General features: G+C 47.5%; 2 protein-coding genes across 2 annotated transcripts; one reads left to right on the forward strand and one right to left on the reverse strand.

The window, feature by feature from the left end:
- The first annotated feature begins 13,053 nt into the window (after window positions 1-13,053).
- Window positions 13,054-63,450, forward strand: CMTR1 (cap methyltransferase 1). Its single transcript, XM_003923226.4, has 24 exons — window positions 13,054-13,274; window positions 16,089-16,227; window positions 24,484-24,635; window positions 26,707-26,865; window positions 31,860-31,952; window positions 33,818-33,889; window positions 34,990-35,084; window positions 35,190-35,262; window positions 40,261-40,459; window positions 41,209-41,327; window positions 43,474-43,570; window positions 43,892-44,024; window positions 44,727-44,906; window positions 52,884-52,940; window positions 53,705-53,762; window positions 54,276-54,344; window positions 55,324-55,455; window positions 56,370-56,492; window positions 57,369-57,460; window positions 58,161-58,229; window positions 59,601-59,648; window positions 60,406-60,518; window positions 61,142-61,250; window positions 61,979-63,450. Exons 2-24 carry the CDS (start codon window positions 16,095-16,097, stop codon window positions 62,109-62,111), a joined length of 2,508 nt encoding a protein of 835 aa, XP_003923275.1. The 5' UTR covers window positions 13,054-13,274; window positions 16,089-16,094; the 3' UTR covers window positions 62,112-63,450.
- A 1,397-nt stretch (window positions 63,451-64,847) lies between these two features.
- Window positions 64,848-90,430, reverse strand: CCDC167 (coiled-coil domain containing 167). Its single transcript, XM_003923227.3, has 4 exons — window positions 90,263-90,430; window positions 66,927-67,021; window positions 66,644-66,696; window positions 64,848-65,159 (listed from the first exon to the last, which is right to left on the reverse strand). The coding sequence occupies exons 1-4, from the start codon at window positions 90,428-90,430 to the stop codon at window positions 65,056-65,058; spliced, it is 420 nt and encodes a 139-aa protein (XP_003923276.2). The 3' UTR covers window positions 64,848-65,055.
- Between the last annotated feature and the right edge of the window lie 52,160 nt (window positions 90,431-142,590).

Here is a 142,590-nt window from a genome sequence, read left to right on the forward strand (position 1 = left end):
GTAAGATAATATAATCTGTGAATGGAGATAGTTTTACTTCTCCTTTTCTAGTTTAAATGCCTTTTATTTCTTTTTCTTTTCTAATTACTTTGGCTAGACATTCCAGTACTATGTTGAATAGAAGTGATAAAAGTGAGCTGGGCACAGTGGCTCACACCTGTAATCCCAACACTTTGGGAGGCCGAGGTGGATCACCTGAGGTTAGGAGTTCAAGACCAGCCTGACCAATATGGCAAAACCCTGTCTCTACTAAAACAACACAAAATTAGCTGGGCGTGGTGGTGGTTGCCTGTAATCCCAGCTACTCAGGAGGCTGAGGCATGAGAATTGCTTGAACTCAGGAGGCAGAGGTTGCAGTGAGCCTAGATTGCACCATTGTACTCCAGCCTGGGCAACAAGAGTGAAACTCCATCTCAAAAAAAAAAAAGTTTCTAGAAGTGATAAAAGTGAGCATCCTTGTCTTGTTCCCAATTTAAAGAAATGCTGGGCTGGGCGCGGTGGCTCAAGCCTGTAATCCCAGCACTTTGGGAGGCCAAGGCGGGTGGATCACGAGGTCGAGAGATCGAGACCATCCTGGTCAACATGGTAAAACCCCGTCTCTACTAAAAATACAAAAAATTAGCTGGGCATGGTGGCACGTGCCTGTAATCCCAGCTACTCAGGAGGCTGAGGCGTGAGAATTGCTTGAACTCAGGAGGCAGAGGTTGCAGTGAGCCTAGATTGCACCATTGTACTCCAGCCTGGGTAACAAGAGCGAAACTCCGTCTCAAAAAAAAAAAAAAAAAAAAAATGAAATGCTTTCAGCTTTCCATCACTAAGTCTGATGTGTGCTATGGGTTTTTCATATATGCCTGTTACTATGTTGAGGTAGTTTCATTCTATTTCTAGTTTGTTAAGTGTTTTAATCATGAACCAGTGTTGAATTTTGTCAAGTGCTTTTTGATGATGTGTTTCATGATTATCTCAATCATTTTTTTATTCATTCCATTAATGTCATAATATACTTCTTTTTATTTTTCTTTTTTTTTTTTTTTAAATAAAGATGGGGTTTCACCATATTGGTCAGGCTGATCTTGAACTCCTGACCTCACGTGATCCACCTACCTCAGCCTCCCAAAGTGCTAGGATTACAGGCGTGAGCCAGCATGCCCGGTGTAATATATGTTCTTAATTTTCATATGTTGAACAATTCTTGTATTCCAAACCATACTTACCTTCCTCCTGGTCATAGTGTATAATCCTTTTAATATGCTGCTGAATTTGATTTGCTAGTATTTTGTTGAGTTTTTTTTGCACTGATTTTCATAAGGAATATCGGTTTGTAATTTTCTTGTAGTGTCTTTGTCTAGTTTTGGTATCAGAGTAATTCTGGCCTCATAAAATGAGTTAGGAAGTATGCCTTCCTGTTCAATTTTTTTTTTTTTAAGTTTGAAATTAATTCTTCTTTAACTGTTTGATAGAATTCGCCTGTGAAGCCATCAGGTCCAGGGATTTTCTTTGTCAAGAGAAATTTTTGATTACTGATTCAATCTTCTTACTAGTTATAAGTCTATTCACATTTTCCATTTTTTGTGATTTAGTGTTAGTAGGTTTTGTGTTTCTGTAAGTTTATTCATTTCATCTGGGTTATCCAGTTTGTTGGCATGCAGTTGTTCATAATATTCTCTTATAATCCTTATTTTTCTAGAATTGGTAGTAATGGCTGCATTTTCATTTCTGATTTTAGTAATTTTAGTTTTTTTCTTCATTCATCTAGCTAAAGGTTAATCAATTTTGTTAATCTTTTACAAGAACTAATTTTTAACTTCATTGATTTTCTCTATAGTTTTTCTTTTTTCCTTTCTTTTCTTTTCTTTTCTTTCTTTCTTTCTTTTTTTTTTTTTTTTTTTTTTGAGACAGAGTCTTGCTCTGTTGCCCAGGCAGGAGTGCAGTGGCGCAATTATGACTCACTGCAACCTCCACCTCCAAGGTTCAAGCAATTCTCCTACCTCAGCTCCCAAGTCGCTGGGATTACAGGAGGCCTGTTTTCTCTGTTTGTGTGTTCCTTATCTCTGCTCTAATCTTATCATTTCCTCCCTTGGGCCAGCTTTGGGTTTAGTTTGTTCTTTTTCCCCTAATCCCTCTCTCCCTTCCTCCCCTGCCCACCTCTCCCCTCTCCTCCCTTCCCCTCCCCTCTCCTTTCTCCCTTCCTTCCTTTCTTCTGAGACAGTTTGGCTCTTGTCCCCCAGGCTGCAATGCAATGGCACAACTTCAGCTCACTGCAACCTCTGCCTCCCAGGTTCAAGTGATTCCCCTGCCTCAGTCTCTTGAGTGGCTGGAATTACAGGCACATGTCACCATGCCTAGCTAATTTTTGTATTTTTAGTAGAGATGGGGTTTCACCATGTTGGCCAGGCTGCTCTCAAACTTCTGACCTCAAGTGATCTGCCTGCCTCAGCCTCCCAAAGTGCTAGAATTACAGGTGTGAACCACCGCGCCCGGCCCCTAGTTTCTTGAGCTGTAGAGTTAGATTGCTGATTTTAGATCTTTCTTGTTGTTTTAATGTAAGCATTTATTTATAGCTGTAAATTTCTCCCTTAGCACTGCTTTCACTGCATCTCAGAAGTTTTGGTGTGTTTTTTATTTTCCTTCACTAAGTATTTTTCTAATTTCCTTATGATTTCTTCTTTGTCCATTAGTTGTTTAAGAGTATGTTGTCTAGCCGGGCTTGGTGGCTCAAGCCTGTAATCCCAGCACTTTGGGAGGCCGAGGCGGGTGGATCACGAGGTCAAGAGATCGAGACCATCCTGGTCAACATGGTGAAAACCCGTCTCTACTAAAAATACAAAAAATTAGCTGGGCATGGTGGCGCGTGCCTGTAATCCCAGCTACTCAGGAGGCTGAGGCAGGAGAATTGCCTGAACCCAGGAGGTGGAGGTTGCGGTGAGCCGAGATCGCGCCATTGCACTCCAGCCTGGGTAACAAGAGTGAAACTCCGTCTCAAAAAAAAAAAAAAAAAGAGTATGTTGTCTAATATCTACAAATGTGTGAGATTTCCAGTTTTACTTCTGTTATTTATTTCTGACTCCATCCCACTGTGATTGGAAAAGATACTTTGTGTGATCCCTATCTTTTAAAATCTGTTGGTACTTAGGTACTTAATTTGTGGTCTAACATATGGTCTATCCTGGAGAATGTTTCATGTGCATTTGTGAAGAATGTGCATTAGGTCATTGTTGAGTGCAGTGTGCTATACATGTCTGTTTGAACTGATTGCTTTATTATGCTGTTTAGCTCCTGCATTTTCTTATCTTTTATCTGGTTGTTCTATTCATCATTGCAAAGAGGATATTGAAACTTCTAACTATAGTTGTAGAACTGCCTATTTCTCCCTTTAATTCTGGCCATTTTTTGCATCATATATATATGTGTTTGTTTGTTTGTTTTGAGATGGAGTCTTGCTCTGTCAACCAGGCTGGAGTGCAATGGTGCAATCAAGGCTCACTGCAATCTCTGCCTCCTGGGTTTAAGTGATTCTTCTGCTCCAGCCTCCTGAGTAGCTGGGACTACAGGTGCATGCCACCACACCCAGTTAATTTTTTTTTTTTTTTTTTTTTTTTTTTGAGATGGAGTCTTGCTCTGTCACCCAGGCTGGAGTGTAGCGATTCAGTCTTGGCTCACTGCAATCTCTACCTCCAAGGTTGAAGTGATTCTCCTGCCTCAGCCTCCCGAGTAGCTGGGATTACAAGTGCATGCTACCATGCCTGGCTAATTTTTGTATTTTTAGTAGAGACAGGGTTTTGCCATGTTTGTCAGGCTGGTCTCGAACTCCTGACCTCAGGCAATCCACCTGCCTTGGCCTCCCAGAGTGCTGGGATTACAAGCATGAGCCACCTCGCCCAGCCAATTTTTGTATTTTTAGTAGAGATGGGTTTCGCCATGTTCGCCAGTCTGGTCTCCAACTTCTGACCTCAGGTGATCTGCCTGCCTTGGTCTCCTAAAGTGCTGAGATTATAGGCATGAGCCACCATGCCCGGCCTGCATCATATATTTTGATGACCTCTCATTAGGTGTGTATATGTTTATCATTACTATAACTTCTTGCTGTTTTGAACCTTTAATATGTAATATCATTGTCTCTTATAACCTTTTTTGATTTAAAATCTATTTTGTCTGCTATTAGTCTAGCCACCTTACTCTCTTTTGGTTACTATTTGCATGGAATATCTTTTTCCGTATTTTCACTTTCGATCTGTTTGTGTTTTGGGATCTAAAATGGGTCTCTTATAGACATCATAAAACAGATCATGTGGATTACTTTTTTCATTCTGCCAATCTTCATCTTTTTGATTGACAAATTTAATTTGTTTACATTTAAAGTAATTATTGATAAGGAGGGACTTATTTCTCTCATTTTGTTTTATGTTTTCTTTTTTACTCAATTCAATTAATTGATTTTTTGAGACAGTCTCTGTCACAGAGGCTGGAGTGCAGTGGCATAATCTTGGCTCACTGTAACTTCCATCTCCCAGGTTCAAGAAATCCTCCCACCTTAGCCTCCTCAGTAGCTGGGACCACAGGCACATGTTAGCAATTTTTGCATTTTTAGTATAGACAAGGTTTCACCATGTTGGCCAGGCTGGTCTCAAACTCCTGGTCTCAAGTGATCCACTTGCTTCAGCTTCTCAGAATGTCAGGATCACAGGCATGAGCCACCATGCCCAGCACATTACATGTTTTTTATATGCCTTATAGCTTTTTTGTCCCTCACTTCTTGCATTATTGTTCTTTTTCATATTTTATGTATTTGGGGGTAGTAAAATGTTTAAATTCTTTCTCATTTCTTTCTATGTATATTCTCTAGCTATTTTCTTTGTGGTTACCATTAGGATTACATTTAACATGATAATCCTGTGATAGTACTCTAATTTGAATTTACGCCAGCTTAACTTCAATAACATACAAAAACTCTGCTTCATTACATACAACACTGTATTCACCTCTTTCGGTTGTTGATGTCACAAAATTACACGTCTATACATTGTGTATCCCTAAACATAAACTAAAGAAGCAGCCTCTTTGTCTGGGGTAAATACCTGGGTGGGGTTCACTGTCTCACACTGAGAAGATTAACAACAGTGACACACACACACACACACACACACACACACACACGGAGTGGGTTAGGGAGTGGAAAGTTAATAGGCAGAAGAAAGGAGAGAGGAGAGCAAGTTTCTCTCTTGTGAGAGAGAGGTGGCCAAAAGGGAAGAGGTGGCCTGCGGCAGACCGCAGCAGATTTTATAGGCAGGCCTGAAGAGGCGGTGTCTGATTTACATAGGGCTCACAGATTGGTTCAGCCAGGTGTGACATTTACATAGCATTCAGGGAAGGCTGATTGCCCCACCCTAATCTTATTACTAAACAGACTTTCCCCACTTGGCAAGTGCCATCTTGTCTGCTCTTTACTGTACACGTGGCTGGCAAAGAGAAGAGGAGATGGAGCCACCATTTTGATCGTGCCAAGTCACAGGTAGCCTTTTTTTATTGGTTCAACTGCCGGCAATCACTGGGTCAAGCTTCTAGCTTGGTTGTCTATGTCTAAAGCTCGATTTTACAGGCTGCTCTTTGTTAGAAAAGAAAGTAATTTGGGGGCTGCTTTTCATTAAAAGGAAAACCTTACCGAGGATTCCTGTACGCTATCTGCCTAAGTTCCCTTTTCTTAATTCCTGTATCACTAATATTTTGTAAATGCATTAGTCTCCTAAATTATACAGAAAACAAAATATAGAATTGCAAACCAAAGTTGAAATAATACTGGTTTTTAGGCTAATTGTTTTTAAATGTATTCATCTCTCACATCATATAAAAAATAAAAAGTGGAATTACAAGCCTTTGTGGTAATAATGCTAACTTTTATAACTGTCCATGTATTTACCTTTATTTTTATCTTTATTTTTTTCATATGGCTTCATATTATGGCCTGGTGTCCTTTCATTTCACCCTATAGGACTTCCTTGAGCATTTCTTGAAAGGCAGATTTAGTGGTAACAAAAGCTCTCAGCTTTTGTTTATCTGGGAATGTCTTCATTTTTTCCTCACATTTTTTTTTTTTTTTGAGACGGAGTTTCACTCTTGTCACCCAGCCTGGTGACAAGATTGCAGTGGCGCAATCTTGGCTCACTGCAACTGCTGCCTCCTAGGTTCAAGCAATTCTCCTGCCTCAGCCTCCCAAGTAGCTAGGATTACAGGTGCTCGTACTTTGGGAGGCCGAGGCAGGCAGATTACTCAGGAGTTTGAGACCAGCCTGGCCAAAATGGTGGAACCCTGTCTCTATTAAATACAAAAATTAGCTGGGCATAGTGGCAAAAGGCATAAATTTACAGATTCAAAAAGCTTATAAATTCTCAAACAGCAAATGCCCAAAGAAATCCACTCCTAAATGCATCATAACCAAACTGCTAGAAACTAAAGGCAAATAAAATATTTTAAAAACAGCCAGAGAAAGTTGTCAGAATCAAAATGGAGTCACTTATTTTAAACATAAGTTTAAATAAACTTATGTTTAAACTCTTGACAGGCCAGGTGCAGTGGCTGCAATCCAGCACTTTGGGAGCCCGAGGTGAGTGGATTACCTGAGGTCAGGAGTTCAAGACCAGCCTGCCCAACCTGGTGAAAACCTGTCTCTAATAAAAATACAAACATTAGCTGGGCATAATGGCACAGGTCTGTAATCCCAGCTACTCAGGAGGCTGAGGCAGGAGAATCGCTTGACCCCGGAGACGGAGGTTGCAGTGAGCTGAGATCACACCACTGCATTCCAGCCCAGGTGACAGAGTAAGACTCCATCTCAAAAAAAAAAACCTCTGACAAACATAAATGCCTGATAACAAGAACTAACACAAAAGACTACAAAAATCACAATCTTCCGCAAAAGCCATCACAACCTAACAACAACAACAATAACAAATACTTCTATAAGGACATCTGCCTAGCAACTGTCTGTCCAGACTTGGACTGACACCACCTTTGTTATTAAGGATCCTTGTAGTTAAGGATAATTGTCTCTAAACATTAAGTAATCCTCATTTTTCCTCAAAAATTTTTGGTCTTCCTTTACCTGTCTGAATACACATATTATTTAATGTGGTACTTGTTTTCTCATTGCAATGCATATTCTTGAATAAACATCAGTTTCTTTAAGAGTCTCTCTCTCTCTGTCTCTCTCTCTCTCTGTCTCTCTCTCTGTCTCTCTGTTATTTAGGTTGACAAAACTATGTATCACATTTAGGGGAAAAACAATTAGAATGACTATGAATTTTACATCAGAAACCATGGAGGCCAAAAAAGTAGTGAGACAAAAATTTTTTTTTTCTGGACAAAAGTCCAGAAATAGAACAGCCAATCTAGAATTCTATATCCAGTAAAAATATCCTTGAGGAATGAAAGCACGCTAAAGAGATTCTCAGAGGAAGAAAAACTAAGAGAATTTGTCACCAGCCACACTTTGTAAAATAAGGCCTAAAGATAGTTATTCAGGTATGCTAGCAGTGAAGTCATTGTGTAATAATAATTTTTAAAAAGATAGTTATTCAGGCTGAAAAGAATTGATAACAGTAAAACTAGCAATGTCAGGAATGAAGGGAAAGCAAAAGTGGTAAATAGCTAGGTAGATATATAACAGGCTATTTTTCTCCTTTTACGTTCTTTTTTTTTTTTTTTTTTGGAGACTGAGTTTCGCTCGTTACCCAGGCTGGAGTGCAATGGCGCGATCTCGGCTCACCGCAACCTCTGCCTCCCGGGTTCAGGCAATTCTCCTGCCTCAGCCTCCTGAGTAGCTGGGACTACAGGCACGCACCACCATGCCCAGCTAATTTTTTGCATTTTTAGTAGAGACGACGTTTCACCATGTTGACCAGGATGGTCTCGATCTCTTGACCTCGTGATCCACCCGCCTTGGCCTCCCAAAGTGCTGGGATTACAGGCGTGAGCCACCGCACCCGGCTCTCCTTTTAAGTTCTTACAAATACACCTGATGATTAAAAGTAAAATGCGTAACATTGTCTGGGGAAGTTGCCAGTGTGCGTAAATGTAACACATCCAACACCTACAACGTGAATGGGGGAGGGCGAAGGGGCCTATAAGGCAGTAAGGTTTCTACATTTCACTGAATGTCGCAAAATATTAATTCTCAATACACTGTGAAAGTTATTCTGGAATTGCCCTTTTTGGAAAGGCGAAGGAAGGACCTCTGGAATATAATCTTCCATAAAAACAATGAGAATACTAGCCAAACTGTCAAAATTGGGAGGAGAGGATTCTAGGAAGATGGTAAAGTAGAAAGCACCAGGAATTTGGTTTTCTACCTAGACAAAGGAAGTGACCTAGACAAAAATGGCACTGGTGGAATCTGTCTGATGTAACTATTACGGGACTCCAAAGTCTAAAGGGGGCTTGCAACATCCAGAGGAAGGCAAGGATGGTAAATTGTGGTTAATTTCAGTCTATGTCAACTCTTACCACAGCAGCAGCTACTCATCCACCACCACTCAGCTATATGGCAGACAGCTGTGCACATGTTCCTGGAGCAGCTTGCAAACATCCTGTGGGAGCCAGGGTTGGCAAAGAGGACTTTGTCCTCTGATTATGGGGGATCCATGCCCTGATCTCTCATTGCTGCTGCTTATGAGAGAGGTATAAACAAAGCAGGAAAAGCCATTGTTGTCGCAACTTCCCCTATCTGTTGCAAGCCTCTTGCCCTCTGGCTGATGTGAATTCCAGAGATTTAAAGCGCTGGTAACCTTTTTATTCCCCCCTTTTGTTTTTTGCCTTTTCTCCTTTTGGAAGCCAGACATTAAAGACTGGGACATTAAAACACACACACACACGCGCGCACACACACACACACACACACACACACACACACGACTACATATATGGAGCAAATTAGAAAGTGACTGGGCCTGCCCAGGGAAAATTTCAAAAAAGACTTGCAGAAAATTAGCCAGGTTTGGTGGTGCACACTTGTAATCCCAGCTACTTGGGAGGCTGTGGTGGGAGGATCACTTGAATCTGGGAGACAGAGGTTGCAGTGAGCAAGATTGCGCTGCTGCATGAATTGGGAAGCATCCCAAACCAGTAAAGGTTAAAGGTTCAGAGAGCTTTACCTAGCAATGGAGACAGGCTGTATTTATAGACAGAAAAATGAAGTGACATACAAAAAAACCCTGATTGGTTACAGTTTGGCATTTGCCTTATTTGGACATATTTTGGCAGTTTACATCCTGTGACTGGCTAAAAGTTTACCTGCTAGGATTAGCCCAAACTCAGCTACTTGTTACAAGAATATACTCTCGGGAGGTGGAGGCTGGCAGATCATGAGGTCAGGAGTTCGAGACCAGCCTGGCCAATATGGGGAAACACAGTCTTTACTAAAAATACATAAATTAGCCAGGCGTTGTGGCGTGTGCCTATAGTCCCAGCTACTCAGGAAGCTGAGGCAAGAGAATAGCTTGAACCTGGGAGGCAGAGGTTGCAGCGAGCTGAGATCACGCCACTGCACTCCTGGGTGACAGAGCAAGACTCCATCTCAAAAAGTAAATAAATAGGCCGGGCGCGGTGGCTCAAGCCTGTAATCCCAGCACTTTGGGAGGCCGAGGCGGGTGGATCACGAGGTCGAGAGTTCGAGACCATCCTGGTCGACATGGTGAAACCCCGTCTCTACTAAAAATACAAAAAATTAGCTGGGCATGGTGGCTCGTGCCTGTAATCCCAGCTACTCAGGAGGCTGAGGCAGGAGAATTGCCTGAACCCAGGAGGCGGAGGTTGCGGTGAGCCGAGATCGCGCCATTGCACTCCAGTCTGGGTAACAAGAGCGAAACTCCGTCTCAAAAATAAATAAATATAAATAAATAAGTAAATAAATAAATAAAATATACTCTCAAATTAGGTTACAGTTTGTTTACATATTGTTAGATTACAGCACATTATGTACGGAGACAGATTTCAGTCCGATGTAATTTAACAGTGTACAGTTCAGCAGCGTTACCTATATTCACATTGTTGTGCAAAATATGTGCATTTTAGGCTTCCTTTTAGTACAACTTGGGAGAAAACGAAGAGAAAAAAATTGGAAAACTGACTCTGGATTTGACAGTTCTTTGATTTCTGGTTTCCTTTGTCCATATTCCTGCCATCTACTTTTTACTTTACCATTTACTTTTCAGAATCCTCGGATCGCTGTCTTATGCATTCTGTCCAAGGTTTTAAATTACATTCACTGGGAGAAACAGAATGAAATGTGCTGTTTCCTTTGACAGGAATTGGAAATTCGTGTTTTTCTTTTTATTCTTGGGTATTTTATATATATGTATACACATACATATTAGAAATAAGTCATTTGTCAGATACATGTATTGTGAATGTTTTCTTCTCATTCTGTGGTTTGATTATTCAGTGTCTTAATGGTGTCTTTTTTGACTAGAAAGCTTTTCTTTTGATGAACTCCATTTTATCATTCTTTTTCTTTCTGATTAATGCTCCCTGGGTCCCATGTAAAAAAAAAAAATCTTTGTCTACACTAAGGCTATAAAAATATTTTCCTGTGTTTTCTGTTACAAGCTTTATCATTTTAGATTTTATGTTTAGGTATATGATCTATCTTAACTTAATTCGCATTTGGCATAAAGTAAGAATCAAGTTTCATGTTTACCTATATATTTATCTGTTTTTCCCAGCACTCTTCATTGGATATAGTCATATGCTTTAAAAAATAAAATTTAACTTTAACTTGACTATATTTTGAATGCATTCTCTCATTATTTAATGCTCAACATAAAAATTAAATCACTGAATTTGCTAAATATGTTAACTTTTCCAATCTAACTCATTTCCTATACCTTGTTTTATGCCTTTCAAATTAGTATTTTGAAAACGGGTCCATAAGCTCCACAAGATTACCAAAGGTGTTCATTTCACAACGCATGTTAAGAAGGCTTGGTGAGGTGAAAAGAAAGAAACTAAGCTTTAGAACATAGAGAACTAGGTAAATACCTGTTTGCTGCTTCCTAGCTCTGTAACCTTGAGCACATCACTCAGCTTTCATTCATATTCCACACTTCCACAGATTCAGTAAATATCTATTGAGCACCCACCACCAGCCTCTGTTAAATCTACACCTCCCGTGCTCACACAATTCTCTTGCCTCAGCCGCCCAAGTAGCTGGGACTATAGGCGCACGCTGCCATACTTGGCCAATTTTTTGCATTAAAAAAAAAATAGAGACATGGTATCACCATGTTACCCAGGCTGGTCGCCAACTCCTGAGCTCAGGCAATTAGCCTGCCTCCATCTCCCGGAGTGCTGGGATTACAGGCGTGAGCCACTGCACCCTGCTCAGCCTCTGTTAAATCTTATGAATTTAATACAGACAGACAGACAAACATAATCTTTCCTGTACAGAGTTTACAACTGAGTCGGGGAGGCAGATGAGTCCACAGGCCATTACACAACACTATAGTAAGTGCTTTGATAGTGGAAGGACTGAGTGCTTTAGGAGCTCAGAGGTGGGGCTCCCAACCTAGACTTGTGACATCAGAAAAGATTTCCAGAGATAAGGACATTAAAGTGAGACCTGAGGGATAAATGGACATTAGCCTAGCAAAGAGGAGAAGCATAATCTGGGCAGGGGGCTGAACACTTGAGTCATGGCATGGTTTGTTTTGTTTTGTTCTGTTCTGTTTTTGAGATGGAGTCTTGCTCTGTCGCCCAGACTGGAGTGCAGTGGCATGATCTCTGCTCACTGCAACCTCTGCCTCCCAGGTTCAAGTGATTCTCCTCCCTCAGCCTACCGAGTAGCTGGGACTATAGATGCACCATGACCGGCTACTTTTTTTGTGTGTTCAGTAGAGACGGGGTTTCACCACGTTGGCCAGGCTGGTCTCGAACTCTTGACCTCAGGTGATCCGCCTGCCTTGGGCTCCCAAAGTGCTGGGATTCCAGGCATGAGCCACCGCTCCAGCCGAGACATGGCATGTTTAACAAACTGAGAGGAGTCAGCATGGGGAGAACTAAGGGCTAGTAGTACAAGGCACATCTGCAGAAGAGGTCATGCTGGAGGGTCTTGGAGACCATTTAAAGGACATCACCTTTAACAGCAATGGGGCATCATGGATTGATTTTAATCACTGATGGGTTGTGACAGGATCAGGTTTAACTAATTAATTAATTTTAAATTCCCTTCTTTTCACAGGTATTGAAAATTTTATTTTAAAAAATCACATTGGTTTTGTGAAGAACGCATTAGAGGGATCACAACGGGAGACAGGCACGGGGGATTGGAGATTCCTGGAGAAATTCTGCCGAGGGGAGGTGAGTGCATGAATTGTGGCAATGGGGATGGAGGTGAATGGAGAGATTTGGGATACAACTAGGAGGTAAACACTATTAAGTGTATGAGAAGCTCTGGAGCATGAAGAAGAGGGCGACTCCTCAGATTTCTAGCTGGACCAACAGGATGGATGGCAGCGCCCTTCACCAGGAAAAAAGTGAGCTGATGGGAAACTATAAGGTGAAATTCGAATTCAGGGATTTGAGGTGACTGAGTGAGGATGTCCAACAGACGTTTGGCCATACTGGCCTGAAAATCAGAAGAGAGGTTTGGGATGAAGAGCCATCTGTGTCCATATGGTTAAGATGCTATAGGCGGCATTCCTTCTTTCCTCCAGTCCTTGGTTCAAAATCTGTTGAGATGTCCCATAGGCTGGTGCTGGGGACACAGAAGGGAACAAGAACACTGGGCTCCTGCCTTCAGCCTGTGTACCATCTACCTCTCTGAACTTGTTCTCAGTCTGTCAAATGAAGGTAATGATAAGATTAAGTAAGATGAGGTCGTGCGAGGACACGTAGCACTTAAAATTTTTGTATTGGTTTCTCTTTCCCAGAGCCGGAAGAGAAGATACTCAGTTACCCTCCTTCCGCAGCCTTTTCCGGGCGGTTTTTCCGCGCAGGCGCCCCTGAACCTCCCAGGTCGAGGGGTGGGGCGGGCCGGAATCTCAGCAGCTTTTCCCGCGGCCAGGACCGGACTTCGGGAGGATCGGGGCGCCGCGCGGCCCGTGACGTCATCAGGCTGCGCGGCCCGCAGGGCGGGACCCGAGCGCGACGGCGCGGCTGGCGGACCCAGGCTGGTTTGTGGGGAAACGAAACTGAGGGAGGAGGCGGCGGCTCTGGCAGCGGCGGCGACAGTGTCGGCCTGACCCCCCCTCCCTCCGCTCCCCGGCAGCTCGCTCTCTCCCCTTAGCGTGAGTGCCGACGCGCGGCCCGGGGGGAGCGAGCGGGCGGGCGCGCGGGCTCAGCATCCTTCTCCCCTCCACCGCCGCCTGGGTCCCCCACCTTCGGTCGTGACTCTTCTCGCCTTCTGGCCCCTTATGTCTTCCCTCCTCCTCCCACCCCCGGCGTCGGCTCCCTAAAGCCTGAGCTGCCGCTGACACACGTCTCTGCGCACACATTCACACGCTCACGTTATCTTCAAATGAAGGGACATGGGAGCGCATCTCTTCTCTCTTAAAAGGGGTGGCAGTGCTAAACCAAGGCCCAGGGAGAGAAGACTGCAGAGGGGATTTGAACCCCTTTTGTGCGGAGGCAGCAGGCAGCGCCAGGCCGCCTGCCTTCCTCTTAGAAGTTCCCTGCCAGAGCATTCTTCTGGCATGTGTGGGTCACTTGAACTGGGCACTGGTTAGCTGTGTGGCCTCCTCTGCGGCTGCAGTCTTTTCCAGCGGAAGATGGTAGGGTTGGATGAGATGATTTGCAAGGCCCAAATCTAAGGTGATGTGGTTTGGGGAGGAGCATCCGCATCTCCTGCCTTTCACACAACTGTTTCCCCTCTTCTTGCACCTACTGCCACACAGTCCTCTTTGAGTTTCTTCTACTTCCAGTCTCCCTCAGAGTCACTTCAGAATAATAAGCTTTTAGCGCTTGCAATGGCTAGAGGCAGGCTCAGTGATGAGCCTTTAGCTCACCCTGGGGGCCTTTTGGGGGTGTTTAAGACTATGGCTTAAAGTGAAATGTGGCTTAGCTTGGTCTTGCTTTCTGTTGGCTCAGTGCCTCTGTCTTCCTACTTTCCTGGGACAGCCCCTGCCTGTGTCTTATTAAGAGGCTGCTTTCTCAGGAAGGAGGCGATTGTGTATTGGGTTGATTGTCTCTTCCTTGAGTTGGAAAGAGCTGAAACATGTGATCCAGGGTTTTGTGAGGTTGAGGGGATCAGTGACACTTTTGGATTTCGATACTTTATTGCTGTCTCTGCTGTGACCCATGCTGTAGGTCCGTTCTTGTCCCCCTGCACCTCACCTTCCCTAAGGATTACGGCCCAGCTGGTCGCCCACTCTGTATTGAGTCCTCAGGTCTGAGTTTTCTACAGCCAATCAGTTGTGTTTAAGCCACACTGTATTCACTACTTCCCTTGCTTGCTTTTTAACTTGACCATTCCTTAAGATTTCAGGGTTTCATAATCACTTCATTCTATCTCATTTTTTTCTTGTGCTTATCTCATGTACCTAACCATGGGGATGGATGATTAATGGTGGCATGGTGCCTGTTTCCTTTCTTTTCTTTTCTTTTTTTTTTGAGATGGCGTCTTGTTCTGCCACCCAGGCCGGAGTGCAGTGGTACAATCTCGGCTCACTGCAACCTCCACCTCAGTAATTCAAGCAGTTCTCCCGAGTAGCTGGGACTACAGGCATGTGCCACCACCCAGCTAACTTTTGTGTTTTTTTGGTAGAGATTGGGTTTCACCATGTTGTCCAGGCTGGTCTTGAACTCTTGACCTCAGGTTATCCTCCTGCCTCAGCCTCCCAAAGTGCTGGGATTACAGGCGTGAGCCACTGTGCCCGGCCTGTTTCCATTCTTTTTTGTGGAGGTGGATTTCTGTCCTTAAAATTATTGTTTTTGTAACTCAGTTCTACAGCATGGCTGCCTCCAGTCCCAATAACTTTCCCACTTTTCTGCTTCCTCAGTCTTAAGCCATTCACTACTTCCATTCCTTACTCTGCTTAAAAACTTTCCCAATTCTTTCATATTTTCAGACATGAAGTAAACCAAAACTAGTATTTTTTTTCATATTATGTAATTTCTTAATTGTTCTGGTAAAAAAATAATGCTGATGAGCTGATGAAACAGTCATTCTGGGATGGTCCCTTCACCTTGGGAATACTGGTTAATATTTATTAGATTTCATAGTTCATTTTCAGTATACATTACCATGCATGGCCAGTATTGCATCAAAAGTATACAGGCGTCCTCAAACTTTTTACACAGGGGGCCAGTTCACTGTCCCTCAGACCGTTGGAGGGCCGCCACATACTGTGCTCCTCTCACTGACCACCAATGAAAGAGGTGCCCCTTCCTGAAGTGCGGCAGGGGGCCAGATAAATGGCCTCAGGGGGCCGCATGCGGCCCGAGGGCCATAGTTTGGGGACACCTGGTATAGAATAACTACAAGTACCCAAGATCTTTTCCCCCCGTAGCTTGTGAAGTTGATCCGTGACTTTGGTATCTGACACCAGTGGCCCAGGGCTCTCTCAGTCTGTGAGCACTGCATTTTCCAGTAAAACAGCTATTACTGAAAACCAGCACTTGGCTAGCATCCTTCCTAGATCTCATTCTTTTTTTTTTTTTTTTTGAGACGGAGTTTCACTCTTGTTACCCAGGCTGGAGTGCAATAGTACAATCTCTGCTCACCGCAACCTCTGCCTCCTGGGTTCAGTCAATTCTCCTGCCTCAGCCTCCTGAGTAGCTGGGACTACAGGCACGCGCCACAATGCCCAGCTAATTTTTTGTATTTTTAGTAGAGACGGGGTTTCACCATGTTGACCAGGATGGTCTCGATCTCTTGACCTCATGATCCACCCGCCTTGGCCTCCTAAAGTGCTGGGATTACAGGCTTGAGCCACCGCGCCCAGCTGATCTCATTCTTAGGAAGAGGCTATTCAAGTGCTGGCACTGGAAGATGTGTAGAGTTGCCAAATCTCGTGCCATTGATGATTTACACTTTGGAATCCCTGCTCTGATTCCAGTGGCTCTGACCCAGGGCAGCTGACTGTCTGGATTTATGGTTACAGTTAACGATGAAGAGGAGAACTGACCCAGAATGCACTGCCCCCATCAAGAAACAGAAAAAAAGAGTTGCAGAGCTTGCCCTGAGCCTCAGCTCCACATCCGATGACGAACCTCCCTCCTCTGTCAATCATGGAGCAAAAGGTATGCGTGCTTGTGTGGTCTGAGGCCACTGGCCATTTAGTTATTTGAACTCCCAGTGTCTGGGTGGAGCACACTGTAGTCCACTGTCCGTTGCTCTCTTGAGGAAAATTAGGAATACTTTACAGAGAGATGTTGGCTACAGACTCTTTTCCCTTCTGCCATTCTCCTGCTAAGAGTGGGGAAACTTGTTTTAAATAAAAAATGGTAATTTTTCCAGAAGTTTCTTTCTGTTGTTGGTCCTTCAGTAGTTGGCACTCTTGTTGCCTTAAACCGGAGTGCTCTGTGGTCTTAATAGCTGTAAATGATCCTGGGGCCCTTTTGTAAGGGAGGGCCTCTTTGCTGCTGCAATTGAGCCTAATTCACAGTTTTCACATGCATATTGTTTTCTCAGTTCCTTCAGCAGTTGTGGTCAGGAACATCCAACTGTATTGGAGCACTGCTGTGTTCACTGCATTAAGCGTCAAAGGATTTAACTGATGTGGTTGAATCTAGCATTTTGCTTTGCCTATCTTTTAGGGTTATTCACAGTTGACAGGTGCTTTCTGAGAAGTGGTAAAATGTCTGGGAGCTTGCCTCAAATACTTTAAGGTAAATTCGCATTTACCTTGACTTACCAGCTGTATTAGTTTCCTAGGGCTGCTGTAACAAATTACTACAAACTGGGTGACACGAAACAACAGACCTTTATTCTCTCATAGTTTTGGAAGCCAGGAATCCAAAAATCAAAGTGTCGGTGGGGCCATGTTCCCTCAAAGGCTCTCGGGAAGACCTTCCTTACCACCTCTAGCTTCTGCTGGCTACTGGCATTCCTTGGTGTTCCTTGGCTTGTGGCAGTGTAACTCCAATCTCTGCCTCCACATTTCCTCTGTGTGTCTGAATCCAAATTTCCCTTTTTTTTATAAGGACATCAGTCATCGTATAGGGCCTGCTGTCATCTAGTATTACATCTTTTGATGATATCTGGAAAGACCCTATTTCCAAATAAGGTCACATTCACAGGCTTTGTAGGGGGGATACTGTATTCAACCCGCCGTACCAGCAGGCTTGCATATTGGATCCTCTGTTGGATCACTGGTAAACTAGAATGAAATTTCATGAAAGATTGGTGACTGAACGAGTGTGAAGCACCCTTTGAGGGTAGTAGGAAATACAGTTTATTCACAAGTGTTGTAAGCTTATTGAAGGGCACTCACTCATCAGCTGCTACTGAGAAGCTGGTCCAGAGAGAAGCTTGACAGGTGGTACAGTGAATGGAGCATGGGTGCGGCTGTAGTCCAGGCTGATAAGACACTCACTTGCAACTTTGTGTGTGGAGGTGCTCATGCCTTTAAAGCAAGCTTGTCCAGCCTGTGGCCCATGGGCTACCTGTGGCCCAGGATGGCTTTGAATGGGACCCAACACAAATTTGTAAACTTTCTTGAAACATAATGAGATTTTGGGGGGATTTTTTTTTTTTTTTTAGCTCAACAGCTGTCATTAGTATTAGTGTATTTTATGTGTGGCCCAAGACAATTCTTCCAGTGTGGCCCAGGGAAGCCAAAAGATTGGACACCCCTGCTTTAAAGTCACAGTAGATTCCAGGTAGGTGGGAAAGGCTGTATGTAATTGGAGTTTCTGAGTGGGAATGCAAAAACTTACTGGATGGTTCTGGAGATTCTTGAGGAAAGGGAATTTTACCTCTCACCTGGAATTTGAGCAGCGTGGTGAAGATAGAATCTCCTTGGATAGGGGTATTGGGAGAGATGGCCTGTAAGGGAAAAAGAGAGAGTATGTCTGGGGAACAAGTGATATCTAGTTCTAAGTGGAGCTTGGGGGACTTTTGCCCTCGAGTAACATCTCTTTGAAGTAAGTCAAGGACAATTCCCAGGTAAAAGAAGGAAGCCATTCTGATTTTAATTTCGAGGTTTGTGACTGAATTGAGATTACCCTTCCCCCTTCTCTAGAAGTAGTACTATATGACTCAGTAAGGATTGACTATTGCTGTTACGTGTATAGAATGGAAATCCAGGCTGGGCATGGTAGCTTACATCTATAATTCTAATACTTTCAGAGGTCAAGGTAAGCAGATTGCTTGAGCCCAGGAGTTTGATACCAGCCTGGGGAACATGGTGAAAACCCATCTCTACAAAAAAATACAGATATTAGCTGGGCATGGTGGTGGGCACCTGTAGATCCAGCTACTCAGGAGGCTGAGATGGGTGGATCACTTGAGCCCAGGAGGTAGAGGTTGCAGTGAGCTAAGATTGTGCCACGGTACTCCAGCCTGGGCATCAGAGCAAGACCCTGTCTCAAAAAGAAAAAAAAGAGTGGAAATCCAGAGATGTCCATTTCCTTGTATGTCCCTGGCAACAGGCCACTTGGTCCTTTCATTTGCAGAAAATGAGATGGGAGGCAGAGGCAAACCAACCTTGCTATATTTCCATAGGTTAGTTTATTTTAGGAAGGGGCAGCTCTGCATTGACGCAGTAACTGAGGGCAGTATCTTTATCAGCAAGACTGCTGTGCCTTCTTTCCCACCATGCCGGGGCCTGGAGTAAAAGCTCAGTAAATAGTTACTGAGTAGAACTGATAAAAGGCAACAATAGCATGTTTTCCAAGAAGCTTAAAATGTTTCACATTTTCCATTTTGCTTATCTTCTCCAGTCTGCAGAAGATCATTTCATTAAGTACTTAGCATTTATATCATCCGTGTTCTGTATCAGATTCTCTTAGGAGTCTCCTGGACAGTATACCCTGGTGGTTTGTTGTCTGCATATCCCCTGAAATGTATGCGCAGCTTTCCTATTCAAATCATTGTATTAAAGCAAGGATGTTTCCATTTACTCCAACCACTTCTACCTGAACGTAATGTTCAAATAGATGATTGAAAAATGCTCTTTAGGGAGGACAATTAGAAAAACAAAACAGTAGTTACTATTTCTATGCGGACCTTATTTCTTCTTCCTCTGCTAAATCAATGTGGTGACTCATTATTAGACCTATTTAATCAGTGTGTTTATTTTACATTATTCACATGGGAGCTGCATTGCCAGGTCAAAGACTGACGTCTGGCCAGAGTAAAGAAGAAAAGGGATGTTGTTGTCATGGCCGCCGTTGCATCATGTGATCTTTTGAGTATTTTCAAAGGAATTTGAAGGCATTTTCAAGTGTATATACACTCTTGCAGATTTGCTGACAAATAACTTTTTGAAATAAGGAGAGGCAGATGAGGTCATTTTGTTCTTCTTGGTTTTCACAGGGAAACTGTAGTGTATACCCCAAGAAAATTTCTTTTCTCCTTAGCTGTGCATCTAGTGTGGGCTCCTGGCCCTCCTGCAGCAAGTTGCTTTGGAAGTCGTCAGGCTCCTTCACCAGTATCACATTAAAGGCGCCTTCCTCTCCACCAGGTTTAATTCTTTCCTAAATAGGCTATTTGCCCTGAAACCCCATCGCTTTCCTGTCAGCCCAGATTCATGACCTTAATCAAAAGCTTCCTTTATCAGTATCTGTTTAAATTGCTCTAACAAGTTACCATTTGTCTGGCATGAAGGATAAATGGAGTCTTTAAGCAGGAATGAGTTTACTTCACAACAGTTTTTAAGCAGAATGTGATGTTTATTAAAATTCATAATTTGTTTTTCTGTATCTGTGTGCTGCTCACCTTGGCTGTTAGTGGTTGGAGCTGCCCCCCTCTTTGTGTTATCACTGTCATTTTTCAAACATAGTATCTATATTCTTTATCTTTTTTTAGAGGCAGGGTCTCACTATGTTGCCCACACTAGCCATGAACTCTTGAGCTCAGGTGATCGTCCCACCTCAGCTTTCCAAGTAGCTGGGTCTACAGGCACATGCCACTGTGACCAGCTTGTCACTGTCATTTTTTTTGCCAACAGCCAGGAGACGTTTGATTCCTCTGTAAAGTTGAACCTTTCTTCCTTGTAATGACTTAATAGTGATTTCTGTCAGGTAGAGAAGAAATCTTAAAACCCCAAATACTGTTTGGCTCTCTGGTAGGTTTTAGGAGGGGAGCTCCCTGGGAGGTAAATGGGAATGCCATCCAGCTTTGGCAAATTCTTAACGAAATTAATGAGTTTAATAGACTGACCTTATTACTCCTATTAACTTATAACCTCATTACAAAATTATCTGCTTAATGTTTGCTAAATTCTTTATCAGTCTTGAGAAGCTAAGCCTTCTCTTTATTTCCTGCTGCAGCCATGACAGTTGTCTCCCTTTCATATGAAAAGAATTACCTCAAAGGCCCCTGAGTAAGAATAAGTAGTGGCTGTAGCAGTCTGTGGACATCAGGAGTCATCTAGGGAACTTTGTCTTAAAGCATGTCAAGCTAAGAAGTGGCCTCCTATACCACATGAATAAAAGAAAAAAATAAGACTTTTTTGCTTATCTGGCACACTTCTTGATCTTACAAGGAATTGTGTGGTAGGGTGATATTTTACTCCCATTAACCTCACTTTTAGCACCTGGAAAGGATAAGGTACATTAGGTAACACCTGGAGAGAAAAAGTAGGAGGGAAAAGTCTTTGTGCCAAAATCTGATACTGGAATTTTACACCAGAGTCACCACTGATTTGCTTAGTGAGCCTTCCACTCAAATTTGGTTCTCCCTGTCATTTTTGCCCAGAGACATTCTGATGACAGAAGGAAACAAAAGATCTCTCTGAGGTTCTAGGGTGGCAGGAACCCTTTGTGATTAGTCAGGGCCCTGGATCCCTGGGCTTCCAAAAAGGAACGTTAGGGCTGTGCTTAGGGAGCTGCCCACATTTCTGGTACCACCTGTTTCTGTATTAAGCAGTACAGATTGAAGGCATGAAAGCAACCCAGTGAAGAGAATCTACACCTTTGGAGGTGCAGTTCTTTAGCATGTGGGGACTCTGTTGCAGAGTGCATCTCTGTCTGCATGAGAGAATAGATGAGAGGCCATGGAACAGTCTTGAGCCACTTAGAAGGCCTTTCCCCTCAGATCTGCTCCTGGAAGATTTCTCTGGAAAGGAACCAACCTCTTCCCAAGGTTTGGAATGGTAATCTATTTATTTATAGCTTCTTTTACCCTAATTTTCAAACTAATACATTCTGATGCCTCACAAACGCAGAAAATGCAGGAAAGCATGAAACAAAACAAATAGCACTTCACCTTTCAGTTTCCATAGTTACTCATTCTTACTAGTCTGGGTTTTCTGAGTGGCACACTCTGGCACTGTGTGATGTTTGCCAGATTGGGTCATGTAAGCAAGTCAACTCTTTGTTAAGAGAATTGGACAGCCACCTTAAAGGGAAGGGCAGATTTTGTACCTCTCATACAGGGACATTCTCAACCAAAATTTCTGCTTGCTAACTTATCAGGAGCCAGAATTTTGGTTTTCAGTTTATTCTTTCACACATGTTCACTTGTCTTTTCTTTCTTTTGTAAAATATTATATCCTTGAAAATGCATATTTATCTATTAGATTTTTAAGGTCTCTGAGGTGGTTACTTTTGCATAGTACCCCATTACATATGGCATGATCTTTTATAGAATAGGTGCTGAACCAGTGTAGTAGTCTGATCTTTTTTTTTTTTTTTTTTTTTTTTTTTTTTTTGAGACGGAGTTTCGCTCTTGTTACCCAGGCTGGAGTGCAATGGCGCGATCTCGGCTCACCGCAACCTCCGCCTCCTGGGTTCAGGCAATTCTCCTGCCTCAGCCTCCTGAGTAGCTGGGATTACAGGCATGCGCCACCATGCCCAGCTAATTTTTTTTGTATTTTTAGTAGAGACGGGGTTTCACCATGTTGACCAGGATGGTCTCGATCTTTTGACCTTGTGATCCACCCGCCTCGGCCTCCCAAAGTGCTGGGATTACAGGCTTGAGCCACCGCGCCCGGCCTAGTCTGATCTTTTAAACAGTATCAGTGTTCTGAACTATGGCAGATGTCCTAACTCAACCTGCTGGTGGTGGGGTGGGGTCACTAAATCATAGCCCCAGGAGGGTTCCCCTCTCTGTTAAGATAGAGAGATCCCATTCTCATCCTTAAACTTTTTTTTTTTTTGAGATGGAGTCTTGCTCTGTTGCCAGGCTGGAGTGCAGTGGCACAATCTCTGCTCACTGCAACCTCCGCCTCCCAGCTTCAAGCTATTCTTCCGCCTCAACCTCCTGAGTAGCTGGGACTAGAGGCTCGTGCTACCACACCGGCTAATTTTTGTGTTTTTAGTAGAGACAGGGTTTCACCATGTTGGCCAGGATGGTCTTGATCTCTTGACTTCGTGATCTGCCCACCTCGGCCTCCGAAAGTGCGGGATTACAGGCGTGAGCCACCATGCCCGGCTGTCCTTAAACTTTTGAGGCCTGAACAGCTTGCACTACTTATCAGAGGAAATATCTTAAGGAGTCATATACTCCGTGGGTCCGTAGGAAAGTGACACTTGGCTGACACAGCTCTACATTTACTACAGTAATCATTTAATTAATTTCTATTAAATGGAAAGCCTCAGTCCAGGTGTTGGGTACAGAATTGACTGTGACAGAGTTCCTGTTCTCCAGGAGTGACCCTGTCCAGTGGGGACAGCAGGTGGCAAACAATAACTGGCTCTGAGGCAGTGTGATGAGTGCTGTGCTGATGACACTGGTGCCACTGGAGCACAGTGGAGGGACAATCAGGCAGGCCTGGGGTGCTGAGGAAAGCTTCATTCTTCTTGAATGTAAGCCTATAGCAGGTTTTTGTTCTGGTAGGGAAATGAATGAATCAGTGAAGATTGGCTTCAGAATTATGATGTAATCTTCAAATTAGAAATACCTGAATAGTGAATACCTCGGGTCTATTAAAAAAAGTTTTTTAATGCCGGGCGCGGTGGCTCAAGCCTGTAATCCCAGCACTTTGGGAGGCCGAGGCGGGTGGATCACGAGGTCAAGAGATCGAGACCATCCTGGTCAACATGGTGAAACCCCGTCTCTACTAAAAATACAAAAAACGTTAGCTGGGCATGGTGGCGTGTGCCTGTAATGCCAGTTGCTCAGGAGGCTGAGGCAGGAGAATTGCCTGAACCCAGGAGGCGGAGGTTGCGGTGAGCCGAGATCGTGCCATTGCACTTCAGCCTGGGTAACGAGCGAAACTCCCATCTCAAAAAAAAAAAAAAAAAAGTTTTTTACACACCGCCTTCCATGCCTTTCCCTCAGCACTTCTCACAAGTAGCCAAATTTTGAATCAACACCCTTTCTCAGTGATGTCCCTTCTTCTTCAAAGGAATTATGCCACATTGCTGTCAGTTTTTGCATATTTATTTTAAATTGTAATAGATAATATATTCACGTGGTTCCTAAGTCAAAAAAATACAAAAAGCCACTGTAAACTCTGATGATATAAAAATGTAATTCAGGTTTCACTTTCGCTTTCAGTAGTTCCAAGTAATCGTTTTGGTATTCTGTCTCCAAGTGCCAACCCCTGAATGTGTGAATAATCGCTTTTATTGGTCTTCTTGTATATCTTCCCTTGAAAAGCTCTTTTTGCAGTTATAAAAAAATAAAAATATGTTAGCCTTATGATGGAATTGTTGAAAATGGAATCAGGCATCAATGTTTGGATATTGATATTCAAATAATAACTACCGACAGCAGAAATAACAACCGTATCTTCAGTAAATACACTTTATATTTGACAATGTACTTTTTTTTTTTTTTTTTTGAGATGGAATCTCACGCTTTTTGCCCAGGCTGGAGTGCAGTGGTGCAATCTTGGCTCACTGCAACCTCTGCTTCCTGGGTTCAAGCAATTCTGCCTCAACCTCCCAAGTAGCTGGGACTACAGGCATGTACTACCACACCTAGCTAATTTTTCTATTTTTGGTAGAGACGGGATTTCACCATGTTGGCCAGGCTCATCTAGAACTCCTGACCTCAAGTGGTCTGCCCTCCTTGGCATCCCAGAGTTCTGGGATTACAGGCATGAGCCACCACGCCTGGCCCACTATTTCACTGAATCTTTAAACAATCCTGTGAAGCAGGTATTACTGTCCCAGTTTTGTAGTGGAAGAAATTGAAAGGATAGGGAAGGAAAACTGTTATTTTTGAGTTCCCATTGTGTTAAGTCTATTAGGAACTTTCAGTGGTGACTTGCCCAAGATTACATAGCTAGTAAGACCTGGAGAATAGATTTTACCTTGGGTCATTTAATGAACTTTATGTGCGCTGTGTGTACACTGGACAGTAGTTGAATAAATGAAACTTGAACTTCTGGAGGCTATTTTGTGCCATAAACCTACCTAAACATTTTCCTTTTTCTTTTTCAGCATCTGCTACAAGCCTTAGTGGGTCTGATAGTGAGACCGAGGGGAAACAACGCAGCTCTGACTCTTTCGATGATGCATTCAAAGCAGACTCCCTTGTGGAGGGAACTTCTTCTCGCTACTCCATGTATAATAGTGTCTCCCAGAAGCTTATGGTATGTTTGTGCTTGGGTTGGGTTTCCCAAGCCTCACCAGCAGAGTGAAAGAAGGGCAATTTGTCTTGGTATGAAGAGAAGAAAGTTTAGCCATAGGTTTTCCTTTGCTTATCAGCTACTGAAATTTAGCAGCGTGTGGCCCACTCCTTGATAGAAGTATCTATCACTTTTGTATCATCTATGGGAAGCGACTGCTTAGGCCTGGTTCTGCTGGTCTGTCCAGGACTTGATCACCTTTTCGTATCCTCAGTAATGAATTCTTATTATTAACATGTGTGAATATACTTCCCTAAACATGGATGTTTGTCAGTGGGTAAAGAAGCTTCTTGCTGTGAATTTTTGCTATAGTGCAGGCGTCCCCAAACTTTTTACACAGGGGGCCAGTTCACTGTCCCTCAGACCGTTGGAGGGCCGCCACATACTGTGCTCCTCTCACTGACCACCAATGAAAGAGGTGCCCCTTCCTGAAGTGCGGCAGGGGGCCGGATAAATGGCCTCAGGGGGCCGCATGTGGCCCGTGGGCTGTAGTTTGGGGACGCCTGCTCTAGTGAGTGGTCTCAAAAGAAATGACTAAAATCCTGTTCAGTCCCAGATGCCTAAAATAAATGGAAATATTCAATTTATTCTTTTTCTGAAACAAGGCCCAATTCTCTTTCCCAACTTTCATGCCTCATTGATATATCACAAGAAGAATGGTGAGTAGGAAGACCTGTTCATATTCCTTAGTGTATTTGCAGACATTAGAGAAATCCAAGTTTACCTTCTGTCTAGCTTTAGAGATATTATAGTTGGGCCGGGTGCGGTGGCTCACACCTGTAATTCCAGCACTTTGGAAGGCTGAGGTGGGTGGATCACTTGAGGTCAGGAGTTTGAGACCATCTTGGCCAACATGGTGAAACCCCATCTCTACTAAAAATACAGAAAATTAGTTGGGTGTGGTGGCAGGTGCCTCTAATCCCAGCTACTCAGGAAGCTGAGCCAGGAGAATTGCTTGAACCTGAGAGGCGGAGGTTGCAGCGAACTGAGATCAACTGCGTTCTAGCCTGGTTAATAGAGTGAGACTTTGTCTCAAAAAAAAAAAAAAAAAAAAAAAGAAAAGAAAGAAATATTACAGTTAACCCCTCCGTTTTCTCTTGGATTCATTTAAGAATGAGAATTGTCACTGCTAAAGTCATAGGTCAGGGCTCTAGTTTGGAGGCCACAAGCTTTGGGGAAGTTAAAGATGGGTAGGCTTGTGGCTCAGTCAGTCTGTTTGACCTGGGATTAGTATTTGTGGCTACGATAGGAATTCCATACAGCTCTTTAGCTGGTAATACCTCTTTCAGAGGGGATATAGACCCTCTAGGGAAATTTAGATCTTCTTAGGATTGGAGTTCTTTTTAAATTAGGCAGGAGTCTGTGGGGTTTGGGATTCAAGTCTCTAATCTTTGGGATGTATACCTGGACTCAGTAACCCTAAAGTTTAGTGTGAGCTTATAGATAGTTGTGACATTTAAAAAACGGCGTTTGTCCCAGGGTGTTATAGTACCTCCCATACCTCACTTTTACATGAGCCAAGTTTTTAGTTCATCTTTTTTTTTTCCCTAAAATCTGCTGAGACTTCATAGTTCATCTCTTAAGTGGGCTCCTGCAAAGCCACTTATCCTTGCCTAGTAAGGCTGTTTGACTGGTTAAGGGTAAGGCAGAAGTTACTGCTTGAAGCGGTTCCCTTTTAAATTATGTTCTCTTTATCAACTGTACTCTAGATCTGCTTCTCACTTAATCAGACAAATTAGCTGGAAGAGTAAGTTGTGCGAATGTCCAATGAGATTCATCAAGTACTCTGGGTGCTTTTAATTATGGCTATGAAGTCCCTTCTCGTTTATCCAGTTTCTGGTTGCCCTAGACTTCAACCTCCAGAACAGCCAGCCACTGGGCCCACAGTTATACTACAGTTATTTATTTATGCGTTTTTTTTTCATTAGGCTAAGACAAACTTTAGACCTTACTCATCTGTATTTCTTAGGTTTTAGCACACTGTCTGGCATGTGATGGACCTAATTAATTGTGCTCCCTTACTTCTCTTTTTCAGGCCAAGATGGGCTTCAGGGAAGGTGAAGGATTGGGTAAATACAGCCAGGGTCGGAAGGACATCGTTGAGGCTTCCAATCAGAAAGGTCGAAGAGGCTTGGGTCTGACACTCCGGGGCTTTGACCAGGAGCTGAACGTGGACTGGCGAGATGAGCCAGAGGTAACTGTTATAGGGGAAGAGGAGATGGAAAAGCCACTTGTGTTTTTGGATGCATGGTTTTAAGAAGCCATATAAATAAACTAGAAATTTCCAGAGGCAGTAAGAGCAAAGTGTAACTGGTTTTTTACATGGAAAGTACTGGGGATATCCAGAATGGAAGACAGAAGGCTGGGGAAGATAGTGGGATGTGGATTTCCTCTTGCATTAGGACTGTCTGAGATCAGTGAGTAGAAGAGGCTTGGAAGGTAGTGGATGGCTCCTTAAAACCTTTAATAAGGCCAGGCGTGGTGGCTCATGCCTGTAATCCCAGCACTTTGGGAGGCCAAGGTGGGTGGATCATGAGGTCAGGAGATTCCCAAGACCATCCTGCCTAACACGGTGAAACCCCATCTGTACTGAAAATACAAAAAATTAGCCAGGCATGGTACTGCACACACCTGTAGTCCCGGCTACTCAGGAGGCTGAGGCAGGAGAATCACTTGAACCCAGGAGGCAGAGGTTGCAGTGAGCCAAGATCGTGCCACTGCACTCCAGCCTGGGCGACAGGCTGTCTCAAAATAAAACAAAACAAAAAAACTTTAATAAATAGGTAGAGCTCTCCACTAATGGACTAGGATACCTCATGAGACAGTGTGCTCTCTCTGCTGAAAGTGTTTACGCAGGCCAAGTGCACCCACTCTCTCATTGTATGAGTGACTGGAGTAGGTGCCTTCTAAGAAGGTCCTTGTACCTCCACAGGTTTATACCATCCAGGTTCTAAATAGGTGCTTTTTTATGCCACATTGCTTTTCTACTATGGATTTAATTGCTTATCCACTTGGGTACCAGTTTGTTTTCATCATGAAGACCAAAAGAAACTCCCAATATCCCTTTTCATGGCACAGATAATGTGAGATTTTATTTTATTCATTTATTTATGTCCTATCTTATTCCACAAAGGATTTGTAGTGGGTACAATAAAAACACCTAAAAATAGGCCAGGCGCGGGGCTCACGCCTGTAATCCCAACACTTTAGGAGGTCAAGGCAGGTAGATAATGAGGTCAAGAGATGGAGACCATCCTGGCCAACATGGTGAAACCCTGTCTCAACTAAAAAATACAAAATTAGCTGGGCATGGTGTCATGCACCAGTAATCCCAGCTACTTGGGAGGCTGAGGCAGGAGAATCGCTTGAACCCAGGAGGCGGAGGTTGCAGTGAGCCGAGATTACACCATTGCACTCCAGCCTGTCACCTGGTGCCTGGTGACAGCGAGACTCTGTCTCAAAAAAAAAAACACCTAAAAATAACAATGAGATATTACCATTACAGAGTTGAAACTAGAGAAATTGGAACTCAAATGTCTAGCTTTCCACATAGTTGCTGTAGTTCAGCTTCAGATGTGGCTCTGAACTCTGGAAAATTCATATTTTATTTGTCTTCCTGGTGTTTCTGTTCAGGAAAGAAGTCCTATGAATCTGCACGTGATAGAAGCCTAATAAGCCTTCCGAGTAAGATTCTGACAAATGAGGAGCTCATGGGTTCTGGGGCTGGTCTCGCTGTTGCCTTGTAGTTGTGGGTGATGAGACCAGCAGACTGGCAATGTGGATAGATACCTGCAGCTGGTTTCTGGGTGTGGCCTTTCATCTCAGAAGTACCTGGTGCTTTTCACGTCTTCATTCGTGTTAAGACAAGAGTCCAGGCTGGGCACAGTGGCTCATCCCTGTAATCCTTGCACTTTGAGAGGCCGAGGCGGGCGAATCACAAGGTCAGGAGATGGAGACCATCCTGGCTAACATAGTGAAACCCCATCTCTACTAAAAATACAAAAAATTGGCCCAGTGCGGTGACACACACCTGTAGTCCCAGCTATTTGGGAGCTGAGGTAGGAGAATCACTTGAATCTGGGAGGCGGAGGTTGCAGTGAGCCAAGATCGCACCACTGCACTCCAGCCTGCACGACAGAGTGAGACTCTGTCTCAAAACAAAACAAGACAAAATCCAAGAGTCTATATCCTTTCATTGGGCAGAAGTTGAACTAACTTTGCTAAACTCAGAATCTGTTATTTGCCCTTTAATTTTCTGTTTTTAATGGAGACAGACTATTGAAGTTCCTTTTTGTAATATGAGGCTGATCCAGTTACCATTTACTGTAATTCAGTTTTTCTTTTACAAAGAATACTCTATAGACCGGGCGTGGTGGCTCACACCTGTAATTCCAGCACTTTGGGAGGCTGAAGTGGGTGGATCACCTGAGGTCAGGAGTTTGAGACCAGCCTGGCCAACATGACAAAACCCCATCTTTGCTAAAAATACAAAAATTAGCTGGGCGTGGTGAGGTACGCCTGTAATCCCAGCTACTTGCGAGGCTAAGGCAGGAGAATCACTTGAACCCGGGACGGAGAGGTTGCAGTGAGCTGAGATCATGCCACTGCCCTCCAGCTGTCCCACCTGGGCAACAGAGTGAGATTCTGTCTCAAAAACAAAAACAAACCAAAAGCCCTATAAGTAAGTAAAAGTTTGTAAGTAAGAGTTAGGTCACGAGTCATTTGGCAGCCATTTCCTCACAGCAGGTGAGTCTGGGTGTCCATGAGTGAATATCCAATCCTGGGATTACCATAGGATAAGTGCTCAGTGGCTACTGTAGGCTAGGAATGCAGAGGACAAGGTATGACCCTCTGGACAAAGTCCACTCTGTAGGTAATCATAATAATCAGACTCCCATAGGGAGATTGAATCTTCTTTTTCTTTTTTCTTTTTTTTTTTGAGGCAATCTTGTTCCATCGCCAGGCGCCAGGCTGGAGTGCAGTGGCGTGATATCAGCTCACTGCAACCTCCGCCTCTTGGGTTCAAGCAATCCTCCTGTCTCAGCCTCCCGAGTAGCTAGGACTACAGACGCACGCCACCACGCCCAGCTAATTTTTGTATTTTTAGTAGAGACAACGTTTCACCATGTTGACCAGGATGGTCTCAATCTCTTGACCTCATGATCCGCCCACCTCGGCCTCCCAAGGTGTTGGGATTACAGGCATGAGCCACCATGCCTGGCCTAAATCTGCTTTTTCTTTCCAAGTTTATATGAACTTCTTGTTCTTTAGAATTTATAATTTATAACCAAATCGATCACCTTTATGCTTAAAGGTGATAGATTTCAACAGGAGAAGAAGCTATGATTCACTGCCAGATTCATAGACAAAAGGCTTCAGTAATTTTTCTTTTCAACTTTTTCTCTGTTGATGCTGGTTGGCTTGCCCTCAAGACCTGGCATTGTGATACCATTTTATGGCTTTCAGAGCATGGAATATTACTTTTAATCACATTGCTTCAATTTGTAATGGTGACTCTCTTCTCCACACTTGCTTGGGAGCCAATATGTGAAGCTGCCATGCAGGTTAGCCACCTGTTTAGGTTTTATAAACCTTGTTTCTCTATCCTGGCGGCACTTAGTGCTGCCTGCATAGTAGAATCATCTGGGAACTTGTAAAAACTTATCCCCAGGCCTCACCTCAGACCAGTAGAATCTTATACTCTGGAGGTGGATCTCAGGCATCAACACTTCTGAAAATTTTGTCTGAGACAAGGTCTTGCACTGTTGCCCAGGCTGGAATGCAGTGACACCAACACAGTTAACTGCAACTTTGAAATCCTGGGCCCAAGATATCCTCCCACCTCAGCCTCCTGAGTATCTGCAACTACAGGAGTGTGCCACCATGCCCAGCTAATTTTTTAGACTTTTTTTGGGTAGAGACGGTCTTGCTGTGTTGCCCAGGCTGGTCTTAAAGTCCTGGCGTCAAGCAGTCCTTCTATCTTGGCCTCTTGAAGCATTGGAATTAGAGGCGTGAGCTACTGTGTCCAGCCCCAGGCATTGGTATTTTTTATTAATTTAATTTAATTTTGTTTTATTTTAGAGATGGAGTCTCATTCTGTTGCCCAGGGTGGAGTGCAGTGGTGCGGTCTTGGCTCACTGCAACCTCACCTTCTGGGTTCAAGCGATTCTCCCACCTTAGCCTCCCAAATAGCTGGGATGTGCACCACCAGGCTCAGCTAATTTTTGTATTTTTAGTAGAGATGGTGTTTCGCCATGTTGGCCAAGGCTGGTCTTGTAACTCCTGACCTCAAGTGATCCGCCCGCCTCAGCCTCCCAAAGTGCTGGGATTACAGGCGTGAGCCACTACACCCAGCTGCATCAATACTTTTTAGAAGCACTGCAGATGATCCTAATGCACAGCCAGAGTGAGAACCACTGCTTTGGCCTGATAGGAAGGTAATTGAAAAATTAAGAGGAAGCAGCCATTAGAGATGTCAGTTTTTGTTGTGTTTTAGAATTTAGGAATCCTTTTTACCAGTTACTGGGTTGTTTTGTGAATAACGCTTTGAAAGGCATTGGGAGATGAGACTCATTGCTATTTTTTTTTTTTTAATTTTATTTATTTATTTAACCTTTTTTTTTTTTAGAGATAGTATTTCACCAGGTTGGCCAGGTTGGTCTCGAACTCCTGACCTCAGGTGATGCACCTGCCTTGGCCTCCCAAAGTGCTGGGATTACAGGCGTGAGCCACTGCGCCCAGTTGACTCACTGCCATTAAGTCTTTCTGATAACACTTATTTTGTGATAGACCTACATCAACGTGATTACTGACTATTTACTTCTCTGTGTCTCCACTGCTCTGATTGCAAACCCCTTTTGCCAAGGACCATGTCTTATTTAGCTCTTCATTCTGAGCACTTAACACATAGTAGGTATTCATTTAATAATAATGGAACAAATGAAAGAAACCTTAGTTTTGGGAAGTTTCTAAGGATTCTAACCAGAATTGGAGCTGGCCTTTAGAAGTTTAATTTTAGAATTCTGGCTCTCACTTCATATGTCTGACCATTGCATTTGGCTTCAGCAACCTGGACCCTTCTCCGTCTGTCTCGGTCCCTTCTGCTTGTTTTGGGGAAGTCCTGATGAGTGGGGGTTTAGCTCTGAGGGTCTGTCATACCTGTCTTACATGCCTCTCTTTTGTTTGCAGCCCAGTGCCTGTGAGCAGGTGTCATGGTTCCCGGAATGTACCACTGAAATTCCTGACACTAAGGAAATGAGTGACTGGATGGTTGTGGGAAAGGTAGGCTTTCAGGAAAATGTACCCTGACACCTTGGCACTCTCCCAACTTTTCACTTGCTCAAGTCTGGTATGTACATGTACTTGCAGTTTAAGAAAAATGTGAATCTGACCATCCAGGTTGGTAGGAGTAAAGCTGTGTCATGAGCTTTACAAATAAGCTCCCCTGGAGATGTGGCAGGTATTTTGAAGTGGCTTATCATGTATATATCTGTGTATATTCTTTTTTTTTTTTTCCACTGTTTAAGGAATTTTTATTAAAGCAAGAATTTTATAATCCAAATTACGTTTCCTTGCTCAGTTTTCAATTCTATTACTTAAAACAGAACTGACATTTTGAGCTATTCCACAGTAAAGAATTACAAAATTAAAGAAAGGAATGCTTTTATATCTGTGTATATTCTTATCGCTGCTAGATGAAAAGACATTGTCCCTGTCCTTAGAAAGTAATGAGGGAATTGTTACAGAGGGAATTTGCTTAATTTTATTCTGGAAAATTGTGAGAATAAAGTAGATGGCTACCAAATCAATATGGTCTAGAGGACACGTCTCCAAGTGTATATGCTCCTGGGGATCTCCAGGATCCTTTCAGGGGGTCCACAAGGGCAAAGCTATTTTCATAATGATATTGAAAACTTATTTGCACTTTTCACCCTCATTCTCTCACAAGTGTCCAGTGGAGTTTTCCAGAGACTATGATTGATATTACAGTAGCCTGAACGAAAAAGCAGAGAGGAAAATCTGGCCTTCTATTAAGCCGGTTGCTGAAGAAATTTATAAAAGTGGAAAACACTACCACTCTTCTCAATTTTTTTTTTTTTGGAAATACGGTTATATTTCATGAAAAATATTTATGTTAACATTAGTCTTTTAAACTGACCTTTAAAATATTTTTAAAATCTCAGTTTTAATTTCTAATAATAGAATTATTTGAATTCTAGATAATGGATTACCTATCTATTATCTATCCCACATAAACAAAAATTCTTTAGGATCCTCAATAATTTTTAAGAGTGTAAAATCTGAGACCAAAGAGATTGAATTTCACTGGTTTAGAGGTGGCTTCACTCATATGGGGGTTGCACGTGCTATCCCTGTGAGACCCCTTAGAGTCCTTGTTTTCTTTTTTTTGTTTGTTTTTGAGGCAGAGGTTCCGTCTTTTTGCCCAGTCTGCAGTGCAATGGCGTGATCTCGGCTCACTGCAACCTCCACCTCCCGGGTTCAAGCAATTCTGCCTCAGCCTCCTGAGTAGCTGGGCTTACAGGCATGCACCAGCATACCCAGCTAATTTTGTATTTTTAGTAGAGATGGGGTTTCTCCATGTTGGTCAGGCTGGTCTTGAACCCCTGACCTCAGGTGATCTGCCCACCTCAGCCTCCCAAAGTGCTGGGATTACAGGTGTGAGACACTGTGCCCGGTGAGTCCCTGTTTCTGAAATGCTACCAGGTCAGTGTCTGGTATCATGCATTTGTACTCATCACAGAGTGAGAGGTTTCCTGGTAGAAGGACAAGCTTTTGTCATTTGAGGCATTCCCCATCCTTCTGTCTTTGTGCTCCAGGGGTAGACAGCTTGAATGTCTCCTTCCTGTTTGGTTTTCCTAGCCTCAGTATTCATGAGTTTTGTGTCCATATGGTGCTGTACTCAGAGCTTCTGGTGGAGGGGTGAGGGGGTGCTTCGTCTTACAGCCATCTGGTGAAGAGCCAGAGGGATTTAGGATTTTCTCTTTCCCACCCTTCAGGAATTGATATTTCTTGGCAGAGAACCAAGTCCCTTCTTGCTCTATTCAGTTGAAACCCTAATTTCTTCATTTGTCCCCCACAAATGCAGTCACATGTGGTCATTACTTACTGCTTTCTTCTCCCTGTAGAGAAAGATGATTATTGAAGATGAAACAGAGTTTTGTGGGGAAGAGCTACTTCATAGTGTGTTGCAGTGTAAGGTAAGGCCTTGTGGCTAGAACCAGATATGAAAACCTTGTGGGAGGTGATTTGTTGGACTTTCCATTTCTTCTTTGGGTTTGTTGTGGGAAAGCTAAAGTTAAGATTTTTCCAGGAGATTAGATGTGTAGCTTGGTTTGTATGCCCTGCTCTGTGGTGTTGTGCCATCCCTGTGGTCAGCAGCCAAGAACAGATCCACCTAACTGCAGTGTGTCTGTTCATTGTAATCCTGAGAGGGCCTGGTATAGCAAAAGGTGCATTCAAATCCAAAATCTACAATTCTTTTGCTGTGTGACCTTGGCCCAGTTCCTTTAGTCTGTGAGTTTGAATTTCCTCATCTATAAAATGAGGAGAAAATACTCATTTCTCATGGTTGCTGTGAGAGCTAAGTGAAATAGTGGTGTGAAGTACATAGGTGAATGTTAGCCCCCCTTGACACTTTTTGGCCTTATTGGGAAGCACATTGTCTGGGTCAGAATGAGCCAGGGAAACTCTGAGGAGGAAATGGGTTGGAGAAGGCAGGCCTCAGACCAGCCTCAGAGATTTTATTTTTTGGCAGGCATAGGGTTGGGAATATCCGTAAGGTGACTAGAACTCAGATAATATGAGGATTTCTTTATCTAGAGAGGAAATTGATCAGGGGAGTTTGAGAGGAGAAAGGATCGCTACTGTGTAGTAGGTGCCATCAGAAAACCCTGGTCTGGTTTGCTTGTTTCTCCTCTTTGTAAATGAGCTCTAGTCAGGTAAACCTTCATATCAGAGCTTTGATCCCTTGGAAAGTAGCTGCTGGTATGGGATGGAGAAACAGATTTGCTATGAGGATTAGCAATGCGCAGAGGTAACTCTGTATGTAGCAATGGGTGCTGTTTTTTAACCACTTGCCATGTGCCAGGCACCTGCTTACATTTTTTTTAACCAGTTTACTGGCAAGGTAGTTGAGAGAGTGATTGAGCAACCTGTCTAGGGTCACACAATAAGACATTTCAGAGCTGACATGCCACAGGAACCTTGTTCCATGGAGGGCTGTGAGATGGGCATTGCAGGCTCTTACGACCCCTTTCCTATCCTGGAGCTCACCTTGAGGTTCTGATTCTCTGGACAGAGCGTGTTTGATGTCCTGGATGGGGAAGAGATGCGACGAGCTCGGACTCGGGCCAATCCCTACGAGATGATCCGAGGAGTCTTCTTTCTAAACAGGTTTGCCGACATTTTCCTTCCCTCCCTTGATGCTCCCTGCTCCACCTTTTCAACTGAGCCTAGTTTTCCATACATCTGGTACTTTACTGTCTTGCTTTTTTGCAGGGCAGCAATGAAGATGGCTAACATGGATTTTGTGTTTGATCGCATGTTCACAAATCCGAGGGACTCTTATGGGGTGAGAACAAGATTCTGCTTCTGAATTCATGGTGCCAAGTGGGCTTAAGCTTCAGTGGTTCAGCCATTGCCATTTCTTCAATGCTAGGAGAGTATTCTGGCTATGTGAGGGAGATATTTTGCTTTGAGCTCCTCAGGTAGAGTCCCACAGTGCTTCTGTGGTCCCAGGAGTGAAGCAGTTGTCTCCAGGGCTTCAGTCCTGGAATCCAAGCCTTTAACCCTACGGAAGGTAGAACAGAAGGGTGAATACTGTTTTTATACTGCAAGCTTATTTTCCAAACTGAAACTTGGTGACATCACTTGATTTGGGTGCTATTTCTGATATGAGAAGGAAGTACTGGGAATATGGTTTGAGTGTTGGATGACATGTGGGCATTTCAGTGGGCATTTTCACTGATCTGTTTAAAATCAGTATTGTATCTGAAAATCTAGCCTGTGTTGTTAGAATGTGGTGGGGAAGGAGGTAGCACTTACGAAGCAGGAGGGATCACTTAAGTTTAGGCCTTCTTTGGACCTCAGCTGCCTCATTCTGAAGTGAGCCCTACCAACCTGCCAGAGGGCTGGGGTAGAACCAAAAGACTCCTAAGATTTGTCCCAGCACTAAGACTATAATTTCAGACTGGGCGGCTTTCCTTCCCTGCTTCTCTGAACAAGCTTTGTGTGGGATCGTAATTATAAGGCTTTGGCCCTTCTCAAGAAGTGGTAAAGTAAAATGATTTTCTACTCTGCTGCATCTCATTTCTCTGAACATAGACTCTCCATAGTGATAGAGAAAGAAAAAAAAAAGGAAATTTCATTCTAGAATTCCCTTAAGGGTTTCAAAGCATTTTTACTGGTACTAGAAAGTTACTTTTCTTTGTCAGTGACAGGGCCAAGAGCCAGCTACTATCCCCAAACTTGTTTCTGCTTCACTCACTCTCATTCCGCTAGACCCTCTGATTATCCACTGGCTAAAGAAGCTTATTTTTCAAGTTCTTTAATGTTTCAGCTCCACCTACCTAACTGCTTCCTCCTTGCTGGAAAAACTGGCATGTAGCCCCTCTAGCCATTACTCATTTTTCGCTCCCAGGCCTCCCTCTCCATTCTCCAATACCAGCAGGCAGCACAAAAGGGCTCTTGGAATTAGCATCTTGAGAAAATTAAGTTGATATAATGTTGATGTAATTTTCTGAGCTCCAAATGATTTCCTTTAAACCCCTGCCTGGCAGAGGAGCTCTGTCAAGCTGATGGGAAGTCACAGTGTCTTTTTTGGCTAATATAAATGCCTCCAGCAGCTGGTATCTGGTTATTGCCTTTTGCTGTCATGAAAATGAAGTAGGCACCAGGGTTGTACCATTCAGGTCTAGGGTAGAGATGTCACTTACATAGCAGAAGGCAGCCGTGTTTGTAATGCTTCGGGCAGCTTCTTGACCTGAATTGATTGTTAGTGGCCATGGAGAATTGCCCTTTCAGAGATGTTTCTCTATGCTCCACTATAAAAAAAGCGATTTCTCTCGAGTCCCTAGGAAAAGTGTTTTCCTCTCTCTTTTCATTTGCATTTTCCCCTGAGGACCAGAGTTACAGCCAAGCCCAACAGGCTCCGTGTGGTTTTCAGGCAAGCAGAGACACTAGAGTGGTCTCCAGCAGTACAAGAGTGGCTGAAGGCCCAGGCACATACCCACGTTTGCTAGGGTCATAGTGGCTCTCGGGTCAGGCAAATTACAGACGAAGAGCAGGAGAATTTGAAGCTTGGAATGTGGAGAGGTTAGGTGGTGGTCACGGGTGATGGGGAGAGCGGACTCTGAAGTTTTTAAGTAGGTCTGTGGTGCTGCAGGTTATGGTAAAAGGAGAAAAGGGGCAAGGAGAAGAAAAGAAGCTATAAGCAATAACTGAAAGAGACAAAGGAAGGAGGGAAATTTAGATCCTTGGCATATATGGAAGCATATTATAAACTGTTACATTATGTCAGGGGTTCGCATGCCTGGGGATGTTGTTGAGACAAAGTTGTCTGTGAAGCATTGCAGAAGGCAACTGAATGTAGACCTTTAAGTTTCAGTCCTAGCTAAGAGGAAAGTAGACATCATCTTTCTAATTTCTATTGAGTGTGGGGTACTGCTGTACTTGGCACTGGAAAGAGAAAAACATGGAAAAGGATAAGAGCTTTGACTCTGAGGAAATTGATCTGATTGACTATAATAGCATCTTGCATTTATTTAATACTTTACAGTTTATAAAGCTCTTCAATATAGGATACTTTATTTAGTCCTACAACAGCCTGGAGAAATACCTGCATTAGTCCCAATTTATAATTGAGCAAGCTCAAGCTTAATGACTTAAATTGTGTGCTTGCCCTTGACTGCACTCATTAAGTGGCAGGGCTAAGAACCCCAGCTGTACTTTCTGTGAAGAGACTTCCTGGCCATGACCTGTAAGGGCCACACATCTTGAAATGCCACACAGAACGAGGTCATACTCATGCCCCCTTTTCAGGGCTGAAACGCTCTCATTGATCATTCTGCATCCTTCTCCCAGTCTTCCTTTGGACTAGTGGTTCAGTCAGAGGGCACGGCCGGTGGCACGGAACCTTATTTTCCCTCTTTGCAGTATGTACAGGGCTTAAACTCATGACCCCTGATTCATCACCAGGCCTGACCTGAAGATGCTACATAAAGTTCTTGGTAAATACCATTAGGTCTTTTTTGTGTGCAAATGAATATAATCCAAAAAGGTGAATAATTGATGGCTCAGGAACAAAGAATCCTTGGGCAGTGTACTAGAGAAGTGGGGAAAGAATGATTAAGACCCAGCATGCCTGGAGTGGGCTTGTTACAGAATGATGACATTTATTTTTAGCTAAAGACACTTTCTTCAGAGAGTTTTTCAGTATTTTGATAAAGCTAGAATAGCTATCATCAGAAGAAAGGCCCATCTCACCTAGAAGTGATTGGGCTGTAAACATTTGTATGTCTGTTTCTTTCTCGTGAGTGTTTCCCCTAAAGCTTTCTGATCGTTGTCTAGCAGCTGCCGAACTCTGGACCAGCACTCAGCCATGCTGAACCTGTAGAGAGGGAAGACTAGGGTTCCTAAGCCCCTTCTGGCTGAGTGTTCATCATGGTCTGAGGCCAGCTGTAGTCTTCTGCAGTTCAGAACTCAGCCTTTTGTTGTTACCAGTGCAAATGGTTCATCCTCTCTGCTGTGGAGGGTGGGTAGAATTTCACTGTCTAGGACTCAGGTATGGGTAAGAGCTTACCTAGTATTTGCATATAAGGGAAGTATAAACATACAATATGGGCCAGTACCGGGTTTAGCATAAATGTGAGGTTAAGAGATAAAGCCAGGCCGGGCATGGTGACTTACACTTATAATTCCAACACTATGGGAGGCTGAAGTGGGAGGATTGCTTGAACCCAGGAGTTTAAGACCAGCCTGGGCAATATGCTAAGAACCTGCCTCTAAGGAAAAAAAAAAAAATTGGCCAAGTGTGGTAGTGTGTGCCTGGGGTCCCATCTACTCAGGAGGCGGAGGCAAGAGGATTGCCTGAGCTCAGGAGTTCAAGGTTTCAGTGAGCTATTACTGCACCACTGCACTCCAGCCTGGGCTGAACGAGACCTTGCCAATTAAAAAAAAAAAAAAAGAAAGAAAGAAAGTAGGGGAGAGAGCGAAGGCTACTCAAGGGACTACAAATGTAATGATGCCAAAATTCAAATGATAGTCAGTCCTGAGTTGGTTGGGTGCTCCAGGGGTTGCCTGGAAGCTGCTGTTGTGGCACACCAGCATTTCCTTCCCTCTCTTGTCTTGTCAGCTTCCAACTGTGTCCTACCCCAACCCCAACCCAGCACTGGGCAGGAGAAGAAGAAAGGGAGTGCAAAAAAGGAGGGAGGCCAAAGGCAATGTGGTATCTTGGATTGGATTCCAAACAGAAAAAGGACATTAGTGAAATCTAAATGAAGTCTGGAGTTTAGTTAATAGTAATGTATTAATGTTGGTTTTTTAGTTTTGACAGACATACCATGGTGTAAGGTGTTAACAAAACTGGAAATTGGGTGAGGGGTACGGGAACTCTGTACTATGTTGGCAACTTTTCTGTAAAATTATTCCAAAATAAAAAGTTAATTGGGATTTTTTTAAAAGGTGGTTGGGAGAGCCAAGGAGGAAGGGGAGAAAGGAAGACAGAGGTTATGATGGGGAAAGGGGGGGTTCCTGTGGCTGGGAGAGCGTGATGTTAGAGCCCCCCAGCCTTTGGTTGGACAGGAAGACCTGAGTCTAGAGGTTAGGTCAACTGGACTCTAATTTCGCTTTGTGGCAGACTGGCTGTGAACAGATTACTTTGTGACTTTGTATTTTCATGCCTCTTTTTCCCTATCTGTAATGTGGGGCGTATTCTATACAGTAGGACCGTTGAAAGGCAGGCTATGGTGAGGAAAACACACTGAGATATAAAAAATGCACAGTCAGATACTAATCAAGATGTTTTTTGTTTTTGTTGAGACAGGGTCTTGCTTTGTCTCAGGCTCAAGTGCAGTGGCATAATCTCAGCGCACTGGAACCTCTGCCTCCTGGGTTCAAGCGATTCTCCTGCGTCAGCCTCTCGAGTAGCTGGGATTATAGGCGTGCAGTACCATGCCTATCTAATTTTTTGTATTTTTAATAGAAATGAGGTTTTGCCATGTTGACCATGCTGGTTTTGAAACCCCTGACTTCAGGCGATTTGCCTCTAGGCCTCCCAAAGTGCTGGGATTACAGGCATGAGTCACTGTGCCTAGCTCAATGAAGATGTTTTTATGAGGAGTGTGAGCTAGGCCTGGTGATGTGATAGGTGTTGTGGGTATTTTGAGGGTGGGTGAGGCAATACTAAAGGGCATTGATCACCAGACGATATATTTCCTGGGTGCTATAGCCATGGTGGGAGGTCTGGATTGTACTTGCTGAAAGGCTTATTTTACTCCCTGCATTCTTCTTCCTGTTCTCCATTGAGCTGTCTTGTTTTCCTTCCTCTCCTGTCTTCCACCTGCCTTTGCAGAAGCCACTGGTGAAGGACCGGGAAGCTGAGCTTCTGTACTTTGCTGATGTCTGCGCAGGCCCAGGTGGCTTCTCAGAGTATGTGCTGTGGAGGAAGAAGTGGCATGCAAAGGGCTTTGGAATGACTTTGAAGGGCCCTAATGACTTCAAGCTGGAGGACTTCTACTCTGCCTCCAGTGAACTCTTCGAACCCTACTATGGTAGGGACACTGAGGAGGGTACTAGGAGGTATGAGGGACAGCCCCTCTATGGGGACTTCAGGTCAGAAGCAGTTGTTGGCCACATGCCATGTCTTCTTTCCTAGGTCTCTTACCCTGGGGTTCACAGTTCATGTCAGAATCTTGGTTCCCTCTGGACTATCCCTTTTTACCCTGAGCCTGCAGAATACAGGTCAAACAGTCCCTCAGCAGATTCTCATCAAGGCCATATTAATTCCTCCTTTCAGGAGCAGTCTGCTTTTGTGGTGGCAGGAGATAATGAAACTGCCTGATCTCTGGCTGAGAACTGGCGGGATTATTAACAAATACAAACCCCACACTCATCTCTAGTCCTTTGTGCCAGGTGCAGAATGCACTCGGTTGCAGACAGCTCAGCAACCCCATAGCAATCCCTCTGCTCTATGTTGATTGTAATTTGGCAGCAAATCCTAAGCCCTTTCTGAACGGTACTTATTAAAAAATTGATGCCTACATGAAGGTGCCTTAAACAGAACTTGAGTCTTGAAGAGAAAGGCCCAAGAGTTGATGACTTTTGGCTGTTCAGCTCCTTGGGGACTGTGTTTCATTATAGCAGGGTACTATTCTTCCTCCTGGTCCATCACTGTAAGGCAGCCTTGCAGGATGGGCCCTAGTTCTTGAGACACCTGATGCCTGTGTTCACTGTCCCAGAGCACTCATGTCCCAGCTCCTGACATGTATATAAACTCGCGATGACTCTTGTGTTCTGACAGGTGAAGGTGGGATTGATGGAGATGGAGATATCACCCGCCCAGAGAACATCTCTGCTTTTCGGAATTTTGTCCTGGATAACACAGATCGCAAGGGTGTCCACTTTCTGATGGCCGATGGGGTAGGTTACCTTTTTTCCATAGACTGATGCATTAAGGATTTGTTATTTTGGAGGTTTGAGAGTTGTTTTTGTTTGGTTTGGTTCTTTAGCTGCCCCCAAAGATGGTATTTCACAATTCAGATAGTAGGGAATGCATTTTTATTCTTTTTGTACATATTTTTTATGATAATTTTGTAGAGACTGTGATGTTGTGGATACCTTTGCCTGGAGCAGGGTGATCTTGGTGTTGCTGCTGGTGGAAGCTGTAAGCCTCTCATAGGCTGACAGATGGCCGCCTAAGCGAAGACGGCAGCACAGGGTAATCCACGGGAGGCTCTTGTCAGGGCTGGGCTAAAGTGAATGTTCAAGAGGCCTTGTCTACGGGCAGCTGCTTGAGACACAGAGGGAAGCCCATTGCAGCTTTGTTCAGCAGAAACTTTCACCCAGTAATCTGACAATGCAGGTGTTCCTTTCTGTAGTGAGCCACCACTTACTCCAGAGGAAGGACAATGTGGCAGGGATCATATAGCTAAAGTTGAGGAAAGCTTCTGGGCTCTTTGGATGGCCTCTCAAGCAGTAGCTATGAGGACAGTGAGGGAACGTGGGCATGATGTCAGCATGATACCCAGAGATGCCCAGGCTCAGCAAAGCACTGTGCATGGCAGGGAACAACAGATGACAGGCTTGGGGCTGGCTGTGAGGGAGGGGCTGCTCTGGCTGAGCATATGAGGGCGTCTGATAGCGCTTATGAGGCAGCTGTTGCAGTGCGGTAGCTAGAGCTGCGAACTCAAGGGCTTTCTTTAGCAGTGTAGAGGGTGACCTGGGCTTTTTTTTTTTTTTTAAATTGACCCCATATTGAGGTATGCATTTTGAGAAGGATCTTTAAGTCTGGAAGACATTGCTAAACTTTTTTTTATCCTGAGTCCTTAGCTATCACTTTCGTAGAACTGAGTCAGGGAGACCTGACCTGGCTGGGGTCTGTTTCATAGAGAACAACTTCCCTTTTTTTAAATTATAAAAAACACAAATTTGATCATCTTAATTTTTTTTTTTTTTTTTTTTTTTGTGAGACAGAGTTTCACTCTTGTTACCCAGGCTGGAGTGCAATGGCGCGATCTCAGCTCACCGCAACCTCCGCCCCCTGGGTTCAGACAATTCTCCTGCCTCAGCCTCCTGAGTAGCTGGGATTACAGGCACGCGCCACCATGCCCAGCTAATTTTTTGTATTTTTAGTAGAGGCGGGGTTTCACCATGTTGACCAGGATGGTCTCGATCTCTTAACCTCGTGATCGGCCCGCCTCGGCCTCCCAAAGTGCTGGGATTACAGGCTTGAGCCACCGCACCCGGCCCCCATCTTAATCATTTTTAAGTGTTAACAGTAGTGTTAAGTCTATTTACACTGTTGTACAACAGATTTTCCAAACTTCATTTTGCAAAACAGAAACTATCCCCATTTAACAATACTCTGCCACTCCATGTCCCTGGCCTCCTTTACTTTTATATAAGCCTGGCTCTTTGTCTCCTGCTGGGATTGCACAAGGAGGGAGACAAGTCTAGAAACAGCATCACACATTCTTTCGGGAAATACCCTGGCCAGAGAGTCTGCCAGCTGGAGGGATGAGGTATCATGGTCTTAGGACAGGAAAGTGGGTATTGTAAGTAAAACTTGAGTCAACAGAGAGAGAGATAGATTACTGTGACTAGGAGAGTTAACTTTTCTCCTGTCTCCAGACTGAAAAACCAAAGCAGTGTTTTCTCACTGCATTCACTCCCTGATCCTGTTAGGACTCACCAGAGCATTCTGTTTCCTATGTTGTGGTTGACCTGTAACTAGCCAATATTTTGCCTCTGTTCTGCCTTACTCTTCCCTGGATTCCCATGAGTTAAAACTTTCTAAACCATCTCCTTGAAAAAGCAGGCTTGGTTCTGTCCCCTGGGAATGATAGAGCAGGACAGTGGAGCTGGTCCAGTCATAGGCCTGGGTCTGTGCTTATTCCATCTAACAAGCCCAGTGACCTAAAATAACTCAGTGCTGAGCTGCTTCTTCATCAGTCAGATAGTGATCAATGAAAACACTTCAAGAGCTCTTGTGAAGATGAGGTAGTGATGTTATTCTCAGTCCTTCTCCTTTCTCTTTCCCACCCCATTCCTTGTGCTCTCATTTCAGGGTTTCTCGGTGGAGGGACAGGAGAACCTGCAGGAGATCCTCAGCAAGCAGCTGCTGCTGTGTCAGTTCCTCATGGCGCTGTCCATTGTCCGGACAGGTGACACTTCCTCAGCTGTCTCCTTACCCCAGGACTCACTAGAGGCCCTACTGAACAAGAGCATGCACAAGGGGTTGGTTGGGAAGTTAAAAAATCTGCTTCTGTTAGATGACAGGTAGCTAAATGAGTAATTTAGGGAAGAAAGGGCTGTGGAATCCTCAAAGTCCCCTCCAAAGCTGGTTCTCTCCCTTAAATTGTCTCTGATTTTTAATGGGCCCAGGTACTGATTCCTTGACTTTGTCATATTTACTCCCAAGACTATTTCACCCGTCTCCTAGAATAGACCCATTGGCTGCTTTTGGTGTTTTCTTTCTAATCCAGGAGGCCACTTCATCTGTAAAACCTTTGACCTGTTCACACCGTTCAGTGTGGGGCTTGTCTACCTGCTGTACTGCTGCTTTGAACGAGTTTGCCTCTTCAAGCCTATTACCAGCCGTCCTGCCAACTCAGAGAGGTGAAGACTTTCTCTCTATATTAGCCACATTAGTTGGCTAAATGTCGTAACAGCAAATCATGGTGCATCTCTCTGGCATGATCTCTTAAGCTACATTTAAAACCTTGACTTCAAAGAAGTGATGAGAGCCAACAGGATTGAGGATTCCTGGATCTTTTGGTCTTGTGATGTGCTAGTTTAGCCTCTGCCTCCTCCTCCCAAGCCTTATTCTCTATGCTTATGTGAGGATGTGAGGGATTCTCAGCTTGGCCCAGGAGAATGTGACCAATAATAAAAACACTTGGAGGGACATGGGCTGGGATGGGGTAAGGGTCTGCTATCCAGAGGCACTACTGGTGTCTCAGTGTGACAGTGCCCACACACGAAGTGAGATAAAATGCAACCAATCAGAATTGCCAGGTGGCTTGTTACAAACACATATTTCTGGGCCTTCTCCTGGGAGAGTTTGATTCATTAGGTCTGTAATTTAACAGACTCCCCAGGTGGTTGTGATGCAGCCCGGCTGTCACAGGGAAGTTGGGAAGGACTGACAGAGAGAGTAGAAATAGAGCCTGACAGGGAAGGATTTGAGGGTAACTTTAGCACCACAAAGGGTTGAAGAGGGAAGCTGTTAAGCTTTGAGATTCCACAAGGGTTTGGGGGGAAAGGCATGTGTGGGGAGGAAGCCCTTGCTCAGTGGAGTGACAGAGTATCTCCTGCCAGGTATGTGGTATGCAAGGGCCTGAAGGTGGGCATAGATGACGTTCGGGATTACCTCTTCGCAGTAAATATTAAACTCAACCAGCTGCGGAACACTGATTCTGACGTCAACTTGGTGGTCCCCCTGGAGGTGATCAAGGGAGACCATGAATTTACTGACTACATGATACGGTCCAATGAGAGGTAAGCCAATGGGCTGGTTTTTGCTGGTACCACTGAGGTCCTAATGAAGACCAGAGAGTGAAAGACTGAATGGGTGGCTCTTGGTATCACTTTTGTCAACCCTGACAAATTGGCCACTGGGTATGGTATGCTGGTTCCAGGGTTCCCTGGGACTTTGTTTAGTTACCCTCAGGGACCCTCATCCTGCTGCCATACTCTATCTCAAGGGTGGCAGGTAGGTGCCTAGCTGGTATAGGCCTGCCTGCAGGAGCCTGTGTATGACAGTGAAAGCTGACAGAGAGCAATCTGTGTCCCTGGAGGCAGGAGTAATTTCCCTTTAATTGCTGCTGTTCGTAAAAGGCCATCATGCTTGTTGCCTAGTGAAGTCCCCTGTTTGGAAGCAGGAGATGGATAGAAAGCATGTGTACAACATGCTTTGCAAGTTCCCAAACTTTTGCCAGTTCATGGGTTCCCCAGCTGGTGATCCAAATGCTGTTTTCCGTATCTTTCTGTTCCCCACTCCCTGTTAGTGGTAGTAATTTAAAAGTTGTGATATTTGGCTTAGTTTTCTCAGCGGGCAGTCCTTAGAAAATAGTTTTTGGAGATAGGTTGGAGGTTTGTATAGTAGCAGTGAATCAACAGAAAGTGCTCTGTTAGGGGGCCAAACAGGTGTTGGAAAGGCCTTAGTTGAGGGTCCAGTCTCAAGTCCCCCAGAGAAGTTTGAAGATACAGGTGGCCCTGGAGAATCACAGAAGGGGAGGAAGTCTTTATCCCATTCTTTCCTGTTTTTCCATTATTGGCTAGTGTTTTTACTTTCCACAGTACTGCCTTGTAAGTTCCCTCATTTTGATAGCATAGGTAGGCACCAAGGTGGAACAGACAGTAAACTTCAGCATGTTATAGATGAGGAAGCAAACAGATCCAGGGACCCGCCTGGCTGGGGCTTTATAACACTTCTGGGTTATGGAACATGTCTTTTGGCTGAACAAGTGTACACAGTTCTGCATGGCAGAACTGGACTTCTTTTCAATGCTTCCAGTAGCACAGAATGTTTAAGCAACTCTATAACCAAGTACTTTTCTTTTTCTAAAAAAATTGAGGTATAATTCTGAAAGTGAAATGCAGATCTTAAATATATACTTCAATCAATTTTGACAAATGCATACATATATCCTTGTAGCCTACATTCCTATTAAGATAAAAAAACGTTTCCATTACCTAAGGATATTTCCTTATACCTCTACTCAGCCAACCCCAAAGTAACCCGTCTTCTGATTTTTATCACCAGAGGTTAGTTTGTCTTGTTCTAGAACTTTGTATAGATGGAATCATACAGTATGCATTTTTGTGTCTGGAATTTTTTCCTCATTGTGTTTTTGAGATTAATTATATTGTGTTAGTTTGTTCCTTTTTATTGATGACTAGTATTACATTCCATTGTATGGAGATTCTCTTGTCAATGGCCACTTGAGATATTTCCAGTCTGGGGCTGTTAGGAATAAAGCTGCTACTATACAAAGCTTTTGGTGGACAAATGTTGTAATTTCCCTTGGATAAATACCTGAGTGGGAAATTCTGGATCATAGAGTAGATGTATGTTTATTTAAAAATACCACGTAGTTTTCTAAAGCACTATGTGTGTGTGTGTATGTGCATGTGTGTGTACAATAAGACAATGTATATAGTATATATAATATGTATATTATATATATAAACAATAAAACAATTTTTATATATTGTTTTATTCTCCATCCAGCAAAGTATGACATTCTGATTACATCTTTGTCAGCATTTGATATTGTCAGTTTTATTTTAACCATTTGTTGGGGTGTAGTGTTAAATCACTGTGGTTTCAATTTGTATTTCTGTGACAACTAGTGATATTGAACCCCTTTTTATGTGTTTATTGGCTATTTGTATATCTTCTTTTATGAAGTGTTTCTTCAAGTCTTTTGACCATTTACAAAAATTGATTTGCCTTTTTATTAAGTTGCAGGAATTATTTTACATTCTGAATAAAAGTCCTGTTTGTAGCTGGGATTACAGGTACCCGCCACCATGCCCAGCTAATTTTTGTATTTTTAGTAGAGACAGGTTTCACCATGTTGGCCAGGCTGGTCTCGAACTCCTGACCTCAGGTGATCCACCCACCTACGCCTCCCATACTGCTGGGATTACAGGCATGAGCCACCATGTCCGGCTGACCTTTGGCTGTTTTGAATTGTTGTTGTTGAATTGTAGTAGTTCTTTATATATTCTGCATATTAATCACTTTTCAGATATATGATTTGAAAATATCACCTGCCATTCTGTAGGGTTTTTTTCCCCCACTCCATTGTGTCATTTGATACATTGAAGTTTGAAATTTTGATGGAATCCAATTTACCATTTTTTTTCTTTTATTCCTTGTGCTTTTGGTGTTATATGCAGGAAATCATTGTTAAATTCAATTGTCATTAAGCTTTCTTCAGTTTTAAGAGTTTTACAGTTTTATCTGTTACATTTAGATCTTTGATTCTTTTTTTTTTTTTGGAGACAGAGTTTCACTCTTGTTACCCAGGCTGGAGTGCAATGGCGCGATCTCGGCTCACCGCAACCTCCGCCTCCTGGGTTCAGGCAATTCTCCTGCCTCAGCCTCCTGAGTAGCTGGGATTACAGGCACGCACCACCATGCCCAGCTAATTTTTTGTATTTTTAGTAGAGATGGGGTTTCACCATGTTGACCAGGATGGTCTCGATCTCTTGACCTTGTGATCCACCCACCTCGGCCTCCCAAAGTGCTGGGATTACAGGCTTGAGCCACCGCGCCCGGCATCTTTGATTCATTTTAAGTTTATTTTTGTGTATAGTATTAGGTAAGGTTCCTTTTGCATGTGGATATCCAGTTCTCCTAGCCCCATTTGTTGAAAACACTGCCCTTTCCTCATTTATTGGTCTTGGCATCTATCATTTGACCATATATGTAAGAGTTTATTTCTGGGCTATCTCTTCCATTGGCTTATGTGTCTGTCTGTATGCCATTAGTAGACAGTTTTTATTACTGTAGCTTTGTAGGAAGTTTTAAAATCAGGAAGTGTGAGTTCTCCAACTTTGCTCATCATTTTCAAGATTGCTTTGGCTATTTGGTGTCCCTTGAGATTCCATATAAATTTTAGGATGGGTTTTTCTATTTCTGCACATATACATATGTATATATTATTATTATTTATTTATTTATTTTTACCACTACTGCAGATGTGTAAAGAACCAATATTTTATTTTTTTAATGTTACAGTTTCCCTTTAGGGATGCTTTAGGGCCAAGCATGGTGGCTCACACCTGTAATCCCAGCACTTTGGGAGGGTAAGGTAGGTAGATTACTTGAGCTCAGGAGTTTGAGACCAGCCTGGGCAACATAGTGAAGCCCTGTCTCTACAAAAAATACAAAAATTAGCCAGGCATGGTGGCTTGCACCTGTGGTACCAGCTACTCAGGAGGCTCAGGCAGGAGGATCACTTGAGCCCAGAAGGTGGAGATTGCAGTGAGCCAAGATGACAGTACTGCCCTCCAGCTTGGGTTACAGAACGAGACCCTGTCTCAAAAAAAAGAATGCTTTAGCTGAATCTTAACTACATTTTGATACGAGTCTTTTTTTTTTTTTTTTTTTTTTTTGCAGAAAGTGATTTATTTAGGCAGAGAAAGAGGAAAAGGAGAAAGAAAAAGATAAGAGAGAAAAGCTTCCACGAGATTGTGGAAAGGGACCAAAATATGGATGCAGCCGAGAGACAGAGGAAGGAAGGGAGGGAAGGAGGGAGGGAGAGAGAGAGTGCGAAATTGGAGAAAGAGACTGTGCTTTTATTTAAACCTGGCTGGCCTGCACCACTTAAAGACAGGCTGTCCCCCTCCCCGCTGTGGCTCGGCACAGCCACTCTGGTATTTCTTAAAAGCAACAGGACAGATTTCAAGTGAAAGGGGTCTGACTCACTTACCCCTCTGAAGTAACAGTTTTCTTTTCTTTTCTTTTTTTTTTTTTTTGAGACGGAGTTTCGCTCTTGTTACCCAGGCTGGAGTGCAATGGCTCGATCTCGGCTCACCACAACCTCCGCCTCCTGGGTTCAGGCAATTCTCCTGACTCAGCCTCCTGAGTAGCTGGGATTACAGGCACGCACCACCATGCCCAGCTAATTTTTTGTATTTTTAGTAGAGACGGGGTTTCACCATGTTGACCAGGATGGTCTCGATCTCGACCTTGTGATCCACCCGCTTCGTCCTCCCAAAGTGCTGGGATTACAGGCTTGAGCCACTGCGCCCGGCCTGAAGTAACAGTTTTCTTAAGCTGCAGTCTTGGCTGGCTCGCCAATATTTCTTGCCGGGTTCTGGGACCAGGGGAAGTGGGGAGGTGGGCTGTTCTTCCGGGCTGTTGGTCTCTCACTCACCCAAGAATGGGAGAGGGAACCACACCAGGCACAGTACACTTGGAAGTAAATATCGGACTCCAAAGAGTTTTTGCAGAAAGTGATTTATTTAGGCAGAGAAAGAGAAAAAGGAGAAAGAAAAAGATAAAAAGATTCCATGAGATTATAGAAGGGGGCCCAAATATGGAATCCCGATATGAGTCTTAATTATCATATAGCTAATATATTTTAAAGTTTTTCCTTATGATTTATTCTGATTCCTGGATTATGCATATGTGTGGTATTTAATATTCAGGTAATTTAGGATTTTCAAGATACCTATTCGATTTAGTCACGCCATTCTCAGAGAATGTATTCTGTAGGATTTTGATCCTTTGAAACTTAATGAGGCTTATTTTAGGGCCCATCATGTGCTCTGTCTTGATGTTGCTTGGTATAATGCTCTATAAATGTTAATTTGGTTCATAGTGTTTTTCAAATATTCTAAATCTTAGCTGATATTCTGAGTACTTATTCTGTCAGTTGCTAAGAGTGTTGAAGTCTTTATGATTATTGGGTTGTCTGTCTCTCCCGTTAGTTTTGTCAGTTCTTCAGCAATTTGGGTTCTTTGTTGTTAGGCACGTGGACATTTAAGATAATTTTGTCTTCTTGATGAATTGACCTTTTATCATTATGAAAAATCCTATTTATCTCCAGTAATACTCCTTGTCTGAAAGTCTGCTTTATCTGACATTAATATAGCCACATAAACTTTCTTTAGCTTAATGCTTGTATGGTCTTTTTTTGTCCTTCTACCTTTTTCTTTACAAGTAAATGTGTTTCTTATAGACAACATGTGGTTGAGTCTTACCTTTTTGTCCAGTCTGACCTGGATAAAAGTCTCAGCATTTTAATTGGGGTGATTGGTACATTTACATTGAGTGTAATTATTGTTTGACTTTAAATCCCCTGTCTTGGTTGTTTGATTTCTATTTATCCTGTCTGCTCTTTGTTCCTCTCTTTCTTCCCTCCTTTTTTGGGGGGACTTATTCAGTATTTTTTAGTATTCCTTTTATCCCCTTGGGGTTTTTTTTTTAAATGCCTTTTTTGTGCTATGTTTCAATTGTTGCTCTAGTGATTACAGTCTACACCTTTAATCATAGTCTGCCTTCCAAAAATATTTTGTTGCTTTATGAACAGTGTAAGAACCTTAAAACACCGTACATGCTATTGTTCTTTTGTCTTTGTGTTTTTGTTTTTATATAAACCCTATTTTATATTGTTACTGTTTTTAGTTTAAACCATTTATTGTCTTTCAAAGATGCACATGCATGCACATATATATCTTAACTTTTTAAAAAAGGTCCTTGGTATTTACTGACATATTTACCCTTTCTGGTATTCTTCATTCCTTCCTGTAGAACCAGATTTCTATTTGGAATCATTTTTCTTAGCCTAAAGAATTTCTTTTAGACTGTCTTTGTAGTACAAGTCTTTTGGAGACTAATTTCCTGCTTTTGTTTATTTAGAAATGTATTTAGGCCGGGTGCAGTGGCTCATGCCTGTATTCCCAGCACTTTGGGAGGCTGAGGCAGGTGGATCACCTGAGGTCGGGAGTTTGAGACCAGCCTGACCAACATGGTGAAACCTTGTTTCCACAAAAGTACAAAAATTAGCCCAGCATGGTGGTGGGCTCCTGTAATCCCAGCTACTCGGGAGGCAGAGGCAGAAGAACCACTTGAAACTGGGAGGCGGAGGTTGCAGTGAGCCAAGATCATGTCATTGCACTCCAGCCTAGGCAAGAGAGCAGTTCTCCATCTCAAAATAAAATAATAATAATAATAATAATAATAATAATGTATTTAGGCCGGGCATGGTGGCTCATGCCTCAGCACTTTGGGAGGCTGAGGCAGGTGGATCACTTCAGGTCAGGAGCTTGAGACTGGCTTGGCCAACATGAGGAAACTCCTGGCAAGAGAATCACTTGAACCCAGGAGGCAGAGGTTGCAGTGAGCTGAGATTGAGCCACTGCACTCCAGCCTAGGTGATAGAATGAGACTCTGTCTCAAAAAAAAAATTTAAAAAATTTTAAAGAAAATGTATTTATTTCCCTTTCCTTTTTGAAGGATATTTTCACAGGGTATGGAATTTGAGGTTGATGTTTTTTCTGTTAGCACTTTAAAGATAAAATTCCATGCTTCTCTGCCTCCCTTGTTTCTGATAAGTCAGCTGTTATTTTTATTGTTTTCCTGTACGTCATGTGTCTTTTTCCCTCCTGGTAGCTTTTAATATTTTATCTTTTTAGTATGTCAACCTTGATATATTTATATGTGATTTTCTTTGTATTTATTCTGCTTGGGGTTCACTGACCTTGGATCTTTGGATTGATTTCATTAATCAGTTTGGGAAATTTCTTGGCCGTTTGTTTGTCAATATGTTTTTGTTGTTTTATTCTTGTGAGACAGAGTCTTGCTCTGTTGCCTGGGCTGGAGTGCAATGGCATGACCTCAGCTCACTGCAACCTCTGCCTCCAGGGTTCAAGTGATTCTCCTGCCTCAGCCTCCCAAGTAGCTGGGATTACAGGTGCCCACCACCATGCCTGGCTAATTTTTATATTTTTAGTAGAGATGGGGTTTTGCCATGTTGGTCATTCTGGTCTTGAACTCCTGACCTCAGGAGGTCCACCTGCCCCAGCCTCCTAAAGTGCTGGGATTACAGGTGTGAGTCACTGCACCTGGCCTAATATGTTGTTTTATTATTTCCTCTGCTTCTGGAACTCCAATTATGTATATGTTAAGCAGTTTGCTATTGTCCCCAATACCTAGATGATCTGTTTTTCTTTTCACTTTTTTTCCTCTCTTATGTTTCAGTTTGCGTTTCTGCTGACATGTCTGTTCTCAAAAAGTTGACTGGTTCTTTACTATTTCAGTCTGCTAATCCCAGCAAAATAATTATTCATCTCTAACATATTTTCATTTCTAGAATTTCTATTTGCCTTCTAAAAATATATTTTCTATATCTTTGCTGAAAATCTTCACCTTTTTATATATGTCATTCACCCTTTCCACTAGATCTTTTAACATGTTATCTTTAACAGTTCTTTAAAGGCCCCATCTGATAATTCTAACATTTGGGCCATCTCTGGGTCTTGTTCTGTTGGCCTGTTTTCCCTCTTGTCAATGGGCAGCATTTTCTTGCTTTACCACATGCCTCATAATTTTTTATTAAATGCCAGACATTGTTTTTAAAGAACAGTGAAGACTAAAGTAGAAAGGATAGCTGTTAGGATATATGGGTCGAGTAAGCTTAGTCTGTAGTTGAACTGAGTCTGGGCTTTGAATGAGTTCACCACTACTTCAGATTATTTAAGGTTGGGATCAGAAGCTTCCTTTTAGTAAAACTTGGGATTGAAGAACTGAGTGGCTTAGTTTTACTGTTATACTCTCAGCCTTCAGTAAGCCCCACATAACTGCACCTTGGGGTAGAGGTGTGGGTTTCTTAATTAACTGTCCAGCTCCTCCACCAAATGCAGATGGCCACTGCTCCAGCTTAACCTCTCTGTCCTGATGTCAGTTGCCTGTCTTTTTTGGGAATCCTGAAATCAAATAATTTTTTTTTCTTTTAGCCACTGTAGTCTACAGATTAAAGCTCTGGCGAAAATCCATGCCTTTGTTCAAGACACGTGAGTGTTGCCCACTTTTCAGAATCCACCTATTTCAACAACTTGCTTTTCTCCTCCCCACAAGCTGTTTGTTTGTTTCAATTCAGTGAATATTTTTAAATACCTACTCTATCTCATACTCTGCGATGGTCTCTGAAGGATGCCAGAGACGTGTGTGACATGAACCTTGTCCCCAGATACTTTACGTTGTCTTTGGGCAGATAAGAGTAACCCAGGAAAAGGATATGGGAAAAGTTATCAAGAGTGCATCAGAGGGTGTAGAGTGGAATAGCACAAGTAGAATACATAATGTTCAGGGGACACGGGGTAAAGACTGGTCAAGAGGAGAGGTAGGACTAATGAGAGAAACCTCTGGTAGGGGTGAACATATGCTAATTCAGCTTTGTGGGGCATGCTGAATCCATTGGGACGGGTTTAGTGTGAACCCTGTCAGCAGAAGAGGAGCTAGAACATGCTGATGGGTGATTGAAAAGGGGTGTCAGGGAGGACCCTGGCATCCAGGTGGTCTGGAGGGCACTTTCTCCTTTCCTATTGTGGTGAGAAGGGCAGATAATCCCATTTCATGTATGTTTGAGCTCCTGTCTTCAAAAGGAGAGCCTTCCATGTGTTGTAATCACCCTGGGCCAGTGGCAGCTTGGTGCCTGTGTGTATACTCACATGTTCATTCATTCAGGCCTCCACTCCATGGGATATGAGGGGTGCACAGGGGCTGCACTCCTGTGCCTCTTAGAGATTTTGATCACTAACTGGCTCCATATTCCTAGGACACTGAGTGAGCCTCGGCAGGCAGAGATCCGAAAGGAGTGCCTCCGACTCTGGGGGGTGAGTGTCTCCCCCAGCCCATTACTGCATCAGGGCAGGGAAGCTGTAGAGAAGAATGGCATTGACTTCCAATCCTGTCACCTTAAGGTCTCTCCACATCCAAAAATATCTGTTACCCTCCCAGTACCCTGGAGGTCGACATCTCGGCATTGTTGGTAGTTACCTCTTTGGCTGTTTCACTGCCCGTTTGGCCCTGCAGCTGGGTCAGAAAGGACTACGGGGTGGGATGTGGGGAGGTGGATTGGCGTCATTTTTGCAACTGGTGGCTCTGTGTAGCAGCACTGACCACAGAGAGCCCCAGAGAAAAGGAAATAGCCTTTGGGGTACACTACCATGGGGTCCAGAAGGGAGCAGTAAGTGAATTATCCACCTCCATCCCTGCCATCCCAGCCTCCTTTGTTGTGTGCCATTCCTCCTCCCTAGTCTAACCCTATCCTGCACCTGCATACACTCTTACATGGCCTTGGTCAAAAGGGCATTTGAAAGTCAAAGCTCTTTGCTGTCTTATTTCAGATCCCAGACCAGGCTCGTGTGGCTCCTTCTTCCTCAGACCCCAAATCAAAGTTCTTTGAGCTGATCCAGGTAAGACTGGTATCTGCAGTGGAAATAAAAAATTAGAGTTCTGTCTCTAGATGTGGATGGTACCACTGAGGCCCCAGATGGATGGCCTCCCGAGGGCTTGTGCAGGCACTTCTCATGGGCTCTAAGGGGTGGAGCTAAGGCTGCCACGAGTGAGAACCTTTGGTATAGGGTATTGAGGTCCCCAAGAGCAGTCAGGCCAACAGAAGATTCTCATCTTCAGTGCTTATGCCCAGGCACAAGCCACCCAAAGGGTGGTGCTGGCTGTGTCATCCTGGCAAGTTCAGGATCCTGTGGGATTTGCCTACAAAGGAGACATGGAGTGTGGGGCGATCTTAGGCAAGGGAGGTAATCACAGGGTGAAGGGAGCTGCCATGGACACCCACAGCAGGGCTGGTCTAACCCCAGGTTCTCTTATTTCTGGTGAGCTGGTCCTCAGAGTTCTTTTGCTCTGTTTCTTTCTACCACTCAACTTCCAGCTTTTACTTGAGCCTCATTTAAATCTGGCCTAGATCATGGGCAATTGTGTTGGTTTTGTGGGGGTCAGGGACTGGAGACCAAGGTTCAGATAGCCTCAAAACAATAGTATGTGTACATTTTTCTTAATGGGGTAAAGAGATCACTTAACTATTCTCAAACCAACTGCTGAGGAATCCTTGCTTTTAGTTTTATTGAAGGGGCAGCTTTTATATTCTGGTGACATTTTCTTATAGTTCTGGTAAATCGATCTGTACTTGGGGACTCAGTGTTCTTTCCCTTCCCAGCCTCTCCTAATAGGTCCTACAGGAACACTCCAAGGAGATGAAATGAAATAGATCCCATTTAGTGCACAGTTAGGTAGAGAAGGGGATGCTGGGGAGCATATTTCAGAGAGCTCGTGCTTCTTGTCCCTTGTCTTCTCGAGCCTGCCCTCGGCCCATATAGGCACCCATACTGTCCCTGCCACCAACCTGGCAGTGTTTTCTCTGACTCATGGCTGCAGGGCACCGAGATTGACATCTTCAGCTACAAGCCCACACTGCTCACCTCTAAAACCCTGGAGAAGATCCGCCCTGTGTTTGACTACCGCTGCATGGTATCTGGCAGTGAGCAGAAATTCCTCATCGGCCTAGGGGTAAGTCTGCAGCTGGCTTCCTGCCCAGCTTGGTATGGTGGATTTGCCCTTTGTGGGAATCTGGACAGCTGCCTGCCACATTTGGTGCATGTTCTCTTGGCACTAAGTAGCTGGGGCTTTGACCTAGTGAATGTATTTCTTGAAACTTCATTTCCTTTCTTCCTGAGTTTGCCAAGTGTCATTCATTCATTCTTTCATTTGTTCATGCATTTGTTTCTTCAACTCTGTGCATTGCTAAAGGGACACTACAACTTTTCTTGTGAAACAGAGCTTCCCAGGCTAGTAGCATGGGCAGGAGGCTAATCTTGCTTGAGCCCATGCAGCCATTTCCTTGCAGTACCACCACCACCCCATGCCATCCCCCGTCTTGCGAAGATACTCCCTCTTCCTACCCTGGGCCCCCTGGAGTCTAAAATTTAGGTGAGGGAAAGCCTTGGCAAGCAAGCTCTTTATCTTACTTAGCTGGGTAAAGTCCATTGCTTTTTCTTTCAACTCTTATATTTCTGTATAATTTGATCCTTCCTCAGTTACTTCTTTTGTGTCCTCTCACACTTTTTTTTTTCCTCATTTTACTTACTCTCTCCTCTGCTCTTTAGACCCTTCACCAAACCCACCCTAGACATACACAAAACTGGGTTTTTGAGGGCCTCTAATCATGGACTTAGGTCTTTTGAGTGGTGCCCTGCGCCTGTTCCAAGGCTGAGCCAGATGTCTGCCTCTCATCTGCTTAGGCACTGGAGAACACTGCTATCATTATGACTAAAGTATAATTGATTTAATCTCTCATAGACATTTTCTTCTGACATTTCCCAATCCCATCAGCTTGAGGCTGCCAACTAAAAGCTCTTGAGAAATAAGCCTCTTACCCTTGATCGCCATGCCTTCCTTACCCGGCTGTTTCTCTCTGCCTGCAGAAATCTCAGATCTACACGTGGGATGGCCGCCAGTCAGACCGCTGGGTCAAGCTAGACCTGAAGACAGAGCTGCCCCGGGACACTCTGCTGTCGGTGGAAATTGTGCATGAGCTGAAAGGGGAGGTCAGAGATGGTTCTGCTCAGGTGTTAGCCCTGCAGCTAGGGAACTGGGGTGCTGCTGAACCTGGCCTTTTGCCCTGAGTTAACTTGGTTACATTGTGTGGTGGCTGACAGGGCCCAGGGCTAGGGAAAGCGTTTGTAATTACTCCTCCCAGAGCGGTTCCTCTAAGCCACAGTGGTTCAGGTAAGGAGGAGCTCAGTTTCTGTGCATCAAAGGAGACCTCAGTTGTTTCTGTGCATTGAGGACCCTGATGAGTCTATTGCAGGCGTCCCCAAACTACGGCCCACGGGTCGCATGCGGCCCGCTGAGGCCATTTATCCGGCCCCCTGCCGCACTTCAGGAAGGGGCACCTCTTTCACTGGTGGTCAGTGAGAGGAGCACAGTATGTGGCGGCCCTCCAGTGGTCTGAGGGACAGTGAACTGGCCCCCTGTGTAAAAAGTTTGGGGATGCCTGGTCTACTGGGTATTTTTTAGCAGCTGATTTAGTTTTTGCTAAAAACCAGAGATCCCTTGGGAAAGAAGAGACTTGTTATTTCTCAGAAGCCATGAGTATCAAATCTATATGGTGACATTCAGAACCGTCAGTAGGAACAGTTGGCAAGGGCGGTAAGCTAGGTCCTGTCTGGAGTGCCATGGCAGCAGCCTTACTGGGTTTGAGGTTCAGGGCCTCATCACCCAGTGGCTTGGATCTTCCCCTGCTCAGAAGCCCAGGCCAATCGTGCTGAGAAGCAGCTGGGAGGGAGATGAGAAATATCCTGCATTTAGAGCCCTACCCTTCCCCCAGCCATAGGCGGAAAGAAGCCACATATCATGGTGGGTAGTGGGGGCTGAAGACTGACGCCTGGCAGAGTGGGCAGTGTACTTACTTATCCTTCTAGGGGAAGGCCCAGCGGAAGATCAGTGCCATCCATATCCTCGATGTCCTTGTGCTGAATGGCACCGATGTCCGGGAGCAGCACTTTAACCAGCGGTCTGACCTGGGCCCCAGGGTAGGGAGGGTGGGGGTAGGCCAGGGCAGCTTGGTGGACAGTGGCCTCCTGAGGTGTGGCCCCTCACCTAGGCCTTGTCTGCTTGTTGACATGCTGAGAATTCCCCTCTCCCATCCACTGGTTGATGCCAAAGTCAGGGTGAGAATTGGTGTTGCCACTTCAGAGTTTGCTAGGGCTTGGGCCCTGGTTATCAGAGATACCAGCACACTCCATTTTGCCACGGCTCGGGTTGAGGTATTTATGTTAAGGTTGAGCAAGAGGGTGACCTTGCGGGAAGAGGGGGTACTCCTTGGAAGAAATGTCCTGTGCTTCAGTGGTCTCATTTAAGTTGCTTCATCTGAGCGGGTGCACTGTGGTGTCCACAATTTGGGGTGACAGGGCAGACACATACGATAAAGACAATACTTGAAGCTCTAGTGGAGGTGACTGAGCACAGCTGAAGGCACACTTCAAGAAAACCAACAGACAGTGAAATCAGAGGCCAGAATCCACAGGGGCAGGGCATGAATGAAGACGAGAAGGGCAGGGCGGGCTTCCTGGGGGACATGGGTTCTGCCTCTTGGAGCAGTCTTGCCGTAGATTCAGAAGGTTCTCCTGTTGGAGTTGTGAAAATGCCCTGGGAGTAGGGGTGCTGGTGGAGGGATCCTTTCTTGCCTCTGAGAGAGACTGTTTGGATTGTAGAATTCAGCTTGCTGAGAAATTTGTGAAAGCCGTTTCCAAGCCCAGTCGGCCTGATATGAATCCCATCAGGTGAGCATGTGACCCCTGCCCGCCTTGCTTCTTTCTGGCTAGTACCTGCTGCCCCCATCCAGTGAGGGATGGGACGGCTCAGTGGAGGGCACTAGGCAAGTTGGTGTTAGGGACAAGACTGTTCTTGCTGAGGAGTTTGTTTGGGGGTGCTAGGTGGGTGACTTGCCCCAGAGCATCTCCCCATCCTGCCTAGCAGTGGGTAGACTGCATTCTGAGGGGTTAAGGTGTCCTTGTTTAAGATGCACGTGCTTCTAAGAGTGCCAGCCCACCTCATGAATCACCCTTTCCCACTTGGGCATTGTTAGCACATCACCTGGCCTTCTCATTTTTTTCAGGTAAGAAATGGGTGCTGAGGGAATGGGAGTTTTGAACATGAAAAAAGAGAAGGATGGTTTGAGGGAATGGGACCCCCAGTGCGTGGGGAGGAGGCGGCCAGGGTTGTTGTAATGTTAGATAGTAGGAAAGTTCCAGATCCTGAGAGGGAAAGGAGGAAGAGAACAGGGTCAGGAAGAGACAGACGGAGGACACACTTTTCCAGGGTAGGCTGAGGTCTGAGGTTGTTGCCAAAGGGCTTAGCCCTGCTCTTGGGGGCTTCATGCACTGGAGACTGAGGTATCTGTTTACACTTCACCAACATCATTTTTGTCCTTTTTAACATAAACTTAGTTAAAATTAAATCCAGTATTGAGAATGCACTTTATAGATGGCATGTGAAAGTGTCAAAGGAATTTCTGTCTGTACTTTAGAATGTCCTGTCTGCTAGGTCCTGAAAGGCAGCTCCCAGGGGGACCTTGCCTTCATTGCTTGTGGTTTGGTTGCTGGATTTCTGGGAACCTTCCCCACTAGCAGTTTCAAAGACGTGTTCAGGCCCCCCCAGAGGTAGAATGTGGGCATCAAACAGGAGCCCTGCATCCTAGTTCGGGGTCCCACACCTGCTGTGGGCAATAGGACTGTTAGGACTGTTGAGCAGTAACTTGTTATGGAAGGCCTAAAATCCATGTGGATAGACCTGGGCGAGAGCCTGCTCCTTGGTGTTCTGCCCTTTGGTGATGGTGAAGGTGAGCTGGGGGTGGGAATGCTGACAGACACATCTTTGTCCGCCAGACTTTTCTTCCTTTCTCCCTCCTGTCTTCCAGTATCCATAGTTGCAATCCCCAGTTGTCCTGATGCAGGCCCCAAACCCAGGGCTTATCTGTGTAGACAGCTGCTTGGCAGGCTTGGTGTCCTCACTGCCGGTGGGCTGGGTGGTTTCAGGGAGGGCCTGGGGCAGAAGCCAAGGTCAGGTGCAGTCTCCTGCCTCCCCCCAGCTGCCTCCTGGATGAGCATGTCCCCCAGGAAGCCTTTGCCTTGTCTCTGTCCCTCTGCCTGCAGGGTGAAGGAGGTGTACAGACTGGAAGAGATGGAGAAGATTTTTGTCAGGTGAGTGACTTGACCTTTGAAGCTGAGTCAAGAGGAGGCGGGGGTGCGGCCGTGTCCTGGAGTCATCCTACGTTTTGTAGAGATGGGTCAGGGGTGAGGTAGTGAGCTGGCTCCAGTGGTCACCTCACCTGCCTTGCTGCAGTGCCGCTGCAGCCAAGAGCCCCCTGGCTGAGAGCTGCTTCAGCTTCCTGTCAGGAGGGACCCGGGCAGGCTGTGTCAGGCAGAAATACGGGCTCATTGATGCTGTCATAGTTACGACGGGCCCTGCGAGGGGCAGAGCAGCAAGCTGCTTGAAATACCATAAATCCCAGCTCCCAGTGCTGAGAGAGAGATTGAGCCTGGAGGGGTAGAAGGGGCATAAATGCGTCCTCTTAGTGGTGTGCGGGTGCTCACAGATCGCAGTCTCCTTCTGGATGTGCTTATGTGGAGAAGGTTACGTTAACTCTTTCATGGCCACAGTGTTGCCATGGCACGCATGGTCTCAGATCTCACCCTTACTGGTGTCACCTTGAAACCCCCCAAACAGCAGCAACACAGCAGGGTCATTTGTTACTCCCCTGCACCGTCTGAGTGGGAATTCAGGGCCTGAATTTTAACCCCAGCGTGGCTACTCACTCACTTGGCTCTGTACCTCAGTTTCGTCTTAAGTCAAACCAGGATCAGATACTACAGTTGGGTAATTTTATTAGCCAGAGACTAATTTTGTCAGCCAAGGCCTTTTCGCTCTCTCATGTACATACCTTCTCGGGGAAATCAGGTTGGAGATGAAGATCATCAAGGGCTCCAGTGGCACCCCAAAGCTCAGCTACACAGGGCGTGATGACCGGCACTTTGTACCCATGGGCCTCTACATCGTCAGGACAGTGAATGGTGGGTGAGGAGGGACTGTTCCCGCCACTCCCTCGCCTCTTCCCCCTTTCCCCTTTCCCCCTTCCCCGCTCCCTGCCAGGTGATGGGCCCAGATGCTGCCTGAGCCAGAGCTAAGGGCTCCCTGCTAAGGTGGGTAGCAGCCAGGCTGGCATTTCTCTGAGGTACACGTCAGGGGACAGTGTTCCCTGAGCCTCTCCTGTTCTTCCGTGGGCCCTGGGAGTGGGGTAGGAAATAGTGAGAGAGCTCAACTTGTACACATGCGCGTGTTGTTCTCATGGCAGGAAAAGGGCCTTTTCAGTAGACAGCAGCATGTCCAGAAAGTCAAGCTTGGCTTCTGTCCATTTGCATCCCCCTTTCTTCAGAGCCCTCTGCTGAGAGTCCTAGAGATGTTACCCTGATAGCTGGTTGGCAGGATTGGGGTGGGGTCATTGCGAGTCATTGCTTGGTCATTCTCCAGGAGCCCCTTTGGGCTGGTGATGAAGGCCGCCACCTCATGGGCTGGTCCCTGCCTGCTTTTGGGGGGAGGCAGGGATAGGACCACCAGGAGTGGAGGAGGGCATGCACCTGTCCTCCACAAGTGCTTTGTGTCCCTTCTGGGTTTCATTCCCTCTTGCTCCTGTCAGAGCCCTGGACTATGGGATTCAGCAAAAGCTTCAAGAGGAAGTTCTTCTACAACAAGAAAACCAAGGACTCTACTTTTGACCTCCCTGCAGACTCCATTGCCCCATTTCAGTAAGTAGCTGTTCTCCAAGCCTGCCCTCCTTAGCAGCCTCAAATAAATACTCCTGCAGAATGCTAGCCAGCTGTCCTGGGGCACACCCTGGGTTCTGACACTGTTGTCCACCAGGGGTTCCACTGAGCCTGAGAACCCCTTTGTGGGGATGGCAGCCCCCTGCAGGTGTGGCCGGGCATGATGCCTGGACCTGCTGTGATAGCTGGGGGCCTGGCTGTGGAAGACTCATCTGGGCAGCATGTTCAGTCCGTGGAGCAGCCACGTTTCAGTGACATTCTGACGCTGGCCTGATGGTGGGAATATGCTGAGGGCCCACAGCCCTGCCCCTTGGCACTCAAGGTCCCAGCTGTCCCTTTGTAGGACCCAGTGTCCATTAGATTGTTGGTCATGGGCTTCCCCAGCAGCCCTCATGTGCCTGTAATTAGCCACTGACATTTTCTGTCGCCACAGTACTAATACTGTTCTATTAGAGAAGCACAGACAGATAAAGCAGGAATATCAGTCTTTGTAGGAATCCAGTTGGATGCAATTAGCAACAGCTGTTTGTTGGGAAAAGTTGGTTCAGGGAGGCAGGGAGGAGCTGGGCCTACTGGTGCCTTTCGGCTGCCGGGGGAAGACCCTCAACTAGTCATTGACAGACCCCTGCCTCCCACACCTTTAAGAACACTTGACCCTATTCCATCTGGGTGCAGCCCTCTGACCTCTTTGCCCTCCTCTTCCTCCCCAGCATCTGCTACTATGGCCGGCTCTTCTGGGAGTGGGGGGATGGCATTCGTGTGCATGACTCCCAGAAGCCCCAGGACCAGGACAAGCTATCCAAGGAAGATGTCCTCTCCTTCATCCACATGCACAGCGCCTAAGGGCCTCAGGATGTGCCACCCCTGCAGAGTGTCCTGTCATTCCTGAGACGGGGCCACCTGGAGCCCACAGTGCTGGCTTCTTCCCCTCTTGAAAAGGGACCTGGGAGCACTGCACCTGGCATGAGGAGTGGGTGGCCTCCTCTCCATCCCCTGAAGAGCTCAAGGCAGGGCCCTGCAGAGGACACTCCCATGTTCCTTCTGGGACACCTGCCTGGGAACTTCCCCCTGCTAGGACTCAGCCTGAAGGAAGCTGCTCCTGAGGCAGGCGTGAGGTCAGTGCCTAGGGCACGTCGGGCCGATGGAGGACACGTCAGAGTCGCAGAGCTGTGGGCTCTCTCTTCTCTCCTGCATCCTGAATAGACTCACTTTTCTGAGTTCCATGCACTGCCCCTGAGGGTAGCCATGCCCTTGCTTTGCCCAACTTTTTATTGGGCCATCCCTGAGTAGGCGGAGGCCTGCTGCTGTGAGCGGGCCAGGAGAGCCTGTTGTAAAAAATCAAGGTTTTGTTTCTTTGAACTTACCGTTTTGATGCCAAGTTGGAGACGATTTTCTTGTCTCCTCCCCCCACTCCTCCTGGCCGTCCCTGGAGTTCTTCCTAGCCCAGAGCTCTGACAGTCCAGCAAGGTGGGAATGAGGGAGTGTAGGCCTCACTCACGTCCTTGACACCATGTTGAGATCCTGGGAGCCCTCTCTTTAGTACTGAGTGGGCCCCATCCCCTTTTAGTCCAAACATTGGGCAGCACTAGAGGGCAGGAAGCAGCCTTGAAGACCTGTCTTTCTCTCCCCGACAACAGTGGCCCCACCAGTAACAAAGGCACCTCTAGGGGTTTGGGTGGTGCTGCCCTCTGGCAGTCATGCACCACCATCTGCCATAGCCACCCTAAGGTCTTGGCAGAATTCTGAGCTCGAAGTGCAGCTCCCTTTCTGCCCTTTCCCGTTTTTCTTCCCTAATAGGAGGTATAGTATGCTTTTGTTTGTCGTTACATGGTCACTCCCATTTCTTCTATCTTGGCGGAGGCAGAGAGGAGGGGAAGCTGGGCAGTAGCTCTGGGTGGGGGAGGGCACCTGTGGTTGTTTTTAATGGGAAATACCTCTCAGAGATGTTCATGCAGGCTCCCTAGGGCCCCATCCCAGTGCCAGGCTGGTTTCCATGGAGATAGGGCACTGAGGCTCCCGTGAGGTTGGAATCGACTTCACCATGGGGGTCCTTCAGCCAGCATCCAGCTTCCCACCCCCAGGCTGGCAGCAGCACTGCTGAGATGCTGTATTTCCACCCAATTCTGGGTATATCAGTGTGTCTTGCAGAATCTTGGATCATTAAAGATAAACATATTTTTAATGCCTGTGTGGCTCTGTGTTGGGGCTGCTGCTGTTTGTCCTCAGTGCTTTGTGGTCTGGGACTGGCGTGGATGAAACAGCTTGGGCCAGAGGTGAAGGGGAGGCAGCTCTACTCATAGCAGAGGAGAGAAAAGAGGGTTTGTTTAATCGGAGCCTGTCCAAGCTTCTGGGGCCCTGCAGGGCTCCCAGGCCTGTTGCTTGCTGCTCAAGAAGGGGCCTAAGGAGTTGGGGGAAATTATGCTGCCCCTGTTAGAAGCAGGGACTGCAGATGAATGAACCTACAGCCCCGGGAGGGCAGAGACACCTTCCCGCTTTACATAAATCACGCAGCTCACTCTGTGGTGGCACTGTGACAGTCCAGGATCAGGCTGTGTGACTAAAATAACAGAGGCGTCAGACCAATTAGTGTCACTAGACTGGGGGGAAAGAGGGAGGGAGAGAGGGTTTCACTGACCCCAGCCTGCCTTCCCTCCATGGAGGGCTGGTTCTGTCTGCAGTAAGTGGGGGAAGGGGGGAAGGGGGCCTAGGCCTGGGGGCTCTGTTTCTGGGTGTTTTCTCCACCAGTAAGTCATGGCGCTGGTGCTGGTTCCCCCACAGAATCCACCTGCACTTTGCTAGGCTTCCTCATCCTGGCCCCGAGTCCTTTGTGGATGGCCTTAGCTTCCGGGGGCAACTCCTTCCCTAGTTTTTCCTACTTAATTGGTTTCATCTCGGCCATCCACGCCCTTCCTCTGTTCTGCCTTGCTGCAGCCTCCCACCTGCTCCCCTCCTTATTCCCAAGCTAGGAGTTAGAGTTGTGGGGTGGAGGGATAAGGGGCATGTCTGAATTTGCTGCTCCTGCCACAGCTCCCCCTCTGATCAGCCCTACCCCTGCTCACTACACACCCCACCTGATTTACTGGCCACTGTCACCGTAAGTCTGGCTGGTCATTACCGTGACTCTGCTGCCCACTCGCAGCCTCCCCAGCCTTGCCTGCCTGTCGAAGATGGATTAACTCTGCACTCCCCCGGGATCGCCACATGACCACTTCAAGTCCCCAAGCCGCCCTTCACTGCAGACTGCATTTTTTCTGCCATAATTACAGGCAATGGCACTGTCTGTAGGGTACAGCAGTGTGTGGTGGGGGGATGGACAGGTGGCACAATGTCTGCTTCTCAGCCCCGGCAGTCCCCGAGCCCTGGAAGTGACTCCCACTCCTAGCCTTGGAAAGTGCTTCCCACTATCTCCTTACTTCCCAGTCAAGCTGGGGGCCGCCTCCTCTCCTCTGAATTGTAAGCTAGAGCTTTCCCTTGAACATCTCTTCTTAATTCCCAAGTGCCACCCCTGCTACCACCGCCCCCTCCCACCCCATCCCCCAACTCCCAGGTAGTCACACCATGACATTTACTCACCAGACAGAAGCAGCTTGGTGTTCTTTATTGCCACCATGTCCTTCTGGAGACACAGAACCCCCCAGCAGGCCAGGGAGGCAAGGCGGCCTGGGCTGCCAGGAAGCTGGGAGGGGGATGTCCTAGCACCTTGGTCCTGTTGAGGCTTGAAGTGCCTGCTTGGCCCTGACCAAGGGGCCAAGTGGAAGCCTGTGCTGGCTGTGGGGAAGTGCCAGGCTCACATGGTCCAGTAGGCGTAGACGAGGGTCAGAAGGATGAAGATGGCCACAGAGAGCAGCATGTTCTTCCGGTTCTCTTGCCGAAGCAACTTCAGTTCCTTCTCTGGGAGGAAAGAGGGTGACAGGGATGGGACCGGCAGTTTAGGCCCATCCACTGCTCTTCGCTGCCTCTCCAATGAGTGAGTACACACTGCTGAGGGCAGAGACGCCCCCTTCCAGCCACCTCCCCACCCGTAAAAATGACCCTGTCCTTAATCTGCCCAAATCATGACACACCCTTTTGGCTACAGAACCAGCCTAATAAAGTCCCGATGCCCAATGCTGCTCAACTCTTGCTCATTAAATGTGGTTGGGGTTGAGGATGAGGTGGGTGTAGTCACCAAAAATGCCACACCTGAAAGCCAGGCTAGGAGGTGGTGTGACATTGCCAGGTGAGTCTGCTCACCTGTCAAGGGGTTGGGTGTGTTGTGCCCATCATCCACCAACCAGAAACTGAGGGCTCCCTGGGCCCAAAAGTGGAGTAGGTGCCAGGTGGGGCTGTTTCCTGAGTCCCTGCCCTCTGTCAGGTGCCCGGTTGAGCAGAATCTAGGGATGCTAAGAGGCAGTTTGTGTCCGTGAGGCAGCTGGTCTTGACTCTAGAGGAAATTAGTCCTGCTGCTCTGTGGCCCCACTTGTACCTAATTATCCCCTCCAGGTGACATGCAGGTAGGGGGTAGGTACTCTGTGAGGGCTAAATTGAGTAGTGGTATGGTTTTGTGTGAAAACTGCAAAACTTGAAGGGAAACTGATGTCCCACCCCTGTCTGTGCTGGGAAGTGGGAGGAAACACCTGCCGAGCTGCTCTGGGCAGGCCAGACGGAGTCCAGGGCCCAGAGTGCACCGGCCCAGCCATGCTGAACTCCAGGCAGGGTGGGTGGGTATGCTCTGCGCCTACGGCATTCATCAGACCAGCGCTTCTGGCGGGCTCCCTGCCATCAGAGCCTTCCTGGGGCCAATTCTTGGCCAGGCCTAGCCCCCCAGGGGAGAACAGAACAGACAAATCTGAGGAGCACCACAGTCCTCCCCAGCCTTTAGTGGGGAGCCCACCAGCCTGCCAGCTGCCCTCTAGCAGCCCGCCAGGCCTGGCCTCTACCTGCCTCTGCCCCCAGCGCCCAGAAGGTGGCGGCATCACTCCACCCACAGGAGCCCTTGCGGTACCCAAGTGGGAGGTTCAGCTTCCTTTACCCATCACTTCCACTGCACGGTTTTCCTGGGAGAGTGTGGCAAGGTAGGCTGCACTGGGGTAGGGGGAGGGCAGACTTCCAGTGTCTGGGTGAATGAGTGTCTTCTAGACCTGGCCACGGCCACATCCCTTCATCCCAAAGAGCACAGACCCACAGGCCATCTCATCCTCCCTTAGAACAAAGGAATAAACCTGCTCTCCTGCAGGCAGCTGGGCCTGGCATGAGTGTCTGCAGCCTCTGGAGGCTGGCTCCCTCACAGAGGACCCCCTTGCTCCCTGCTGCCTTGTCAGGGTCCTTGGGCTTCTGATCCCTTCGGGCCCTGGGAACTGGAGGCTAGGGCTGGTAACTGACAGGAACTTTCTTACCGTAGTTGGAGGCTTTGCTCATTAGGCTGTTTTTCTCCTTCTCCAGGGACCTCCTGTGAAGGGGAAGGTGTTTCATGGCCCAAACCCTTTACCTTTTTCCCACCTGAGCGGCAGCTGGCATGCCAGGTTGGCAGGGCTCAGGTCTTGTTGGGGCGGGGCATTGAAGCTAAGATGTCAGAGACCCAAACCCTCTGCCTCAGGCCTAGTTACTTTGGGGACCCAGGATAGAGACAAGAGGTGGCGGCCTGACGGGAAGGGTGGGGTGGCTGGGCAGGAGCATTACCTGGCCTCTGGGCTCAGATCCCCGCTGTGGAGCCTGGAGTTCACGGCCTCTAGGTCTCTCCGACACTGGGACAGCTTCTTCTCTAGCCCATCGATCTGAAACACAGGCCACAGAGAGGTGGGCTGCTGAGCCTTCAGCTCTCAAAACACTGGGACCAGGAAGCAGGGCCTACAGGAGTCTTCTTGGACAGGTGTCCCCCCCCCCCCCCCGATTGGTTTTGGCAGGGCAGGGCACCCAGGCCCATCTTCCCTGGAGTGTCTTTGTTTTGCTGTCCTCTGCCTCCATGGCTCAGTTCTGAGCTGTACAGGACAGTGGCCTAAACCACACTGGAAACAGCAGTGGGTTTGCCCAGGGTATCACAGCTGTCCTGACCCTCTGGGCCAAGCACAGGTTGGGGGTTGAGAGGAGCAGCCCCTTGGTCTGCTGTCTCCCCAGCCCCAGTTGGGCCCACAAAAGGAACAAATAGAGCCCTGAACACAGAACGCACCTGCCCCACAAGTGTATCCTAGAGTGACGGAGACGCCGTGAGGAAACCCTGGCTTCCAAACAGTCCACACATGGGGGGCCAGGTGATCAAACATCTAGGGGCAACGCAGAGGTGTTTTTCTCATTGACACACTTTTTCTTAAAACTTAGCAATCCAAGTTGTAAAAATATACATTTTTCTGTAAGAATCAATAAAAAGTACTGAGAAAAATGCCCCCAAAACACCTTTCTTCCTTTCTGACTTGGTTCTTAAGCAAAAACTTTGCCTATCATCAAAGTGGCAAAATAGTTACCTGTTTTTCCATTTGTTTTGATGAGTTTCAGAGATGTGTTCTTGGGGAAATATCTGAGCAGTGGGGAAATGTTTTATAACATACTGGACTGGATTGTCCAAACCTGGGTCTTGGCACCATGCATTTGGCATTGAAAGTCCATCTCCTGGCCAGACACAGTGGCTCATGCCTGTAATCCCAGCACTTTGGGGGGCCAAGGAGGGCAGATCACAAGGTCAGGAGATCGAGACCATCCTGGCTAACACGATGAAACGCCATCTCTACTAAAAATACAAAGAATTAGCCGAGCGTGGTGGTATGCGCCTGTAATCTCAGCTACTCAGGAGGCTGAGGCAGGAGAATAGCTTGAATCTGGGAGGCGGAGGTTGCACTGTGCCACTGCACTCCAGCCAGAGCAAGACTCCATCCTCAAAGAAAAAAAAAGTCCATCTCCCTGTGTCTGATTCAGGCTCCAGGTCTTTAGCCAGCCACCTCCCTGGCTGGGGTGACCCTGGCTGTCAGTGGGTGGAAAGGTTCATGGGGTTCTGTGGCCTTCACAGCAGCTGACTGCAGCTAGTGCCTCAGAGCCCCATAATGCTCCATTTCCCATCTCTGACTTCACTCATTCTCACCACTTCCCTAGGAGACATGGCAAATAAGACATCTATTTCAGGAATGGTAATGGGGGCCCCCCAAGTGGAATGACTTTCTGAGGAGTCAGGGTGGGGCACCCCTCTCCTTATCAGTCTCAGCCAGTTCTCTGCTTGATTCGCTTCTGGTGTGAGCCCCTGCAGGTTCAGTAATCGATCACTGCAGGTAAGATCCCTGCCTCCCAGGACGGACGGCTGGTCAGAGGGTGGCAGGCATTTTGGGGCTGGGTGTCAGAGTCACATTCCAAGTCTCTGGACCTTATGCCTCTCTCCCTGGCCAACACCCGTCTCAGCCACTTTCCGTCTTCCCAAGAGAGGCCTGGCAGTGACACACCATCCACCCCCTGCCCTGCAGCCCCACCATTGCCACCTCCAGCCCCATAAGCAGGGCCCTGTGGGAGGGAGCAATGGCAGAGCCTTGAGTTAATTGCCTACTTAACTGTGTCATTTCTTTGCTAATGGGCACCCAAAGGGAGGGCTGTCCTGGGAAACAGATGCAGCCAGAAGATGGGGTTGTCCTTGGGGAGGCCAAAGGCCTTCCTGGAACCTGTGTGGCAGGGAAATGAAGGCAGGCTCAGGGAAGAGCCACAGCCCCATGCCAGTGCCTCAGGCCACCACGCACCTCCCACTTTGTAGCAGCACCCCCAGCACACACAGCCCAGCCCCATAGCACCCTGAGACTGTTTCCTGTGGTGTAGAAACCACAATCAGGGAACCAGATTCCACTCGGGCACAAATACAGCTTAATTCTTGATGCCCTACCTCCTCCACCAGGCTTCCCTGTTGCCCCTCCTTCTGGCAGATTAACCAGTCAATGAGGCCAAATGTGTGTGTGTGTGTGTGTGTGTGTGATCACTTTCTTTTCTTTTTTCTTACTATAATTTTTTTTTTAAGACGGAGTTCTGCTCGTTTCCAGGCTGGAGTGCAATGGTGTGATCTCGGCTCACTGCAACCTCCACCTCCCAGGTTCAAGAAGTTCTCCTGCCTCAGCCTCCCTAGTAGCTGGGATTACAGGAGCACACTGCCACACCTAATTTTTTTTGTATTTTCAGTAGAGACAGGGTTTCACCATGTTGGCCAGGCTGGTCTTGAACTCCTGACCTCAGGTGATCCACCTGCCTCAGCCTCCCAAAGTGCTGGGAATACAGGCATGAGCCATCGCATCCGGCCCAGAATAACATTCTTTGTTGCCCTCCTGTTTGTGTCCACATTTTATCTTCTCAAACTCTAGGGGTCTCTAGATAGTACCAACTGGCAGCCCATAGGCCAGGTCTAGTCCACAGATTGGCCCATTCCACTTATATATGTGACCTGCCTGGTCCTGGCAGATTCCCGAGTCCAAAGCTCCTGTCCTAGAAGGAACGGTGGCCATCTGTCTCCTCTTTGTGCCCACCACAAGGCCTGGCCTGCTACAGTCTTTGTATTTTTAGCCACAACGAGTGGAGTTGAGCATGGGTAGGACTGAGGGGATGGGACAGACGGTTTAGGTCTCCTGTAGCAACTGGAGTCTGAAACCATCCCTCATGTCCACAGAAGCTAGAAAAAGCTCGGAGGAGGAGAAGCAACTAGACATGCACATAATTGCGCACTTTGCAGACTGCCCAACGCAAGCCTTCCTCTTAGGTGAGATTTCTCCTTGAAGCCCCTGAGCCAGGCCTTGATTTGCATGTCATTCTGGGGAGGGGACAGGTTGGGGATTTCCATCCCAGAACACCTCTGGAAGGCCACCAAGTGCCCAAACAAGTGGTAATTGCCCCCAGAGCAAGGCCAGGAACTCATGCTAAGCAAAATCTTAAAATTGAGGTTGGCCAACCACAAGTGGCCAAGCCAATCTGCTATCATGCTCTGGGCAGAGCCTGCGGAGCTGACAGTCGGGGGCCTTTATCTGAACAAGCCCAATTTATCTGCAGTTCCACTGAATATTCCCGCTTTCATTTGCCACTTTTTAATGAGGCTTAAACGGTGGAACACAAATCAAGGTTTTAGGGACTCAAGTTCTAACCTCCCTCTATGAATATTTATGTCCTGCTGACAGCTCTCTCTCTGATTCCCTTCTAAATAGCAAGTTCCCCTTCTTTATAACCCAGCTGCTTGATGTGGGCTAAGTAAGGGGAGGCTAAGGCTGTCAAGAGGCTCCTTAGAGGCCACAAACCCATCCTCAGAAGGTGACCCTGCTGGGTCCCCAGCACTGGGCCTGGTTCGGAAGGCTGAAAATCAAACACACTGCAGCATCTGCTGATGCAGGAGCCAGCTGTCACTATGGGTGCAGAGACCCCAGGGGACCTGGCTGCAGAGGCAGGGAGGGAAGGTTGGTCCAGACGCCTCTTTCAGTTGTGGCCAGGGTCAGGAGTGGTGGCTACAGAGCAGAGCTGACACAGCAGGATGGGCCTGGAGAGGAAGGTCGGAGGGGACCCAGAAAATGGGCCTTAAAGGAAATCCTGACTTGGATTTTCAGCCAACTCTAAACTACATGCACACGGGTTATGCACTTTGTAGACAACCCGAGACAAATGTGCAGTCTTTGGTTAGCCCCTCCCTGCGACCACCGGGCTGAAGGCACCAGGACGAGAGCCCAGGTCAGGACAGAAGACATGGGAATTAGGACCAGATAAGGAGACAAATGTCAAGGAGATTCTAGAAGTGTAAGGGCCAGAACTGGGCAAGCATTTGGGAGCTCGAGTGCCCAGGAGCCTGCAGTGGTGGTTCAGGGTAAGCGAGTGGTAAGGAGCATGCGCTATAATCAGTGCCCTCGGCTGTCACTCACTTGTGGTACGACCAGGCGAGTCCCTTAGTTCTATGGCTCAGTTGACTCACATGTAAAACGGATAACCATGTTTCAAACTGGAGCAACCCAGGTAAGGTGCCCAGAACACACTTTACATGGTCAGAGTTCGGTAAGCGTTTGGCATCTTTATTACCCGAGAGTGGTTTGCACTGGATCTTTGGAGAATAAAAGAAAGCCTAGTTAGTCCGTGGCAAGAGGAAGAGAAGGTGATAGAAGCAGGGGTGTGAGGTGGGGCGGAATCTCCATGGGTTGCTGACGGGCAGCACAGGGAGGAAAGCCTCTCTAGCTTGGATGTGGCCATTCCCAGTCCATGAAGGGGTTCAGCAGGGAGAGCCCCCAGGGTAGATGTCAGACTGCAACAGGCCACGGGCCAGCTCGCTCTGCTTGCTCCAGACATGGCATGCTGGGAACCTTGCCATCTTGTCCGGGGAGGAAGCTGGGGTGGGCCTCCAGAGCCAGGGCTGGTTGCAGACATGGCGCCTCATAGAATCCTAGCATGAAGGGCCTGGAGCCGTGTCCAAGGTGGAACAGCCACAGGGTGGCTTGGGCCTCAGTGGGCATCTGAGGAAATGTGGAACGGCTGGTGAGGCCTGGCAGCCAGAGCCAGGGTGCACCCACACCTGAAGAGGCCCCAAGGAAGGGATCTGACCAAGCCCAGTGGGAAGAGAAAGTTATACTCTGAAGGCCACAGCGGCTCCCAGGACTCCTGCCAACAGGCTGCATAGCAGGGGCCCCTGGCAGGAAGAGGCATGGCTGGCTCAAGTGCCAGCACTCATCCAGAGCTATCTGGGCAGCACTTCTGGCTGTGACCTTAACGGCACTCATGCAGTGTGGGGACAGAGGGCACCTGCTGTACAATAACATGAAGAAGCCCCATGCGTTACATTTACACTCAGAAAACCAAGGTCCATTTTTACACAGGGAAAAAGAGCACTGTGTCCCAGTCACTGAGATAAGTCAGCAGAGGGCGCAGGGCTTCGATCTGCAGGGCGCCTGGGGACCCCAGAAAGTAAGAAAGGCGGTGGTATGGACAACTGTGAGCCAGCACACCGTGCTTCCTGGCACCTGGCCCAGTCTGAGCCCTTGGGAGGCGTTGTGTGAAGCCCTGTGTGGACCATCCAGGGGGCCCAAGGAACAGGTGGGCGAGTGTGAAGGGTGTCCTGGGGGAAAGTCTGTTCTTTACCCATAGACATGCAGTGGCTAAAAGCTGCCCAGGGGAATGGCTGGGGAGTCTGCCTAGGCAGGGGAGACACAGAGCATGAAGAAAGAGGGGAGGAGGAAAGAAAAAGAGGCAAATGAGGCAGGGAACGAAGAAGGAGCCTCCCTCAGGCAGAAGGGTGGGAAAGGCCAGGGGAAGCCTTTGGAACTGGGACCCAGCAGGTCTGTTCTTTTAACAGAAAAGCCCCACAAGTGATGCTGCCGCAGTTAGTGTGAAAACTGCAGCTTTTTGGTATCAGAGTCTGGGCCACGGAATCCTCCATCCACTTGCTGGGTAGAGGATAAGCTCAGGGAGGAGACTCATGAGACCAAGAAGGCGGGGTTCTGTGCAGAAGAACGAAAAGATCTAAAGTCAGCCTGGCAGTCAAGGCCTCAAAGGCTGCGTTGCAGGCCTGAGGGATGCTGGGGACAAGGCCTGAGCCAGGTAGGGCCGTCAATCCTGCTGCCAGGTGCCAAGAGCAGACAGGGCTGCTTCATGCCCAGCAGCAGGAGCAGGGACTCTTCCTGCAGCCTCCCTGAGAGCGCGTCCCACAGAGGCAGCTCTGAGCGCCCGGGCCTGGAGTTCAGCAGCCCCCAGGCAGATAAGCGAACGCCCCTCTGCCGCCTGACTTGGGGAATATCACCTTATTTTGGGAGCTTTAGGGAACTCTCCCTGGGGTCTTATACACCATAAAACCACTGTGTTAAGAGAAACTGTAAAATTCGCCTGAAATCCCCACGAGGCATCTTTTCAGGAGTGTAGGCCATCTCAGAATCAGAGCCCCACTGAGGCCTCACTGGGGCACGGAACTTCGTGCCAGCTCATGCACAGATAATGCCCCCGCATCCTGGCCAGGTCAGCTGAGGGGGTGCCAGCTCCAGGTCTGGCTGCTGTTGGGGGCCTCATGTGAGGCTTTTCTTCTGCCAACAAGCACAAGACAGTCCGAGCCACAGGCTGCCACTGAGGCCATTCTCCTACTGAATGGTGCTCCCACAGAGCATCTGGACAGCCGGGAGGCGGCTCTCTGCCCAATCCCTAACGAGCCGCTGTCTAGGGCGAGACCTTTTTCTGGGAAAGGGCAGAAGGCACCTCCAGGGTTGACACTGGGCCACACAGGCCACTCTGCTTTCTGGTTTAGGAAGTTGTTTGCTGTCTCTCCAGCCTTACTCTTGGGAGCTTCTGGCCAGCGAGTGACAGGTTTGCCACAGACTCAGGCAGTGGTCATGGGGCATACCCTGCACCCGGCTGGCCAGGTCCTTGCTGGGCACTGAGACCTTTCAGTAAAGAGCGTGGTGCCAGGGTACCTGAGCCATGCTCAAGTCACGGAGTCTCCAGTGTCTGCATGACACAGCATGAGTATAAACAGTCCCCGGAAACCACAAGTCCACACAAAATGGAACAACAGTGACAGCAGCAACAACACTTCTGTAGTCTGTGCTGTGTGCCGGGCGCTGACGTACATGCTTTACACGGATCAGCTTGCGTAACACTCACAAGAACCCTTTGAGGTGGGCAGTATTATCAGCATCCACATTTGACAGACGAGGAGACTCAGACACGGGATGGGGTACCTGTCCAGGGCCACACAGGCAGTAAGCCGGGAAGCTGGGCAGCCAGGTCTGTGCCCTCCACTGCCACGCCACATGGAGAAGGCAGCAATCACCAGTTCTGAGGGACTCCTAGCCATTGGGCACAGCCTCCACACCTTATCCCCAGGGCTGGGCAATTTGTGGGTGGCTTCCTGTGTCTGCAACCGCCCTGCAAGGAAGGGTCTGTCTGTATCTACAGAGGAGCACGCGCCCCACTCAGAGGTCTTCAGCACCTTGCCCAAGGTCATGGAACTTGGAAGGGGCAGAATTGGGGCCTCGATGTAGGTTTTTCTGCATCAGGGCTTATGCTCTTTCCACCACTTCAAGCTCTTTCTCCAAAATCGGTCATGAAAACATTCATGACAAAGAAGGGTTCTGCAAAACAAAGTGATTCCACATCCCAGCTGAAGCCCCTCTAAGCTTGCTGATCTGGCTTCAACAGATTCTCTCCTCGGAAGAATCTTGTACAAGGCTCTGCTCAGTTTCTGTCTACGTAACAGATACTCTCTGTGAGGGAGAGCCCCGATTGAAATTTGTTTGCTGAGACAGAGGAGGCAGAAGCCCAGCGTCTGCCCTCACATCGAGCCAACTCAATGAGCTTCACAAACATCCCAGGCACCCTGCCCCAGATCACCTCCACTGTTAAAGCACCCTCCAAAATTCACACAAAACAGATCCAGTTTGGAGAAGGAACACAGTGGGCTACTGGGGCCTGATCCCTTTCACTTGCTAATTCACAGCCTGGAGAGTGGTGTCAGCTGTTTCATCTCCACCCTAGCAGCCTGGGAACTGGGTTTTTGAAAATCCACTCATTTTCACACGTCAGGAGACCCCAGGACGTTTATTATAATGGGTAAAGCAGCCAAGTGCCTCTCCAGATGGTCTCTGGCAAGAGCACAGGGCCTTTCCATCTGGGGCCTCCAGTCTCCACAGCAAGTCACATAGGAGCCTTGGGCCTCAATTTTCCAGGTGACCAGCCTGAAACCCCAAAGGGCCCATCATCCTGACACCGTTTAAAGGATGTTCTGTGGAGGCAGTTCACAAACAAACCTCTGCCCACAGCCCCCCAAATCAGCAGGCCCTGTGAGGATTTCTCTCGCAGGTTGATGAAGACGGCAGACCTTCCCAGTTTTTAATCAATGAACGATTTTCAGGAAGAGCAGGGAGAGCCTGGGGGCTTGTCATTTGCCTGGTCACTCACCCCCAGGCCAGGTTGGAAAGTGTGGGGGTTGCTGCAGGCCGCACGGAGACGGAAGCCAAGCCCGGGTAGCACCCGAGTCAGACCGTGCCCGAAGCCGCCAGCTGTCCCTGGGCTGGAAGGTGGTGTGGGGTTTGTTTTCTCTTCTTTCCTCCCAATATCTATTTTTTGATAAATTAGCAAAAGCTTCTTCATCGCTGAAAGGCTCAAAGCACTTTTCAAGAACTGGCATCCACCCTGAGCCTTATGAATTCATTAATTAAGATGCTGGCAGACAGCCACTCCACACAAGCCGCCATCCAGCCACGCTAGGTAATGAGGTTTTAGTCTCCTGACCCCCGTCAAGTGGCACAGAGCCAGACGCAGGCTGCGCAAGAAATCACCTGCCCAATGGCGACCTGTCGCTCTCGTCTGGCAGCAGGTGAGGCTCATTTAATGGTCAGCGGCCCCTGAACAGTCCTCTGCGTGCTGTGAGCCTTTCTCCCAGCCCCTGGGCTCCCAGCAACGTAGTGTCTAACCATGGGCTCTACTGTGGCCGCCTCACCTCTGACCACCGAGCCACTCAACTGGGCCCAGATGTCAGGGTGGAAGTTCAATGCCTCCTCCGGCCACTCGAGCCAATTCAGCAAATATTTATTGACAGTCCACTCACCTGCTCCTAGCCTTGTCTCAGGAAATTGGGAAGTTCCCATCAGCCCTGTGCAAAGCCTGCTCCAGAGTGGAGACCCTCTTCATCCACACTTAGTGCTTCTGCCCTACCCTGCCCCATGGAGGCTCCTGGTCTGGCTGGCACCATACAAATAACTACAAGCATCAAGGCCCTTTCCTTCCAGTGCTCTTCCCGGCCTAGGCCATTCTCTCCCCTCAACCTACCACTTCTCCCTCCTGGTCAGTGATCCCGCCCTTTTTTTCTGGTGAGGGTTCCAGTAAATTTTCAATGACTCCTGTTAGCTTTTACTCCTTACAGCAGGTATTCTCAACTGGCCAACACAGCACCGACTCCCTACCCCTGCTCTTTTGCCCACCTCTACTCCAGAAGGTGGAAAACCTCAGCAGACACCCTCCCAGCCTCCCTGCAGTTCGGCTTGCTCATGACCCAGTTCTGGCCAATGAGAAGTTCCAGAAGTCAGCTAGGAGACTCCTGGGGAAGCTTAGGCTCTGTTCATAAAAGGGACAGTGTTGTTGTTCCTTCCTCCTCCTTCCTGACTTAAAGTTTAATGATATGACTGGAGCTGTGGCAGCTATCTTGTGACCATGAGGGAACAGCTAAGAGAATGCTGAAATAGATTTCTGCCAAGATGGCTGAATAGGAACAGCTCCGGTGCGCAGGTCCCAGTGAGAGTGATGCAAAAGGCAGGTGATCGCCACAGTTCCAACTGAGGTACCTGGTTCAACTCATTAGAACTGGTTAGACAGCGGGAGCAGCCCAAGGAGGGTGAGCCGAAGCAGGGTGGGGCATCACCTCACCCAGGAAGTGCAAGGGGCTGAAGGACTCCTTCTTCCTAGCCAAGGGAAGCCATAAGGGACTTATGACTTATGGCTGACACTCTGGCACTCTGGCTTAGATACTGCACTTTTCCCATGGTCTTCACAACCCACAGACCAAGAGATTCCCTCTGGTGCCTACAACACGAGCGCCCTGGGTTTCTAGCACAAAACTGGGCAGCCGCTGTTTTAGCCACAGAAGGTTTTTTTTTCCTCATACCCCAGTGGCTCCTGGAATGCCAGTGAGACAGAACTGCTCATTCCCCTAAAAAAGGGGGCTGAAGCCAGGGAGCCAAGTGATCTGGCTCGGTGGGTCCCACCCCAACAAAGACCAGCAAGCTAAGATCCACTGGCTTGAAATTCTCACAGCCAGGACAGCAGTCTGAGCTGGATCTGGGACATGTGAGCTCCTTGGAGGGAGGGGCGTCTGCTGTTGCTAAGGCTTGGGTAGGGGGTAGGCGGTTTTATCTTCGCCCGTGGAAACAAAGTTGCTAGGAAGTTTATACAGCAGCAGGGGAGAGCCCACAGCAGCTCAGGGAGGCCTCTGCAGGCAGACTGTGTCACTGGACTCCCTTCTTGCTGGGCAGGGTGTCTCTGAAAAAAGGCAGCAGCCCAACAGGGACTTATAAATAGAGCCCCCACCTTCCTGGGACAGAGCAGCTAGGAAAAGGGGTGGTTCTGGGTTCAGCTTCAGCAGACTTAAGCGTCCCTGCCTGGCAGCTCTGATGGGAGCAACAGATCTCCCAGCACAGTGCTCAAGCTCTGATAAGGGACAGACTGCCTCCTCAAGTGGCTCCCTGACCCCTGTGTATCCTGATTGGGAGACATCTCCCAGCAGGGACTGACAGACACCTCATACAGGAGAGCTCTGGTTGGCATCTGGCGGGTACCCTTCTGGGACAAAGCTATCAGAGGAAGGAACAGGTAGCAATCTTTGCTGTTCTGCAGCCCCCACTGGTGATTCCCAGGAAAGCAGGGTCTGGAGTGGACCCCAGCAAATTCCAGCAGACCTGCAGCAGAGAGGCCTGTTAGACAGAAAACTAATAAACAGAATGAAATAGTTTCAACATCAACAGAAAGGGTGTCTGCTCAGACCCATCCAAAGGTCACCAACTTCAAAGACCAAAGGTAGATAAATCCATGAAGATGGGAAGAAACCAGTGCAAAAAGGCCGAAGTCTCCAAAAACCGGAACGCCTCTTCTCCTCCAAAGGAGTACAGCTCCTCACCAGCAAGGGAACAAACTGGATGGAGAATGAGTTTGACAAATTGACAGAAGCAGGCTTCAGAAGGTGGGTAATAACAAACTTCTCTGAGCTAAAGGAGCATGTTCTAATTCAATGCAAGGAAGCTAAGAACATTGAAAAAAGGTTAGACGAAATGCTAACTAGAATAACCATCTTAGAGAAGAACATAAATGACTTGATGGAGTTGAAAAACACAGCACAAGAACTTTGTGAAGTATACACAAGTCTCAATAGCCAAATCAATCAAGTGGAAGAAAGGATATCAGAGTCTGAAGATCAACTCAATGAAATAAAGTAAGAAGGCAAGATTAGTGAAAAAAGAGTGAAAAGAAAGGAACGGAGCCTCCAAGAAATATGGGATTACATGAAAAGACCTAATCTATGTTTGATCAGTGTAACTGAAAGTGATGGGGAGAATGAAACCAAGTTGGAAAACACTCTTCAGGATATTATCCAGGAGAACTTCTCCAACCTAGCAAGGCAGGCCAACATTCAAATTCAGGAAATACAGAGAACACCACAAAAATATTCCTCCAGAAAAGGAACCCCAAGACACATAATCATCAGATTCACAGAGTTGAAATGAAGAAAAAAAAATGCTAAGGGCAGCCAAGAGAAAGGTTAGGTTACCCACAAAGGGGGAAGCTCATCAGACTCACAGTGCATCCCTCAGCAGAAACCCTACAAGCCAGAAGAGAGAGAGGCCTAATATTCAACATCCATAAAGAAAATACCCAGAATTTCATACCCAGCCAAACTAAGCTTTATAGGTGAAGGAGAAATAAAATCCTTTACAGACAAGCAACTGCTAAGAGATTCTGTCACCAACCAGGCCTGCCTTGCAAGAGCTCCTGAAGGAAGCACTAAAAATGGAAAGGAACAACCAGTACCAGCCACTGCAAAAACATACCAAATTGTAAAGACCATCAACACTATGAAGAAACTGCATCAATTAATGGGCAAAACAACCAACTAGCATCAAAATGGCAGGATCAAATTCACACATAACAATATTAACTGTAAATGCAAATGGGCTAAATGCCCCAGTCAAAAGACACAGACTGGCAAACTGGATAAAGTGTTAAGACCCATCAATGTGCTATATTCAGGAGACCCATCTCACATGCAAAGACACACATAGGTCCAAAATAAAGGGATGGAGGAATATTTACCAAGCAAACAGAGAGCAAAAAAAAGCAGGGGTTGCGATCCTAGTCTCTGTTAAAACAGACTTTAAACCAACAAAGATCAAAAGAGACAAAGAAGGGCATTAGGTAATGGTAAAGGGATCAATGCAACAAGAAGAGCTAACCATCCTAAATATATATGCACTCAATACAGGAGCACCCAGATACATAAGGCAAGTTTTTCATGACCTACAAAGAAACTCAAGACTCCCACACAATAATAGTGGGAGGCTTTAACACGCCACTGTGAACATTAGACAGATCAACAAGACAGAAAATTAACAAGGATATCCAGGACTTGAACTCAGATCTTGACCAAGTGGACCTAACAGACATCTACAGAACTCTCCACCCCAAATCCACAGAATATACATTCTTCTCAGCAGGACATCAGACTTATTCTAAAACTGACCACATAATTGGAAGTAAAACACACCTCAGCAAATGCAAAAGAATGGAAATCATAACAAACAGTCTCTTAGACCACAGTGCAATCAAATTAGAACTCAGGATTAAGAAATTCAATCAAAAACTGCACAACTACATGGAAACTGAACAACCTAATCCTGAATGACTACTGAATAAATAATGAAATGAAGGCAGAAATAGAGATGTTCTTTGAAACCAATGAGAATGAAGACAAAATGTATCAGAATCTCTGAGACACATTTAAAGCAGTATGTAGAGGGAAATTTATAGCACTAAATGCCCACAAGAGAAACAAGGAAAGATCTAAAATCGACACCCTAACGTTGCGATTAAAAAGTACTAGAGAAGCAAGATCAAACAAATTTAAAAGTGAGCAGAAGACAAGAAATAACTAACATCAGAGCAGAACTGAAGGAGACAGAAACACACATACACACACACACACACACACACACATACACAAACCCTTCAAAAAAAATCAATGAATCCAGGAGCTGGTTTTTTGAAAAGATCAACAAAATAGATAGACTGCTGGCCAGGCTAATAAAGAAAAGAGAGAAGAATCAAATGATGCAATAAAAAGTGACAAAGGGGATATCAGCACCAATCCCACAGAAACACAAACTACCATCAGAGAATATTACAAACACCTATGTGCAAATAAACCAGTAAATCTAAAAGAAACATAAATTCCTGGACACTTACACCCTCCCAAGACTAAACCGGAAAGAAGCTGAATCCCTGAATAGACCAATAACAACGTCTGAAATTGAGGCAGCAATTAATAGCCTACTAACCAAAAAAAGTCCAGGACCAGATGGGTTCACAGCCAAATTCTACCAGAGGAACAAAGAGGAGCTGGTACCATTCCTTCTGAAACTATTCAAAATGATACAAAAACAGGGAATCCCCCCTAACTCATTTTATGAGAGCAACATCATCCTGATACCAAAACCTGGCAGACACACAACTGAAAGCAAAAATTTCAGGCCAATATCCATGATGAACATTGATTCAAAAATCCTCAATAAAATACTGGCAAACTGAATCCAACAGCACATCAAAAAGCTTATCCATCATGATCAGTCGGCTTTATCCCTGGGATGCAAGGCTGGTTCAACATCCACAAATCAATAAACGTAATCCATCACATAAACAGAACCAAAGATAAAAACCACATGATTATCTCAATAGATGCAGAGAAGGCCTTTGGCAAAATTCAACAGCCCTTTATACTAAAAACTCTCAATAAACTAGGTATCAATGGAATGTATCTCAAAATAATAAGAGCTATTTATGACAAACCCACAGCCAATATCATACCGAATGGGCAAAAACTGGAAGCATTCCCTTTGAAAACTGGCACAAGACAAGGATACCCTCTCTCGCCATTCCTATTCAACGTAGTATTGGAAGTTCCGGCCAGGGCAATCAGGCAAGAAAAAGAAATAAAGGGTATTCGATTAGGAAAAAAGGAAATCAAATTGTCTCTATTTGCAGATGACATGACTGTATATTTAGAAGACCCCATCGTCTCAGCCCAAAATTTCCTTAAGCTGATAAGCAACTTAAGCAAAGTCTCAGGATACAAAATCAATGTGCAAAAATCATAAGCATTCCTATACACCAGTAATAGAGAGTCAAATCATGAGTGAACTCCCATTCACAATTGCTACAAAGAGAACAAAATACCTAGGAATACAACTATCAAGGAATGTGAAGGACCTCTTCAAGGAGAACTGGAAACCACTGCTCACGGAAATAAGAGAGGACACAAACAGATAGAAGAACATTCCATGCTCATGATTAAGAAGAATCAGTATCGTGAAAATGGCCATACTGCTTAAAGTAATTTATAGATTCAACGCTATTCCCATCAAGCGACCATTGACTTTCTTCACAGAATTGGAAAAAAACCACCTTAAACTTCATATGGAACCAAAAAAGAGCCTGCATAGCCAAGACAATCCTAAGCAAAAAACAAAACAAGCAAACAACCAAAAAAAGAAAACACAAAGCTAGAGGCATCATGCCCCCTGACTTCAAACTATGCTACAAGGCTACAGTAATCAAAACAGCATGGTACTGGTACCAAAAGAGAGATATAGAGCAATGTAACAGAACAACCATCTGATCTTTGAGAAACCTGACAAAAACAAGCAATGGGGAAAAGATTCCCTATTTAATAAATGGTGTTGGGAAAACTGGCTAGCCATATGCAGAAAGCTGAAGCTAGATCCCTTCCTTACATATTACACAAAAATTAACTCCACACGGATTAAAAATTTAAACATAAGACCTAACACCATAAAAACCCTAGAAGAAAATCTAGGCAATACCATTCAGGACATAGGCATGGGCAAGGACTTCATGACTAAAACACCAAAAGCAATGGTAACAAAAGCCAAAATAGACAAATAGTACCTAATTAAACTAAGGGGCTTCTGCACAGCAAAAGAAACTATCATTAGAGTGATCTAGCAACCAACAGAAAGGGAAAAAATTTTTGCAATCTACCCATCTGACAAAGGGCTAATATCCAGAATCTACAAAGAACTTAAATTTACAAGAAAAAAAAGCCATCAAAAAGTGAGTGAAGGGTATGAACAGACACTTCTCAAAAGAAGACATTTATGCAGCCAACAAACATATGAAAAAAACCCTCATAATCACTGGCCATTAGAGAAATGCAAATCAAAACCACACTGAGATACAATCTCACACCAGTTAGAATGGCAATCATTAAAAAATCAGGAGACAGATGCTGGAGAGGATGTGGAAAAAAAGAACACTTTTACACTGTAGGTGGGGGTATAAATTAGTTCAACCATTGTGGAAGACAGTGTGGCGATTCCTCAAGGATCTAGAAGTAGAAACACCATTTGACCCAGCAATCCCATTACTGGGTATATACCCAAAGAATTATAAATCATTCTTTTATAAAGACACATGCATGGGTATGTTTATTGCAGCACGGGTCACAATAGCAAAGACTTGGAACCAGCCCAAATGCCCATTAATGATAGACTGGATAAAGAAAATGTGGTACATATACATCATGGAATACTATGCAGCCATAAAAAAGGATGAGTTCACATCCTTCACAGGGCCATGGATGAAGCTGGAAACCATCATTTCAGCAAACTGACACAAGAACAGAAAACCAAACACCACACGTTTTCACTTATAAGTGGGTGTTGAACAATGAGAACACATGGACACAGGGAGGGGAACATCAGACACCGGGGCCTGTGGGGGGTTGGGGCCTGGTGGGGGAATAGCAGGGAGTGGGGGGATTGGGGAGGGATAGCATTAGGAGAAATACCTAGTGTAGATGACAGGGTGATGGATGCAGCAAACCACCATGGCACGTGTACACCTATGTACATGGCACATGTACCCCAGAACTTAAAGTATAATTAGAAAAAAAAAAAAAGGAAAAAAAGAGAGAATGTAGAAATATCAGCCCTGACATAGCAGAGCTGTTGAACCAATGCCTGTAGTCACCTACCTACAAATTTCTATAGGGAGAAAAGTCATTTGCTTAAGTCACTGAGGTCAGTTTTCTATAACTTGTAGCGAAAAGCTTTCCAAACGGATAGATTTTCTGTACTAGGGGTCAGATCCAACCAAGTTATCTGCTTTAGCATATCGGCTAAGACACCACACATCTGTTAACTTATGACCAACTGGTCACTGAAACATCTAAAGACACCAGCTTGAACAGTCCAGATACAAAAGAAAAGTGCAATGACCAAGGACTAGCTTGTTAATATAAGAGATCCGAAAACACAAACAGGTTTTACATCAGCCAAAATCCTCCCATCCGTTTAGACTGAAAGTCAACCTTTCCTTCCTCCCACACAAAATTAAAATCAGAACTGGGTGGGTGATTTCTCATTTGAACTATAATTTTCTTATTAAGAATAGACTTGGCCGGGCGCGGTGGCTCAGCCTGTAATCCCAGCACTTTGGGAGGCCGAGGCGGGTGGATCACGAGGTCGAGAGATCGAGACCATCCTGGTCAACATAGTGAAACCCTGTCTCTACTAAAAATACAAAAAACTAGCTGGGCGTGGTGGCACGTGCCTGTAATCCCAGCTACTTAGGAGGCTGAGGCAGGAGAATTGCCTGAGCCCAGCAGGCAGAGGTTGCGGTGAGCCGAGATCGCGCCATTGCACTCCAGCCTGGGTAACGAGAGTGAAACTCCGTCTCAAAAAAAAAAAAAAAAAAAGAATAAACTCTCAGAAGCTAAAACTCACAGTTTTTTCCAACTCTGAGATCTCATACGGTGGCAACTGAATTGGATAAAAAGACCTCAAAAGGAACCACTTTGAGGGGGAGGCTAGAAGGTGCCCTGGTTGTCTTAGGAGGTGACTGCCTGTACAGCTGGCCCAAGCCAGCCCTAGGGGTGAGTGCTGCCTGCTTGGTAATTGCTTCATTACAAGTGGAGACTGTTTGCAGGTGCTGACATCACTCACTTGTGGGCGTTCTATTGCACTCGTCAGATTAACAAACATTTTTTATTAAATCACCACTTCACTGGCTCTGAGCACACGACTTTTAATAAGAGGACGATATCTACTGCTACTGAACATCAGTGCACATTCAATACTCAGACCTGCTGCGGGCACAAGGTGGGGAGACAGCCAGACAGATGTCAGGCTTTTTCCAAAGCACAGGGTTACAGATGTCAAATCTTCAAATATCCAAGCAAAAAGTAAACTTGGAAACCAAGATAGCAAATATAAATATCTATGGTGGTGTGAAGAGGGTAAAGCCATGCAATACGCCCCAGTATAAAACACTTGGAGAATACATGCCCCACCAAGTTTAAAAACTTAAAAATCCATCCAGGTGCAGTGGCTTGCGCCTGTAATTCCAGCACTTTGGGAGGCAGAGGCGGGCAGATGACTTGAGGACAGGAGTTCGAGACCAGCCTGTGTAACATGGTGAAACCCTATCTCCACTAAAAATACAAAACTTAGCTGGGCGTGGTGGTGCACGCCTATAGTCTCAGCTTCTCAGGAGGCTAAAGTGCAAGAATCACTTGAACCTGGGAGGCGGAGGCAACAGTGAGCCAAGATCATTGCCACTGTACTCCAGCCTGGGCAACAGAGCGAGACCCTGTCTCAAAATAAATAAATAAAAACTTAAAAATCTGTGTCAAACAGAAGACATCTGTAATCTGTATTTGGACCACAGTCAAGGAGTTTGTGACCCCTGGTGAAATTCAAGTCCTTCATGTTATAGACGAGGAAACCAATACCCAAGAAGGAGTTTGACTTAGCCATGGTGGAAAGATGCGAAAGAAATACAAAGGCTGGAGCTACTGTGTATTGATTACTAATCCTGTGCCAGGCATGTGCTGGACACTTAACACATACTGTTTTATTTAATCCTCACAACCATACTGTGAGGTGAGGTGCCATCTGCAGCGAGACTGCAGGCTTTCCGTGAAAACATGCTGGCCTCTTTCTCCATAATAAGCAAGCAGTAGCTGGCTACGTGGCCTCCTGACTAGAGAGCACATTTCCTTGGCCCCCTTGCAGTCAGGTGGAGTCACATGTCTTAGTTCTTGCTAATGGAAAGTGGGCAGTTTGGTCCCAGGACCTTTAAGTTTAGGGAGAGGACAGCGGGTGTGCTTCCTCCATTCTCCTCTTTCCCTGCCAGTGAAATCAATGGGGTACACCCTGGGTCCACTGATAAGGGGATAAGATCCTGAGAGATTGGCAGAGCCAAAGGGAGGGAATCTGGCAGAACCAACATAGTCCTGGTACTCTAGACCAGGAGTTGGCAACTAAGCCCTGTGGCCAAAAGGTCTAACACTGTTCTTGTAGATAAAGCTTTAGTGGACACTGACACGCCCACTCATTTACATATTGCTTCATTTACATACTCCTTAGCCTGAGTACAGTTGGTTCTTGTTATTCCTGGTAGCTGTGTCCTATAAAGTTGCTTCCAACACTGAATTAGCAAATACCGAGAGAGAGATCCAAGATGGCTGATCACTAGCAGCTCGGGATTGTAGCTCCTACTGAAAACGCAAAGAACGAGAGGACGCCACACCTTCACATGAATTCTGGTTGCTCACGTACCAGGAGATTCCCAGCGGAGGAGCCCCACGGGTCGCCAGCGCGACTCCTGTGACCGGCGAGGCGGTTTTGCCGGCGCCTCGGAGCGTCGGTTCTTGGTGCAGAGTCAGAAAGGCACCATCAATCTTAACGCCGCTGATTTGGTCGGCGCAGTGGGTTGCTCAGATTTCGGCGCTGAGAATCAGTAAGTTGGACGTCCACTCAGAAACCCAATTACAAAGACGGTAATTATAAAGACCACAAATGGATAAATCTACAACGAAGGGAAGAAAACAGCCAAAAAAGGCTGAGAATACCCAAGATCAGAACGCCTCTCCCTCAGCAGGGGATCCCAGTTCCTCATCAGCAATGAAACAAGGCTTGATGGAGAACGAGTGGGTTCCAATTACAGAAGCAGGCTTCAAAACGTGGATAATAAGAAACTTCTGTGAATTAAAAGAACTTGTGCTAACACAATCTAAAGAAACTAAGAACTTTGAAAAAAGGTTTGACGAAATGTCAACAAGAATACACAATTTAGAGAGGAAAATAAGTGAATTGATGGAACTGAAAAACACAATACGAGAACTACGTGAAGTATGCACAAGTTTTAACAGCCGAATTGATCAAGCAGAAGAAAGGATATCAGAGGTCGAAGACTCAATGAAATAAAACTAGAAGGCAAGATTAGAGAAAAAAGGATAAAAAGGAATGAGCAAAGTCTCCAAGAAATATGGGACTATGTGAAAAGACCTAATCTACGCTTGATAGGTGTACCCGAATGTGACGAAGAGAATGAATCCAAGCTGGAAAATATGCTTCAGGATGTTATTCAGGAAAATTTTCCCAACTTAGTAAGGCAGGATAATATTCAGCTCCAGGTAATACAGAGAACACCACAAAGATATTCCTCAAGAAGAGCAACTCCAAGGCACATAATCGTCAGATTCACCAGGGTTGAAATGAAGGAGAAAATACTAAGGGCAGCCAGAGAGAAAGGTCAGGTTACCCACAAAGGGAAACCTATCAGACTCACAGCAGATCTCTCAGCAGAAACCCTACAAGCCAGAAGAGAGTGGGGACCAATATTCAACATCCTTAAAGAAAAGAACTTTCAACCAAGAATTTCACATCCAGCCAAACTAAGCTTCCTAAGTGAAGGAAAAATAAAGTTTTTTGTGAACAAGCAAGCACTCAGAGAATTCATCACCACCAGGCCTGCTTTACAAGAGCTTCTGAAAGAACCACTACACATAGAAAGGAACAAACAGTATCAGCCTTTCTAAAAAATACCAAAAAGTAAAAAACATCAATATAATGAAGAATTTACATCAACTAATGGGCAAAATAGCCAGCTAACATTAAATGACAGTATTAAACTCACACATATCATTATTAATTCTAAATTTAAATTGACTGAATTCCTCAATTCAAAGACAGGCAATTTGGACAAAAAACTAAAACTGTATGCTGCATCCAGACCCATCTCACATTCAAGGATACACAAAGACTCAAAACAAAGGATGGAGAGAGACTTACCAACCAACTAGAGAGCAAAAATAAATAAATAAAAAGCAGAAGTGACTATTTTTGCCTCTGATAAAATAGTATTTAAAGCAACAAAGATCAAAAGAAGCAAAGAAGGACATTATATAATGATAAAAGAATCAATGCAAAAACAAGAAGAGTTAAAGGTCCTAAATATACACGCACCCAATACAGGAATACCCAGACATACAAGACTTATAAAGAGACTTAGACTCCCACACAATAATAGTGGGAGACTTCAACATTAATATTAGACAGATCAATGAGACAGAAAATTAATAACGATATCCAGGACTTGAACTCAGATCTGGAACAAGTAAACGTAATTAATATTTATAGAACTCTCCACTTAACACAGAATATACACTCTTATCAGTACCACATCATATCAACTTGGAAGTTTAAACGAAATGATGGTTGGCTCCTTGTTTGTTGCTCTCTTCCCTCATTTTCTTTCATGTCTCCATTATTGGGGACAATTGTAGGCATACCCATATTTGGACTGCATTCTAGCCCGGGCAGCAAAGCAATACCCCCATTCTCTCTCCCTCTTCCTTTTTCTCTTTCTTCCTCTTCTTTGTTCTTTTTCTTATTATTCTTTTTCTCAAAAAAAAAAAAAAAAAAAGTGGGGCCTTTAAGATGGGGCCTTTATAAAAAATAAAAATAAAAAAAAAAAAAAAAAAAGAATCCCTGGCCTCTACCAACTATATGCCAGTAGCCTCTCATTCCCTCTAGCTGTGATAACTAAAAAAAAAAAAAAGAAGAAGAAGAATAGCTATTATGTGGTCACAGACCAACTTGGTCATTTTCCAAAAAGAAAATCCAAATTCTAATTTGACTCTTGTTATTAAAAAAAAAAAAAAAAAAAGCAAATACCGAAACAGGTTAGGTTCCTGCAAGCCTCTGGACACAGCATTTCGCAACTGATCCACAGAAAATCTTGTTTTATGTGAGATTCTGTTTAAAGTGACCTTATTTAATATATATTGTTGCTTAATTAACAGTGGGCCTCACAACCAACAACACATATAGTGCTGTTACATCATGAGTTATATCATGCCTCAACAATTTGTCTAAGAAAACCGTTTTCTTCTACAACACATTACAGCCTTCTTGGACTTAGGAACGCCAACAGCACTTATGCTTGGAGAGGGGTGGGGGGCACTTTAAACAGCAAAATCAGGCCGGGCGTGGTGACTCACATCTGTAATCCCAGCACTTTGGGAGGCCAAGGTGGGCAGATCACCTGAGGTCAGGAGTTCTAGCCTGGCCAACGTGGTGAACACCCTCTCTACTGAAAACACAAAATTAGCTGGGTGTGGTGGCAGATGCCTGTAATCCCGGCTACTAGGGAGGCGGTGGCGGGGGATGGGAGGGGGCTGAATTGCTTGAACCCAGTCAAGATTACACCACTGCACTCCAGCTAGGGCAACAGAATGAGACTCCATCTCAAAAACAAAACAGTAAAATCGGCAATAAAAAACACGAGAATGCAAAACACGGGGCACTAAATAGACCACAATAAGGACCCTTGTTTACAAGACAGCTGCAACAAGGCAGGGCATCACCTGTTCGACTTTAGCTGGGAGCACGGACCTCAGGTGACTCCAATTTTTTCCCACTGCTTTGCATTTGCTGCCCCTTGTGCTAGCCTGTTAGAAAAAAAAAACCTCTCAAACTTTCTTGTTCTAGAAGCCATTGAGTTTTGGGGTTTCTCTGTTACTTCAGCTTATGGTACCCTAATACAGGTTGTAAAGTCTGTGTTCTTCCCGCTACACAGTGCCATCTCATTTCACCACTCATAAACCCTCCTCTTCACATTTCCATCAGCCTTTTTCCTACCAAGTAGGTAAGTATTTCTCAAGGGGTGCTAGTAAAATTACTTGCATCACCATAGGGTGTGTGTGGCTTGTTTAAAAAAAAAAAAAAAATGCAGATTCTGGCCGGGCATGGTGGCTTGTGCCTGGAATCCCAGCACTTTGGGAGGCTGAGGTTGGCAGATCACTTGAGATCAGGAGTTCAAGACCAGCCTGACCAACATGGTGAAACCCAGTCTCTACAAAATTACAAAAGTTAGCCCGGCATGGTGACAAGTGCCTGTAATCCTAGCTACTCATGAGGATGAGGCATGAGAATCACTTGAACCCGGAAGGCAAAGGTTGCAGGGAGCTGAGATCTCTCCACCGAACTCCAGCCTCGGCAATAGAGCGAGACTCTAAAAAATGCTGATTCCTTGTTAAGAATGCACATCACAAAGTCCTACTGAATGACTTGGGGCGTGGGAAGAGTACAACTCTCCGTAAGTGACTCTATGCATGCTAAAATCTGATAATCACTGAACTCACTAGTGAAGCCTGAAGACTGTTACCCTGTACGTCTCCTGCAGCCTCTGGGAGGATGCCCTAAGCGGGACGGGAAACAGGAAGCAAGACGTATTTCCAGGAAGACCACCTGTGCTTGATCCTCAGCTCCACCACTTCTACCACCTGAGCCTGGATTCCACCTGAAACCTCACTTTCCTCATCTGTACAAACCTCACGGGCTTGCGGTGAGGATGAACCGAGGATGCAATGATGGCAGCATATAGCAGTTGTTCAATATGCATGTTTTCTCTCCCTTCTATATGCATCAAATTATTTTTAAGCCGTTCAGCGACATCACCAATTCCAGAATTCTCTTGTCACATTCCCAAAGTAATTTTGAAGGTACAAGCTTCAATACTCTGGAGGAAAAATTTCCTCTTTTAGAGGATATTTAAACTATTAGTAATATACACCAGAATGGGCTCCCTCATCTTTGCGTCCTAGCCCTTTAGAGGCCCCCTCATCTACAGGTCCCCATTTCCCTGCGGTCTCCCTCACCTCTGTACCCATCTTTTTGTTCTGTGTCCCCCGCTTTGAGTCCCCTCACTTCTGTGCCAGGCCGTCTTTAGGGCTGCCCCTCACTTCCATGTCTCTTCCTCTCTGGAGGTGCCCTCGGGTCTGGTTCGCCCATCCGGCACCCCCCTGGGCTCGGTCGCCTCCGGGAACCCCGAGGGCCTTGTCACCCCTCGCGTCCCTCTCCCCAAGCCGCGTTGCCCTCTCTTCCTCCACTTGGCTCCTCCTCCCACCTATAGCCCAGCCCATCCCTTACCCCACGGCCAAGAGAAGGCAACTGACGAGGCGGCCCAAACCCCACTTCTCCCCTCACCTCTAGAGCGACGCCCAGATTCTCCCGCTTCTTTTTAGTCATGTTACTTGCAGGCATCCCCGAGTCGTCACTGGACGCGCCCACCAAGTAGCTATGCGCATGCTCAAGTCTTCGTGCTTCTCTCTGATTGGCCGTCGAGACAGCAGGAGGTGAGGCTGCCGTCGCCATCTTGTTGAGGGGCGCGGCCGGCTTGGTGCGGCCATATTTGTGAGGGGCAACATCTAGCTTGAGGCCTCAGCCTAGGCGGATGGAGGGAGGAAAATTCGGTGCAGGGGGCACAGGGGACTTCCCCGGAGTGAACCTGCCCCTTTCTTCCCCAGTTCTAAGCCGCTTTGATCACTGAGAGCCTTTTCAACACCATACTCTCTTTCAGTGTGTTTTGTGTTTCAGCGACCACCCCACCCCCGTGTAGGCCACGCCCCCCATTCAATTTCTGTCCGTCTTTCAAGGCCTGTGCTGGAGCCCTGGGCTCCTTGGCCTATGGAATCTGATAATGGCCTTCCATTGTTATTCCTCCTTTGTGTCTTGATTTCTTGCTCTTTTATTTGGGTTTGTTTTATCGTAGTAACAGCCTACAAACAGCACAGAAAACATGTAACTGAGAAGCAGCATCCTTTATTCTACCAACCTTATCAGTTCCTCTTTGCTTCTGTTTATTCCTCCCTGGCTTGGCCCCACACGCAGTATTTTGTACCGTTGTAATCCTACTATACTGTACACCGTAAACCCACGGCCTTTGAAATATTTTTGACTGTGACCCCACGATAAAAAATATATTTTATACCATGGCCCAGTTACTGATGAAACCAAAACCAAAGTTTCACAGTAAGTACCTTTACCACCTGTGATGCACTCTGTTATTTTCTGTTCTAGCCTATTTAATTAAAAAAACAAGTTGGTGGCAGGAGACCTCTCAGGTTTATTTCATGACCCCTTAATGGAGGGTGAACTGCAGTTTGAAAAACGCTGCCAAAGACGTTTTTCCGTGTCTTTGAAGTCATCATTTGCAGTGGCGGCATGTGGCACCGAGTCTCTCCCGTTCTTGCACTGGACGTCATTTTATTGACAGTAACTCCAAATATTGCCGAAGCAAACATTTTCGTGTACACAGCTCTGTTCTTCTGGATTATTTCTTCAAGATAAAATCACGGAAGTAGAATTATTAGGTCAAAGAGTATGAGACCAGAATCAAAGCTCCTTATTTCCTGACTGGTTATCTCTCTGTTGGTGCCTGGGTTTTTGTGTGTGAATAATAACCCCAACTCAGTGTTTGGGGAAAAAAAGTGTTTTCAGATTTGTGTTCTCCTCTTGATAGAATCATTGAGTGATGGAGCTGGAAGGGGCCTGAGATACCATCTCGCCTGGCTGCCTGACTGAGGCCCACAGAGAGAAGGTGCAGTAAATTCTTCTGAACGGGAAGCAGGCCACTGAGCAGTTGTTTAGTGCAGTTCTCAGCTTACCGCCCAGCACAGGAAAAACTGATTCAAGAACATTGTCCATCAACTGTCAATCAACAACATTTATTGTCAGAGAACTCTTCACAGCATTGGTTCCAATCCCAGAAAAACCAGACTCTTTGCTTCCCAATTATCACAGGCACCAGCCCAGGGGAGGTGAGAAGAGGAAGAAAAACACTGTGTTCTTTTAGAAGTGGCTCCTTCTGCATTTGTTTGTCACCAAGAAAAAGCCACAGAGATCTGGGTGCACCTCCTATAGGTCCCTTGTCTCTTTCTCCCATTCCCCCATGAAATGATGGCCAGCCTGTTGTCTGTCTCCCTGAAGAGCCTCATATTTTCCCAAACAAATCTTGTCCCACAGGTCTGCTAATGGGACGAAATATTTGAAATGGGGTTGGAATGAGAGTCTATGTGGGTTGTAGTGCAAGGGGAGGCTTTTAGAGGGAGATCAACCTGGATGCCTATCCCAGCTCTGCCTCTTAGCAGCCTGTGATGTGAGGCAAGACACTTCAGCTCCCTAAGCCTCAGTTTCCACGTCTATAAAACGAGCACATCATGTGAAACTCATAGGGTGTTTGCGGGAAGTACTAAGTGGCGGGTACTGTGACTTGTGAGTGCCCAGGAGAGGCTCAGCAGGACTGATGAGCCTGCTGCCAGCTTGTCATAGGGTTTTGCTTAGAAATTGTTGCCATTGGCATTTTTTGTTATTATTTTGTTTTCAGTTTCTGTCAGCTTTAGCACTATTGTGTAGTCTCTGTTGTTATAAATTTGGGGCAAATACTTGGGTGGTTTCCTGCTATCAAGGGTGGGTAGTTCGTTGTAAAAGACAGCCCCTAGCAAACACAAGCATCTCTCCGTAAACAGGAGATGCGCTCTCCACCTATGTGTCCTTCCTGCTGAGACCATCAATTGCTAGTTTCCTTGCCCCAGACATCGCAGACAGTAGTGGCCTGCGTGGTGTCAGGTTGGATGCAGACGCCCCAGGTACCCCACTGAGGTCCTTTCATCCCTTGCACATACAGAGACCCAGCCTGGATTCCCTTGGAGGCTGTTTGCTGAGCCTTAGAGCAGCTTGGCTTGGCTCTGTGTTGGAAATTCTGCCCAGGAGCAGATGGATTACTGTGGGCCAGCTGTCTGTCTGTCTGTCTTTATTACCCCAGGGAGATGTGCTTCTGAACCTCCTATTTGGGGGTTTTAGAGGTAAGTGTTTAAAGGAAGTAGAAGACTGCACTGGCAGACAGGAGAACTGGGGTCGTTCCTGGCTAGGTCAAGTTCTCACTGCATGACCTCGGGCGGGTCAAGCCTCCTCTTTGGCTCTCAAATTTCTTTCTTTCTTTCTTTCTTTTTTTTTTTTTGAGATGGAGTTTTGCTCTTGTTGCCCAGGCTGGAATGCAATGGCGCGATTTCAGCTCACTGCAACCTCTGTTTCCCGGGTTCAAGTGATTCTCCTGCCTCAGTCTCCCAGGTAGCTGGGATTACAGGCATGCGCCACCACACCGGCTAATTTTGTATTTTTAGTAGAGGCAGGGTTTCTCCACGTTGATCAGGCTGGTCTTGAACTCCTGACCTCAGGTGATCCACCTGCCTCGGCCTCCCAAAGCGCTAGGGTTACAGGCATGAGCCACCGTGCCTGGCCTTGACTTTCAGTTTTGTCTGCGCAATGGGTACAGTGGGGAGAACAAGACAGAAACCCTAGGCTCTTGTTTTTCATGACCTTGTTATTTGGTAGGTACCCAGACATAAAGCTCCCTCGTTAGCTGTAAGGGAGACATATAAAGTAAGAACTAATGATTACCCTCAAGATCTCTTTAATCTAGTTAGAGAGACAGACTGACAACATGAAATAGTGCGTGCCAGGCTTCATATAATTAAATGCCAGCTGTCTGGTACTCACTCTTGATGCATTAGGAATGTAGAAAAAAAAGAATGGGGTGGGTATTTGGGGGTGGCTTTGTGGAGGCTATGGGTCCAGGAGGACAGAGGAGATTGTGTCAGGCGAAGATGCAGGAGAGGGCATCCCAGGTGGGAAACCACAGGATCTCCTGTGCCAAGAGGAGGCGCCCTTTCCAACTTTGCACAAAAGCACTTTATTCTCTAGCCACATCTCTGGCTTATTTGTCCTAGAGACCCTGGGAGACCATTTTCTCTATCCCATGCCTCCTTCGGGCCTTGCCTGAGCTGTGGGGCCCAGTGCGGGGTCCCCATCACTGCCTCAGGGGAACCTTTTCAGAGCAAGAGTGAGGGAGAGTGGCATCGTTCACTGTCAGAAGCATTTCAGGCAGGAAATGAAGAATTTTGTAGGTGGTTAAAAATACTGTGAAAGCTGATTTATGTTTGAATTTTGTTCCAGGGCAGCAGATTATAGCCCAAGTTCTGAGGCAAAGGCAGCAGCGCCTTTATGGCCTGTTTGGAACAGTTTTATGTCTCTGTGAGTTTTATACATTTCAGCTAAGCCAAGATGCTAGAACTTTTTTGTCTACATACTTCACTGGGGAAAACTCACATACCACTCTTTGCACCCAACCTTGTGTCACCATACAAAAAGAAAAGGAAAGAAGGAAGGGAGGAAGGAAGGAAGGAAGGAAGGGAGGGAGGAAGGCAGGCAGCAGACAGAGGAAAAGAATGTGCTTTCTATTTTGCTGGTATCATTTTTAGCTAACGTAAATCAAATCATAGACGGTGAATCCACATGAATTTGAATTAGACATCCAGTGACATGAAAATCAAAGGATCTCTAAATATTGTTGAATATGCAGACCACTCTACCTCACAGCATCCTTTTTTTTTTTTTTTTTTTTTTTGAGACAGAGTCTCGCTCTGTCACCCAGGCTGGAGTAGAGTGGCACAAACTTGACTCACTGCAACCTCTGTCTCCTGGGTTCAAGCGATTCTTGTGCCTCAGCCTCCTGAGTAGCTGGGATTACAGGCATGCGCCACGACACCTGGCTAATTTTTGTATTTTTAGTAGAGACGGGGTTTCACCATGTTTGCCAGGAGGTTGGTCTCGAACTCCTGACCTCAGGTGATCCACCTGCTTCGGCCTCCCAAAGTGCTGGGATTACAGGAATGAGCCACTATGCCTGGCCCACCCCGCAGCATCCTTTTGATGAGAAGAAATTTCTACCAGATGTTGGTGCCAAGCTAAACTCTGTGGCCTCCCCTGGCATGCTGATATTCTCTTATCCTATGACTACTATAACTTTTGTTAACTGATCGTGTTTCTCACTTTGCTCATGAGGAATCTCAGAGCCAAACTTGTTCAGGGACTTTGAGCTTAAGTTTCCAGGTACTAGCATTTTCCCTGGCTTTATTTCATTTTTCTACCTGTGTTTTCCCTCTGCTCTATCTCCTTACTATTTTTATCCCACTATATTGTGTGTGTTTTGGTAAGCTCCCTCAAATCCTTTTTTGAAGCACAAAGGAACATAAATAAATCAATAAATAACTCCCGTGTTTGTAAATATGGCGCTTTGTTCTTTTCAAAGCCTTGTTTATATCCATTAACTCTGTGGGTTCCTCACATACCTCTGTGAGGAAAGTAAGGTGGGTTCCATTGCCCCAATTTTGCAAACGTGGAAGTTGAGGTATATGTATAAATGAACAAGTTTGCAGAAGAGGATTCTCACCCCCTCCTTCTATATAGAAGCCTTTCTATATGATTCTCTTCTATATGAGCCTCTCTGAAGAAGACAAGAATGTGAAACGAACAACCCATTAGGTGACTTCTTAGTAGATACACGTTGAGAAAGGAGAAAACCAAGGTTGCTGTTGCCAGTTGGAAAGGATACAAATTGGGGTGACCCAGGCTTCAGAGTCCCCCAGAGTTCACATCGGTGTTGCCATCTCCCCCTTCCACTCCACCATCCTAAAACAGATTCACTCCCACTGGTCACATGGGTTGCATAAGATCTAAGCTGGGCAGCCAATCAGAGAACCACACATCCCTAGCTATAATGATTGGTTCAGAAGGAAAAACTCGTGATCTGAGCTGGGTCAGTAAGAATCCTTCCCTGAGATTTGCTGCATCTGTAGCTGGGAAATGAAATCCCACCTTAGGTCTGGTTGCAGGGCAGTTGACATGTGATCCTGGAAGTGCTGGCAACCGTGTTCTCGTCCTGAGAAGAAGCTTATGAGGTATGAGAGAGGACAGGCAGCCAGTAGAGGGCAGGAGCAATGAGAGACAATGAGGCAGACTGCCCTGGGGGTGCTTGTTTGAAACTTGAATTCCAAGTGCCCTGGCCTCACTTTTGCCCCCCAGAGAATGGAGGCCAACAAATTTCCTTTTTTGAGTGAGCTAATTTGAGCTGAGCTACTTCATTTACAGCCCACGGATTTTTTGATTCTTGCAGTTTTTAGACTGAAAAAACAAACCCAGAAGTTTTCTCCTGTGGTGTTCAAGTTTTGGCATCTCACCTTTGGTTCCCAGTATTCAGCTCATCCAAGGGGACTTAGGCCCTGGGAAGTAATCATAATAATGTGTCTGTCTACAACTGGACCACGAACAAAGGTACTAGTGGTTCAGAGCATAGCATCTGACTGTTGCTCATCAACTGTGTGACTTTAGGCAAGTTATTTAACTTCTGAGCATCAGTTTTCTCATCTGTGCAACAGCTATCATAGTAGCAGCTACCTCATAAATAATAAATGTATTATTATTATACATAATAATATATTTCAGCACATGATGCTATGCTTGGCATCTAGTTAACACACCACAAATATAGTTCAATTATTACGGATAATTTTATACGCAATATTCCTCAAACAGTTCTATGAATAAGGCAGAACAAATATTCTCATATCTGTCTGGGCAGCGAAGACTGTGATGCTCAGAGGGCTGTGACCCACCAGGTCACATGATAAGTGGAAGAGTCTGGATTCTGGACACTGTAATGAAATCTGGAGTCCTCGCCTTTGGACTGTGCTTTCCGAATGGCATTATGTTGGCAACTCTCAGGAGGCCAATTTAATGGCTTATAAAGGGCACTGTCCCTCCAGGGACAGTGTTTATTAGAGAAGTCACGTTCTGGCCAGAATGCTGCTTGGTAGGGACTGAGGATTGGCCCTGAAAAGATGCCCAGAGAAAAGACTGTTTAAGCTGATGTCCCCAGGCACCCCTAGCCAGTGTCAATGCACCCTCCTTCTCCCCTTCATCTCCCTCGCTGCCAGCTCCTTGTACCCACACACTCTACTTAGGAGAATTCTAAAAGACAAGACAGTCAGAACCAGGAGCTAATATAGAGATCACTGTAGTCCATTCAGGATTTATTAAACAGGTATAGTAGATGTAATGATGAACCAGACACAGATCAAATCTCTCATTTACAATGAGAACCGTGAGTCCTGGAAGGAAGATATCTTCCCTACGGTCTACTATGGATTAGTAACTTTGTTAGACACCTTCTAGAGAATATCTGCCTAGCTCACTATAGGCCTCCCTTCCTGAGGTTTGTGTGATCCTACCTATGCAGTCACAGCTGATTGGACCAGAGGAGCACACCTACCGAAGCTGGGCCAATCAGATTTTAACTCCCAGGAGTTTGACCCTAGGATGAGATGCTGATCATAGTTAGCCCAGGGAGGAAGGGGACAGAATGACAGTATGGGTCTATCAATGGTCCAATTCTTGGTTCCAACCCTTGGTTGTCCTACGAGCACCACCCATTCCTTACAACACATGTCTCCTCTTCATTTAGGGGTTTTGAAGTTACTGAAGTTATTGATTTCTTTTCCTTCCAACCAAAATAATCTAAATTAAGATTGTGGCCAAGCTTGAATTCAAACCCGCCTCCTGGTTCCAAGACCCATGTTTTTTCATCATGCCAACTGGCAGCAAAGACGGTCTCCCCATGGATTTTTCAGAACTCTCTCTGCTGTTTAAATGTGACGTTGGATTCACTAAACAAACTCATGCCATCCAAACGCTGGGGGTAGGTGGGGTTGGGGGGGTGGGGGCAGGTGGTGGTGTAGGGTGGGGGTAGGGGTGCGGGTGGGGGTAGTTCTGGCAGGTGTCAAGTTCTTTGATCTCTAAAGCAATTACCCTGGGGTGGGAGTGTGATGAATAGCAACAGAGGATGGTGGCTACAGTGAGGCCTTCACCAGCTGTGCACCCTGGGCAAGCTACTTCTCTCAGCTTCCTCCTTTGATACTTATCTCATAGGGTCATTGTAAGGCTTCACATATGTGTAAAGTGCTTAGAGCAATGTGCGGCAATGCAGGCTATTTATTAGGTGAGTAACCTGCTTTTTAAAGATGGCATTTGCTCACAAAACCTTCCTAGACCCTTAGGGTTTAGCTTTCACTTACATCTCTCTAGTTACTGCAGTTCCTCTGAGATCCGGCTTGGAAGGATCACATTTTTAGCATGAAAACAAGTCGCATTCAAAGCCCATGCGTGATAACCACATGAAAAGCAATCAGTCTCTGTCCTTTGACACACCTTGATGTGAGGACTGTGCCTGTGATGAGGCAGTTGTCTTGGCGTATACACTCCCCCAGGACAAGAGCTGACCAGCTTGATTGGCGTTTCCCATGAAACTTTCATTCAACAACTATTTGCTGAGCGCCTACTATGTGTTGAGCTCTATACCAGGGCTGGACAGGGAGTGTCCGTATGGGGACAGATTAATAGATAAATAGAATACCAGGACTGTGAAAGAGGCAAGCATAAGGAGCTATGGATGCAATGAGTATATGGACCCAGTTCAGACAGGGGCGTTAGGGAAGGAGGTCCAGAGGAAGAGAAAGGTGAGCAGAGTTAGATGGGCGATGGAAATTTACACCCACAGATTAGCAGACGCCTGACAAAAGCAAGTGTTGGCAAGCCTGTAGAGCCAAGAAAACTCTGACATTGCTGGCAGAGTGTAAATGGGTACAAAACTTTGGAAAGCAAATCAACGTTAACCAGCAAAGTTGAAGATGCATTTGTGCACCAGTTGGAGTATATGAGCCTGAACTTTGTTGCAACAACAAAGAAGCAAAGATGTAAATGTCCTTTGTATTCATTGGCTGCTGCTGCAATAAAGCTGTGCAACAAACAATCCTAGAAATACCATTGGCTTATAACAACAAACATTTATTTCTTTTTTTTTTTTTTTTTTTTTTTTGAGATGGAGTTTCGCTCTTGTTGCCCAGGCTGGAGTGCAATGGCGCGATCTCGGCTCACCGCAACCTCCGCCTCCTGGGTTCAGGCAATTCTCCTGCCTCAGCCTCCTGAGTAGCTGGGATTACAGGCACGCACCACCATGCCCAGCTAATTTTTTGTATTTTTAGTAGAGACGGGGTTTCACCATGTTGACCAGGGTGGTCTCGATCTCTTGACCTCATGATCCACCCGCCTCGGCCTCCCAAAGTGCTGGGATTAGAGGCTTGAGCCACCGCGCCCGGCCTAAACATTTATTTCTTACACACCGGAGTGCAGGTGAGCTGGGGTGAGCTCACATTCACATTGGCTCTCATTTGGGGACTCAACCTGAAGAAACAACAGCTTACTGGGAGCGTGCTCTTCTGTGTCAAATGGTAGGACCACAAGAGGCCAAACTAAATCATACAAGTCCATTTAAAACCTCCGTATGCATCCATTGTTTCACAGTTGGATGGTTAAATTCCATTAGGCCAAATCCCAAGTCAATGGGATGGGGATGTATTCTCCCTCTACTCTGGACATCAGTGTGAATGTATAGTCCTATACAGTCATGGAGTAAAGAATCGGGGGTAGCCGGGCGAGGTGGCTCACGCCTGTATTCCCAGCACTTTGGTAGGCCAAGGATAGCAGATCAGCTGAGGTCAGGAGTTCAAGACCAGCCTGACCAATGTGGTGAAACCCTGTCTCTACTACAAAGACAAAAATTAGCTGGGTGTGGCAGCAGGCACCTGTAATCCCAGCTATTCAGGAGACCCAGGCAGGAGAATCACTTGAACCTGGGAGGTGGAGGTTGCAGTAAGCTGAGGTCATGCCATTGCACTCCAGCCTGGGAGACAGAGAGAGACTGTGTCTCAAAAAAAAAAAAAAAAAAAAAAAAAGAATTGGGAGTGATAATTCAATCATACCATGAATAGAAGAATGGATCAATAAACTATGGTATAGTCATACAATGAAATATTATACAGCAATGGAAACAAATGGCCTAGATCAGCAAACTATGACCGATGGGCCAAATCCAGCTTGCTGCCTGTTTTGGTAAACAAGGTGGTATTGGAACATGGCCACATTCGTTCATTTAACCATTGTCTGTATCTGCTTTTGCACTATAATGACAGAGTTGAGCGGCTGTAACAGACTGTTGGGCCCACAAAGCTTAAAATATCAACAATCTGTCCCTTTCCAGAAAATGTTAACCAAGCTCTGATCTAGATGTTAGATATAGTGAACCCCAAGTTTCTCTTCAAAGATTCAGTATGTCAGTATGTTCAGCTCTCTTGTTCTTTAATTCTGGAAAGTTTAACTTCTTTGTAGTTTCAGTAAACAACCTTCTCCACCAGTTCTAATCAGTAGTTCACATCTGTTCCTCCGGTCCCCTGCCCCATCCTGACTCATCCCAGTCACCTGTTCCGGTCACCTGCTTTGACCCCTGCTTACCTGCTCTGACCTGCCTATAACCATCCTTTCTGCCAAACTACCCACCCCTCCACTTTGGCTTATCCCCCTGCTCCCTTTAAAATAGCCAATTGGAATTAGAGTAGACTGTGCTGTCTAACCCTAGCCAATAGGGGAAAAACACAGCAGTAGGGGTGACCTCCATCATACATAAGTACCCCTTCCCCTCCCTTGTCCAGGTGTGCACTCGCCATTGCTCCATCTGTGAGCTGCACTCTTCTATAGAAGTAATTGCCTTGCCGAGGAAATTTATGTTAGAGTGTTACTTCTTTTGTGGAACTGAAAATTTTACTTATAACATAGATTTACCTATGTCGACATGGATACATCTCACAAACATAATGTTCCATGAAAAGACAAGTTGCAGAGGAATGTAAAGCAGAGGATCCCATTCACCTGCACGTCCGAAACATTCAAAATATTCAAAATGGTGCGACATACTGCTTGTCTTAGTCTCTTTGTTCTGCAATCACAGAATACCACAGACTGGGGAGTTTAAGAACAAAAATGTGTTGCCTCGAAGCTCTGGAGGCTGGGAAATCAAATATGAAGATGCCTGCAGATTTGGTAGTTCTGATTCCAAGATGGCGCCTTGAATGCTGTGACCTGCCGAGGGGAGGAACGCGTAGTCTCTGCATGGTGAAAAGCAGAAGGGCAAAAGAGAGCCAGAGGGGGCTGAATCTGCCCTTTTCTGATGGCATGAATCCCACACATGAGGGTGGAGCCCTCAGGGCCCAATCACTCCTTCAAGATCCCACTTCCTAATATTGTTACAATGGCAATTAATTTTTCAACGTGAGTTTTTGGGGGGACAAATATTCAAACCACAGCATGGCTAACTTTCAAATATGTGCTGTACTAATGGTAGATATAAAAAGCAAGATAGTGATGGTCCCCATCACTGGAGAGATAGATGTGCCCAGGGGGCCTCTATTGCATTGGTAATGTGTTCTTTCTTAAGCTGGGTGGTGGTACCCGTGCATGGGGAATCATTTTACTGTTATTTATACCTTTTACGTAGGTCCTAAATATTTATAATATTAATATAAAGAGAAGTTAAAAGAGATAGGAGAGCACAGAGGTGGGGGAAGGGTGCTCCAGGCCCAGGGTCCAGATTGCAAGGGTGGAGGTATGAGTAAGACCAGGCATGGTGTGCACAGGGAGGAGGGAATGGGGAGAGGAGGCTGGGAGGACAGCGGGGTCTTTGGGCCATTCTAAGGAGTCTGATTTCATACCAAAGCCAAGGGGAGCCCCTGGGCTGCACTGAGCTTTTTGCCATCGTGATCGGATTTGTGTTTGAGAATAGACAGCCTGGTTGTAATAGGGAGGATGGTGGGGAGCAGGGCTGCAACACCACCCCGGAGGGAACACCCCCTTAACATTTGTCCCTGCGGTGCCTCACTCTCTCACCCTACTCCTGGCCCTGGCATGCCCTCCCTCCTGAAGCCTACATGGCTCCCTCTGTCCCCTCGTTCCAGTCTTCACTCAAAAGTTGCCTTCTCCACGAGGCCCTCTTGGCTACTGTCTTTACACTGAGTCCCCTCTGAACTTCCCTTATTCCCCTTCCTTTTCCTCCATAGCATTTCCTGTATATTTTGCTTACTCGTTTTGCTTATTGTCTTACTCTACTAGAATGTAGCTCCATTTCCTCACTGATGGATCCCCAGAGCCTAGCGTAGTGGAGGATAATAGGAAATGTTCACTAAATATTTGCTGAATGAATGAATTTATAGGAACTCCAGGACTGATAGGAAGGTGTTACTTTCTCTTGCTGAACTCAGCCGCCTGGAGGATGAAAGCAGCTATCTGGCCTGATTCAGAGATGGGGCCTGGCTCAGAGGAGGCAAAGGAAAGTCAGCAAGAGGGGTGAGGGCTTTGAGAGGCTCCTCTGGGGCGAGATCTCCACGTCTGCGATTATCAAGGCACATGGTGTGGTGTCAGAGAGCATGGACTCCAGGACCTGTATCCAGCCCTTCCCGGCCAGCTCTCGCCAGTGGAAAGACGGCTGCCCCCTGCCCGCCTCCCTCCCGCTCCCAGCATCTGCCTTTACCTGGGCGGCTCCTGTCATGGAATTCTGACTTCTCCAGTCCTGCTGCGTAGCCGAAGTCCCTGCCTCCTCCCACCAATTTCCCCCTTTTTGGGATTCCTGTACACTGAAACCTGTGCTCCTCCCCTCAGCCCAAGGATGAATGCAGTAGAGTTCTCACATTGTTTTTTTTTTCTTTCTTTCTTTTTTTTTTTTTTTTTTTTGAGACTGAATTTTGCTCTTGTTACCCAGGCTGGAGTGCAATGGCGTGATCTCGGCTCACCGCAACCTCCGCCTCCTGGGTTCAGGCAATTCTCCTGCCTCAGCCTCCTGAGTAGCTGGGATTACAGGCACGCGCCACCACGCCCAGCTAATTTTTTGTATTTTTAGTAGAGACGGGGTTTCACCATGTTGACCAGGATGGTCTCGATCTGTTGACCTTGTGATCCACCCGCCTCGGCCTCCCAAAGTGCTGGGATTACAGGCGTGATTTTTTTTTTTTTTTGAGACGGAATCTTGCTGTCGCCCAGGCTGGAGTGTAATGGCACATCTCGGCTCACTGCAACCTCCGCCTCCCGAGTGCAAGTGATTCTCCTACCTCAGCCTCCCGAGTAGCTGGGATTATAGGCGCATGCCACCACACCCTGCTAATTTTTCTGTTTTCAGTAGAGATGGAGTTTCGCCATGCTGGTCAGGGTGAACTCGAACTCCTGACCTAGTGATCCACCCACCTCGGCCTCCCAAAGTGCTGCGATTACAGCGCCCAGCCATCTCATATTGTTTTTTGTGTGTTTTGTCTGCAGCCCCACTTCTAGCCTGCAAGAGCAGAACCCATCTCCTCCTGTGCGCCAAGAAGCCCACAGGGTGAGGGCCCCCACTGATGCTCAGTAAACTCTCGTGGGGAGAGGGAAAGGTGCTGTCAGTTCCATCAGACACATGCAGTGACTAGCATTTCTTTTGGGCTTCCCATCAAGTGGAGCTCGCCTATCCCCCAGCCCCCGCATTTCTTCTGATGGGAAACACATGGCTTTCACCTGTGCTGTCACATATCATCCTCCAAGAACCCCGGGAAGTGGGTGCTTTATTGCCACTTTCCAGACGAGCACGCTGCCGCCCCAAGAAAGGCAGGAGCCTGCCCAGAGCCGCTGCACAGTCAGTCGGAGGCACAGGGGTCAGAGCCAGCTCTGAGTTCCTCAGGGCTGAGAGAGAGTTCGCTCCCGTGCCCACTTCTCTGCCAGCCGCCTCGTCCCAGCTAGTTCAGAGCCTTCAACACCAGAAGCCTCCACTCCAGAGGGAAAGTCAGAGCCTGAGCTGTGTATATGGCAGTGAAGAAAGACTCAGGGGGCTCTTCCTAAATGTCTTGCTGGAGGGCCAGCATTTGTATTGGTGACCTGTCTCCCTGCCTTCTTTCTTTGAGCTGAGTAAGGTTCAGAGAGCTCTCCTTCCACCTCCTGCCTGCATCCCCTCCATGAAGGCAACTGCTGGGGCCTGGCTTAGCCAGATCACTGCTGAGCTGCCTTACACAGCACCGTGCCGCCGGCTGGGAAAGTTGAGGCTTCTTCATCTGACATTCCACTTGATCCACCCAAGCTCACCCCTCCAGCCTCTGCCCCCCTTTCCTCACTGCTCGGTCCCTCTGCCCTCTCTCCTTCCTGTAGGGGAGCTGTATGGAGATGGGATGTGATTATCATGAGTGCCTGAGGGGCAAGGAGCGGCCCTGTGGGTAGGGGTCAGGCCTTTCTGGAATAGAGGTCTCTTGCAGTGCATCCAGGAAAGCTTCCCTTTGTCCCTCCCGATGCATGCTCCCTTTCCACACCTGGTTCCCCCTCCTTCTGTGCCTGGAATGCTGACTTCTCTGCATCCAAGGGTTTCCTTGCCCTCTGGCTCGCAGCTGGGTTTGGAGGAAGGGAGGGGAGTGAGGACAGGGAATTTATTACCCCAGCTCCCTCCCTGCAAGGTCACCACAGGGTGGCTGTGTCCCTCTGACCCCTGCTTGCAGCTGCTGCCAGGCAGTTACTCTCAGAGGGGGCTCCCCACTTTTGACAGTCCTAGGTTCCAAGGCTCCGCATGCTGGTTTCCCTAAATCCTCCCTCCATCTTTGCACAGACGCTTTATTAAAGTCTCCTCACGTTGTGCAGGGTGAGGCTGCCATCACGGTGCTACCAGCACCCTGCACGAATCCAGTGCTTGAGGAAGAGGCGAATCCCCAGACAGGAAACAGGGACCGAGACAGCAGGCTGCGGGCAGCCACTCCCTGAGCATCCTTTCCCTGGAATGGAGGCACCCCTCGGGGAGCTACAGGCAGGAGCTCAGTAAACGCCACTGACTATCTTAGCGTTTGCTGCTTCCAAGTATGGAGCTGAGAGCCAGGGCTGAAGGTGGCTCCTTCCACTCCTCGCCTAGGAAGGGGAAGCTGCTCTGAACCACCAATGGGGACCATCCAGTGCACTGACAGTCACCTCCAAATACTTTGATCACACACCCCAGTGGGTAGAATATTTTGGAGGATGTGCGGAGTATCAGGTCAGGGTCCCAGCAGGAGACAGATGCCACTTTTAAATTAGGGTAATGCAAGCAGGTTTCTTCACAAAGGACTCTTTATAAAAGTGCAAGTGCAGGGGAAGAGGGGGGCAGTGCAGTAAGCAGGAGCTGGCCACCACTGCAGGGCTGTGACTGCTTCGAGGGGAGCGGGTGGCGAGCCAAATTTGGAAGGAGAGAGTCAACCTGTAAGCAGCTTCCAGGAAAGCTGCCTGCGGTGCCCTGCAGGGGTGGAGCGGTGGAATCAATTCCCAATTGCACTTTGCTGTGTCCTCTGATCTCCCCAAGCCTCCCTTCAGTCAAATCCTACCTGACACCTGAGGGCAGGGAGCCCAGATGAGGGGGTCCACACAGGACAGCCTCAGAGCGGGACAGAGGAGGCGAAAAACCCAGGGTAAGCAGGAGATACTCAGCGTGAATCCCCAGCAAATGTACACTTATTTATTAGTAAATTTGAAACGTGCAGCTGTGCTAATATGTGCATTATATTACACAGAAAGTACATAGAAAGACCAGACAAAGTGGCTCATGCCTGTAATCCCAACACTTTGGGAGGCCGAGGAGGGCAGATCACAAGGTCAGGAGTTTGAGACCAGCCTGGCCAATATGGTGAAACCCCGTCTCTACTAAAAATACAAAAATTAGCTGATTGTGGTGGCACATGCCTGCATTCCCAGGGATACTTGGGAGGCTGAGGCAGGAGAATCACTTAAACCCAAGAGGTGGAGGTTGCAGTAAGCTGAGATCACACCACTTTACTCCAGCCTGGGCAACAGAGCAAGACTCCATCTCAAAAAAAAAAAAAAAAAAAAAAGTATATAGAAAAAGGTGGATGGAAAAGTATGTGGTAAAATATTTAGAAGTGGAAGTTCGATTTCATTTCTTCTGCCCCCTATAGATTCCTTCCTGTGCCATGGGAGTGTGCTTTCCCTGCTCAGAGGAACACTGTGTTCAAAGGCCAGGGCACTGAAGGAACACTCCAGGGTGATGAGAACATGATCTTGATCTGCATGGTGACTAGACGAGTGTGCACACATGTAAAAAAGTGCATGTGGCTGTGTGTGAATCACATGCACACCAATCTGGGCCTGGGGGTTCCCCCTTTTCTTCTGTTCAACAGGAGGCTGGGGCTGCCTGTAGTTCCAGGGCTACCACCCTCCCTGTCTTTTCTTCTCACTCCTCTTAGCCCATCCCTACAAGGCCGAGGTGGTCCAGCCCAGAGTGTCTGCCTTCCGGGGAGACCCAGCCACCTTGTTCACTAATAGGAATAAGGAGTCACATGTATATAGCTCTTCCTATGTGCTGGAAGCAGCACAAAGCACTGAATATGAACATTCACTCATTTAATCCCCACAACAGGCCCATCAACACTGGTACTGTTTTCACTTTCATTTTACAAATGAGGACACTGAAGCACAGAGACGTCAAATGACTCACCCACAGCCACACAGCATGCTGAGTAGAGCCAGGACTCACCCCAGGGCCTGTGCTCCAATCCACATTATGCAGCTTCTCTTGTCTTCCCCAGGGCCAGAAAGAAAGCTACACTCGGGGCCTGTTCCCTTGAAGCTGATCTCTTTTCGTCTCTCTCATTTTCCCCAAATTCCAGCCCTTTTCCTCTCATGTGGCAAGTGGCCTGGGACCTGAGTCCAGGCTGGGGCTATCCTGGCTGCACTGCGGTAATTAACGAGCAGCGCGCTGGAGCAGGCAGCCTGGGAGGCAGAGGCAGAGCCTGGAGTGGAAACTTTCTCCCAGCCAGCCTGGAGGAGGGACAGGTTTCTGTTTGCTCAGACAACCCCGGGCAGGCTGGCTTCCTTCTCTCCCTCCCTGGCTGACTGGCGACCCCTGACCTCTGCTCTTTTGTCACCTCCCTCCCCACCACCTGCAATGGGTTGCTGCCCCTAGCCCATGAGCTGCGCCCCCGCCTTCCAGGCCTAGCGAAATCCCACAGTGTCTTTGGAGAGTGTCCTGCTCACCCCAGCCTTGTGAATCTGAGAGCCCAGATTCCCTCGCTGTAACTCCTGGAAGGCAGGAACCACATCTGTCTTCCCCACTGTCACCACCCAACACCTTCCTCAAAGGTGCTTTGGGATGCAGCAGGTACCAATGACTGCTGGAATTCGGTGAAGGAACATTCAGATGTGCTCAAGGGTTTTGACATGTTCTGTGGGCCTGGTGGGTCACCAGAGTTTTCCAGCAGGTGAGTTTCACGGTCAGAATTCTCCAAGTGTCCTGGGGTGATTGGGACTGGCTGATGTCTTCCCTCCTTTCCGTTTTTTTTTTTTTTGAGATGGAGTCTCTGTTGCCCAGGCTGGAATGCAGGGGTACGATCTCAGCTCACCGCAAACTCCGCCTCCCAGGTTCAAGCGATTCTCCTGCCTCAGCCTCCCGAGTGGTTGGGACTACAGTGCACACCATCAAGCCCAGTTAACATCTTGCCTTCTTTCTGAAGTGTCTGCTGAGAGCTCAAGCAGCCTGATGAGACTCCTCCCCATGGGCTGCAAAAGAAAGGGTGGACCCGGCTTATCAGCAGCACGAGGCGTGGGCCGCAGCAGGGCAGCACTCATGAGGCTGCTTCCTCAGTCATTGGGCACCATTAGTGCCCACCCGGTGGGAAAGACCCTGCAGGGCATGGGCCTGGTGACAGCCTCCCTCTCGTCAGAAGGCCCTGAGCAGACTGATCTCCATCTCCTCACAAGACAGGTCACTCCCCTCCCAAGCTTCCAAGGCTTTACTGGAGCTGTTTTCTTGTCCCTTAAGTCTGTTGGTATTGAAGTCTGGGCGGCCTGACAGCCCTGGCAGGCAGCCCAGAGGCCAGCGCCCCAGGCAGACACTCTCTCTGCCTTATTATGCAGCTTCGAGGCCTCGCTGCGATTGGGTGGCATTTGTGAGCACAAAAGAGAAGACTCAGGCATTCAGAAGGCCCTTTCAGCAAAGGGCGCCACAGGCCTGCTGGCTGGAGATTCTCCTGAGGTCGGTTGGAGTCTATTTGCAGGCGTGCGGGCGTTTCTGTTTGCTTCCTGACCCTGGCCTCCTGGGTACTGCGGGAGGGGGGCAGGCCTCTGCTTGAGGGGACAGGAGGGGTTGGTGCCGAGGTTTCTGCCAGGGCCTCACTGCCTGGAGGACCTGGCCTTGTGGTCTTCCCCAGGCATATGTGCCCTGCTTGCCTGCCCTCTCACCAACAGGGTGATAAGGTGGCATCCACAGGGGTCAGTCCTGTGCCACCTGGCCTCCCCTTCCCTGCCTCTGTAGCCCGCTGAGAAGTGAACAGAAGCTGCTGCAGTGTGGCTGAGAGTCAGCTCTGAAGGGCCAACCCCCTTCATTGGTGCCCCATGTGACTGGGGTTCCTTGGTCACATCATCATTTGTGGTACCCAGGTCGAAAGTCCTGCCAGCGGCGCACCAAGCCCTCCTCTTGGCAGGAAGCAGCAGACTAAAGCAGGGGAGGGGAGAGCCGAAGCTGGCGGGGTCTTTCCTAGGCAACAGCCTGTCCTGTGCTGGTCCCTGCCGGCCCCAAATCAGGAGTCCTTCCGGCCCCCGCCCCACCTTGTTTCTAGTCCTGGGAGCGATGGGCTGGGGGCTGGAGGCTCTGAAAATTCCACCCAGGTATGGTGCCCCGGTTCCGGCATACCCCATGGCCGTCTGTTGTGGATTTTAAATCTGTTCGCTGAGGAGTCCCAGTTCAGCTCAGCAGACAGCAGTATTTGCTTATTAATTTGTTTATTGATTTACTGGGCTGTACTTGGGGCTTCTCCCGGGAAAGACTCCAGACGCGTGTGCGCCCAGCTCCAGCCATCCGTCAGACTCAAGTTTGGGCTTAAGATGCCATAAGGCCTGGAGCGGGCAGGCCTGGAGCCAGCGCGGAGCTCCCAGAGGACAGACAGGACCATGGGCACTGGAGGACTGCGGGCAGTTCAGGAGGAGGGAGGCCACCTGCAGTCACTGCAGTGAGGCAGGCACGCTGTACCCTGTGGGAATGGCGCCCCCTGGAGTTGTGCAGCTGGGCAATCCTGGTTTGGGCCTCTCCCTATAGAGTGAGGGGAGCACACGTCTTCTTAGGAGCAGCCCGTCTCTGTCTCAGCCCGTATTTAAGAGGCTTCCTTCCAGGGGCAGGGGATGGAGGAGAAAACCAGTCCAAGGTCTTCCGTGCCCCAGAGACTCAGATTCATACCTTCGGATGGGTTTTCTAACGTGCCAGGATTAAGTAAGGTGAGGGGTGTTTCTAGCAACGATTCTCTCAGCTCCTGCATAATAATACCATGTTTTTAAAAAACCTCTGAGGACGTGTCTGTGGCTTTGTTGCCTTTTTGAGGCATATGCTGACTACAGATTGTGGTGGCAGGATGGAGGGGAGGGGAGGAGAACAGGGAGAGGCCGCAGCGTCTGAACAGAATTCTGTCACTGATGTAGAAAGAGCCTTGCCTGAGGACTTGTAAGAGCAAGATGGCTGTGAATGTGGACTTATCATCAGGCCGACCTGGGGTGAGTCCTGGCGCCCTCATTTAGGAGCTGGGCAACTTCAGGCAAGTTACTTACCCTTTCTGTGCTTCATCTCATCTGGAAAGTGACAGTCAGCTTGTCAGCCTCGTAGGACTGATGTGAGGGTTATAAATGAGACAATGTAAGAAACACATTGGTATATAATTAGTTGTTACCTCCTTATCACACACGTAAGATGGGAGATGTGATGCTTCCTGATGGAACTCTCATCCCTGGAATGAAAAGAGGGCCGTGTCTGAGTAAACCCAAGGGCTCCCTTTTCAGATCTGCCTTTCTTGTTGGCCGCTCTGGACTTCGCTGGGCCTCTCTGGCGCCCCTTCATTTCTCTTTCCCTCCATGTCCAATATCAAAACCTCCCGATATGTCTATAAGCCAGCATCGATGAACAGGAGGCCTTGGAGGATGCTGGGCGTGGACACGGGTGCTCAGGTCAGGAGCGGGAAGGGGTGATGGGTACCCTCAAACCCCGCCCCTTTGTGAGAGTGGAGCATGCTAGCTGAGGAGCCCCACTGCCCAGGCTCCAATCCCAGCTCTGCTGGGCCCTGCTGTGCAGCCTTGTGCAGGTGGCCTTAACTCCCTGTGCCTGGTTTCTGCATCTGTGCAGGGAGACAATGATAGTTTCAAACTTAGCTCGGAGGGTGGTGAGGGTAAGTGAGTTAATGCGAGTTACGCACTTAAAATACGAAGCACCCGGTACCTAGATCCAAGCCCTCCCCAACATCTGCCATCATTCCCAGCCCCTCCCTAAGCACACCACACTCAAGCCACGTCCAGTCGGGGCCTCTTTGCTTTTGCCCTTGCTGTTTTTTAGTCAGGAACATTCTTTCTCCCAACCTAAGTCTTTCTCATCATTCAGAGCCTTGCTTCACCCACTATGGAAAAAATTTTCTCAGTCCCTTAGGATAAAATTTCTCTCTCTCTCTCTCTCTTTCACTCTTGAACTCCCCAAACTCTTTGCGTGTATCTGTCGCAGTTATAGCACTTTCTTCCCTCTCCTTCCACCTCCAACCGTTCTTCAAGACTTGATGTGGATGTCACTCCCTCCAGGAAGCCTTCTCAGATCCCCTCTCACCCTTCCCTCGCCTGTGCTTCCTCCCACAATAACCAGTGCCTGCACATCCTCACCTCACTCTGAAGGATGGGTTAGTCTGTTTCTTTGTGTGTCTCCTCCAGCTGATTGTGAGTTTCTAGTGATGGGTCAGTATCAGTTAGCATTAGCATGGGCTGTAGGTCATGAATAATACAACCGCAAATATTGGCTTATGCAATTTTTTTTTTTTTTTTGAGATGGAGTTTCGCTCTTGTTGCCCAGGCTAGATGGAGTGCAATGGCGTGATCGCGGCTTACTGCAACCTCTGCCTCACAGGTTCAAGCAATTCTCCTGCCTCAGCCTCCTGAGTGTTGGGACTACAGGCATGCGCCACCATGCCTAGCTAATTTTGTATTTTTAGTAGAGATGGGGGTTTCTCCATGTTGGTCAGGCTGGTCTCGAACTCCCGACCTCAGGTGATCCTCCCACCTTGGCCTCCCAAAGTGCTGGGATTACAGGAGGAGTCACTGTGCCCCGCGGTTTATGCAATTTAACAGTTTTCTTTCTTTCTCTCCTGGAGGTCTGCAGTATGGGGCGGGTTGATGGCTCTGTTTGATTTGGTCCTCTGAGGCCCAGGGTTCTACTGTCTTGTTGCTCTGTGAGGGGTGACTTCCATTTCCTCACAATCTAACAGGGCTGCTTCAATTCCAGCCATTTCATCCACTTTTCAGTCACCAGGGGGAAGAGGGAGTGCTAGCCATCCCTTAAAGAGAGTTTCAGAAGCTATCACTTGACACTTTGCACTGTATTGATCTGAATTTAGTGAAAGGGCTATCTAGCTGCAAGAGAGGCTGGGAAATCTAGTCTATTCTGTACGCTGTGTGCCTTCCCACAAATTCCATGACTAGGGAAGAAGGGGAGAGTGGAAAGGGGACGACCAGCAGTCTCTGCCATAAGGCCCTTGCCTCATTTGTCCCTGTGTTGTGCCACAGCCACCCTGCAGCACATTGCCTGGCACATAGTAACCACTCCATGTTTGCAGAAAGGACTGTATTGACAGTTACAGTGCCTGCGTCTGCCTTCCTAACAGGAGTAGGTGTGTGGCTGCCGCTAATTGATCCATGTGTTCCCCCTCCCCAGTTTAATCATTCAGCGAACATCTGTGCTTCCTGTACACTGGATGTCATCCTAGATACAAGGATGAAGCCATGAATAAAAGAGGTGGAAGTCTGTATCCTTCTGGGGCTCACATCCTAGTCGCTTCTATAGTGGTAGAAAGCACTTTTCAGCCAGATGTGGTGGCTCATGCCTGTAATCCCAGCGCTTTGGGAGGCTGAGGCGGGTGGATCATTTGGGGTCAGGAGTTCGAGACCAGCCTGGCCAACATGGAGAAATCCTGTCTCTACTAAAAATACAAAAACTAGCCGGGCGTGGTGGCACATTCCAGCTACTCAGGAGGCTGAGACAGGAGAATCACTTGAACCTGGGAGGCATAGATTGCAATGAGCCAAGATCGTGCCATTGCAGTCCAGCCTGGGCAACAAAGCGAGACTCCGGCTCAAAAAAAAAAAACAAAAAAAAAAACCCCAAAACAACCCCCCCGCCAAAAAAACAAGCACTGTTTGCAGTGCTTTCTTTCTTTCTCTCTTAATTTAAAAAAAAAAAAATTTGAAACAGTATCTTTCTCTGTCGCCCATGCTGGGGTGCAGTGGTGCAGTCACAGCTCACTTAACCTCCTAGACTCAAGTGATCCTCTGCCTCAGCCTCCCGAGTAGCTGGGATCACAGGTGTGCCCATCACACCCAGCTAATTTATTTACTTATTTATTTTTGAGACAGAGTCTTGTTCTATCGTCCAGGTTGGAGTGCAGTGGCATCATCTCCGCTCACTGCAACCTCCGCCTCCCGGGTTCAAGCACTCTTCCTGCCTCAGCCTCCCAAGTAGCTGGGACTAAAGGTGTGTGCCACCACACCCAGCTATTTTTTGTATTTTTAGTAGAGACGGGTTTTTACTGTGTTAGACAGGATGGTCTCGATCTCCTGACCTCATGATTTACCCGCCTCGGCCTCCCAAAGTGCTGGGATTACAATCGTGAGCCATCATGCCCAGGCAGTTTTTTAACTTTTTGTAGAGCCGAGGATCTCGCCATGTTGCCCAGGCTGGTCTTGAACTCTTGGGCTGTAAGGCCTCTCACAGCCTTACAGGTGTGAGCCACTGTGCCTGCTCCAAATTGCTTCTGAGGACTAAGTCATGCAAGCTGGGTCCTCACATTAGTTACCTCTGTCATACAGGTGAGGAAACTGAGGTACAGAAAGGTTGAGTGACTTGCTACTGTTGCATGGCTTATGTGAGGCAGAGCTGGGTTTCAACCTGGGTGGTCTGCTGGAGAGCCTGCCATCGCCTCTAGCACTCTTGCACTCCAGTGCCCTCGCTGCCCGCCCTGCCTGTGCCCTGCTTCCCTCAGTTAACGGAGCCACAGATATTTCCCGTAGTTTCTGTCATCAGCATCTGTGGTGGCTCCACGGGGAAGGGCAGGGCAGAGCAGCTGAGGTCTGCTGTAAATGGGGGGAAGGGAGGGGCTTGTGGGTCCCACTTGGGGTGGGGAAGGATTTGTGGGCACTTGGCTGGGTGGGGCTTGTAATGAATGGAGCCGCGGCCTCCTGGCCTGGCTGGCATGTTCTCTCTGCCCCTCTTTCATTCTTCCCCTGGGGCCTGCCTGCCTTCCCAGTCCCTCTCCAAAGTCCAAAGGGCGGCTGCAGGGCCTCGAGCCCCACCCACCTCCCTTGTCCTTGTCTTGCCCTGTGACTGACTTCTAGACCTCAGGATCTTTCCGCCTCAGCCAGGGGAGCTGTGAGGGTCCGCCACCCACACCCTGAGGAGCACGTCTGTCTTCCCAAACCCTTTCCTAGCCCCGGGGAAAGGGAGAAAGGAGAAGCGGGAAAACGAGAGCTCTGGAGGAAGGAAAGCATGCCACAAATGAGATGCGGGAGCTCACTCCTCTGTACCTCCCACACCTCACCACCCCAGCGGCCCGCTGTGGAGCTTCAGGAGAGCGTGGCCGTTCGCACACCTGCTCCATTACTGGGAATGTGACAGTGCACAGGGGAGGATGCTGGGGCTTGAGGAGGGCTGGTGCCCAGCTCCACTGGTTACTGAGAGGAAGGGTTGAGATTAAAATTCTGCCCTTGAGGCCGGGCGCGGTGGCTCAAGCCTGTAATCCCAGCACTTTGGGAGGCTGAGGTGGGTGGATCACAAGGTTGAGAGATCGAGACCATCCTGGTCAACATGGTGAAACCCCGTCTCTACTAAAAATACAAAAAATCAGCTGGGCATGGTGGCGCGTGCCTGTAATCCCAGCTACTCAGGAGGCTGAGGCAGGAGAATTGCCTGAACCCAGGAGGCAGTGGTTGCGGTGAGCCGAGATCGCACCATTGCACTGCAGCCTGGGTAACGAGAGCGAAACTCCGTCTCAAAAAAAAAAAAAAAAAAAAAATTCTGCCCCTGGTGCGGTGGGCAGGGAGGGAGGAAGTAGAATGTGGCTGGCCATTTTTCAGATGGGCACATCGAGGGCTAGATATTTAGTTAAGTGACCCCAGCCCATAAGCCACAGGTTGCACAATGAGCTGGGAATGGGACTTGTGTTGGGGGGACTCTCAGCCCAGGGTGGGCCTTTCTGATTTCACCTCTGGCCCCACAAGTTTGGTTTCTAAGACCCCAAGGATTTTAAAGCAACTAGATAAACCTGTGGACGTCAGTAAGTGCTTGTGGCCAGGCTGGTTCCTGGTAAGCATCGTGTGAAATGCTGTGGAGAATAAAAAAGAAAGTCAGAGGCCGGCGTGGTGGCTCATGCCTGTAACCCCTCACTTTGGGAGACTGAGGTGGGCAGATCACAAGGTCAAGAGATCAAGACCATCCTGGCCAACATGGTGAAACTCCGTCTCTACTAAAAATACAAACAAATTAGCTGGGAGTGGTGACGCATGCCTGTAGTCCCAACTACTTAGGGGCTGAGGCAGGAGAATCTCTTGAACTCGGGAGGAGGAGGTTGCAGTGAGCCGGAGTCGAGATTGCGCCACTGCACTCCAGCCTGGCAACAGAGCGAGACTCTGTCTCAAAAAAATTAAATCAAATCAAATCAATCAAAAGAAAATTAGATAGACCGGGTGCAGTGGCTCGCGCCTGTAATCCCGGCACTTTGGGAGGCTGATCATGAGGTGGGTGGATCATGAGGGCAAGAGATCAAGACCATCCTGGCCAACATAGTGAAACCCCATCTCTACTACAAATACAAAAAAAAAAAAAAAAAATTAGCTGGACGTGGTGGCACAGGCCTGTAGTCCCAGCTAGTCTGGAGGCTGAGGCAGGAGAATTGCTTGAACTCGGGAGGCGGGGGGCGGAGTTGCAGTGAGCCGAGATCATGCCATTGCACTCCGTCCTGGTGCCTGGAGACAGAGTGAGACTCTGTCTCAAAAAAGAAAAAAAAAAAGAAAGAAAGAAAGAAAGAAAATCAGATGTGATTCTCATTGGTGGTGGTGATGGTGCGTTTCCAAACAGGTTGGTGAGAAGAGTACTTGGAAAAAGGAAACTCTTTGAACACTGACTATTTCAATATATGGTCATGCTCCTGAGTACCTTGAGAGCTGGGATGGATCGGAACAGTTAAGAAAGCTTCCTGGAGGAGGAGGATTTGAGTTGGACCTTAAGAAGTGCTGGGAATTAAACTCATACCTGAAGGATGGAGATGGGGCAGAAGGGTGGGAATAGCAGCTTGAGTCAAGGCACAGAGGTTGGTCAGAGGTGGCGTGTGCCAAGTACAGTGCAAAGTTTGTCGTGGTAGGGGTGGCCTTGCTGGAGAGGAATGGGCAGTGATGCTGGAGAGCATCGTGTGAAATGCTGTTGAGGAGCATTTCACCCCTCATTAGGGGTCAGATGATGGAGGAGTTTGGTAGAGCGGCAGAGACATTTAGACTTAGTTCCGTGGTCCAGGGAAGACGGATATTCAGTGTGGGCAGCTGCAATCTCCCTTCCTTCCTTCACGGCAGACATGGATCATTGGCCACTGCACCCTCCCTGCTGAACCCACACAAGCCCTGAGAGATCTGTTCAACCCAGAGCTCCAGGCAGTCCCCACCTATGGTCTACCATTGAGAGGGAATGTCTTTGCTGTGGGTAATTGGGAGCCACTGCATGTTCTTGAGCAGGAGAATGGATGTCAGAACAAGTTTTGTGTTCCTGGATCCTGGGTGAACTGCTTGTCATGATCCCATCAACCTTGACTCATAATTGCATTGAGGAAAGGGCCCTCTGAAGACCCAAGGGCAGTGGGGTCTCTGCCTTCACCCTGTAAACTCACCTAGACCAGGCCTGTCCCCCTGGGGGAGAGGGCCCAGCTTTCTCATCACAGAAACCAGGCAGAGGCCGGTCGTGGTGGTTCACACCTGTAATCCCAGCACTTTGGGAGGTTAAGTTGGGTGAATCACCTGAGGTCAGGAGTTTGAGACCAGCCTGGCTAACATGGCAAAACCATGTCTCTACTAAAAATACAAAAATTAGCCAGGCGTGATTGTTCCTGCCTGTAATCTCAGCTATTCGGGAGGCTGAGGCAGGAGAACTGCTTGAACCCAGGAAGTTGAGGTTGCAGTGAGCCAAGATCATGCTATTATCCTCCAGCCTGGGCAACAGAGTGAGACTCCATCTCAAAAAAAAAAAAAAAAAAAAAAAGAAAGAAAGAAAAGAAAGAAACTGGGCAGAGAGAGAAGTGGTCACGCCACCCAGGCAAGATTAAATTCTGAATGAGAACCTGGTTGGCTGCCCCTCCGCTGAGGGGAAGAGGAGGGCAGGGGCAGGGTTGGGTTGGCACCACCACTGATCCAGATTCTAATTTAGTGAGTTTAAATGCACCTTTAAAATGCATAGAGGTCCACACAAAACTCATCCGTCATGGTTTTCAGGGTGAGAAGGATCCATCTATCCACCACCGATACGTATCTGAGTATGTGTGTAGGTATATATATATATAATTTTTTTTTCTTCCCCCAAAGTAAGTATTGATTCTCAATGAATGTAAACAGGTCATACAAATGCTCTCAGGCACCCACCCTCTGATTTCAACCACACAGATAAGACTCTGAACTGATACTCCCCTATGGTTTGGGCTTGTTAGTCATTGCTGATGTGCATGTGAGTGTGTGTGTGTTCTTGTGTCTGTGTTGGGCTGGGTCAGTGAGAGGCACAGGTATTGGAAAGCTGGAAATAGAAATGGAGTCTTTCCACCTTCTGGGAGCTGCTGTGGACACCGAGTGGATGTATGCCTCAGTCGTGGGTCTTGGAGGTTGGCGAGGGGAGAGGGAGCTTCGACTTGCCAGGAGTGGGGACCTGCAGGGCCCTCCGACTTTGCAGGCCCCTGGACCCCCACTCCCCTCCAGACTGCAACTTTGTCCCCACCCGGGGAGGCTTGCTTGTTGATAACCCAGCTCCCTGGTAAGCACTAGGTCCATGAGCAGCTGAGAGATATGTTTATTTCCTTTTAATGTTGTTCAGAGTTCAATTTACCCAGTGGCATGTGAATAAATAAATAAGAAAACCAAACCTCTGATGGGGGAAATATGGGGTTTTCCTCCTATATTTTTGAGTAATATCTCAAACCTTTTGTGACTCACGAGGGCCTGCAGTGTTTGGCTAAAGAAAGGAAAAAAATCATGGAAAAGAAAAACATCTCATTTCCTATATTTGTCAACAGTTTTATAGCAAGTGGAGAATATTCTATATAATGTGGCCCCATGCACCATCTGTGCCGACACCAGGTTCCCTGAGGTCTGTGGCTGTGTCTGAACTCAGGGAAGTGTAACCTGTATAATTGTATCTCTGTAAAGGGGGCTGTTTTGTACTGCCCAGAACCCATTACCCACCAAATCTCCTGACACTAATCTCCTAGGCGTCTTAAGATCTTGGCATGGGGGTGGGGAGTTACTGCACAAAAATCGTTCAAATGCTCTGGCTCAGAACATAGCAGCAGTTAAGAAAAGAAAAAAAGGCAAATGAGGGAGAAGCTGTTACAGGCAAATGAGGTAGTAGGAGGCGAGACCATCGAGGTGGGGATGACAACTATGCATTTGTCATCTGTGTACCTGTAAGACTTTGCTGAGACCCTACTGTGTGCGAGGCATGGGGCAAGGCATGAGGAGAGCAGAGCAGAGAGCAGTAACAACAGCAGCGATGCAATCATGATAATAGTAATACTAAAAAGGCCACCTTCTAGGTACTTATTAGGAGCTGGGTGCTGTGCTAGAGTGGCTCAGAGATGAATGTCTGAGCTTCTTGTTCTCAGGGAGTTTGCAATCCGATGGAGGAGTAGGGATCGGGCTCAACTGCCCGCTGAAAAATCCAAGGAGAGTTCTGGTCTTGAAGAACAGTTGAGACAACCCTAAATTAGGGAATTTTTAAAAATTTTGAAATTCACGTTCTGATGGATGCTTGCAATTTCAACACTGTCTTTTTGAAGGACTAAGGCCCAAAGTGACCAGGAACTCCAATAATTTAGGCTTTCCTGGGAGAAATCTGCCAAGTTTATCACAGATGGGATGGGCAAAGGAGTGAGGAGAGGAGGGGGCTGGGGAAATATGACTGGGAGAAAAGGGGACAGTCAGAGCTCAGAGAAAGGCGGGGGCAGGAAGAGAAGGGGGATGAGGAGGCTGTAACATGAATTAGGCCTGTGGCATGCAGATAACAGAGTTGGGGGATCCCAAGTCCCCCAGCTCAGGGCACAGTTTTGGGAAAGGAACAGATGGGGGCAGTTGGCTGTCCGGGAGGTGGGTGCAGTGTTAACTGAGGTCTTCTGCATCCTGAAATGAATCAGTGAAGGTGACTGAGAGTGAAATTGCTCCTTCGGTTGCAGGACAGAGTTTGAGAATGTGCTTCCTGGGGAGAGAGCAGGGAGAGGCAGGGGTCTGAGTGGAAACAAGTGGTGAGTGGTGGGTGGAGGGAGATGGCGGGGAAATGCTGTCCTCAGCAGGCTCCCTGTCTCAGGCCTGAGTGGTGGATGACAATGAAGAGTCCATTGGGGAGCTGTCCACACCTCGGGTGCTGAGATGAGTTCCTGGAAGTAGCGCTTTCTGGTCCATAAAAGTTGAGATCCTCCTACACAGTGGTTCTCAAAGTGCAGTCCCAGGGCAAGCAGCATCAGAACTAGCTAGAAACTTGCTAAAATGCAGATTCTCAGGCCCGCCTCAGGTTTACTGAATCAGAATCTGTGGCGGGGGGTGGGGGGGATGTTGTGTGCAGCGATCTTTTTGTTTTGTTTTGTTTCTTGTTTTTTTCGCTTTTTTTTTTTTTTTTTTTTTTTTTTTTTTTTTTTCCTGAGACAGAGTCTTGCTCTGTCACCCAGGCTGGAGTGCAGTGGTGCGATCTCAGCTCACTGCAACCTCTGACTCCCTGGTTCAAGCAATTCTCCTGCCTCGGCCTCCCTAGTAACTGGGATTACAGGCACACAACACCATGTCCAGCTAATTTTTGTATTTTTAGTAGACACGGAGTTTCACTATGTTGGCCAGGATGGTGTTGACCTTCTCACCTCATGATCTGACCACCTTGGCCTCCCAAAGTGCTGGGATTACAGGCATGAGCCACTATGCCCAGCCACGCAATCTGTTTTTAACAAGCCCTTCAGGGGATTCTGATGGCACTGATTTTGGAGAACCACTGTTCTCAGTAGCCCTTCCTGTCCCCATCCCAGGGACCCAGCCCTTTCCTCCACAGTGCACACGCTGCACGCAACTCTGCCAGGCACTCAACCCCTGCTTCTGAAAGCACCAGAAGTTCATTTTCTTCTTATCCAGGCTGAGCTCCACGAGGGAAGGCAATATCCCTGGCACACAGTAAGTATGCAGGGAATCTTGTTAATCAGCAGGTGGAAGGATGGATGGATGAAAGCTAGAGCAGCTGCCAATGTGGTCTTTAAAAACATAAGTGAAATCAGGTCACTTTCTGGTGTAAAGTTCTCCAAAGGCTCCCAGCATCTTTGGAATGAAATACAGCTCCTTCTCATGGCCGACGACGACTTTGGCCTGGACCTTGTGTCCTCGTCACTCTAATTTATCCTGCCGTTTCCCTCGGCTTGTTCTTTGTTTCCCAAATATGCCAAGCTCATCCCTGCCTCAAGCCTTTGCACACTGTACCCTCTTCCTGGAGTGCTCTTTTTTTTTTTTTTGAGACGGAGTTTCGCTCTCGTTACCCAGGCTGGAGTGCAATGGCGCGATCTCGGCTCACCACAACCTCCGCCTCCTGGGCTCAGGCAATTCTCCTGCCTCAGCCTCCTAAGTAGCTGGGATTACAGGCATGCGCCACCACGCCCAGCTAACTTTTTGTATTTTTTTTTTTAGTAGAGACGGGGTTTCACCTTGTTGACCAGGATGGTCTCGATCTCTCGACCTCATGATCCACCCGCCTCGGCCTCCCAAAGTGCTGGGATTACAGGCTTGAGCCACCGCGCCTGGCCCCCTGGAGTGCTCTTTAACCGTATGGTCACATGATGGGCTTTCTCCCTCTTCTTAGGACTTGACACCTCCTCACAGAGGCCGTCCATGACTACCCACCTAAAGCATCACCTCCCATATTGTTCCATTGCCTTGTTGGTTGGGGCAGTTGTTTTCCTCTTCACAGCACAAGTACAGGTGCCAAGAGGGTGCTGGGAGGGATGTCCCCCCTTTCCATATGTCACTCCCAATGTCCTTCCATATAAAAGAAAAATAACCCTTCCTATATACAATTCACATTGCCTCAACTTTTGAAAACCTTCCTGTATTTGGGTTTTAAGTAAAATCATCGTGTATACTCAGCAGACTCAGCTTTAAGATAAATTCCCTTTTAATCATCCTACGGCCTCCGAGTCCCATAGGATAAGAATTCTGGAACACTCATGGACCAAGCCTCCTTCATCCCAACATGGTGGGAGTTATCGACCTGGCGCGAGACATATGGGCCACTCAGAGGAAACCGGATGCGGGCCAAGACTAAGACGTTCAGAGAAATGAGGGAAGGATGAGTGCTTTGAGACGGGGGTGCAAGGTGCATTCTGGTTAATCAGAGGAGCGTTTATGGTGCACTGGGAAGATTTTGAAGGGATGAAGACAACTAAGGTCATCATAGTAATAGTTACCCTGTAGAGTGCTGGACTCCATGCCAAGCACAGTCCCAAAAGCTTTGCTTATATTCATTTAATCTTATAAGCACCCTCTGGCCGGGTGTGGTGGCTCACGCCTGTAATCCCAGCACTTTGGTAGGTCAAGGTGGTCGGAACACCCGAGGTTAATAGTTTGAGGCCAGCCTGGCCAACATGGTGAGACCCCATCTCTACAAAAAATATGAAAATTAGCCGGCATGGTGGTGGGCACCTGTAATCCCAGCTACTTGGGAGGCTGAGGCAGAAGAATCACTTGAACCTGGGAGGCAGAGGTTGCCGTGAGTTGAGACTGAGCCACTGCATTCCAGCCTGGGTGACAGAGCAAGACTCAGTCTCAAAAAAAAAAAATAATGCCCTCTCTGAGGTGGGTACTATTATCACTCTCATTGTACAGGCATGGAAGCTGAGGCACAGAGAGGCGAAGTAACCTCGGCAAAATTCTCCACTAGTAAGAAGTTGAGTCAGGATTCAAAACCAGGAAATCTGGTTTGATTCTTCACCATCACATTCTGAGACTTCTCTGATAAAGACACCAGCACTACCCTAAGTTTCTTAGGTCTTTACAGTTCCCCAAGCCTGTCCCCATACTCCAGCTGGCTCTGAGTACCTCTGAGGTGGCCAGGGTAGGTGTTTCATCTCCGTTTTCTAGGTGAGGGTGCTGAAGCTGGCTAAGCAAACTGCCCAAGGGTCCACAAAGAGGAAGAGGCAGAGTAAGGCTCAAAGCCCTGCCACCAAGCCCACCTGCCTGTAGGAAAGCCTTCAGGATCCCTGTGGCCCAACCACAGACCCCACGCCCTGGCCATGGGCAAGTATAAGGCATCTGGGGAATGACAGTGAAAAGCCGGCAGGCGGGCGCACTCTCTCCCAGCCGTAAGATATATATAGTGCCAACAGAGAAACGACACAAATCGGGTGTTTGTCTGCAGCCCCTTCTGCAGATCCATCACGGAGCCGCGCTCGGTGCAGATTTCACAAACAGCTTGAGATTACTGAATTAATTAGAATAAAATTAATCAAAACACCCACCACAAAGGAAGCTGAGCGTGTGGAGTGTGACTTGGGTGAGGGAGGAGGCGCAGCAGAGAGAGGGCACAGCGGGCTGGACTGGCTTCCTGCCCGGAGCCTGCTGGGACAGGCCAAGAGCCTGAGGGCTGGGACCCAGATTCCTGCCCGCGCTCCCCAGCCCCCGTGTCTGCACGCTGGATCTCTGTCCAGGCAGTATCTTCTGTGGAGACTGAGCTTGGGTCCCAGTGGGTGTTGGGCTGAGCCTTTAAGGAGGTGATGAATGGGAAGGGGGCATCTGGTAGGGACAGTGCAACAGACTAGAGCTCAGAAGACCCAGAACTCTGAGCATCATTATCCGTTTTCCAGGATGAATGGTTTTGACTTTACACACCTGCTTGTCCTTGTAAATTGTACAAAACAGACCAGAGGTTAAGAGCATGAATCCTGGGCTAGACTGGGTTCAAAGCTTGGCTCTACCGCCTACCAGCTATGTGACCTCAAGCACTAACTAGCTGTATACTCTCTCTGAGTCTTAGTTTCCTATTTGTCAAATGTGGTGCTACTAGCACCTGTCTTATAAAAACTGCTATACAGCAATTGCTATAAAGATACAAGCTGTTATCATCACATCTAACCAGTCAAGAGGCCTTGTCTGTTCTTCCTTCAACTTGTCTTCATATTTCCTTTTCCTTCCTGCTGCCACCGTCTCGGTCAGGCCATCATCACTCCATTCCTTCATCCCATCAACATTTATTAAGCTCCCATGATGTGCCTGACACTAGCCCAGAGCTTGGGGATGAAAAGCTAAAACTCAGCCCCTGCCTTTGGGGGGGATCAGGGATCGGGGGTGCTTCATAGAGAGCTTCAAGTTGCAGTTCTTGGGTCATACAAACCCGGGAAAGGCATTCCAACAGGGGGACCAGCATGTACCAAGCATTGCCAGCAGAGTGGGCATCCTAAAACACCAATTTCATCAAGTCATGTAAGTTATGTCCTGGTTCAAGAACCTGGAATCAGCCCCCTTAGCTCACCGGAGTCAATGTGGCAGTCAACATAAAGTCCTCAGCTTGGGTTTCAGGCCTCCCAAAATCTGCCTCCCAGTGCCCTCCTTCAGCTGCGGGAATTAGTGCCGATATCTTCTGTAAAATGAGAGGTACCATAGAACTCTATCTGTATGTCTCTCCCAATGTCCTTCCATATAAAAGAAAAATAACCCTTCCTATACACAATTGACATTGCCTCAATTTTTGAAAACCTCCTGTATTTGGGTTTTAAGTAAAATCATCGTGTATACTCAGCAGACTCAGCTTTAAGATGAATTCCCTTCTAATCATCCTGCGGCCTCTGAGTCCCATTGGATAAGAATTCTGGAACACTCATGGACCAAGCCTCCTTCATCCCAACATGGTGGGAGTTATCGACCTGGCGCGAGACATATGGGCCACTCAGAGGAAACCGGATGCGGGCCAAGACTAAGACGTTCAGAGAAATGAGGGAAGGATGAGTGCTTTGAGACGGGGGTGCAAGGTGCATTCTGGTTAATCAGAGGAGCGTTTATGGTGCACTGGGAAGATTTTGAAGGGATGAAGACAACTAAGGTCATCATAGTAATAGTTACCCTGTAGAGTGCTGGACTCCATGCCAAGCACAGTCCCAAAAGCTTTGCTTATATTCATTTAATCTTATAAGCACCCTCTGGCCGGGTGTGGTGGCTCACGCCTGTAATCCCAGCACTTTGGTAGGTCAAGGTGGATGGAACACCTGAGGCTAGGAGTTTGAGGCCAGCCTGGCCAACATGGTGAGACCCCATCTCTACAAAAAATATGAAAATTAGCCGGCATGGTGGTGGGCACCTGTAATCCCAGTTACTTGGGAGGCTGAGGCAGGAGAATCACTTGAACCTGGGAGGCAGAGGTTGCCGTGAGCCGAGACTGAGTCACTGCACCCCAGCCTGGGTGATTTTGTGATTATGTATATACAGCAGGTGCTTGATAAATGAGCCCCTCCTTCCCTGCCAACACACACTAAGCTGCTTGGTCTGGATCTCGTTGTTTCAAGTGTGTGCAGGAGGCAGCCCCACGCGGAGTTCAGAGCGCTGGTCCTGGAGTCGGCAGAGTAATTTCTCATCCTGGCTTTGCCTCCAGTGCAGAAGTCCTGCACCTTTTCCAAGGGGATCCTCCCCTTATTTCTGCATCTGCTAAATGGAATCTGAAGTTTCTCAATAGGGGGCACTGTTGACATGTAGGGGACAGTTTGTTGTGTGAGAACATCCCAGCAGCCCCACCTCCCCCAAATATCGAGGCAACCAGAACCACCCCTGGTATTACCAGCCCCACCCTCCTTGGCCCTTTCACGATCTTTTCCAGCACTTCCCTTCTACCAATTGCTGACATATCGATTTTCTGTCTAATGCCCCCAGGGGACTCTGCTTTGTGCAACCTCCCACCCCCCAAACAGAGGAGTTTGAGGCACACATAAGGCAGGAAACAGGAAGCCAGTGACAGACTCCTGGTGGGTGCAGGGAAAGCCCAGGTTCACATTTGGCTCTGCCACTTACCACTGGCTGTGTGATGTTAGCAAAGCTACTTAGCCTCTCTGAGCCCCAACACTAGGCTCACCTGTAAGATGGGCAATGATGGTAAAAGTACCCACCTCATAGTGCCATTGTAAAGGTTGAATAAGATAACAAATGTAAAGCACAGACCCTAGCATGTAATGAAATACCCAATAAAAGGTTTATTGGGTCTTCTTGGGCAAAATTGAACTCTCTCGATTTTCTCATCAAGTAAGGATAATAGTGCCACCCCCACCAGGAATATAGTGAGACCAGAGTCAATAATATACTCCCAAGCCTGGCATGTGGTCGGCTGTCAGCACAGAACATAACTGGTGGGAGAGGAAATGATTCAACACCTTTGGAGGTCCATTTGTTGTGTCTTTTTTTTTTGAGACAGAGTCTCACTCTGTCACCCAGGCTGGAGTGCAATGGCATGATCTCGGCTCACTGCAAACTACGCCTCCCAGGTTCCAGCGATTCTCCTGCCTCAGCCTCCTGAATAGTTGGGACTACAGGCGGGTACCACCACACCTGGATGATTTTTGTATTTTTTAGTAGAACTGAGGTTTCACCATATTGGTCAGGCTGGTCTTGAACTCCTGACCTTGTGATTTGCCCGCCTTGGTCACCCAAAGTGCTGGGATTACAGGCATGAGCCACCATGCCCGGCTGTGTCATATCTTTTAAAATTACAAATGTGCATTTCTCTTCTCCCAGTAATTCTATCTCTAGCTATTTTTCCTATACTTATATTTCCAAGTGCGTAAAGTAACTTATGTACAAGATTTGTATTAGCAAATAATTGGAAATAACTCAAATTTCCATTCACTGAGAACTAGTTAAATCAATTATGGGACACAAATACACTGGAATATTATATAGCTTTAAAAAAGGAATTAGGAAGTTCTTTCTGTACTGGCACAGAAACATCCCCAAGACATTTTGTTCCAGAGAAAAAGAAGAATGCGTCTGGAATGACTGCATTTATGTGCTTGTCTGTGGGTAGACTATCTCTGGAAGGTTCATAGCAGATCAGTGACAGTGGCTGTTGTCTTCAGGGAGGGAAGCTGGGGCACAGGGAAAAGAGGAAGGCTTTTGTGAATTTGGAACCATGTGCATATAAAAGCTATTGACATGTATAAAGCCAGCAACTGTAAAAAGGACAAGTCTGAAGTGAGCTCTCTACACTGAGGGGAGGAAGTGAGGCTTGGCTCCCCAAGTCTCAGGCATATGGCCTGTTGCTCTGCCATCAGCACACACTTGTAGGGGCTGAGAGTGGGGCTCAGCTGGGGACCAGGAAGTGCTGCATCCCCTTGGGGCAGGCAGCAGCTCAGTCCAAGGCTGGCACTTTGGGGGGCCACTTTCCCCCAAGGGTCTCCACATGTTTGCATGTAAACTGGGACTGTGCTACCAAGCGCCTGATTGCTCTGCCTGGGACCGTGCCATCCCAGGGTTCTATGAGTGTGACTGGAAAAGGAGAAAATCCTCACAGATGGCCCTAGCCCTGTGCCTCTACCCTCTGCCTGGAGCAAAGGAGCTGCTGCTGTACCTCTGAAGCAATGAGGTTTCCATCTCTGAAGCAGGATCCACCCTTCAGAGGGAACAGAGGGAGACAGATGGAGATGTAGGGCCTGTGGAGTCAGACAGACGTGGCTTCAAATCCCAGCTGCTCCACTCACCTGCTGTGTGGTCTTGGGCAAGGCATTCAGCCTCCATAGGCCTCAGTTTCCATATCTGTAACATGGGCACAATCACACTCACTTCTCAGGTGGTTGTGAAGAGCGAAGGTACGTTAGGCACAGTGGGTTATCCCTGTAATCCCAGCACTTTGGGAGGCTGAAACTGGAGGATTAGTTGAAGCCAGGAATTCGAAACCAACCTGGGCAACATAGTAGCACCCCACCTCTACAAAAAATTTTAAAAATAGCCCAAGGTGGTGGCTCATGCCTTTAGTTCTAGCTACTTGAGAGGCTGAGGTGGAAGGATCTCTTGAGTCCAGGAATTGGAGGCTGCAGTGAGCTATGATTGCATCACTGCACTCCAGCCTGGATGACAAAGTGAGATGCTATCTCAAAAAAAAAAAAAAAAAAAAAAAGAAAGAAAGAAAGAAAAAGAAAAAAGAACGAAGGTACATTTGTAAAGTGCATTAGCACAGAGTAATAACTGGGGGAAGGATTTGGGTGCAAGCTATTTACTGGAGGGTGATCCTGGGGAGCATTGGGTGGGGAAGCAGGGGAGGGGGCAGGAGGGAAGCCAATAAAAGTGTGTGAATGAGCAGTTAGTCTCCTGGGTACAGGGCTCAGTCCTCTGCATCTCTGTGAGGCTGTGCAGAAGCCTCAGAGCTATCTCAGAGGGACCGCTGGGGTATTTATATGCCAACTCGCTTCAGTCATCAGGTTGAGGGCTACTCTGAACCATTTAAACTGCCTGCATGGAGCTCAGGGCAAGAACACTGAAGTGATGGGGGTAGGGGTGTGGGAATCAAAGAAACCCATCAGGCAGAGCAGAGAACCACAGGTACTTGGGAGTCCAAGAGCCAGGCATGGGACTAGTGAGTGCCAGGTGTATAAAGATGGAGCATTAATATCCCCGTCACAGGTGCTTTGGCATGTGCCAGGCACTGTTTTAAGCACTTTAAAAATGTGAACTCACTTAATTCTTACTACAACAATGAGGTGGATGAAGACAGAGGCATGGGAAACTTGCCCAAATTTACCCACCTAGAAGGAGGAACCAGGATTTAACCAAAGAAGTCTGGTTTATTGGGTTTAAAGGGCCTTAGAGACCATGTAGGTCAATACCTTCATTTCATGGTGAGGAAATCAAAGACCAGAGAGGGGAAGTAATTTATCTAAAGTCACACAGCTAGCTAGACACAGGACTAGGACTTGAACTCAGATCTCTGTTCTTCCCCTGCCAAGCCCCCTGCTTAGCCTTAGCCTTTTCTCCTCCATGTTGCCAGACTCAGGTGGGGCTGGGGTGTGGGAGGTGGCTTTCTGCAGAGCACCGGGTGCTGCAATGCGGAAGCAAGGAGGCCATTAATCGGCCGGGAAGGCGGGCACGGCACAATCAGATTATGATCTTTAAGATGCATGCTTTGAATCTCAAAATCAGCAGAGGAATCAGGCCCCAGAGGAGGCGTGTGTCGTCTGTCCCTGCTTTTTAACCCCAGGCTGGCATCAAAGAGGAAAAGATGAGCTGGGCTCACTAGGGTGTGAAATTTCCTTTTTGTCTCCTGGGGTGGGGAGGTAGAGATGAGAAATTGCTCCGAATCCCATGTGTAATTATAGGCTCTAGAATTTCTTGAGGATTATGTTGCTCAAAGAGAGTCAGTGGGCTCTGGGTAGTATTGCTGGGCCCTGGCAGACATGCCTCTCAGTAGACTAAGGGAGACTAGGAGGGGTGTGTGTGTGTGTGTGTGTGTGTATGAATGCAACGGGAAAGCACAACTAACAAAATGTAAATTAACTCTTGCAGCTTCATACTTTTCAGAAAAGTCAGAGGAGGGCTAGCTGTCTTCACCCAGAGATAACCTTCCAGAATCCTGCCAGACTCTTAGCAGATTGCTGCAGACATGTCTGGCAAGACAAAGGTGACCAACTTGTTCCCGTTTGCTCGGGACTGCCCAGTATTTAGCAATGAAAGTCCCATGTCATGGGAAACTTCTTAGTCCTGGACAAATCAAGATGGTAGGTCATGCTAGGCATGACCCTTCTGTCCCTACCCTAGCCATGCCTGGACCAAGAGAGGGCTGGACCAAGAAGACTGGCTGTCGGTGGCTGGATGAGGTCATGAGCATGTGCAGGCCATTCATCCAGGCTTCAAATCCACCTCTACTCTTATCTTGGGATCCCCTGCCTTTATCTGACTGTTCCCTCCAGTAAGGTCACACCCCAGTCAGGGGCCCTTCCTGCTCTGGGAAGCAGGGTGGGTCCATGATTCCCTCATGGGTCTGGCAGGTCTGGCTGGCAGAGCTGTGTGCCTGGGGTGAGGAGAGGGCAGGACCAGGGCTGAGGCCAAACCATAAGTGCTGTGCAACTTGGGAAAGTCCTTTTCCTTTTCTGGGCCTCAGTTTCATAAGAAGTGGCTTGGCTGAGAGATTGCTGGGGTTTTTTTATGGGGGGAAAGATTCATGTTTAAATTAGGAAAGTAATGCAATTGTTAAAAAAAAAGTAACAGTACATAATGTAAGATGAGAGGTTAAAGTCCCTTTCTGCTTCTCCTCGTCCCATGGGACAAGCATTGCTAACAGTCCCTTTATATCTTTCCAGACACTTTCTATGCATATGCAAGCAATGCGAGCATATATAGCCTTTATTTAAAATGTAACACAAATGAGACTGTACTTTACATGCTATTCTGCAACTCGCTTTTTCTGTTTAACAATACATCCTGGACATCTTTCCATGTCCACATACACATATATCTCCCTCATTCTTGCTGCAGAATGTTCTGCGGTGAGGATGCACTCTGGCTTGTTTAACCAGAACTGCTGGTTTCCAAGGTCCCTACTAGCTCGGCGCCCACCACCCCGGCAAGAAGAAAAGCTGGAGTGGGGTGTGGAACAGGGCTGGGAAATATCAGCAGATTCTCAGACTAGGAAGGCTGGGTGTCTGCTGAGGCTCTTTGCTGAGAGACATAAAATGATTTACAGATGGGTGAGGAGGAACTGGTAACTCCTGGGTCTGGGGAATTAGGCATGGGGTGGGGGTGGGGCTTCTAAAGAGACACAGAACAGCCTCCCTGGCACCAAGGTGGGGCCGCAGACACAAGACTCTCTGCTAATGCAATGTGACGGAGCTGCAGCGTCTAATAAGTTTTTCCATTTCTCTGCCTTAACTGAGAGAGGCTCACGATTATCGCCTTCTAGGTCACAAGGAGCAGAGCACAGAGGGACAACACAGCTTTTGCGCTTCCAGCTGGCTCCCATCAAGAAGTTAGAAGGAAGCCTGCAAACACATTTCCTGCTATCATCTCTCCACCACAGAATGACTTTCCCTGGCAGAGCTGGGGGAGGGGAGCGGGCAGCAGGCCCCCCCAGGAGGCCCTGGGCAGGAGTATTAATACCCCAACTTCCCATCACAAAAGGAGGGAGAGGGAAGAGGAGCGGCCAGGGCAGTCAGGTCCTAGGGGCCCTGAAAGGCGGTTGCTGAGCAGCCCGCGAAGGCACGGATCCGCCAGCTCACGGCAGGGGACGCCCAAGTCCTAATGAAAGCATCTAGTTCCTGGCAGGGCGCAGCCGACACATCGCCCGGCCTTCTCGGCCACCTGGGAGAGGATGGGCGCCGCACGCGGACACCCAACCTGCTGGGCTGTGCGCGCAGTGACATCGCTTTTCTCCCGGCAGGTGCATCCATCTCGCTGGGTCTAGATAGATAATACAATCTCTCTGCCCACACCCCATTTGCTGAGAGACAGCCTGGGCTTCTCCATTTTTTATGGGCTCACTTAGCTTGGAGGAAATCCAGAGGTCAAAGCCGGCGCAGACGCTCCAGTCACCTTGCCCGTCCCGGCCCGCAGCCTTTCCAAAACGGGCTCACCCACGGGGCCCTAAATTATGGCGATTACACTGCAATTCGCTGCGCGATATTACTTTGATACACTACCTGCTGCAGCCTGGCCCGGGAGGCGTGCATTATTTACCAGGAGGCTGTCCGTGCTGCGCACCAGAGCCACAGCGCTCTGCGGGGTCCCTCCTGTCCCTACAGTACTGCCTCCGCCCTCAGTGCGGGGTCTGGGGGGCGGGGGCATTGGAACAGCCCGGCTCTCTCGGAGTGACCCTTTCCTGACCGCAATATAGCCCAGAGAGGGCCCAGTGGCGGAAGCGGCAGCTGGCGACGAGGCTGGACGTTGGTAGGTGGGGGCAAGTGCTGAGTCCGCAGCTCCTCCTGGCTCTTCAGGACACCCAGACCCTCCTTAGCCGGCCTATAAGGGCCCTTGTTGCGCACACCCTGGGAAACACACAGAGGGCCTGCCCAGGGTTGCCAGGCTGGCTCCCCACCCCTGGCCAACTGTTAAAACGGCTAGCAGCTGGCCAACCCCAGCGGCAGGCTTGAGGATTTAGCCTGTGGTGGCTGGTGGCTGAGATGGAGGCAGCACAGGCTACCTGCCCTCTTTTCCTCGGGCTCTGGGAGCTGAGGCCTGACTTCGCCCTGGCTGGGGGCTGGGGCCGCAGTTGGGCCGGGCTTCTCTCCTGCTCTCCCATTATGGCTTGGCATCAGCATCTAGATTGCAGGTTACTTCTGCTTTTATCCAAAGCGGTCCTTAAGGGAGATGGATTTCTGATTGAAATCCAGTCAATTGGCGCAGCGGCTCAGAGGGCCCAGCGTGAGCACACTTGTAGGGAAATTGCCCTGGGTCTGAGAGGAGGGGCAGGGGTGGGGGAGGAGAGGAGGGGCAGGGGTGGAGGAAGAGCAGGCCCTGCTCTGGAGCATGTGAAAGCACTGCTGCGAGGACTTTAGCGTGTGTGCCCGGGTCGGTATCGGTGGGAGTCCTGGAGGGAAATCTGCTCTCCCTCTCCAGCTCCCTGTGATTGATGGAGCGAGAAACCACAGGCAAGGGATCCCCAGAGGTCACTGTGTTGGGTAGTGGAGGAGGGGCCGAGTCTGTGGGACTGAGCTGTTTGCTTTGGTGGGTGAAAGGGGGTGGACTTCAGGGGTCTGGATTCAGATGTGGATTTGATCTAAAACTAGTTCCTGTTTTCCAGGATTTACTCACAAGTTGGGAGAGGTCATGGTCCCTGCTGAACACACCCTGGGCTCCTCAGCAGTGTGCATAGGGCTCTGGTCTCCAAGTTCCTGGTTAGCAGCCCACCAGGAGCTGGAGGAGCTAGCCTGGTCTTCAAGGTGCAGAGGGGCTCCTGGAAGGAAGCAGATGGGCACAGGGAGGAGAAGAGTGACAAATACCGAGCTTCCCCATTGTCCCGGAGAGAACATGTTGAGGGGGGAGGAAGCACAGAGACCACACGTCCCAGGAATGCTTCTGGTATCCCAGAAATGTCAAGACTCATTCTTCCAGCTCTTCCCGGGCCAGCAAATAACATATATATCATTTCTCCATCCACTTTGGGACCTGCCTGAGATGAACATATGTTTTAAAAGGACTCCCGATTGCTGCAGGAGCAGATGGTGCCACAGGGGCAGGCAAGGGCAGGAGAAAGAATACTGGCTGTCAGTAGGGAAGGAGTCCTGAGCTCTTCCTCACCCTTTCCTCTTACCAGCCATGTGAGCTGTGTGGCTGCAGGCAAGTCACTGTCCTGCTCTGTGCTGCTCCAGTTTCCTTGTGAAGAACGAGTGGGTCCCCTGTAGCACACAGAGTGAGCTGACGCCCCACTCCCCTGCGGTGGAGAGAATAGAATACTCCTTCAATCAGTAGGGAAGACTGATTTTCCTATTTATTAGCCTTTTCAGCTGCAGACACTGGGACTGTCCTCCAGGCCATGGGATGGCAAAGAGGGGGACAAAGCCCCACACCAGCCATCACTGTGTCCATCCTCTGCCTGTGGCTGTTTGCCTGATTGATTTCTTTGGTGGCCTCCCTGGCTGGGACTGGGTCCCTGTGTCCTCATGCACATTTGCCTCTGGTCCCTCTCTGTGTGGTCAGGAGGGGCAGCTCTTAGGTGTAGGGGTGGAAGAGATCGGAACATCTGTCCATCACAGACTGGCTCTTGGGCTTGGTAAGGATCGGAACAGCTGCCAGGTCTGACCACCACCTTGTGCTCTGGGCTCCTCCCCAGAAGCTCCCCCTGCAGTGGGAGGCTCACTGCCTCTCACTGACCCACTCCCAGAAAGTTCACCCTTTTCCGGATCCCAGGTTAAGTTCCTCATGCCATCTCTCATTCCTCCTAGCTCTTCTCGTTGGGCTAGGTGTGAACTCCATGCCTACAGGACCGCCCTTCAGATGTTTCAAGGCAGTGATCTTGTCCACACCCCACTCCACCTTCTTGGGACAAAACCTGCCTAGTATCCTCCCTGCGGCTTCCCAGTCCCCTCACGATCTAGCCTGCACAAGAACTGATTGAGCTGCCAGTCAGGTGGCAGAGCCCTGGTCTTCAGGCAGCTCCTAGTCTGGGAGATAGTCTTCCTAGGACCAAAAGAATGAATAACAAAATCACACAGGCATTTGGGACTATTGGATTTCCAACTGGCGTGGCTTCTGGTATGGAACCCTCCTCGGAGGTGAGTGGGTTTTGTCGTCTTCCAGGGTGAGAAGTCTTCCTGTTCCCTCTGAAACAGCTAGGCTGCCCTCCTCAGAGACTGTGGGACTACTGGGTGCTCTGATGCGGCTGGTGCCTGCTCTGGAGAGCGGTGGGAGAGAACATTCTCCAGTTCTTCCCCCCGCCATCCCCATCCATCCTGGGGTGGGCGCATACAGGCCGGGGTACTACAGAAACCTGGGGTCCCAGGGGAAGCCTTCCTCGGTGGGGAAGCAACCTCAGCTTCTTCGATCCCCAGCGCATTTACTTTTTCTCCTGAATTCCAGAAGCTGTTCCCAGAGAGGCTGCTCTATGCTGCGTAGTGTGGGCCTTCCACATCGAGGCCTCCACCCCGCCCCCAGCTCTTAATTTATTATTAACTCTGGAACTGACTTTGAAATTATGGAAGACCATGTTGTTTCTTTCCTCTGCATCTCTTATGGTCCCCAAGGGGAGGCGAGCTGAGAGTGCCAGATACACAAATATGCAGCGAAAACCCTGTGGATTTTTGGTTCCAGCAAGGGGAAGGAAATTAGCTGTTATAAGCCGCTGTCGCCTCACTGGAAAGCCTCCAGCACAGACCCTCAGAGGGGCTCCCGAGCCCCATTCCTCCGCTCCCCACTTCCCAGCTGCATGGCTGGAGATGGCTGGAGATCTCTGTCGTTAGGTTCCCCTGCAGGGCTGTGGCCTCCTCCCCACCCAGTCCTGCGTCATCACTGATGGAGATGATCAATATCCTGGGTCTGTGAGGAGGAGGAAGAGGAGGAGGCCGAAGGCACACAGAGAAGCGATCCCTGGCCTCTCCCCGAGCCATTAGCCTGAATAGTGTTAGAAGAGGCAGGTGGGAGTCAATTTCCATTCTCCTAGAATTACTGGAAGGCAGAGGGTTATTTGGAAGTTTGTGAAAGGTGCAAGGTATTCATTGGCCCTCAAACAAAAGGATTAGTAGGCGTCTGGTCTTTCCTTTTTCCTCTCCTGAGGAGAGCCAAGGGCTAAAACCCATAAGTGACTACCCCACAGCAGCAGCTGCACTTAGGCAGAAAATAGCCCTGGGTTGTGACTGGGACCCTGGAAGGAGCTGGTTCTGGCCCTTTGCCGACTAACTTGGCTCATCCTAATCTGGCCTTGGGCTTCTCTCTGGCTTCTAATACAAAGAAAAGAACTTAGTCAAACAGTAGATGTGATATTAAGCTTTCATTGAATTGAGTGGTTAGGTTTCCCCATAACTTGCTGTGTGACCTCTGATGAGTCACCTCACCTCTCTGGGCTTCACATACTTTATAGGTAAAAGGAGAGCAGCAGTGAGCTATTTCTGAGACCCAGGAATAATCATGCTGGGACACATGTTTTATAACCGTGACCCAAACACTCTTTCCGTCATGTCCACCAGCCAAAATGATGGGCCATCTTCTGTAGCCTCACTTGCTGATAATGCAAGTGGAAGGTTTTATAGCCAACAGGGCAGTCATGAGCTTTCACTACTAATATTTATCCTTGTGATTTAAAATTGTAGCAATAAGATGGATTCTTACCAATATTACTATGTATTAGTCTGTTCTCACATTGCTATAAAGAACTACCTGACACTGGGTAGTTAATAAAGAAAAGAGGTTTCATTGACTCACAGTTCTGCAGGCTGTACAGGAAGCGTGGCTGGGAGGTCTCAGGATGGAGAACGGGAAGCAAGCACCTCTTCACATGACAACAGGAGAGAAAGGGCAAAGGGGAAGGGCCACATGCTTTTACACAACCAGATCTCATGAGACAGCACTAGGGGGATGGTGCTAAACTATCAGAAACACCCCCGTGATCCAGTTGCCTGCCATCTGGCCCCACCTCCAACACTCGGGATCACATTTCAACATGAGATTTGGGTGGGGACACAGAGCCAAACCATACCATGCTGTATATTTTTACTTTTAAAAAAAATTCCTGCCAGGCACGGTGGCGCGTGCCTGTAGTCCCAGCTACTCAGGAGGCTGAGGTGGGAGGATTGCTTGAGCCCAGGAGTTCTGGGCTGTAGTGCGCTATGCCAGTCGGGTGTCCGCACTAAATTCAGCATCAATATGGTGACCTCCCGGGAGTGGGGGACCACCTGGTTACCTAAGGAGGGGTGAACTGGCCCAGGTTGGAAACGGAGCAGGTCAAAACTCCCGTGCTGATCAGTAATGGGATTGTGCCTGTGAATAGCCACTGCACTCCAGCCTGGGCAACATAGCGAGACCCCATCTCAGGAAAAAAATTTTTTTTCCTAAGATTTTTTTTCCCCTGAAGAGACAACAGCCTGTAAGAATATGAGCCCAGGAGACTGCCTACCTGGATTTGAATCTTGGCTCTGCCACCTACCAGCTTTGTTATCTTGAGGATGTCCCTTCACTTCTCTGTGCCTCAGTGTTCTCATCTATAAGGTGGCGGAAATGGTCGGGTGCGGTGACTCACGCCTGTAATCCCAGCACTTTGGGAGGCTGAGACAGGTGGATCACCTGAAGTCAAGAGTTTGAGATCAGCTTGGCCAACATTGTGAAACCCCATCTCTGCTAAAAATATAAAAATTAGCTGGGTATGTTCCTCTAGTCCCAGCTTCTTGGGAGGCTGAGGCAGGAGAATTGCTTGAGCCCAGGAGGTAGAGGTTGCAAGGAGCCGAGATGGAGCCACTGAACTCCAGCCTGGGAGACAGAGTGAGACTCCATCTCACACACACACACACACACACACAAAAAGGGGAAAATAATACAACACAAGGTTGCTGTGGTCTGAAGGGCTTCAAACAGTACCTGGTACATAGTTAGTGCAAACTTATTAAGTGTTGAGTATTACTGTCAATGATAATAATAGAATGCCTTTGAATGCTTCTCAGGAGAAGAGTGGCCTTCTTATCATGTCGGCTCCTGCATCTTTGCTCAAGTGATCAATTAGAGACATATGCTTCCTGAAATTCTGAGGGCACCCAATGGGATGACCTTTAAGGTATCCTTCCAGCCAGACTATTGGAGGCGATGTGCATGTGTGTGTTTCTGGCTAATAGAATACACTAGTTAACTGAGAATGGCCCATTCTTTTTAGTTTCATTCTCCTGTAGTTGAACATTTAACTGAAATGCACACATCCTGTTCCTTGCCTTAGCAGGGTTATTAATATTCCCTTTTGAGGAGGCCATGAGGTATTATTGGCAGGAGTCCTGAGTAGGCTGTCAGAAGGGCGAGTCAGTTCTGCCTCTTCCCCTGGCTTCCACATCTGTAAAATTGGGCAATGACACCTAGAGGATGTGGGGGCTTTCCATCCTCACAAGGAGCTAACAGGTGGGACGATGGCTCCAAGATAACCCTTTAAACTGTAGCATGCTGGTCACCCAAAAGGACATACTGTATCCTCCTCACCACAGAGCCTCTGCACCCTGGGAACCTTTTTTCAGGACAAGATGTCACCTTATCCCAGGCTCCTGGAGGGGATGCCCAGGAGATAAAGGATTAGGATATTGTTTTGTTCCTTGCATTCTTTTCTGATCTTGTTTTAGCTTAAAAGTTAAAACAGGCACAGTGGCTCACGCCTGTAATCTCAGCACTTGAGAGGCCAAGGTGGGCGGATCACCTGAGGTCAGGAGTTTGAGACCAGCCTGACCAACATGGTGAAACCCATGTCTATTAAAATACAAAATTAGCCAGACGTGGTGGCACATGCCTGTAATTCCAGATACTTACTTGGGAGGCTGAGGCAGGAGAATTTCCTGAATCTGGGAGTCAGAGGTTGCAGTGAGCCAAGATTGTGCCATTGCACTCCAGTCTGGGCAACAAGAGTGAAACTCCATCTCAAAAAAAAAAAAACCAAAAATCCAGCTAATGTGTAGTCCCGTGAATTCAGACTTCAGAGGTTGGGTGTGCCTGTGTGTACTGTGGCTTCCAGATGGGCCCACCCTTGACCAGTGCCCTTGTAATAAGCATCTTAGTTCCCAGAGCTCATGTCTGGTCGACACCACACACTTCGTGGATGTAGACATTCATTCATTCGACAAATATTTATGGAGAAACTGCCAAATGCTGTTCTAGGCACTGGGGAGATAGCCGTGAATAACACACGAGGTCCCTGCTCTCATGGAGCCCCTGGTGAGAGGGAGAGAGACTGACAATAAATAGGAATATAAATTAAAAGGTTTTTTTTAACACGATGATGAGTGTCTTGAAAAAAAGAAACCGGGGGATCGTGATAGAAAGTGACTTGAAGGGCAAGTGTCCTTCCTTGGGTGTGGTCAGGATAGGCAGGTTCTGCTGAATGGGCCACTTTATGTAGCAGGGATTGTCCCAGGTCCTTTCTCTTGATTGGAAGTACTACTGCTACCAGGCACAGGGATAGTGACAGTAGTTAACAGTTACTGACTGCTTGCTAGTGCCACACCATGTTCTGAATGGTTAAGAATCGAATCACGGCCAGGCGCAGCACCTCATGCCTGTAATCCCAGCACTTTGGGAGACGGAGGCAGAAAGATCTCTTGAGGCCAGGAGTTTGAGACCAGCCTGGGCAACATAGTGAGACCCCCTCTCTAAAAAAATCTTTTAAAAATGTAGTCAGAAGTGGTGGTGCATGCCTGTAGTCCCAACTACTTGGGAAGCTGAGGTGGGAGGATTGCTTGATCCCAGGAGTTTGAGGCTTCAGTGAGCCATGATCACACCACTGCACTCCAGCCTGGGTAACAGGGAAAGACTCTGCCTCAAAAAAACAAAAAACAAAAAACAAAAAAAACACACACACACACACACAAAAGAATCCAATCCCCCCAACAACCCCAGGTGGAGGGTATCATTATTATGCCCACTTTACCGGCGAGGAAACTGAGGCACAGAGAGGTTAAGCAACATTGCACAGCTAATAAGGAATGAAACTGGAATTCGAGGGTCCTGACCAGTTTGAGAATATTGGTGCTTTGGGGGGGCCATTGTATGAGTGTTTAACTACCGCTTGAATAGTTATGCTCCATTAAGTATTCTTCATTCAATCTGACCCATTTTCAAATGCATTTGGTAATTTGTAAGTTTTAGCTCATTTGAGTGAAGAGGGGTTCCTTTGGGAGTTGGGAGGCGGTGGTTCAGGGAGGGTTGTCACTTTCAGGGTGGTAACGGTCTAGAAATCATGAAGTCATGGAATAGGAGAGCTGCCAAGTCTCCATTCGGCCCTGGTCACTTACTGTGTGGATTGAAAAAGAGAGCACAGAGAGGGACCAGAGTCACTCGAAGCCACAGGCCACACACTGGCCCCTTCCCCGCAGCCTTCCGCACATTTTGAAGAGCGTGTCAGATTCTATTAAGACTAACCAAGCACAGTGCTCCAACACGGTTCCAGCCTATTTATCCAGGGACACCATAGCTTTGGAGGCAGCAAACATGCCCATTTGTTACTATTTGCAAAGATGGTGTACACCAAACGTGAGCTTTCTGTAAACAAATTAAAAAGTAATAAAGTGGCCCCATCTGCATACTAGAGCAATGTGCTTCCATTTTAATGAAGCTAGCTATGGAAAAGCCATTTGATGGCTTGTCAAAAGCTTGAACGCCTGTGGCTGAACATGGAAGTGTGCTGTGGTGCAAAGACAGAGTCCTTTCTTCCTCCAGTATGCACGGGGCACCTGCTGCACCTGCTGTGAGGACCTGGTCTCACCCCTGGGCCATCTGCTATGCCAGGGAGACCCTGTGTGTACATACAACACAGTTAAATGTCAAGGTCAGACATCACAAGAGGGTTCACAGGCCAAATGAACAGTAATAACAGCAATACTATTTAAGCAGTGCTGGCCTACATCCATGCGGGAGACCTTCTGTTTGCTCCTCCAAATCCCCGCTCTACCCACTTCTGCCCTGCACTGTGCCCGGGGAGGCTGACTCTGTGGATTGCATCCTGAGACCTCCTCTGGATGGTGTTACCCAATGGGAGTGGGAGGCACCAGTGGGAGACCGGAGGGAGGAAGATGAGTGAGGTTGGGGTAGATATTCTGGGATGGCAGTGGCTGCTTCCTCAGTCTCCATGGTACCTGTCACGGCCCCTCTCCTATAGCATAGCTTTTTTTTTTTTTTTTTTTTTTTTTTTTTTTTTTTTTTTTTAGACAGTCTTACTCTGTTGCCCAGGCTGGTGTGCAGTGGCACCATCTCAGGTCACAGCAACCTCCACCTCCCAGGTTCAAGCAATTTTCCCACCTCAGTCTCCCAAGTGGCTGTGATTACAGGTGCCTGTCACCACACTCAGCTGATTTTTGTATTTTTAGTAGAGATGGGGTTTCACCAGCTTGGCCAGACTGGTCTCGAACTCCTGACCTCAAGTTATCCACCCATCTCAGCCTCCCAAAGTGCTGGGATTACAGGCGTGAGCCACCGTGCCCGGCCTACAGCATAGTTTGTCTCTGGGTTCCTTTGACTGCTTCCTCCCCTGGCCTCTCTAAGCCTAAGGATGGCCAGCTCCCCAGCGTGGTCGGCCCAGGCATTCTGCACTGTTCCTTACTGCTTTCCTCAATCCAGCCCATATCTACAGAAATGACCCCTTTGGTAAACTCCTGAACAGTTTGAATGATCCATCTGTTTCTTTCCAGGACCCAGGTTAACGCAGGCTGCCCGAGCTAAGCCTTCACAGATGTGTTCTCCGTCCTCAAAACAACTCTGTGAGGGAAGCACTGTTATCAGACCCACTGGCGGATGAGGAAACTGAGGCTCGACTTGCCTAAATTTGAACACAGTTGTGTCTGGCTACAGAGAGCAGCTTTTTTTTTTTTTTTTGAGACAGAGTCTGGCACTGCTCCAATTGAAGTGCAGTGGTGTGATCTCGGCTCACTGCAACCTCCACCCCTGGGTTCAAGTGATTCTCCTGTCTCAGCCTCCCGAGTAGCTGAGATTACAAGATCTGCCACCACACCCAGCTAATTTTTTGTATTTTTAGTAGAGGCGGGCTCTCACCATGTTGGCCAGGTTGGTCTCACCCACCTGGGCCACCCAAAGTGCTGGGATTACAGGCGTGAGCCACTGGGCCTGGTCTAAAGAAGCTCTTAATCATTGCCTCGCCTGCAGGAGAGGAAGAGTGACTCGAATCCTGAGTAACTTCAGGTACCTCCAGGAAGGAGATGGCCCACATCTGTTAGGCAATCATTGATTAACAAACATTTATTGAGCACCTATTATGAGCCAGGCACGGTGCTAGATGCTGGGCTTTAGAGATAAAAGGTAGCTCCCCTTCCTCTGGAGGAGCCCATAGCCTAGACCCTGGGCTCCCAGCTTTGCTAGCAGGCATGTGAGCATGACCTGGGGAATGAAAAGGAATCAACGGCCTGCCCACCACCAGCCAATTAAACCAGGGTCTCTGGTGGTGGAATCTGGGCATTCATGAATGAGCAACAGGTTGAAGGCTGGAGTCGAGGCCGGGCTGGAGTTCCAGGAGGGGACAGAGAGGTTGAAAGAATGTGTGGCTGGGCTGACTGGGGAACACAGGCTGGCGATGCAGGCTTTGGGAAGACAGAGGCTAGCAGAGAGCGATCTTGGCTAGGGGTTTGCAATTATTTATTCAACAAACACGAAGTGGGCAGCCCCTGAAGCTCAATAAATCCCTGTGTTTTCTGTGTGGAGCTGGTCTTCCAGACCCCATGCCGCGGGGGCTTCCCTCTAGGGGTACTAGTGAGGGAAGGTGTTCTCTCTCCGGGTCCACAAGGGGGCGCAGTTTTAAGGGCAAGAACTTCCCAGCACCATGCCCCCCTCCCATGCCTCTCCATCTGGGAGATTTAACGGTTTCTGTTTTAATTTTTGAGGGTGCGGGAAAAGGGTCAAAAGTCAATCACTCCAGCGGAAGTTGGAAGGAACTCTTTTCATTGGCCTGGGGGTAGGGGTTGGAGAGGGAGGGAATCCCTCCCAGGTTAAAAGTCCCCTTCTTCCACCCCTTTGGGACTCCACATTTGGACCCCCTTCCACGAACATTCCCTTCGCGGAAGCTGTCTTTCTCTCTCCTGGGTTTCCCCTCTGGGGTCCCCTTCCACACACTCTCTCTCGTGGAAGCTTTCTCTCTTCCTTTCCTTTTTCTCTTTCTCTATCTAAATAAATCACTTTCGGCAAACACTTTTGGGGTCCAGTATTTACTTTAAGAGCATGCTTGCTGGGGAGGGAGCGGAAGACCAAAAACCTTGGAGAAACATCTTCTCAGGGGAGCTGAGGGCTCCCTGAACCCCCCACACTAGGAAGGCTGGGCACTGGGGAGCCATCCACACTCCTTCTTGCCCCCCTGAAGCTGGCGCAGGCTTGGGAAAGCTGCTGGCTGGGGCCAGGGGCAGGACCAGGGAAGACAGTATGTCCTCAACATAGCCTCCATTAGCCCTGCCACCAAGCATGGAGCCCGCGGCCCTCACCAGGTCTTTCCAGTCTCTGTCAGGCCCTTTCAGGTTCTATCCTGCTGCCCACCTACTGGCAGGAAGAAAGGAATTTTTGAGTAAATGGAGCATCCTTCTTTCCCTCCCGAGAACACCCAAGAGGTCAGTCTTATTCCAGGAGATAAATGAGGTGACTCCCAGGGAGGAGACTCAGCCCTGTCCTCAGGGAGCCCCAGTCTGAGAGGGACGCAGCCACGTCCTCGGGGAGCCCCAGTCTGAGGGAGACACAGCCCTGCAGTGACCACATTGTCGCAATGGAGGCTTAGGCCAGCCTGTCCAGAGGGCTGGAGGCCCTAAGAGAATGGTTGGTGTCCTGAGGCCTGCCCAGTGAGCAGAGTGCCTGACAATGGTTTTCTCCATGTCTGTCTCTCCCCCAGGAGTGCAGCAGAAAGGGAAGGAGGAAGGAAAGACAGAATGGTGGAGCCAGGCAGGGCAGCCTGAGCGCAAACTTTCTTTTCCTTTCCCTCAGAAGGCTGTCCTGACTTTGGCTGTTCCTCTGGGTACCCTCTGCCCTTCCCCCTCACCACCCATGGCCCTTCTCCTCTCATGACTAGGTACCCACCGGGTCCCTCCTCCTCCCCTGCGTGAGGCCTGGAGGCCTCGAGTCAATCCCTCTCCCCTCGCCCCTGCCCCTCCCCCGCCACCTTGTTGCAGGGGCTCTAACAGCTGAGAATGATCATTGAGAGTGTAGCCTGTGCCTGCGGCTGTTTGAAACCTTTGTCTGCACGATTGTGCAATCCTAACAACAGCACTAGGAGGTGGCTGCTATTTTTTTTTTAACGACTGGTAATCAATTGATTAAAATAGTTGAGCTAAGCATCTGCAATGGTGACTTCAACCTTCACTCCTGGGCACATTACTGATGGAAGTCATGAGCTGATCACCTCGGAACGAAGGTGCAAGTCACTTGTGGGTTCTTACCTGGAAGAGATCTTGAGTCTTAGAACCTTCACCACAAGTTTTTTGTTGGTTTTTGTTGCTGCTGTTTTGTTTTGAGACAAGGTCTCGCTCTGTCGCCCAGGCTGAAGTGCAGTGGCACAATCTCGGCTCACTGCAACCTCTGCCTCCTGGGTTCAAGCGATTCTCCCACCTCAGCCTCCTGAGTAGCTGGGATTACAGGTGCCTGCCACCACGCCTGGCTAATTTTTGTATTTTTGGTAGAGAGAGGTTTTGTATTTTTGGCCAGGTTGGTTGTGAACTCCTGGGTGGAAGTGATCCACCCGCCTCAGCCTCCAAAGTGCTGGGATTACAGGCGTGAGTCATTGCACCTGGCCCACCACAATTTTTTCTTAGAGTGATTCTCGAAGTCCTGAGAGGCATCAGAACCAGTCCTTCCACTTTTGAGAGTCCTTTCCTTGGTGCCTCTGATCAAGCCAGCACACACCTCCAGGGATTTTTTGTTGCAGTTGGCTAGGGTAATTCTAATTTGGTGATTTGCCACCTCTGGCTTCATCAGTGTTTCTCTGGTGTCCTTAAAAGCCCAGCTGGGCCAGGCTGGTCTCGAACTCCTGACCTCAGGTGATCTGCCCACCTCGGCCTCCCAGAGTGCTGAGATTACAAACGTGAGTCACTGCACCAGGCCTAGACCCATTTTACACATGAGAAACGGAAGAAGCTCAGAGATGTCCAGGCTCAGCCTGTGAAGCTGGGTGCTCACAGGCAAAGGCCACAACGCTTCCTCTTCCCAGCTCACCAGGTTGTTTCTCTAGAAAATGCCCAAGAGATGGAGATAGACAAAAAGGAGGAAGGAGGGGCATGGTGTCGGGGAAAAGAAAAGGCAGGGAGAGAGGACGAGCCAGAGAGAGGCACAAATGGAGAGAGAAAATCTGAGAACATGACGGTAGCGAAGTCTGAGATGAGAAAGAA

This window comes from Saimiri boliviensis, chromosome 4 (genome assembly GCF_048565385.1).
Source record: "Saimiri boliviensis isolate mSaiBol1 chromosome 4, mSaiBol1.pri, whole genome shotgun sequence".
In the NCBI taxonomy this organism is placed as follows: Eukaryota; Metazoa; Chordata; class Mammalia; order Primates; family Cebidae; genus Saimiri; species Saimiri boliviensis.

Excerpts from the sequence above, each read along its gene's own strand:
- CMTR1 (XM_003923226.4), top strand. The coding sequence starts at position 16,095 with ATGAAGAGGAGAACTGACCCAGAATGCACTGCCCCCATCAAGAAACAG. Across the intron at positions 35,263-40,260 it reads ATCCGAGGGACTCTTATGGG|AAGCCACTGGTGAAGGACCG; the intron begins GTGAGAACAAGA and ends CTGCCTTTGCAG. Across the intron at positions 40,460-41,208 it reads ACTCTTCGAACCCTACTATG|GTGAAGGTGGGATTGATGGA; the intron begins GTAGGGACACTG and ends GTGTTCTGACAG.
- CCDC167 (XM_003923227.3), bottom strand. The coding sequence starts at position 90,430 with ATGGCGACGGCAGCCTCACCTCCTGCTGTCTCGACGGCCAATCAGAGA. Across the intron at positions 67,022-90,262 it reads ATCTGGGCGTCGCTCTAGAG|ATCGATGGGCTAGAGAAGAA; the intron begins GTGAGGGGAGAA and ends CCTGTGTTTCAG. Across the intron at positions 66,697-66,926 it reads GATCTGAGCCCAGAGGCCAG|GAGGTCCCTGGAGAAGGAGA; the intron begins GTAATGCTCCTG and ends TCCCCTTCACAG.